General features: G+C 49.4%; 1 protein-coding gene across 1 annotated transcript; it reads right to left on the reverse strand.

Moving 5' to 3' along the window:
• Positions 1-7935: 7935 nt before the first annotated feature.
• RPH3AL (rabphilin 3A like (without C2 domains)) lies at positions 7936-95787 on the reverse strand. Its single transcript, XM_086359814.1, is given in 9 exon segments — positions 7936-9074; positions 11055-11079; positions 11081-11202; positions 12697-12810; positions 33350-33524; positions 61266-61352; positions 89328-89457; positions 92020-92163; positions 95676-95787. Coding segments are annotated over 9 exon segments (909 nt in total). The 5' UTR covers positions 95753-95787; the 3' UTR covers positions 7936-9039.
• Positions 95788-138363: the final 42576 nt, after the last annotated feature.

The following is a 138363-nucleotide window of genomic DNA, read 5'->3' on the forward strand; positions in this document are numbered from 1 at the left end:
TGCGCTGCCAGGGGCAGTGCAAGATGGTGCAGCTGCTGTGGAAAACAGTGATGAGTCCTTAAAAATGACATGTAGAATGACTACACAATCCAGCAACCCCGCTTCCGGGAATACTCCCAAAAGAATGAAAAGCCGGGTCTCGAACAGATCCTTGTGTATCTACAGCATGTATGGCATGTATCTATATGTTCATGGCAGCTTTCCTCACAATAGTCAAAAAGTGGAAATAACCTAACTGTCCATCAACAGGTGAATCAGGTGAATGGATAAGCCACGAGACCTATGTGCCTAGTGGAATATTATTCAACCATGAAATGAGACTAAATTCTGACACAGGCTACCAGATGGATGGATCCAGAAAACATGAAGGGAAATAAACCAGACACAGAAGAACAAACACTGTAAGATTGATGCCATTTATGTGAGGTACCTAGAGTTCAAGTTCATAGAGACAGAAAGTAGAAAGAGGGTGCCAGGGGGTGGGGACGGGAGGAATGGGGAGTTAGCCTGTAACTGGCACAGAATTCTCCTCTGGAATGATGAAAAAGTTTTGGAGATGATGGTGGTGATGACTGTACAACCATGTGAATGTACTTAATTATCACTGAACTGCACACTTAAAAATGATTAACATTCACGTGATGTGTATTTTACCACAATAACAAAGAATAAAAAGACAAAAGGAAAGAGGGGTGGGTGGTGTGGGAAGACAAGACAGTTGTGGGGGGTTGACAGCTGAGATGAGCTGGGGGCTGTGGAACTGCAGCTCCTGGTCCTGGAGTTCAGGGGTCATGTTCAAGGTGTGGCTCCCATAGCCCCGGGGAGGAGTTGTAGGTCAGTCCAGATAGGCTGGATCTGACTCCAAAAGTGCTGAGAGGCTACTTGGTTGATGGAAGCTCCTGGAAACCCTCTTAGCTAAATGCATGGCCTGAAAAGACAGCTGCCTCATGGAACCTATTCAGGGTGTCCCGATAAGGGAAGACTGAAGAGAGCATGGGGCATTCTCAACCTCGTTGGGCTGGGGCCACGAGACTGTGTCCAACATGGAGGCAAAAATCTCTGAGCACTGACTGAGCTTTGTTCTCATTTGTTTATTAGCAGGAAAATACCCTAGTGGGACAAGGGGCTGACTTTACCCTATTCATCTAGAAGTTTCTACCTGTGCCTTCCTTTCTCTGCCTGCATCGGGCTCCCTTCCCATCAGAATCCCGACGTGTTCTCACCAACACCCACCCTCACCTCCTACCCCCCCAGCATGGTCTTTGGCATCTGCCTGCCCTGCATTCAAATACAGGCATCTCAATGACCCTGGGCCTCAGTTTCCTCTTCTGCAAAATAGGTGGGTGAGGATCCTTAAAGCTTGCAGCAGGTGCCTGACTCAACAGATGGTGGCCATGACGGTTATTACACAGCAAAATGCTTCGTCTCTCCCGGGCCCTGGCTCAGTGGAATTGAGGGCTCTGTTTGTTGTCAGCAAACAAAGTGGTGTGAGGAGGCGGGGTCAGTGAAGGAAGAAAGGGAGGGCACTGCCTGGGGTATCTCTGGCCGGGCAACTTTCCTCTTTGCTGCCTGCTGCTCCCCAGCACTCAGCACTCAGAACATGCCAGAGACATTTCGCTGGAGAGGCAGAAAAAGAGATTGCAGGCTTCTGGCAACACCAGAAAGTGGGCATTTTCTCGTTTGGGAAAGATGCCAGCCCTCACCCTCTGTGGGTGGAAGTGACTCTCACCTGCTGAGCCAGTGGATGCTCTTTGCTCCAGGGCTAAGGAACAGCTAGGGGCAGGGCCTCTGCCTGGGGCTGGGACATGGCAGCAGGACTCAGTTCCAGGCTTGTCTCCTCCTCCAAAGGGGCTCTGAGTTTTGTCTGCCAACCGGTCATCGTCATCCACTCCCGCTCCCTTGCCTGGGTCGGCCTAGGGGTATCAGTCCAAGGAGACACAGGTAAACGGGTTCTGCTAGATTCATGCGTCTCAAAGTTGGTCTCCCAGCGGGGAGTGTCAGCATCATCTGGACTTAAAAATGCACATTCTCAGCCCCTCCCTGGACCTCTGAGTGAAGCTGTGGGGTGCGGTCCAGGGACCTATGTTCTAACAAGCCCACTGGGTGATTCTGATGCTGCAGGAGGGTGGGGGCTATGTCCCTTTTGTCTACCACTGAACCTCAGCCTCGAACACTGCACTTCACAGCCCAGTAGCTGCCAGTCAATATTAGGTGGATGAACTCTTGTTCCCCAAGGGGAAGAACATGACCATCTGCTGGGCCTCAGGGTCGATGCAAGCACCGAACTTACCTTCTTACATCATCTAAACGACTCCTGAGGCAAGCGCCACATCTGAATCCTATAGGAGTCATGACTAACAGCAGTGGTAGGAGTTTTACATGTGCTTTCAGGGTTTTAAGTTCCACAACAGCCCCATGAAGGAAGTATTATCCCCATTTTACAGATCAGCAAGTAGAGACAGAGCAGTACCCATAATTTCAGGAACTAAGTAGTAGGGCTGGGATTTGAAACCAGTGTTCAAAGTTCATGAACTTTCCACCTACACGTGGCCTCTTTAGGAACTACTTGGGCTATCTGATATTTGGGACAAATCAAGTCACTTCTGCACTCTGTAATTTTTACAGATGGCATAGAACCCCCTCCATCCCTAGCCACAAGAGTCTCATGTCCAAAGGTTAACTTGTGAGTTGGCTGCCTGAAGACTCAGAAAGCAATCCTTTCATTTTTATAAAGAAAGGATTTCTAGGTTCCCAAACAGCCCACAAAGAACCCTTGACTCCTGGCAGCTCCCAGACCCTGGTAGGGGGTTCGGCATCCATGTCTGCCCTAAAGCTGAGCGCTTCTGGGTTAATATGTGATGAAACTTCTTCAGGACCCTATCAGCCCTCTAGGAAACACATTTGGGATTCAGCCTGGAGGCTGCAGGGGTTGGGTCCCTTTCCTGGACTAGGTCTGGTCTGGGCATGGGGTTCTAGTGGGAGCTGAGTGTGGTGGCTTGTGCTACATCAGGTCTGAGGGGTCTAAGGGGGTGTTGGTCCCAGCATGGAGATTCCTGAGAGCTGAGGGGCAGAGGCAACAGGTCCTTACAGACTGGATATTTGTACATAGGGACCTTTGGGGGCTGTATTTTCTCTGCCAAGCAGGTCCTCATCGCCTCCTTATTTACTTACCTGCTATGGCCTTAGGGCTCTCACAATGGGTTTATCCTATTTGATATGTATTTTTCCATTAAAAATTCCATTGTTAGAAATGTAACATCTAAGGGGACCAACATCCCCTTAGACCCCTCAGACCTGATGTAGCACAAGCCACCACACTCAGCTCCTACTAGAACCCCGTGCCCAGACCAGACCCAGTCCAGGAGAGGGACCCAAGCCCTGCAGCCTCCATAACACACAATTTAAAAATTATCCTGGGGGACTTCCCTGGTGGTCCAGTGGCTAAGATTCTGTATTCCCAATGGGGAGGGGGGCCGGATTTGATCCTTAGTCAGGGAACCAGATCCCACATGCCACAACTAAGACCTAGCACAGCCAAATAAATATAAATAAAAAAACATTGTCCTGCAAACTTTATAAGGTAGGGCAACAATCCCCTACTCCACTTCCAAGTCCCTCTCTTGGTAACTCTTGGAGCTCTTAGCCATCTCTGCTGGTGTTTACCTTTGTACTGAAATCTGCTGCTGATGCTATTTCTTGATCTTTCAGTTTTGTATATTATATATCATGATACAATCTATCATGATATTATTTTCAGTCTAACACAGGGATGCCTCCTGTCTGTGCATCCTTGTGTGCCTTATCTGCCCTCATGCTCTGGCTGGCACTAGCCCCTGACTGCAGCTATTGCCAGTATCCTGGGGACTCTCTTTGCCCCTCTCCTGTGTCAGCTCCAGTTTCCTGAGGCTCCATATCCTCTTTCCTGGTTTTCTCCCTTGTTTGGTCGGAGCACATCCTGTGGTAGCTGCCTGAGAAAGAATGTATGGGAGGTAAAAAAAAAAAAAAAAAAGAATCCTCACAAGTCTGAAAATATTTTCATTCTACCGTCATTGAGATTTGGGTGGATATAAATCCAGATTAGAAATCATTTCCTGCTAGAATTCAGAAGATACTTCTTCACTGTGTTCTGGCTTCAAAATTTGATTTGAGAATTTCAAAGCCATTGTAATCCCTGGCTCTTGGTATGTGACCTGTTATTAATCTTTTTTTTTTTTTTCCCCTCTTTGGAAGGTTTCAGAATTTTTTTTTTAGGATTTTTTTACCTGGTGTCCTGAAATTTCATAAGGCTTGCTCTAGGGGGGCTTACCCAGCAGTCCAGTGGTTAAGACTTTGTGTTCCAATGCAGGGGGCACAGGTTCAATCCCTGGTCAGGGAACTAAGATCCCACACACACCATATGGTGCAGCCAAAAAAAGAAAAAAGGCTTGCTAGAGTTCCCTAAAGTATTTTTTTTGTCTCTGCACTCCTCGCCATACGCAGGATCTTAGTTCCTCAATCAGAGATTGAACCTGCACCTCCTGTACGGGTAGCATGGTGTCCTAACCACTGGACTTCTAGGGAATTCCCATGTTTCCTACATTTTTTATTCGGAAAGACTTCAGACATATATAAATAACACAAATATAACATATAATGAAATATTATAAATATTACAAACCCACCAATCTATCACTGAGATGAAGGAAACATTACCAGTAAAGTTGAAACCACTCCTTATGCCTCTTCCTCTCAAGATGTATCTTGCAATCTGTTGTTTATCCTTCCTATGCGTTTATTCTTCCACTGCATAAAATATATGTTAATACATAACATTTTTGCATGTTTTAAAATCTCCACATAGATGGTGTCATAGCGTGTTTATTTTTTTCTGCCATCTGTTTCTTTGCTCAGCATTGTTTGTGAGACTCATCTCTACTGAGCGGGGCATGTTTGACTATCTCACAATTTATGGATCTTTTCTTCTGTGGATGGTATTGAGGTTGTTTCCAGTTTTTAGCTAGTAAAAAGGTACTGCTCTAAACATCCCATGGATATCTTTTGGAATTCACAGAGAAGAGTTTTTCTATAGGGCAATGATTCTCAGTTCTGTCAGCACATAGAGTCATCAGGGGACCTTTACAAAATCCTGATATCAAGGCTGGGCCCGAAATTGATTAGACCAGAATCTCTGGGGGTGTGTCCAGCACGAGTGTGTGTCAAGCTCATCAGGGGACGCCAATGCACTGCCAGTGGTGACCACCACTGCCCTGGACCACCGTGCGGTCTTCCAGCCAGCAGCGTCGGCATCATAACAGAACTTGATAGACAAGCATGCTCAGGTCCTGACCCAGACCTGGTGGGTGAGAATCTGTTTTAGCAAGACTTTGGGTAACTGCCCCGCAGCTGCAGGCCAGGAGCATCTTCATCTACAGGTATTGCCACGCGGCGGCTCACGAGGGTGGTGGCTGGCCACACGGCTGTGGTTTTAAGTCGCTGTGCCCTGCACTTGGCAGGTTCTTTCTCTATGGAAGTTCTTTTCCTTCAGTTCTGGGAAATATTCTTGTATCATTCCTTCCACAATTTTCTCTTTTCTGTTTCTTGGCTTGCAATTCTTATCAGTTGGAATCAGACCTGCATGGATCTGATCTTTTGGTTGTCCAACTGTCTTGGATTTTTGTCCCTATTTTAACATCTCTTTGTTTCAGTGTTTTACTGTCTAGAAGGTTCTCTCCCATATTTCCATTCCTTATAATGCATTTAAAAATTTATGCTATATATATATATTTTTTAATATTCGAGAGCTTTAACACTTCCTTTTAAAAAATGACACTTTCTTCCTGTCTCATGGACAAATACTTTCAGAGGAATGTCCTCTGACCCCTTTCTTCTGTGTATTGGAGTCTCTGTATCTTTGGCTGTTGGTTGTAGTCAATTGCTGGTGCCCCTGGCTGTTGTCACTGCGAGTGCAACACAGGAAAGCTAACAGGTAGCTCCACGCATGTGGGCAGGGCTTGGGACTGCGGGCCCCACAGTAGCACCTGGGTAGGGACTGGGGAATTGTCAATTTCAGGATCTGTCAATCTTTTCTCTTTACTGGGCTTCCCAAAGAGAAATTCAATAATGTCCTGTGTTGGGGGTGGCTGGATGGGGAACAGGCCCAGCTGTTGGCCAAGGAAGGGGGCTGATGGTCTCCTCCATTAACTGTTGCCTCACCCCAGCCTTTGGCTGGGCTTGGGGTTCCCAAGCCAGAATTCTTCTAGCTCAGCCTTGGCCAGCTGTAAACCATCTTCTACCAGGGTCAGAGAAGGGCGGTCACATGCCATCTGGGCTTGGGTCTAACCACGTCTTCCAATCGATACTATTTTCACATCCATCCTGAACTTCCACTTTAGGGATACCTGGTCCCTCCGTGTTCGAAGCATTTGGAGGATTCTGCAGAGCTAACTGGCTTGTTACCTGTTGGCTTTCTCCCTTGTAGACATTTCAGGGGGTGGGAGAAGCTGGCACTAAGCAAGTTTTACTCTTCCATCTTCCAAAGTTTTAGACCTCTCTTACATACTGCAGCCGCCTTTGTTGTTGTTCAGTCGCTTAGTCGTGTCCAACTCTTTGTGACCCCACACTGTAGCACGCCAGGCTTCCCTGTCTTTCACCACATCCTGGGGCTCACTCAAACTCATGTCCATTGAGTCAGTGATGCCATCCAACCATCTCATCCTCTGCCACTCCCTTCTCCTCCTGCCCTCAATCTTTCCCAGCATCAGGGTCTTTTCCAACAAGTTGGCTCTTTGCATCAGGTGGCCAAAGGATTGGCGCTTCAGCATCAGCATCAGCCCTTCCAACGAATATTCAGGGTTGATTTCCTTTAGGACTGACTGGTTTGATCTCTTTGCTGTCCAAGGGACTTTCAAGAGTCTTCTCCAGCACTGCAGTTTGAAAGCATCAATTCTTCAGCGCTCAGTCTTAATGATACAACTCTCGTATCTGTACATGACTACTGGAAAAACCATAGCTTTGACTAAATGGCCTTTTGTCGGCAAAGTGACGTCTCTGCTTTTTAATATGCTGTCTAGGTTTGTGAGAGCTTTCCTTCCAAGGAGTAGGTGTCTTTTAATTTCATGGCTGCAGCCACTGTCTATAGTGATTTTGGAGCCCAAGAAAATAAAATCTGTCACTGCCTCCACTTTTTCCCCTTCTATTTGCCATGAAGAGATAGGACCAGATGCCATGATCTTAGTTTATCGAATGTTGAGTTGTAAGCCAGCCTTTTCACTGTCCTCTTTCATCTTCATCAGGAGGGTCTTTAATTCCTCTTCACTTTCTGCCATTAGAGTGGTATAATCTGCATATCTGAGGTTGTTGATATTTCTCCCAGCAGTCTTGACTCCAGCTTGTGATTCATCCAGCCCGTATTTCACATGATGTACTGCGTATAAGTTAAGTAAACAGGATGACAATATACAGCCTGGACATACTCCTTTCCTGATCTTGAACCAGTCTGTTGTTCCATGTCTGATTCTAACTGTTGCTTTTTGACCTGCATACAGGTTTCTCAGGAGACAGGTAAAGCCATTTTTGTAGTTCATGCCATTTTCATTCCTTTAGGTCATTTTGGTGGGGTTCAAGAGGCAGAGAACATACAAATGTGTTCAGTCCACTGTGTTTAACTACAAGTCCTTGTCCATTTTACAAACATTTCTACACATGTACATATAAGTTAATATAACTCATTTTGATTATTTATACATATACTTAACTTTTTATCTTTACATCGATGGCTTTGTTTTTCAACATTAGGTTTGTGAGTCCTTCGAACCCACGCAGATCTAGCTTATTCCTTTCACTGCAGCTTAGCAAGTGTTCCAGCAACCACTGTACCACATTTTTTTTCCCATCCGTTTCTCTACTTATGCATTTCAGACACACAAATGATTGTGGCCTTTTGATCAACACACTGGCTCAATGCAAATCTAATCTTTATTGTTTTTATTCTGAAGCATAACTTGTCACAGGGAAACAGGACTTTTTTTTTTTTTTAAAACTGTCTGCCAGCAACAAGGGCAAAAGAGCTCATAGTAGGGGGTCTGAGAGCCTGGAGAGGAAGGCCCTTCAAGGCCCAGGCACGGGGCAGGCAGGCAGGATGGGAGCGTGTGGGTACCACACACGCGCGTGGGCACGTTCTCTCTCCTACAGGAAGGGTTTTCCAGAAGCATCGCCTGCACCCTGAATTAAGTGTTTTTCTGCCAAACCGAGCCTACTGAAGAGGAGTGAATTAATGGCTTAGGGAGCTTTGCACCCCAGCAGGGAACTCAGCTGAAGGCTGCTCTTCAGTGAACGAATTCACAGTGTTCCCCAGGACCCTTTCCAGCTCCACCAGCCCCGCGGGAGGGCTTCTGAGAGACCTAACAGAGAGCCAAGTTCAAGAGCAGATCCTGGGCCAGGAGGGAGGTGACTGTATCCATGTCTGAGGGCTGCAGCACGAGGGGAAGTGGGGGTGGACCTCTCCTCCCACCTCCACTGGCCTCCTCTCTGGGGGCCACGCTCCTCGGGGAAGGGCCACGCTCCTCGGGGAAGGGTCACCCTCAGGCCTGGATGTCTTCCTCCACGAATACAAATATGGAGAAAGCCCCACCTCTGAGACAGCAGTGCACATTGGAAGGCCCCACGGGTGGGTCTGAAGGCCCTTCCAGTACATCCGAGACGACAGCAAACTTAAAACGAACATGGGAGTAGGCTGGGGAGTGGGAAGGGCAATAAATAAAGGTCAAGGTGGAGTGGAGTGGCTGGGGCAGGGGTTGGGGGCTCCCAGGAAAGAAGGGGTGCAGAAAGGCACTGGGCCCGGGGGAGCAGACTCAGCCCCCCAAACACTGGTTTGTTGAGTCAGAGATCACGTCCGACAGGGCTGGCGGCCAAGGGCTCCAGGGCTGGTCAGGAAGGACCCGGGAGGGGTCTGGCTCCAGCTCGCTCTCTCCCTCTCTCTCAAGCTCTTCCACTGGAAAGTCTGCCCCGTGCACCAAGCACACCTCTGTCCAGGGCAGGTGGAGGGGACCGTTGGAGGCCACGTCAGCAGCGGGGGCTGGCCCAGGTGTCCCTTTTACCTTTGAGAGAGAGAGAAGAAAGGCCACAATAGAGTGAGCAGAAGCAGAGTCCCCAGGGGCAGTGTCAACTTTGGGAATGAAACGCAGGGAGGTGGACTCCTTGCTGGAGCGGCCTGCACCTGAAGCAGCCACCCCCTCTGAACTAAGTGGGGGAGTGCTGGGGAAGGCGGGGGCTGAGCCCTGGGCCAGCCCTGCTCTACTGCGCCGAGTCATTGCCGGCAAGTCGCCCACTCCCTGTGCTCCAGTGTGGCCGTCAATACCGGGCTAATCAACACAGGTGATCCTGGGATGCCAGCAGGAGCAAATGGACATGAGAGGGACCTTCCTGGTTGTCCAGTGATTGAGACTTTGCCTTCCAAAGCAGGAGGTGCAGGTTCGATCCTTGGTTGGGGACCTAAGATCTCACGTGCCTTATGGCCCCCCAGCAAAAAATCAAAACATAAACAACAGAAACAATATTGTAACAAGTTCAATATAAAAATGGTCCACATTAAAAAAAAAAAAAACTTAAAAATAAAAATTAAAAAAAATGGATGTCAGAACAGAAAACCTTCCAGGCCAGTCCTGTCCAAGTAAAACTTAAGCCCTGGAACCCTGTCTATGTGCTGGACCACACGGCACATAGATCGTCGAGTGGCCACTGGACATGTCCTGAAGACCTATGCAGGTAGGTACCCCACGTGGAGCCTAGAGCTTACCCTCCCTGCAACCCGGGAGGGACACAACATGGTCCCCACTTTAGTGATAATGCAACTGGGTACCGAGAGATCAAATATTAGATTGAACCCTATGCAACTGCCAATCTTTAACTATTTTTGACCTACAAAAATACAGTTGCATGTGGTTTGACCTGACGGTTTGCCCAGGTTCCCATGGGTGTGGATGGCAGAGCTGAGGCTAGAGCTCAGGCACGCTGGATTCCAAACTGCCCTCTGTGGGGGACTGCAGGAGGCGAGGGGAATGTCTGCGGCGCCTCCCTCCCTGAGACCTACCTCCCCATGTCACAGTCTGACTCTCTTTCTCATGCTCATAATGAGGGGGAATGCGGGAAGGGGAGGGGGTGGCGAAGGAAGAGTGGATGAGGGCTCCCACGGGGTTTCCTGGTGGGTGACTCCACCCCACCAGGCTCCCTCAGCCGCCCCCGTGTGCAGCAGGGGCATCAGCTGCTCTGTTGACCACACAGCGTGCGCCTGTGGATCCTCTGGCTGCGGAGGCACTCAGTCCAGCTGGGGCTTCATTCTGGAAGGAGGCCAGGGGCCAATTCTGCATCTGCACGCTTTTCTCCCACTTGAGAGTGAGGACCCCCTTATCTCCCGACTGCATGATGGTCCCAGGCCAGCTGGGGCAGGTGAGAGCTTGGATTCTTGCCCTTGGCTCCCACACCCATCAAATGGGGATAATAAGCCCCCTGACTTCTTGGCCAAGAGAATGAAAATTGCCTTTGGATGTGCAGGGTGGGCCGGGCTCCACAGGTCCCGATTTCACCCCTCTTAGGATCTGGGACTGCTCTGGCCTGGGCTCTGTTTTGGGCAAGCTGATTCAGCTTCTTCAGCTATGTGGTAAGTTTCTGGAGGTCTCAGAAACTGTCCCCCACCACACCCGGCCCAGGCTGGGCATACCCTCTGGTGGACAGTAGGCGTTCTCAGAGTGGAGTTCCTGTGACTCTTACAGGGACGGTGAAATACTTGGAAAGATTACATTTTATAAAACTGAGGATGCTAATAACTGCTGAGAACAGACAGAGATGGTCAGCCTTGAGATCTGGGTTCATTGTGGGCAGGGATGGGTCTGGCTCGCCTGGGTTCCCCCAGCACCTGGCACAGCGCTCAGTGAACGGGGGGAATTGAAAACATCCCCTAGCGCTCTCCAGTGTTGGAGCACAGGTGAGGACGAGGCAGGCTACGTGGAGGGGAGCAGCCCACAGGGGTGGGGGACAGATGGGGAGGAGGTGGGCGGGTTGGAAGGTGGCTTGGTACTCACCGGGGCCCTCTGGGTCCGGCCAGGGTGCGGGGGCCCCCCTGTGGGTCGGCAGAGCCTGTCCCGGTCTCACTGGCCAGGCTGCTCTGGCTCCCCGAGAGGCAGCTGGCTGGGCGGGTGGGCCCCATCTTCAGTGACTCCACACTTCCGCCTGCAAGAAGACCCCGTGACTGGCTCCGGGTTGGGCCCTTTGGGCCTTGAACCGAGACAGGGAGGAACTCAGCCTGGACAAGGGAGCTGATCTAAAGTCTCCTCATTTGGAATTGTGACTTGTATCTATGGGACTGTCTTCCAGAGCCTCTCCCCCTGAGAATAGCCACCGCCTTCTCCCCTATTCACATGGTTGCCATGGTCTAGTGGGACCCCCACCCTTTGGCCGCTGCTGACTGGCCCACAATCTTACAAAGACAACCGAATGGGCCCTTGGGTCATTTAGCTAAGGAACAAGTAGTTACCCACATGAAAATGGACAGTGCCCTTGGAGAAGGAGCATGTAGTAGGGGAATTGTGTGTATATCTGTTAATGCAGCAAGAGGGACATTCACTGCTGCCATTAGTAACTAAGGAATCCTCATTCAGACACAGTTGTTAGTCCCCGCCTGCTGAGAGAGCAGAGATGGGGTCTGCAAGATTCCACTCTGTCTTTCTGTCTCCTGGACCCACTTGGTCACAGCTGAGAGTTGGTATGAAGAGAAAGGGTGAAGGCTATGGTGGTGTGGACAGGGACAGAGGTATACAGCCCGCCCTGGAAACCGAGGCTGGCAGGTGAGTTTGCTCCACATTTTCCTAAGAGAGAATCTTCAGCTTAAAGGGGACTAGGAGGTCATCTGGTCCAGGGACAGTTTAAACCCCATGCATCAGCCTTGCCTACTGACACTGATCACTCGGAAAACTCCATGGAGAAGGATTCTAAGGCCCATGTCAGGCTCTTTGGGAGAGAGTATCATGATCAACTAGTAATGTCTGCTATGGGCACAGGAGCAGAAGTAAAAGTATGTGTGCCAGGCATTTGGCATCCCTTATCGAGTGCAGATGGCCACCCCTGCAGGAATGCCTTCCATATCAATTCTGGCAGGAGATCACCCAGCTTTCCATTTCTTTTCAGCTTGGGGAAGTTATTGAAAAGCTTTCTTCTTATGTACTAAAAATCAGCCTCTGGAAACATCTTGCAAATATCCCAGTTCTAACCTCTGGAGTAACTGTGAATGAAGCTGGTCCTATTCCTGGGAAGGCCCTTCATGTGTGTAAAGGAAAATGTGCCCCTGGGCCTTCTCTGCATGTACACCTGAGCCTCCCTTCCATCTGTTCATGGTGGTTTTTTATTTTTGGCTGCTCTGTGCAGCTTGCGGGATCTCAGTTCCCCGACCAGGGATTGAACCCACCACAGTGAAAGCCCAGAATCCTAACCACTAGGCCACCAGGAACTCCCTTTTCCATCTGTTCTTGAGTGGTGCCAACCCTGTAGCTCCCAGTCGTCCCAGCCAAAGGCCCACTTTGCCTCCTGGATCTAGAACTGTTCCACCAACCCCCACCGAGGAGCTGCTGGGAAGCAGAAGCCACAGGAGGAGGAGAGCCACTGCCCTCGGGGCCTGGGAAGCAGCAGTGCGGCTCCCTGCACTTCCTGTCAGTTGAGTCAGTCGCTTACCTGACTCGCCCCAGGGCTTGTTGCCTTTCGGGTCCCTGACCCCAGCGGGCCGGAGTCTGTCATCCAGGCTGGAGGAGCTGAGATCAGAGTCGCTGTCGCTGTCGCTGGAAACCACTGGAAAAGAGACACCAGCACAGGAGGTCACCCCCCACTGGCCACTGCCAGCAGGAGTGTCCGACAGAGGGGACCAGGGCAGGCCTCCTCCTCCTGCCAAGACAAGATGGCATGGGACCTCTGCCGGTCCTGGTGTTTGGAGCATGGGGCTGGCAGGGGACTCCTTTCTGCCAGGCAGAGAGGTGAGTGCCGGGGCAGCCCATCTCCACATGTCACCCCCTCCCTGGGGCTGGATCAGAAGCTTCTTGCTGGGAGGAGCCGATTATCTGCTTTGGTGCAGGCCCAACTACTCTGAAGCATGCACTTGGCAATGCTTAAAACCATCCAGTGATGCCCTGCAGGAATAATTCCAGTCCTCGCTGACCTGACAGAGGGCTCCAGGCCCCTGACATTCACTAACTAGTAGAAGCTTCAGAACAACTCTGCAAGATAGGAAACAGCATTGTCCCCATTTCCCAGGCAAGGAAACTGAGGCCCTTGACCACAATGGGATGCTTACTCTGGTGGGCTGGCTCCACAGACTGTGTTTATAACCACTCTGATTCCACTGGGAGAACTGAACTCGGAGCCAGCAGGTCTGGGCTCTCATCCCAGCTCATCCAGCAACTCCCAGTGGGGTCTTGTGAACGCAGAAGGGAGCCAGGCTGGTGGGGCTGGAATCCCGGGAGAGGGTAGGGGAGGGGGAGCTCCCATGGTGAACACCCACTGTGGTAGAAACACTCTTTTCTGGACTAAATGGGACCATATTTGGCTGGTTAGTCAACAGTGGGAGTCATAATATAGGATCTATTCATACATTAAACACTCTATTTTCATTTTAAGCATAGAAATGTACATCCACTTGCCAATCTTTTGATGTAGGGCTTGGGTGCTTCTTCGAGATCAGCCCACATGGTCTTTCATGTCTAAACTGCATCTATATTGCATTGCCTGTGATTCCCAGATTCCATTTCTTTAAACTGAAGCTGAGCTTAAGTGGCTCCAATGGTAAAGAATCTGCCTGTAATGCAGGAGACCCCAGTTCAATCCCTGGGTCAGGACGATCCCCTGGAGAACGGAATGCAATCCACTCCAGTATTCTTGCCTGGAGAATCCCATGGACATGTAGCCTGGCGGGCTACAGTCCATGGGGTTGCAAAGAGTCAGACACGACTGAGCGACTGACACTTTAAAGACACAGCAAAGCAAGAGCCCAAACTCCCACCCTCCTCTATTTCTTTAGCCTCATCCCCCACAACTGCACAACCAGCTCTTCTGCCTGAGGCTTCTCCGGCCCCAGGCCACCTGGAGCTCCTGCCAAACTGTCAGCACCTCCTGCAGGGACTGGCTTTCCTCTCCCCAGAATTCCCTGCCTACCCTTCTCCTCCTGGCTTAGTTTGGGTACCACCTCCTCCAGGAAGCCCTCTATGGTCTCCATCTGGTTGGCTGAACACGCTGTGTATTCTGTTACACCTGCAGCAACCAAACTTTCTGCTCTAAGCGTTGTGTGTGTGTTTTCCCCCAGCAGACTTGGAGGTTCCTGAAGGCAGGGGCCAAATCACATCATGACTGAGCCTAGCGTGCTTTTCCCACAGACCTGATCCTGGGGGTGGGGCAAGAGGGGTGCTAACGGTTTGTTTCCAGCTTTGCCTTCCTCTGTCTGCTTAAGGATTTTGATCTTTCTGCTGTGTTTCTCTCCTCGCCCTCAAGGCAGAGATCTGCTTTGGCTTTTTGGGCTTTCCAGATCTAGAATCAAAAGGAGATGGAGACTGGAGGGGTTGGGATCCACACGCCCGCCCCATTCGTTATATTTGAGAAATGTAAGTAAAGGTCTGACTTATTTTGCAATTGCTTTTTAGGTCCCAGACTGGGTTTCTTTGATCAAGAATCCACTGAGACCTGATTTTATGGGCATTCGTTTTATAAGCAATTACGTATTTTTTGACTCACGCACTGACTGACTAACCATCAACCCTGTGGGTCCCCAGACAAAGGGGGTGTGAGGGCCAGGAGTGAGCAAGCATCTCTCCTTTGGGGCAGGTGCAAAGGGATCTGGAATATTCTGCCCCCGCCCCCAGCAGGAGGGTGTCCAGCAGCCTGTTAGGCAGTAGGAAGTCCCTGAGGAGAACACAGTGACTGATCTCCACGTTGGTTTTCTCATCTCTCTGGTAGAGATGCTTACTCCAGGACTCTTGCCTGAAAAATCCCACAGATGGAGGAGCCTGGTAAGCTACAGTCTGTGGGGTCGCAAAGAGTCGGACACGACTGAGTGACTTCACCTTCACCTTCATTCCTTCTTCCTGACTTGGAATGTTCTGTCTGCCCCATGCTGGATATGCTGGATCTTTGTAATTCTAGGGTGGAGTGGGAAATATGAGGCTGGGGCAGCAGGGGATAGCGAGACATGACATGGGGCTTCATGATATGGAAATAATACCTGGATCCTTTGGTGCTAATGAGCAGATGCCACAGGGCATGACGTACCAAGAGCTTGAAAGAGACGATGGGAAAGGACATCCCAAGACTCCGGGTTATGGTGGCCAGCCCATTCACCCCATTCCTTCACTCTGCTCCCTGTCCTGCCATCTGTGGTACCTGGTCTCAGTGTTGGGTTGAGAGTGGGCTTAAGTTGCAAGAATACTGCTGAGCTATGTTGCAAGAGCGTGTTTTGCTGGGCGGGGTATGTCTCGTCCAAAGCCCCAACCCTGGAGGTGGGGCTCAGGTAGCATGTTGCCTGGTTTCCATACGGTGCCTATGCCGTGCAAGGTTTAGAAAAAATAAACCTCCTCAAGTGACAGTCAGTGGGCTTGTTCTTTGTCTCCTTTTATAGAACCCCAAGGGCCATAGCCGTGGAAGCGGGGGAACAGCCCTGGATGACAACGAAGCTCACAAAGGTGTCGCAGAGCAGAGAAGCAGCCAGCCGAGGCCGCGTTCCTTTTGAATGCATCTCCCTTGGCTCAAGCATTGCTGTTCATTGTGTCTGGGATTTCAAGCAGGGGGCCAAGCCTCAGCTTAGAGGTCTCTGTGATGCAAACCCAATCCTGTTTCTAATCCACTCTAATAAACCTCACTCGAAAGGAAGAGCCCGAGGAAGTCGGCAGTGTCGACACCTGGCCTTGGCACTTACTGTCATTGGGAAAGAAAGATGCTGAAGAGACAATGTGGAGAACATCCCTGGACGCTGCCCAACGCAAATGCTGTCTACCCCAATTCTCCTCCAGCAGCAAAGGAAGAAGTTTTTCTTCCTCCTCCCCCTCCAAATGTCGCTGTAAAACCCAAACCTTGGTTAATTTGCCATTCGATTGCTGTTGCCACCTTTCTCTCTACACGGCAGCTGCAATCGTAAATCTTCCAGGTCTATTAACAAAGCTTTTAGGCTCATAAATCTTTTGGCCCTTGCTCTTCCATCCTCAAAACACTCTGTGTGTCTGAAGGCTGATTTTTTACCTCTAATTCCCCAAAGGCTGAGTCTAGGATGGCCTGGTTGGTGACAAGTGCTTGTATTCTGCCCACGCTTGATTTTTCAGGTTGAAAATGGGAAAACACCAGGGAGAAGACTGTCTTGATAGCTTCCCCAAGAAGGAGGTGTCACCAAGTGGATTCACCGGAACTCTGCCAGGAGGCAGGGAGGAGGCCCCCTGCTGCAGTGGCCTGGGCCCCTGGACCACTTGCTTGGGGACCTGGCATCCCTGAGATTTTCCCATCATGCAGGGCTGCCCCACTCTGCCTGGCTCTCATCAGCAGCAGCGGACAGCACCAGCGCCAGCCATGCTCACTTCTCTGGGTTTTTTTTTTTTTTTCTCTCTTGGATGGATTTGCAATTTGATTGTCACCATGGAAACTCGAGTTTTGGTACATGCAAGTGGGGGGAAGTCTTCCCTTTTGGAAAGTCTTTTCCAACTGCTGCAAAGAACATGTGTGGCAGCTGCTGGCTTGTGGAGAAACCTTGCCTGCAATGGTCCAGGGGACAGGCAGGATGCTGGCTACGTGACCTCATAGCCCTGCATTAGGATTTAGGGAATCTGTTTCCTGGCTCTGATCTGCCAACCTCTCTCTTTGTGACCCTGGGGGCACCTCTCAGGGCTTCACCACACACAAAACAGGCCGACCTAGACAGCCTAGACACTCTGGGTCTTGAATCCTAGGATTCAACTTCAGATCAGCTTTGTTCCATCAGTGGAGAGATCCCAGTGCCCCTCTCTGGCTGAGAGGCAGGGAGATGTGATTTCTGGGCCACACGACATCCGCCTGCCTGGCACAAGGACAACCAGCAGCCTGTGAGCTTGGGAGGCCCTTGTGAGTTGCTGCTGCTCTGCTTGGAGGCTCCCAAAGCCCCCAGAAATTATGGGAATTAGAGAGGAAGAGATATTTTCAGCAAACATTCTGCCAAGGCAAAGCAGATGGTGGAAAATTTTGCACGCTAAAAACAAAAAAAAACCCAACTTTTATTGTAAAGGAAAGATAAGGCCCCGGGGAATGCAGAGGCATCCCCAATTAGCCTTACCCAGCCCACCAGGCTGGCGCGGCTGCAGAGAAGAGTCAAAAAGATGTCCCCACGGGGACAGGTGATGGCTGTGCCACCCGCAAGTGGGGCCAGGCTCATAGCCCGAAATCCCACCAAGATGCCTCCCACGTCTGGGGCTCCGTTTGGCGGCAGCAGGAGGGAGGTGTGGGGGTGGTGAAGAGGCACTGGCTCTGAGTCAGACAGACTGTGTCCTGGCTCTGCCACTTGCCAGCTGTGTGACTTTGGGCCAGTTCCTTCACCTCTGTGCTTGGCAGGCTCACCTATGAAAGGGGGCAACGATGGATCCTTTCCTGGGTTATTGTGAGCATTAGCAGAAATAACACAGGCCATGTCTGGCATATGGCAGATGCTTGATAAAAAAATAAATAAATATTTATTTGGGGGGCATCCTGAACTCATGGCCCACACCATCTGGCATGGGGATGGCTTCTGGACTCAGCATGTTCGATGCCCAGGCCAGCCTCACGGGGGTGGACTCTCCTTTTCTAGGGGAACTCAGATTTCCAAGTTGTGCTTCATGAGACATTGAAGGCATTGGTACCGTCAGAGTCTGTCTGGAGGCTGAGCTGGATTGGAACTCAGGACTATCTGTGGCTGGAATCTCTACTCTTTCTTTCTCGCTCAGGATGCAGGGCATCCCTTGGTCTGGGCTTATCCCAAGGGCTCTGGGCCCCTGAAGGCAGGCCAGTTCATCCTCAGTCCCTTCAACATGCTTTTTCCCATCAGGCAGGAGCTGCCATGTGGGTGAGAAAAACACCCAGTTCACTCCCAACATCTAGGGTTGAATACTGGCTCTGCTTTGGACACTTCTAGACAAATACCTTAATCTCTCTGAACCTCAACCTTCTCATCTGTCCAATGGAGACGATAACAAACACAGTAAAATAAGATCAAGGAGGACGCAATGCGCTGCGAGTTTAAAAAGCTATTCGAGGGACTTCCCTGGTGGTCCAGTGGCTAAGACGCCTCGCTCCCAGTGCAGGGGGTCTGGGTTCAACCCCTGGTCAGGGAACTAGATCTCATATGCCACAACCAAGAGTTGGCAAGCCGCAACTAAGACCTGGGGCTGCCGTTCAGTCGCTCAGTCGTGCCCGACTCTCTGTGACCCCATGGACAGCAGCACGCCAGGCTTCCCTGCCCTTCACTCTCTCCCGGCATTTGCTCCAAGATCCCATATGCTGCAACTAATGATTCCAGTCCTGCAATTAAGACCCAGCACAGCCAAATAAATAAATATTGAAAAAACTATATGAGCCTATAAATATTTTTCAAAATGAGATTCCAATTCGTCCTCTAGGAACCAACCCAAATCGTGCCTGTGTTGGAAAGTTTCTCTCGCCCAAGGACGGAAGACAGCCCCCAACCCTGCTCTCCCTACGCCTGCTGGTCCCTCTCACACACTCCCTGGCATTACACTGTGTTTCCTACAGATGCCTGCCTTGACTTGCCCAGTTCTACCAGAAACCCCTTCAGGGCAGGGCTACATCTTAATCGACGTCTGCCTTCTTCCCTCAGCCCCCAGTGCTGGGCCCTGGGCCAAGCGGGCACTCAGTAAATACTTGTTGACTGCTTTCTGAAAAATCCTCCCCAGGAGAGGACATGGCATCTCATGGAGACGGCAGGATAGATGGTGATCAGCGAGGTGGCGGCCAGCCAGCTAGGGCTGGGCGTTCAACCAAGCAGGTGCCTCCCCTTCCCGAAGGACACTTGGGTGGGACAAGCCAGGCGACAGGAGATGTGGCCTCAGCCGGAGCCAGGGATGGACTAATGGAGGGGGGCTGTCGGAGACTGGTTGCTATGGACACGGGATGAGTGGGCTCTGGGGAGGGGAGTGCACTGTTCACGAAAAACCTTTTCTTCTTCCAAACCCGAGACCCAAGGATAGGTTCTCCCTTTGCTTCGGAAACTTCCCCCAGGGCCCTAGAGAGTAGGGATCTGAAAGGAAGAAAGAAAAATAGCCTCAAGCCCAGGGAGCTTGATCTCCTAAGGATGGGCTGAGTGGAGTCAGAGAGCCTCGGAATCTTCCTCCCTCCCTCCCTCCTGGCCTGGAGTCTGGAGATCCAGATGACCCTCCCTTGCCAGCTGCCTGATCACCCTGGGCCTCATTTCCTCCCCTTTGAGGTGGGGTTAGTCGCAGGACCACCACAGAGGGAGGGTGAGGCTGTGGGACCTCCTTCCTTGGCTCCCCTTCTAGGCTGCCCCCGGCACCTTGGCAGGGACAGCCCAGACCAGGCCAGGAATTGAGAGTGGGGAGTGGAGGATTTCTCCTGCTTGTTTATTCATTGCCATTGATTTTAATTAACTCCCTCCTTGGGGCTTGCAGAGAGACAGGAGGCACCGGATAATGAAGAAGTATCCTCCGATCGATAGAGATGTGGTCGCCAGCATTGACATCCTGTGGTCCTGTCCTGGCTGGAGGCGCTCCAGAGAGAAGAGGGAAATGGACAGATGGAAGATAAGAACAGATTCTGCCAGAGAGAACACAATACCACTACTCTGTAGTGGGAGTGGAGAGTGGTCAGGCAAAGAAGTCAGGTAGAGCTTCCTGGAAGAGGTGGAATTGAAAAATGAGCGTGATTTTGGAAGGTAGAGATGCTAGGACTGGGGTGAGCCAGGCATCCCTGACAAAGGACAGGAAAGGCAAAGGCCAGGTGGTGGGCTTCTTTGGGGGCCAGGACAGGCTCAAAAGGAAGGTTCTAGACTCAGGCACTTAGGGGACGAGGGGCTGGTCTGGTTTGGGTGTGCTCTGCAGTATTTCCCTCTGGCAGGTTATTGCTTCTGATTCATGGCAGAGATGCAGCAAAGTGGGTGCGTACCTCCTGCCGGCTCCTCTGCTGGGATATAAAATGTGCCTCATCCACTCCATGACGTCAGTGCTCTCTCTCTGTCCTTCTTTATGTCTCTGTGCGTCTCTGACTTCATCTCTTTATGCCTCTCTTGCTGATGGTTTAAAAAAAATCTCTCTCTGCCTTTGCCTCTCTTGTCTTTCCCTCTCTTGTGGGTCTTTGTGTCCCCACGGTTCTAAGTCTCCCTGCGTTGGTCTCTTGGTCCCTCTTCCCATTTTGTTGGTTTCTCTCACTCTCCCTCTCTGCCCACCTGTCTCTGGGTCTCTGTCGGGCACATCCCCTCAGAGTCTGGCCTCAGGGTGCGTCCCTCAGCTTCCCTCATCCTAGAATCTCAGCCCCTGCGAGCCCCATGGCATCTGATCTCATCCTGGGTGTGGGAAGGGCTGTCAGCTTTGCCCAGACTCCATGTGGACCCCAGGGGCAACTGAGGCAGGGGTAGTCCAGCCCCTCTTTCCTGTATGGAGATCACTGGGCAGACAGACACTCTCTGCTTCTGCTGCCGAGGCTGGACTAGTGAGTAGAAATCCACCAGCCCCCCGTGATGGACAGGAGGTCCAGGGAGAGGGTGGCGGAGCCAAGTGCACCCAGCCCTGTTATCTCCGAGGGCTTTATTGGAGTCAGATGAGACAGGCGGGCCCAGATTTATTCTCTTCACCCAGGTCCCCAAAGGCCAAGAAAACTAGAGTAGAATTAAGTTGTAGGTTCACACGGCAAGACAGGTGAGCAGCTGGAGAGGGGAGCACTGTACTGCACTTGGCAGGAGTTCTGTGGTCATCCAGGGCTTCCCAGGTGGCTCAGCGGTAAAGAATCTGCCTGCCAAGCAGGACACGTGGGTTCGATCTCTGGGTTGGGAAAATCCCTGGAGAAAGACATGGCAATGCACTCCAGTATTCTTGCCTGGAGAATCCTATGGACAGAGGAGCCTGGCGGGCTACAGTCCATGGATTCGCAAAAGAGTCAGGCACGACTTAGTGACTATTATACAATAGCAGCAGCAGCTGCTGAGGACATCTGCTTAGCTAGAGCCAGGCTGCCTGGGGTGGGGCTGGGCCCTGCTCTCCCAATTCAGCTCAGATGGGGATTGTGGGGTGGGGAGGCGGCAAGGAATCCCAAGGCCTCACCTTGCAGCTGGAGTCATCTGATCAGCTGAGGCTGTCATCGGGTTCGGACAAATTAGAAACGACACCCATGCCCCTGTCCTCTGTGGTGTGGCTAATGAGCGCCTCCTGCTCTTGGGAAATCAAGCCCCCAGCCAGTGAGGACACCCAGGACAGGCCAGAGGGCTGCAGAGGCCGGGGCGGGGCGCAGCAGTGGGAACAATGGTGGCTCCTGGCTGCTCAGGGCTCCTGTTCTGGGGGTGGCCCCTGCACCGAGCTAGTGTTTGGCTTCACCGAGGACTCTGAAGGTCAAAACAAATTAGTAACACATAGGCTTATCTTTCAAAACACAGCCACGAAAGATGAGGTTAGGGCCTCTGTTTCCCTGAGACTTAGGAAAAGGGCAGAGTTTCCTGAACACCGTGGGGATTTCTTATTCTGCCCATGCCAAGGTTACAAGGCAAATTATCTGACCCCTCCAAGCCTTGGTTTCCTCTTCTATGAAATGGGACAACAGTAGTACCTCCAGTACAGGTATTTGGGGGGTGGAGTGTTGATCACACGAATACACAAAACCCAGCATGGGCTGCAGTCCACGGCAGCTGAGGCCTGAGACCTGCTTCTTTCGCCCATAGGCCCGTGATGCCCAGGCCCCCATCTGAGCCTGGAGGAACCGCGGCCGCCCAGAGCGCCGACTGTCCGTGTCTGCCCCAGCAAGTTCCTCAGCGGGCTCAGGAGACTGAGCACCACTCCCTGCTTCTCCTGTCCCCGATGGCATGGATGGTATTCCTGTCCCCAAACGCCTAGTGGGAGCCACACACAGGACTGTCCAGCCAGGCCTTTTAAATTTATTTTCTGGACCCAAACCACAGACCTACACCACGAAGACCTGGGTCAGTGGGGCCGGGCTGGACACACAGCGCCCTTCTCAGATTATGCAAAGGCAGCCTCTCTCTCCTCTCCTCTCTGAACAGCTCTCTCTAGCTTGTATCTGGTGGTTTTTATTATCTTCATACATGAAAAAATCCCAGGCACTTCCAACTCCCCAGGATGCTAGAACCCATGCAGGGTGTAAAATGAAGGAGACAGGGAAGGTGATGATGAAGCAGGAGAGACGATGCTGGGCACAGGACTGCGAGGGAAGTTCACAGGCCCTTAGCGACTGTTTACCAGGAGCGCGGGGAGGGAGGGGGTGCTGGGCGAGTGTGCTGGGATTTCACGGGCCGCACATAGCAGGACTGTGTGTGTGGGCACACACGTGTGTGTGTGTGTGTGTGAGTCTGTGTGGCTATTGCTGAGATGGGGCTGGTCCTTCTGGTAGAGACAGCTTAAATATATAGTCTGAGAGCTGGTATACCACCTGCCGGAAATCTCTGCACAGAGTCTCATCCCCCTGGATTTAGGACAGTGACATAGGAAAGCTTGAAGAGCACAGACGCTCTGTCCCGGCCCCCCTCGCCCCATCCTACTCGTAGGGAAACCAAGGCCCAGGGAGGAAGAAGGACTTCCAAAAAAGTAAAGTTTTCTGACCCAGGGGCCCCATTAAGACAGAGGAGCTCAGGACTTCCCTGGTGGTCAGTGGTTAAGACTCTGTGCTCTCAACGCAGGGGGCCCGGTTTGGATCCTTGGTTGGGGAACTAGATTCCATGTGCTGGAATGAAGGTTTCTCATGTTTCAAGGAAGATCGGAGATCCCATGTGCCACAACTAAGATGAGATGCAGCCAAATTAAACAACAACACGATCCCTGAGTCTGGAGATCCCCTGGAGAAGGGAATGGCAACCCACTCCAGTATTCTTGCCTGGAAAATCCCATGGACAGAGAAGCCTGGTGGGCTACAGTCCAAGGGGTTGAAAAGGAGTCAGATACGACTCCCTCACCCCTCCCCTCACAAAAACCACAGGGGCTCTGCAAGGCCTGACCTCTGAAGTTCTTATTGACGAGGCCCTGGGGGTGACGGTGGTGGGTCACCTCCACAGAAAGCACAGAACCACTGTGGGCAGGATTTGCGGAGTCCGATCAGGAGGAGGGACCCACAGACATGGTCTGGTCAGGCTCCTGCCTTCCTCTGGTCAGGTGAAGGGGCGGTGAGTGAGGCGGGCTGGATGTGAGAACTCTCCACTTCTACGGAGATGTGTGCCTGCTTTTTTTGGCAACAGGTCTAACTTCTAGTCTCTCGCTTTCACAGGAATGTAGAAACAAGAACGATTTCACTTTCTTTGGATTAGCCCACCAAGGGCGATGATCAAAGAGCATGAGAGATGGACTTCCCTGGTGGCACAGTGGATAAGAAGCTGCCTGCCAATGCAGGGGACACAGGTTCGATTCCTGGTCCGGGAAGATCCCACATGCTGCGGAGCAACTAAGTCTGTGTACCACAACTACTGAGCCTGTGCTCTAGAGCCCGAGAGCCGTAACCACTAAGCCCGTGTGCCACGACTCCTGAAGCCCGCCCGCCCACCTGCCCTAGAACCAGCAAGCCACAACTCCTGAGCCCGCTTGCCTAGGGCCTGTGCTCTGCAGCAAGAGGAGCCACCACAATGAGAAGCCCACATCCTGCTTTCTCTAATTAGAAAACCCATATGCAGCAACGGAGACCCAGCGCAGCAATTAAAAAACAAAATAACAGTACCAACTATCTTAAAAAAAAAAAGCATGAGAGACAGTAGGGAGGGGTGGCGACTGGGGCAAACCAGAGACTGCAGGGTCTGTGTGAAGGGGGAAACTGCCACTTAGCCTGTCCAACTTATCCAGGGAGGGGCAGAATGGCCAGACCTTCTGATTTTCAAAAAAGAAGCCAGAACTCTATATTCTTTTCATGAGAATTCTCTACCTTTTAAAAAATGTTGTCAATGAATTTAAAGCAGTGAGTCAGGGGGAGTCACTGTTCCACCAGTTTGCGACCTACAATACCAGCAAATGTCCAAGCCGCCCAGGACAGACGGCACCTCGCCTCCAAGCACAGAAGCCCTCCTGCTCTGCTCTGCCTGCTTCTCTGAGCCTCGGCCAGCCTGCCTCCCCCACCCCCCTGCACACAACACGCGTTCCCAGCTGCTCTGAAGGCTGCAGGGAGTCCATGCACCATGTCCAGGCTGATGTGACAGAAACAGCAAGTCCTGAATCTGCTGGGGAAACACTGGGGATGATTAGGGGGTGGGGAGAGGGCAGCAAAGCGCCCCCAAGGAGCTTCCAAAATACGAATTTCTCAGGAACAGAGAAAGAAGGAAGGCAGCATAGCAACAACTGGCTCTGGGCAGTGAGCAATCCTGTCTGAAAATAAAACAGTTTACAATCCACAACCGTGGCTCATTAAGAATGAATGGGTCTACCGGTATAAATAGCACGCTGCGTTAAGAAGTCAGGAAACAGCATATGCGTTTGATGGAAAAACGGCTGCCGCGAAACTGTTTATTAGCTCAGCCGGCTACAGCTCTGTGTTAATGAGACAGAGGTCTCAAGTTCAAAGCTGAGTGGCTGCCTCGATCTTGGGCCATAGAATGTGTCTCCATTCCCCCAGTCCGGGTCACAACATGGGGGTCTAGCTCTGGATACATAGTAACAAGCCTACAGTAAGCTTCTCCTAGTGTCTGAGCTGTAGTATCCCTAGTGAAATATCCAGCCTCTGTTTGAATGCTCCCAGTAACAAGGAGCTCACTGTCCTGTAAGATACAAAACACCCAACTCTGTGGTTCAATGGCCATTGAGCAACAGAGACTCATTTCCCCTTGCTCTGTTCCAGCTCTGCTTGTGGGGAAAACAGCCTCAAATTGGGCCTCACTGGCCACACCATCTGTAACATCTGACAGGATACAGGCTAGATGCATAAACAGCAGCCTGAGCAGAAGGGAGCTGGGCCAGTCACATCCTCCCCCAGTGTGGACACGGGGCCCTGAGAGTGGGAGCAGAGGCTGAGACTGCAGGGTGTGCAGACTTGCAGTCGTGTCCAACTGCTGGGCAGCAGAGGCTGGGGAATGGAGCTGATCTCAGTGTTCCCTGAGAAGCAGAGGCAGCTGCTACTCTTGAGTTCTAGCACCACAGGCCTGGAAAGACCTTCCTGTCCACCCCTGCTTCTGGAAGACCTTCCTGTCCACCCCTGCTTCTGGAAGACCTTCCTCAGCAGCTGCCAGCAATGCCTGAGTTGAGCTTTCCTTTGTTGTCTCTGTTCTCAACAGCCCAAAACCCTCGAACCAAGTCCAGGAGTGGAAAGCCAGTGCATGTGGCAGGAGTGTGGGCTGGGACTTAGGAGCCTGGAGCCCATGTGACCTTGGGCAGATGTCCCCCTCCTCATCCATCACTCAGAGTCAATTTCATGTCCATAACTGCCCCATAGGCTGTTCTGAGCATCAGAGGAGATAATGGCCGTGAGTCAAGGAGCCCTGGCTGAGGCCAACACATCACCCATGACTCGGCTTCTCCAGGGGAACAGGAGATGGCGGTGAGAGGGCGGAAAGATTGGCTAAGGGGTCATTCCGGAAGGGTGGCCCCAGGCAAAACATTTGTGGTTGAGCTGAATCAGACCACTCAACCCAAACAACCCCAAAGCTTGCTTTCCCTGGACCGCAAACACAGAACACAGTTTAGAATTCTAAAAAAATTTGTTTAAAATCTAGCAAACCAATGAAGTGATAAGGAAACTCTGATTTTTCTTAAAACTACCCAACTGGAACAAATCTGAAGCTCAATGTACTTTCCCAGAACAGACCTTGAAGGGAACGCGTGTGTCATTCTGTTCAATTCCATCCAGGAAGGCTGTGGTCTGCTCAGGGGAATGATGAGCGGGTGGGAGGGCTCTTGCAGAGGGTCCTGGGAGGCATTGTGACCCAGGCCTCAGCAGAGAGGGGAAAGAGAGTTTGCCTCATGGCCACTGGGAGCTCAGGCACCTGTCGGTTCACCTGGGGCTTTTCGGGGTTTAGGGAGGCGGGCAGAGTGGAAAGGCCACCCTGATCTGGCCAGGCCACAGGGGAGTGATGAAAGCTTTAGGTGATGGGGCCCTGGCCCCAGGAGAGGTGAACACAGCAGAATCTCACTGATCCAGGGGTTGGTGCCCTAGGGCCTCGGCTCTCCAACCCCCATCTTGGAAGAGCACACACATCCAAAAAAACCCTCAGAGCAAGCACTGTATGGACTGGAGACTTGGCTTCCCTGGTGTCTCAGAGGGTAAAGATTCTGCCTCCAAAGCGAAAGACTTGGTTCCTGGGTTGGGAAGATCCCCTGGAGGAGGGCATAGCAACCCACTCCGGTATTCTTGCCTGGAGAATCCCATGGACAGAGGAGCCTGGCGGGCTACAGTCCATAGGGTCTCAAAGAGTCAGACATGACTGAGTGACGAACACTTACTTACGTGGGGCTTCAGCTCCATCCCCACCCCATCTCAGGTGTCCAGTAACTGCTGGGAAATGTGGGCAGAGCAACCGCAGAGCAGACCCAGGGCAGTGCTGTCTCCCAGTCACACACTGGGGGATGAAGACAAGCCCCATCACATTAAGTATTCTCAGCACTGGAGGTAGAGACGTGCAAAATTCTATCTGAGAAAAACTGCCACACTTAATGACTTCGGTCAGATCAATTCAGCTCTCCATCAATAGGGAATCAGGCTCCTCTAGCACAAGTACCAGCCTGCTTCTATTATGATGCAAGGTTGCAGAAGCAAAAAGCTTAATTTTCTAGCCTCTTCTTTTTTTTCTTTTCTTTATAGTGATGGCTGGAACTGTAGCAACCATCTTGTGACCACGAGGGAAAGAGCAAGACTTACAAAGACATCTGTCCTGACATAACTGAGCTGCTGAACCAAAGCCTCAGCTGCTTCCTCTGAGCTTTCCCGTATACAAGAAAAAAAAGAAAGTAATCCCTTATTTCCCAAATATGCCAGATTAATATCCCCATTCCCAGCAACTATCTTTCCATACATTGCCCAAAAGTGAGAATCCAGTTGAAAGGAAAGAAGCCTTCAAAAGATGTGGCCCAACTCTAAAGGGATTAAGACCCAAGAGCCCACAGTACCATTTACATATTGTATTTCACAGAGGAACAAAGGGATCTGGGATGCACAAAAACTGACAATATTTTATTGCTGCCATAAACTTGGAACAATGACCTGCCAAGGGAAAGTAGCATGGTGCCCACACCCCAGCTGGATAGATCAGGTGGGAGGGTGGAGCCCTGCCCCCAGAGACAGCCAGGTCAGACCCAGGGCCAGTCACAGGGGAACTCAGGTCACACTGTTTCCCATCCCATCCTGGAGAAAGGGTGAATGTCCTGCTATCAGTAAGCTTGTATGGGGCTCGCCAAGGGGTTCTGCAGGCAAGTCCTTGACCAAAATCAACACCCAGTGTCGGGGGGAGGGAGGGCGTAGCAACCCAGGGAGTCAGCCCACCTGTCCTGAGGCACCAGCGCTCTACCAGCTCTGAGTTTAACGCAGAGGAAAGAAACACTTCATATCTTTCTCTGACACATCCTTTGTGTTATTTTTAACATTTAGACCTTTAATCTGTCTGCAGTGTGTTTCTGGGTACACACAGAATGGGATGGGAATCTAATTATGCTCGCCCTGCTTGTTAAATAAACCAGTTATTTTCCCACTGAAATGAAAAGCTACCTATCTTCAGCTTCCATACATCCTTAGCTCTGTTATTTTTCTATTCTGATCCACTTATCTATATAAAATAGATACTCTATTTATTCTGGTAACAATACCACACCGTTTCTCTTGATTATAGTAATCTACCTTTTGGTTATAGTAACGCTTTAAAAAATTGAAGTATAGCTGACTTACAATGTTTCTGGTATATAGCAAAGTGATTATATATACTTTTTCAGATTCTTTTCCATTATAGGGTGTTACAAGTGTGCTATACAGTAGGTCCTTGTTTATCTATTTATCTTGAAGGACTGGGCCCAGGTAGCAGACGAACACCAGCGCCAACCCAGTCCCACCTCTTGCTTCTCTCGCAAGCCTTGTGATTGTCCAAGGAGCTTATTTTATTTTCAGTAGCTCCCAGTGTTTGAGGGTGTGCCAAGACCTGTTAGTGCTCCAGTGGAGAGGATCAGTGAGCACCTAGATTCAGGCTGATTGGAAGGCAGACCCGCAGGCAGCAGCTTTTAGTATGCAAATAAGTCCCGAGGGATTGCCAGCAAAAGGTCCCGCCGGCCACCAGAGCCACGGGGTGGAGGCGGTGGGGGAGGTGCCTGCTGGCTTTAGTAAGGCAGACAGAGCACAGGAAGTGTCAAGTGGACCTTGGAGACAGCAGTTGGCCGGAAAAGGAGCTAAGAGCTAGCAGTGTGTATCTTTTAAACCCAAATCCCCAAATTATCCCTCCCCACCTTTTCCCCTTTGGTAAGCACACGTTTGTTTTTTATGTCTGAGAGTCCATTTCTGTTTCGTAAATAAGTTTACTTGTACCGTTTTTTAGATTCTACATATAAGTGATGTTGTAAGATATTTGTTTGGCTTCATTTAGAACGATAATCTCTAAGTCTATCCATATTGCTGCAAAGTCTTTAAGGTTTGGTAATATTCCACTCTATGGCCTTCGATAAGATTCCGTAATTTTCTCTATGTTTGAGCTATAGTCTTTAAAAATTTGTTTCTTGACATTTTACAATTTTTGTTGCAATTATGAGTGGATTTTTCCATTTCTACTTCTAATAAGTATGGTTTAAATTTGTTGATTTTTTTACAGCAAATAGTTCACACCAACACGTGCGCAATAATTCGGTGTAAACTATTGATTTACTTTCTGTCCTGTCACTTTCCACTCGTCTTATTAATGCCAGTGGGTTGTTTTTGTAGATTATCTTGGTTTTCTTGTATACAGTCACATCATCTACAAATAAGATAATTTTTTCTCTTTTTTGGCCGCACCCTGTAGCTTGCAGGATCTTAGTTCCCCAACCAGGATGGAACCCACGCCCCCTGCAGTGGAACTGAGGAGTCCTAACCAGGGAATTCCCGAGAATTTTTTCTTTTCCAATAGTAACAAGTAATTTTATTTTCTTACCTTATTACTTTAGTTAAATACTACAAAATACTGTTGAATGATGGTGATGATGGAGGTATTTTTGACTCGTTCTTTGACAGAACATGGCTTCAGTGCTTTATCAGTTAATTTGATACTTGGTGCTACATTTCTGCTTTTTGGGTAATTTTTGTCATATTTAAGTATATCTTTGTATTCTCACATTATTTAAACTTTTTATTTAGCAATTTTTTTAACCTTAGAGAGAAAGATGTTTAAAAAATAAGCTAGAAAACCTATGAGCCACACACACACACAAAGACATACTTGACTTCACAAAAATGAAAAGAAATTGGTTTTAAATGGTAAAATACAATATATGTGGAATCCAGAAAAATGGTACTGATGAACCTATTTGTAGGACAGCGATAGGGATGCCGACGGAGAGAGCAAAGCTGTGGACTCAGCAGAGGAAGGAGAGGGTGGGGGGAATCGAGAGTAGCATAGAAACTCTACACTACCAGATAGGAAGACAGCCGGCGGGGATTCACTGCAGGAAGGGAGCTCCACCCAGGACTCTGCGACAGCCTAGAGGGGTGCGATGGGCTGGGAGGTGGGAGGGACACTGAAGAAGGAGGGGACAGGGCTGCTTCAGGTCAATGTAAGGCAGGAACATTCTAAAGCAACTATCCTCCAACTAAAAATAAATAAAAAAAAAAAAGAATGAAAAAAAATGGCAAAATACTATAAGTAAAGACTAAAGTCAAACAAAATGTAAAGTCAAGGAGAAAAATATTTGCAACTCATTTAATATCCCTAAGGACTATCTATTAATACAAATCAGTAAGAGGAAATAAACAATAAAAAATGAGCGATGAGTTTAAATAGCCCATTAAAAAAAAGGAAGCTTAAATATCAATAAATTATAAAGATATGAAGAAATAGTCAAATGTAGAAATTTTAAAAATGCAATATCATTTTTCATCTAGTATATTGGTCAAAATGATAAACACCAGTAATATTTATGGCAGGCAAGGATGTAGATATAAATGAGCACAAAAGGCTATCATTTTCAGAATATAGTCTGGTAATGTCTATTGAAAATTAAAACACACAATTTGTTTTGGGATACCTGCCCCATGGAAATAGAACCATCATATATACATAAGGACGTTTCAGTATTGCTCACAGAGGCAAAAAGCCAGAAATCATCTGAATGCCCATCAATAGGTGAATAATTAAATCACAATATATAATATGATAGGATTTTATTCAGCCATTAAAAAGGATACAGTAAAATCTATATCTATTGACCTGGAGGGATGCCCATGATATTCTTTTAAGTGAGAAAAAAACCAGCTTGCAGAGTTATGGGTAAGAGCCTATTTTTGTTGTTAAAAACAAAACAAAAAATAACCCTATAGCAAGTATATGCTGGTAGGGACAGGGAGAAAGGGGTTTGGAGATGATGGCAGGCAGAACAGATTTTAATTTTTCATCGACTTTTGAATTGTTTACACTTGTTAAAAATATATCAGGTCTGCTCATGTATTTAAAAATTAACAAAGAAAATTTGAAGGAGGAAGAAAAGGAAGCTGCCTCAGAAACATCAATACATTTCACTTGATTGCTCTGTGGATTGCAAAGTTCATGGCTTCTGTCTATCGATTCCCCTTTCTCCTCCAAGTGAAGTGCACTGGGGTCGGGGAGACATAAGTGCACCAGTCCCAAAGCAGAGAGACAGACAGACAGAGGGGAGAGAGTGTTAGGGAGGGAGGGTCAGAGAGAGGGAGCTGGTGTCACCTCCACATCAGGGAGCAGGGACTGGGGCGGGAGGGGATGCTGTCTTTGGGGACCCCAGACACAAGAGCCCCGGAAGAGGGCTGCCTCAGGTGGCCAAGGTGGTTTTCACTGCCTCCAAGTGTCTCCAAAGAATTGATGTTTTCAAACTGTGGTGCTGGAGAAGACTCTTGAGAGTCCCTTAGATAGCAAGGAGATCAAACTAGTCAATCCTAAAGGAAAGCAATCCCAAATATTCATTGGAAGGACTGTTACTGAAGCTGAAGCTCCAGTACTTTGGCCATCTGATGGGAAGAGCCAAAGACCCTGATGCTGGGAAAGTTTGAGGGCAAAAGGAGAAGGGATCGACAGAGGATGAGACAGCTGGATGGACTCAATGGACATGAACCTGAGCATACTCTGGGAGATGGTGAAGGGCAGGGAAGCCTGGGTGCTACGAAGGCCAGGCTTAGCAGACAGGCTCCAATCTGGACCACAGCCTGCAGCTCGGCCCTAGCCCGCTGCCTGGCACCCAGCATCACTGACGATGGGGCTGCAGGTGGCCGCTTTCCTATACGCTTACGGTCTGGGAGCCTGGGGGGTTTCTTACCTGGTCTGCGGAGGGAGACCAAGTTCATACTGGAGTAGAGGGGTGACCTCCACGTTGCCTGGCCTGGCTTTGCTGCAAACTCAGTTAATAAGGGATGCCAGATCCAAGTGTGTGGGCTGCTGGCCTCCTCGCCCACATAATTAAAAGGCCATCTGTGTGTCTGTGTGGCTGAGGAGAAGACAAGAGAAGGTCTTGCCCTTCTCCAGGGATGTGTGTGTTTGTGTGTGTGTGCACATGTGCACGTATGTGCCACACCAGGGCTGGAGCAGACAGGGCAGAGAGTCCCCTTTGGGGCAAGGTCTCAGGGCCTCTCCTCCTCAATCTAGGGGAAGCAACATTCCAGGCCTGCACTCTCCACAGCCATGTCTCTTTTCTTGGTCATACAGACACACCCGCCTGGGCTGGGGCAGGAGAAAGCCCCAGCGCTGAGGGTGGAAAAGGAACTCCTCTCTGCCTGCCCACTGTCCCCTGCCTGCCCAGGCCCCACCTGCACTCGCCGTGGTCCCCATCAGGACTCATCTGTGGCAGCAGTGGGCAGTGATGGCAGGGAAGGCCAACTCATGGGAATTAAAAATGCAAACAGAGTCCAGGAGAATTAGCCAGGAGGGCAGGCTGCAAAAAACCAAGTGATACTGATAAAAAAATGTCTGGAGAACAGAGGCTGAGCTGTTAATGCTGATTATGTCTGGAAAGGCTGACCTCCAGGGGATTTTTACCTTGTAAATTATACTATTTGACAACTCTCAAAATTGTATAATAAACATGCCTTACTTTTGTAACAAGACAATCCAAACGACATGAAGACAAATGCCACGTCATAATTCAAAGACAGAGATGTTCGAGAGCCACTCAAAAGCAGCTGCCACATCCACTAACTTGGGTCCATCGCCCCCCAAGGTCAGGATAATCCCTCATCCCTCTGGTTACCGTGTCTCCTGTAGGACCTCAGACCCTGAGTCTTGGGCTAGAACTCAGGCACCTCCAGGCACAAGGAGCCAGAGCCCAAAGGGCAGGACCTCACCTTTCCTTCCCAACTTTGCCACACCCAACTGAGACAATCCCTCCCCTTCTCTGGGCCTCGGCTACTCATCTATAAAATAGGGCTACAAAATAGCTGCCCTGTCCACTTCTGGAACCTGTTGTGAGACCAGGAGCTTTGAAAATAAAATTGCAAACACTAAAACATCATGCAAGGAGTAGAGAGCCATCCACCATGCCTGGCACTGTCGTCATGACCCACGATGGTGGCCATTCCCCTTCTGATGGTGGCCTCTTAGGGCACACCCTCATCAGGCCACCACAAACACCAAGGGCCCTGGCACGCTAGCTCTTTGCGTTTCAGGACCAGGGAAGCCAGGCACCCCTTTCTCTGAGACATAAGACAAGTGATGAGAAGAGATGGTACACATCTGCCTTAGAAAGATGCATTTTCATCCTTTGCAAGAAACCTCAACTGACATCACATTTCTTCACACATCCACAGCGCTGTTCACAGCAGCCCTGCCCCCAAATTCGTGCTTGGTTGTGACACGGCCCGCTGGGGCCCCTCCCAACTGGAAGCAAGCACCCTGCTAAGGTCCAGCTGCCCACGTGGTGCAGATAGAGCTGAGGGCACAGAGAGGGATGCAGACCAGTGTGAGCTGCATGGGGGTGTGGTGGGCACTGCCTGGCACCCGAGGCAGCGCTCGGCTGGTTGATGAGCCGAATGTTGGCTGCTGTCCCAGGAGAGGGGGTGATGGGGACCTTACCTCTCCCTCGGGCCCAGGTATAGACGCGGCTGGTCTCAGTGCTTCTGGGCTCTTGCTCTGCTGGCTCCACGGGCAATGGTCGGAAGGAGGGGTGATCGGCCTGGCCGGGGATCTTCAGGGGCAGGATGAACTTGGGGATCCCTTTGTAGAACCAGGCCCCCGACCTCTTCCAGACCTGGTAGGGGGAGACATCGGCTCAGAGCACAGGATACAGAGCACCCTTTCCTGTGCCATGCGCCCCCTACCCCCGAGCCAGCCCTCCCTCCCAGATGGTGCGCTTGAAGCCATTGCCTCCCTCCTGCCAGCCCCTTCCCCTCGAGATTTCTGGGCAGGGACACAAGAGGCGGGAGGAAGAGCCGGGCTGGCCACAGCCTGGTATTGGCTGTGGTTTTGGAGAGCTTCCTGGGAGGCGGTCATCCCTGTGCAGGGCACAGACTGGCCGGAGCTCAGAGCGAGCCACAGATTAGAATTCAGAGCAGAGACTGCAGTGAGGTCCCAGAACCCTTAACATCTGCTTCAAGTGCTCCGTAATCTCTTTCCTGATGAAGGAAATGCCTTCAGGGTATTTGTAAGAAGAGTAGGAGTGTGTGAAAGAAGGCCGTGACCTTTTCCGAGAAGAGGAACCTTGGTGCGGGGGTCAGAGCAGCCGTGCTGGGTTTGAATCCTGGATCTGTTGCCCCGTAGCCTGGAGATCTGGATGCATTGACCGCCCCCCCCCCACCCCGACTCCCAGTTTCATCTTCGGTAGGTGGGAGGCAGGAGCAGTGCTGGCTCCCAGGGCGGCCAAGAGGGTCAGGCTCACGTGTGAATGTAAATCCCCACAACCCGGGGCCGGGCACAGAGCAGCCACTCGATAGACATGGTGCCCACAACCCTCACGGTCACCCTCCTCCTCTCATCTGACGAACGTGCAACCAGGGGATCAAGAGGGACAACTTCTCATCAGAAGACCAGGACTTCCCTGGTGGTCCAGTGGTTAAGAATCCGCGTGCCAGTGCAGGGGACATGGGTTCGATCCCTGGTCCAGTAAGATCCCACATGCCGTGGGACAACTAAGCCCACTCGCCGTAACTACTGAGCCTGCACACCTGGAGCCTGTGCTCCACAAGAGAAGCCACCGCAAGGAGAAGCCCGAGCCCTGGAACTGGGGAGGAGCCCCCGCGCGCCATAACTAGAGAAAGCCCGTTCACAGCGTTGTTAACCTGGCGCAGTCAAAAATAAATAATAGTAATTAAAAAAAAAAAAATCAGAAGACCAGAGTCTGCCCTCATTCTCTGGACGACAGCGTTTCCCACTCCCTGACCCTCTGCACCACCCTGCTTCTGTGGGGTGTTAGCAGGGGCTGGGCCAAAAAAAAAAAAACACAACAAAATAAAGACGAGTCCCTGATCATGAACCACATACTGTACAGTGGGAAGTACTCAAGTAAACCAAGCTGTTACTGCAGGACTTCTCAGAGCCTTTAACACAATGATCTCCAACAGGACAAAAGGAGACACAGTGCTTCTCACGTGGAAGCTACCCAGCGAGTTTTCCTTCAGAAACTCAGTCCTAGTGATGGGTCTCCAAAACCTTGACTGTCACACTTCCCGGTACAGCACTTGCCGTTCACTCGTGGATTGACGTGTGCCTATTTTTCCAAGTAGATGGCAGTCACCTCCTTATGCTCCAGAGTGACAGACACAGGACCTCGGAGTCCAAACCCTGTCCCAGTCACGAGTCACTCAGCCCTCCCTTCCAGCTTTCCTGTGCAGGAGGGCCTGTTTTGGGGTGTGGCTCTTGAATAACATAATAATGTTATGTTCTGTTCCCTGGTGGCTCAGATGGCAAAGAATACGCCTGAAATGCAGGAGACTGGGGTTCAATCCCTGGGTCAGGAAGATCCCCAGGAGAAGGAAATGGCAACCCACTCCAGTATGTTTGTCTAGAAAATCCCATGGACGGAGGAGCCTGGTGGGCTGCAGTCCAGGGGGTCACAGAGAGTGAGATGTAACTGAGCGACTAACACTGCACTTGAATAATACAGAACCCATCTAGTGGGATGAATGCTTCATGGAGCCACCTTAGAAAACTCCTTCTGATCCTCTCTCAGCCCTCCTACAATACGTATTTATTTCTTTGAACCAGTAATGTATGCACAAGATCTAAAATTCACAAAGTGTGAAATCAAAGTGTCTCCTCCCCCATTCCCAGAGGTGTCCAGTGATAACGGTTCCTTTAGGACACTCTATTATTATCCCCATTTTCCAGATGAGAAAACTGAGGTTTGGACAAGTTAAGCAACTTGCCCAACACCACTTCACCATTCTGTTGGCCTCTACTTCACACCAGAGGTCCTAGAGTCTCAACAGTCTAAAGATGTGCAGTAGGGGCTCTCTAAACTGTGGTTGTGAGTGATAAATCCTCAGTAGGTCACTCATCAGCATCGTGGACCCCAGAGGTCTGGACGCTTAGAGGGCAGGGAAGTGCCATAGAGGGAGAGGAGATAAAGACAAGCAGTCACTGTCAAGGCCACCCTCTTCCTGCAGAGCTGCTGCGTGGCTCCTGAGACCAGGTGGCCAAGCCCAAAAGGCCATGGGGAAGCTGGCGAGGGGCTTACCTGGCCTCCCTCTGCTAAGCAGAAGCCTGGGAGGGCATCCAACAGAGCTGGCATTGCCTGCCCTCCCCTGGCACCCAACCTATTGCCTCCACATGTGTGAGCCTCAGGGAGGCCGAGTGGGGCAAACCCTCTGTGACTGGTGGGGTCTGGGCAGGTGTAGGACCTGCATTGCACTGCCTCCCTAAACAGCCATGGTTGCTGCTTTGTCTTTTTTTATTTATATTATTCCTGAGAAATACATACAGAGCATGCAAAATTAGCATCTTCCTTCATAGCTCAATTGGTAAAGAATCCTCCTGCAATGCAGGAGACCCCTGTTTGATTCCTGGGACAGGAAGATCTGCTGCAGAAAGGATAGGCTACCCACCCCAGTATTCTTGGGCTTCCCTTGTGGCTCAGCTGGTAAAGAATCCACCTGCAATGCGGGAGACCTGGCTTCGATCCCTGGATTGGGAAGGTCCCCTGGAGAAGGGAAAGGCTACCCACTCCAGGATTCTGGCCTGGAGAATTCCATGGACTGCATAGTTCATGGGGTTGCATAGTCAGACATGACTATGTGACTTTCACTCACTCAATCACTGGTAGCTCAGCTGGTAAAGAGTCTGCCTTCAATGAGGGAGACCTGGGTCCTATCCCTGGGTTGGGAAGATCCCCTGGAAAAGGGCATGGCAATCCACTCCAATTCTTGCCCAGAGAATCCCCATGGACAGAGGAACCTGGCAGGCTACAGTCCATGGGGTTGCAGAGAGTCGGACATGACTTATCAACTAAACACAGCACAGCATGTGCAAAACTAGGACGATAACAAGAGAGCATAATGAAGACAGCCACACAGACAGAGCCCTGCTTAACACTGGGCTGTGAATCCTCTTACACCATTCCCTGGGTATATACCCAATTCAGTCTCCTCCCCACTCCTTCCTTCCTTTTTTGGGAGAATAAATCATGTAGATGCTATTCTATGATACTTAACTATTTATCATAGCAGTTGTTCTGTGTTAATACTGTAATGGTCTCTACATCAAACTATGGTTTGGATTTATTAAACTTAATGAAATCATCCTCCACCCCACCACTGATGAATGTTTAAATTGTTTCCTATTTTTCCCGCTTCTGAACAGCACTGCAACCAGTGCCCTGACACACCCATCAAGAGACAGGCTTCAGCTACTGCCTGAGGAAGTATTCCCAGGAGATGAACTGCTGGGTCAAAGGATGTGTGTTCATTAAGATGACACGTATTGTCAGCCTGCTCTCCAGGAAGAAAAGTCAGTTCCCCAGTGGGGCAGGACCCCATGCTATGGTGTAAATTTACCCTCTAAACCATTTCTAAGTATACAGTTCAGTAAGTTAAGGACATTCACACTGTTGGGTAGCTCATCTCCAAAACTCTTTCTATCTTGTAAAACTAAAACTTTACCCATGAAACAAGTCCCCATTCCCTTCTCCCTCTGGGCAAGGTGACCACTGTTCTACTTTCTAGGAATTAAGTGGAATCATACGGTATTTGTCTTTTTGAAGTACATACAGTATTTGGCTTATTTCACTGAGCATAACGCCCTCAGGGTTCATCAGTATGGGACTTCCTTCATTTCTGAGGCTGAATAATATTGTTTTATGTATATATCACATTTTCTTTATCCACTCATCCATCACCGGACACTGGGCTGCTTCCACCTTTTGGCAAGTCCTTTATTTTTTTATTTAACATTTTGTCTATACCACAAGGCATGTGGGAATCTTAGTTTGATCCCCGATCAGGGATCAAACCTGTGCCTCCTGCACTGGAAGCACAGAGTCTTAACCATTGGACAGCCAGGTAAGTCCCTTGGCTGGTCCTTTATTTTTATCTGTCTCTCCCACTAAAGTCTACCACTCAGTGGGGCGGCCCAGGGCACCTCTGCTCACTGTTGATCTTCAAGCTCCTAGAACACATCTGATACACAGTAGGTGCTCCACAAACACTGGCTGAACGACTGAACTGGCAGGTATGGGTTGCTCGCTGGAGCTTGTCCCAATCCATAAGGTCTGGCGCCTTCCTGGGGAAGTGGCCTGAGGGTTTCATCCAAGTTCTTGTAATTAATCAAGTGGATTTGCCACTTCGTATTTAAGAGGAATAAACAGGGAGTGCCTAGCAGGATGTGCCGGTGCACCTTCCTGACTCGTGACCTCCAGGGCACAAGGCAGCCACGTGCTCCCATTCTTTCCTCGAGTACCAGGGCGACCCACAGCCCCAGCTGCCCCTGCCTGCCCTGGCACATCACAGCCAGCAGGCCCCACACCATCAGCCTCACTTCCTGTTACAACAGTCTACCCTATCACCCACTTAAAAAACACTCATCAGTCAAACTCTTTTGGAAAACAGGATAAAGAGCATAGGATCCAAAAATATTAGATTGAATTGCATGAAACTGTTGATATTCAACCTATTTTTTTTTTGTACTCAACTATTTTTGACCTATAAAAACCCTTGCCAATTTCATACAATTCACCCCAATATTTATGTTCAGCAGGGGCCATGGCCCTACCAGTCTGCCAGGCCTGCAGTGCCTCCCTGGGGTCTAGTGGGCAGGTGAGTTCAGTTCACTGGGCTTCAGTCTGTCTGTTTCTGCTGCAGTCCCAGTGGAAGGCTGGATACTACCGAGATGGGCAGAGATCAGACAGACTGGCTGAGGATCCTGGACCAGCTAGAGGAGCAGCACTTTCTGATTCCCCCAGGCGGGAGGCGGGGTGGGGGTAGGTAGAGGGGGGGTGGTCAGATGAGAGCACACCGGTGCATCACCTGGTATGCGGGGCACATGATGTACAGGTGCATTCAAGACACTGTCCGGGTTTTGGAAAATGCCTTCTGCATGGGAGAGCTGGACTGGTAAGGGGTGGGGGATCCCAGTTCTGATCAGCCATCTCCCCTCCCCCCACACCAGCCCATGCCTGTCCTCACACTTTCTCTTTCCTCACTGCCCCGCCCCGCCCGCCCCCTGCAAAACACACCGAAGTAGCTTTTCATCAGGTGATTTCTGCTCTGTGCATCCAAGCCCATCACCCACAGTCAAGCATCAACATTTGACCCCCTCCCCAAGAACAGTGCTGGGAAGAGCGCTCCATGGAAATTAACCCCCGACCACCAGGTCTCGGGCCACAGATGGGGCAAGCCTTTGCTTTCTAGAGAAGCCATGAGATTCTGCAGAATCCTGCTCTGTTCCTCACGTGTCATTCACTGTGATAAAGGCAGCAAAACACCCAGCCTTGGAAATGCCATTTAATGAGGAAAGACCCACACAGCCCCCATGGCACTTGCAGGAAGTCGGGGTAGGGGGTGGGTGGCCTCCGCCTTAAATCCGCCCCACGCACTGCTTAGCGTTCTGAGCTCTTCTTCGAGGCGTTCATTCCGATTTCAGCTCACGGCCAAGCTGACTGCAGATACTGGTGGATATTAGCCAAGCTGTTCCCAGGGAATTTTAATCACCAGGATAACAATCGCTCATCATCGGCATTTCCTAAAGGGCTCTGGCTGGAGAAGGTGGTAATTGACAGACCCTGTTGGACAGGAGGGCAGGCCTGGGAGAAGATGAGAGGGCAAGGCGGCCTACAACCTCTGACCCTGTCCACTGCTCTGCCTTCCCGGTGTTACTGCCTCTCTCCACCTCCCAAGCAACTCAAGAGTGCGCCTATGTGAACTCAGGTGAGGTGTCCACACTCTGCCCGTCACCCCATGGATCGGAGCAGGGGGACCGTCTGTGGCCTTTGACATGCCGTTCCTTCCACCTGGAGCGTCCTTCATCCTCAGCTCCAAGAGGCAGGGACAATTTGCCATGGGAGCCTTCTGGGACATTCTGTGCAGAATCAGGGCGCCTCTGCTGCCATAGCCCTTCATCCAGCTCAGGAGCTCGGGCTGTTCTAGAGCGGGCTGTGCTGGAACCATCACACCCCCGCCCCATTCCCTGGACCCAGCAGGGAGCCTGTGCTGACTGAGGGACTGAATGAACAAACCAAGAAAGCAAAGCAAAGGAACTGTCCCCAGGGGACAGAGCGTGGGACTCTGCCTTCAGGGAAGACCATGTTCTGTTTGCTTAACAAGCTCCAGTCTTGAAAAGCCACATGAAATGGCCCATTATTGGATGGCTCTCAAAGGGTCAACCCACCCTGGCAGGGAGACAGTACAGCCCTGCCTACCCTATTACCTGAACAAAAACATGCACGCACACACGCGTGTGTGCACACACATACACATTCTCCCTACCCCATTGCCTAAACACACACACACACACACATATCGTCCCTATCCCATTACCTGAACGAAAACACACACACACAGACACACACACACACAGCGCTGACCTCTCGGGAGCTCTAAAAGGCAACCTAGACTCTACAGCAAGGCCAGTAAGACCCCAGACCTCAGCATCCCCTTCATCCCCAGCCCAGTTTCCAGCCTCCTCTCTCCCCCACAGAGAGACAGCCGACACAGCCAGGCCTACTCCCGGACCACACTAAGCTGTCTCATGCTTCCAGACCTTTTTACAAGTAGATCCTTCCTCCTTCCCTGGGCTGGGATAATGAAATCCAGCCTTTAGGAAACTCCTTTTATCCAGAAGCTTCCACAGCACCGTGGAGGCCTCTCACCGCAGTGCTCACACACTGTCGGGAATGCTATCACACGCAAGATGCCTAACAGACACACATCAGCTGAGACTCCTGAACGGGTGTCCAAATTTCAAGGCTTTAATAACTCAGGTTACTTATGAGACGCACGGAATCTTAGAGGGTGCTATGGGCTGAACTGTGCCCTATCCCCAAATTCACAAGTTGAAGCCATAACCTCCAAAGTGATGATATTTAAAGATGAGGACCTTTGGGAGGTAACTGGGTTCAGATGAGGTCATAAAGGTGGGGCTCTCGTGATGGAATTTTTTAACTTTTTATTTTATATTGAAAGTGAAAGTTGCTCAGTCGTGTCTGATTCTTTGCGACCCCACGGACTATGCAGTCCATGGCATTCTCCAGGCCAGAATACTGGAGTGGGTAGCCTTTCCCTTCTCCAGGGGATCTTCCCAACCCAGGGATTGAACCCAGGTCTCCCGCATTGCAGGTGGATTCTTTACCAGCTAAGCCACAGGGGAAGCCCATTTTATATTGGAGTACAGTCAATTAACAATGTTGTGATAATTTCAGATGGACAGCAAAGGGACTCAGTCATACATAAACATGTATCCATTCTCCTCCCAAACTCTCCCCTCCCATCTAGGTTGCCACATAACATCATGATTAATGTCCTAGAGAAGCCAGCGCAATGAGAAGCCAAAGCACTACAACTAAGGAGCAGCCCCCACTTGCTGCAACTAGAGAAAGCCTGTGGACAGCAGTGAAGACCCAGCATGGCTGAAAATAAATTAATTAATTAAAAAAACTAAAAAAGCTTTATAATTGAATATATGGCAGGAAAAAATGAAAAGTAAAATAGTCATGCATGCTAAGTCATTTCAGTTGTGTCTGACTCTTTGTGATCCTATGGAATGTAGCCTGCCAGCCTCCTCTGCCCACATACTCATAAAATCATTTAGTTATAAATTTCAAATAAGATCACCAAAGCTTCCAGAAAGAAAAAAAAATAAAAGGTCTCCTACAAGGAAACCAGAATTAGAGTGGCATCAGACTTATCATCGGATGCCATTGATCAGATCATTGATGCCACTGGATGCTTAAAGATTATGCATCTAGAATTCTACCAGTCGAATATCAACCAAACAAAAGAACAGGAGAGACGTTGTTAGAGTTTTGAGGACTCCAGTTTTCCTGTGCACACTCCCTTTTTAAGAAGTTACTTCAGGATGAAAGTGAAAGTCACTCAGTCGTGTCTGACTCTTTTCGACTCCATGGACTGTATAGTCCACAGAATTCTCCAGGGCAGAATACTGGAGTGGGTAGCCTTTCCCTTCTCCAGGGGATCTTCCCAACCCAGGGATTGAACCCAGGTCTCCAGTATAGCAGGTGGATTCTTTACCAGCTGAGCCACAAGGGAAGCCCAAGAATACTGGAGTGGGTAGCCCATCCCTTCTCCAGCGGATCTTCCCGACCCAGGAATCGAACTGGGGTACTTCAGGATGGGCTCCAGCAAAACACAAGGGGAAAAACAAGAAAGAGGAAGATAAAATCCTGGAACAGTATCTTCAACTTAGGAAGTGAGTCAAAGGGAAATGCCTTGAAGACAGCTCTCAGTAAGTAGCACAGGCTGGAGCTGGAAAAGGGTCTGGCGGGGTTTCTGACAGGAAAAGGGAAGGTAAAGTCAAGAAGCTGCATAAAAAGACACAGAGTTTCATTATTCTTTTATCAGTGAGAAAAAAGGTTAATAAAAAAACTTCAGGAAAAACTAAAAATCATACCAGAAAGTCATGGTCCAAATATTTAGTAACTCAAAATGTGACATGGTGTTAAGACATGAAGAGTTAAAAAGAAATCATTTGATCATGGTACTAGGAACATTTTCCTTTGGATGGTCCAGGTATCATAAATTATCAAAATGTGGGGGCTTCCCTGATGGTGCAGGCTCCGTGATCCCAATACAGAAGGCACTGGTTCGATCCCCTAGTTGGGGAAGATCCCACAAGCTGTGCGGCTTGGCCACAAGAAAAATAAATAAATAAATAAAAGGAGAATGTTAAAAAATAAAAATAAAAGAACAACAACAGTATTTTGTGTAAAAAGTCATGGCAGGAGCCAGTACGTGAACTAACGCAAGTGGTCTGTATGTGATGGGCTGGGTGAGGGAGGTGACTATCTGGCCCTGCCTTTCTCCAGCATAAGCCCGTCAGCACAACTGAATTTTTAAAAAAGCACAGGCAGGTATTACTTTGATTTAAATTGACGTGTAACAGATTGGTAATTGGATGTCAATGTTATTAAATCCCTGGGCTGCTTGGCAGGTGGACACATGGGGAGTCAGAACACTCTATGGCTGGTATATTGAATCTGGATGTGCTTAAGGGAGAAAAGCTGATAGAAAAGGAAAGCAGTAATTAAAATTTTTGTAGCGGAGCAAGATGGGAAGGCTTTGTCAAGTTATGGTTAGTTTGAAAATACCAGTATGAGTTCTCAACACTGACCTTTATACCCCTGCAGAAAGACAAGCTCCCTCTCCAATGTCACTGCCCCCACCTCACCTCCAGGAGTCAGAATTCTGACAATGAGAAAACCCTGGGCAGCGTTTTAAAGGGAACCAGGGCTTCCCTGAAAACGGCAACCCACTCCAGTATTCTTTCTTGCTTGGAGAATCCCAGGGACGGCGGAGCCTGGTGAGCTGCCGTCTATGGGGTCGCACAGAGTCGGACACGACTGAAGTGACTTAGCAGCAGCAGCAGCAGGGCTTCCCTGATAGCCTCAGTTGGTAAAGAATCTGGCTGCAATGAAGATGTTGTTTCGATTCCTGAATCATGAAGATCTGCTGGAGAAGGGATAGGCTACCCACTCCAGTATTCTTAGGCTTCCTTTGTGGCTCAATTAGTATAGAATCTGCCTGCAATGTGGTAGACCTGGGTTTGATCCCTGGGTTGGGAAGATCCCCTAGAGAAGGGAAAGGCTCCCCACTCCAGTATTCTGGCCTAGAGAATCCCATGGGCTGTATAGTCCATGGGGTTGCAAAGAGTTGGACTGAGTGACTTTCACTTCTCTTCAGGGCTTCCCAGCATAAAGGCAGGGAGAACTGGATCCCTTGGAAAACAGGAAGGGCCTGGGGCACCATGCTATTAGTTGGAAGACAGGCTGCTCTCAAGACTGCTGGGCAGCGCCCTCTGACCAGGTTTCAGTGATGATAAGCTGATTTTGGAAAGCCATGGTTACTGCTGAGGGCGACAAGCTGATATCGAGCAAGGCACACGAGATGTGCTAAGGTAATGTGCGCGTGTGTTTTCAGTATTATTTTACGCCAGAAACGCTGTCTGCCCAGTCAAACCAGGTTAAGACCACCCGACTTTACAGCTAGCTTTGTCGTTTAGTTGTTAAGTTGTATCCAACTCTTTCCAACCCTGCGGACTGTAGCCTGCCAGGCTCCTCTGTCCATGGGATTCTCCAGGCAAGAATGCTGGAGTGGGTTGCCATTTCCTTCTCCAGGGGATCTTCCTGACCCAGGGATCAAACCCATGTCTCCTGTGACTCCTGCATTGGCAGGTGGATACTTTACCACTGAGCCACTTGGGAAGCCCAAATAACTACCTTTATTGCTACCCTATTCAAGCGGGATGGTGACTCGGCATTTATATGTCATGTGTGGACTGTAGCATGGATGTGACTGTGTAGGTTTATTTCGGCTGAGGAGTGAGGGGCAGGATCAGGTTGCAAGCCCATGTTACACGTGTATAACCAGAGGCAGCCCACGGAAACGGCATCACTGCCATTCAATGTGCCGAGGATGACATCGCCTCCTGCCTCTATGATCAGAAGAGGGCTATGCTTCTCATCCCCCAAAAGTGTGTGAATCCTATTGGCAAAAATTGAAAACAGAGATGCGTCCAATCTGCCTAAAAAATGGCTCAAAAGTCTAGTTCATTTGACCAACAGACGAATTAAAATAAGCTCCAGGGACTTTCCTGGTGGTCCGGTGGCTAGGACTCTGCACTCCCAATGCAGGGGCCCTGGGTTGGATGCCTGGTCAGGGAACTAGATCCCACATGCCACGACTAAGACCGGGTGCAGCCAAATACAGTGCCAACGAACAACTGAGGTGTAGGGGAGAGTTAAGGGAGGCCTCTCCCAGGAGTATTTGCATATTTGCAATTTAAAGATTAACGCCTTAAAACATATCAGGGGTGTGTGTGTATGTGTGTGTATGTGCATATATGTGGGTGCTGGTGAGCCAGTGAGAAAGTCCCCACCAGCCCCCCACCCACCCTAGGCCCCCAGTCAGAGTGAACAAGCTCCTCCTGCCAGGAAAGTACAACCTCACCCTCCTGAGTGTTGTTAGTTGCCTTTCAGGCTCTGCCTACAGGGGCCAGGCCTGAGCCTCACCCAGAGAAATTAAGCTCCAGCAAAGCCAGAGAGCACACACCTGCCCCTTCTTCTACCTCCCCACCCACGTGAGCAGCTCCTTGCTCAGCCCTGGAGTGGGAGCCCTCCCCAGGGCCTGAGCAAATTTCCCCTTCATTTCAAGTGGGTTTTTGAGCAACCAGGTCAGCCTGGGTGGCAGGTAATTGTGAGCCTAGCGGAAAAGAAAAAAAAATGCAGCAAGAAGACATATTCTGAGGGTGCTATCTGTTTTCTTGACAGATAATTTAAACACCTTGGTTAGATTATTTCAGAACCAGAGGAAATGCCGTGGCTGCCATTAACCCCTGGTGAGGGGCTTGTGGAGGCGAGGTTTCCGCACAGTTACTGGTGAGGAACGTTTGCCAGCTCCAGAGGGAGGTGGCATCCAATAAGGGCTCGTGATGGTTGTGGAGCAAGTGCCCCGGAGTCAGAGAGGATGTCTGGGACAGGCAGGCCAACCTTCAGCTCTGGCCTCACCCTCTCCCCCGGCCCCCGGGGCACTTCCCCTCCCCCTCCTTTGCATCTCCCAGATCTGCAACATGGAAAGGGCCCTAGAAGTCACTGAGAACAGAGCCCCCTGTCTTCCTTCTCTTTCTGGTTCCAGAGAGACTGTGTTCTCCTTGGTCTAGGATGGTCTTGCAAGTTTAACAAATCCACAGGGAAGAATGACGCTTTCACCACTGCTCTTGTTGTTTCTGTTCAGCTGCTAAGTCGTGTCCGACTCTGTGTCCCCTTTGACTGCAGTACGCCAGGCTCCCCTGTCCTTCACCATCTCCCAGAGTTTGCTCAAATTCATGTCCATTGAGCCAGTGATGCCATCCAATCATCTCATCCTTTGTCGCCCCCTTCTCCTCCTGCTCTCAGTCTTTCCCAGCATCAGGATCTCTTCCAGTGAGTCTGGTTTTCATATCAGGTGTTGGAGCTTCAGCATCAGTCCTTCTAATGAATATTTGGGGTTGGTTTCCTTTAGGACTGACTAGTTTGATCTCCCCACAATTCAAGGGACTCTCAAGAGTCTTCTCCAGTGCCACAGTTTGAAAACATCAATTCTTTGGTGCTCAGGGTTCTTTATGGTTCAACTCTCACATTCATACATGACTACTGGAAAAACCATAGCTTTGACTAGATGGATCTCTGTCGGCAAAGTGATATCTCTGCTTTTTAATATGCTGTCTAGGTTTGTCATAGCTTTTCTTCCAAGGAACGAGCATCTTTGAATTTCATGGCTGCAATCACTGTCCACAGTGATTCTGGAGCCCAGGGAAATACAATCTGTCACTGCTTCCACTTTTTCCCTTCTATTTGCCATGAAGTGATGGCACCAGATGCCATGATCTTAACATTTATTTGACTGCACCCATCTTAGCTGTGTCATGCAGAATCTTTCATTGTGGTACACTGGCTTAGGTGCCCTGTGAAATCTTCCAGGACCAGGGATTGAACCCGAGGCCCCTGCATTGCAAGGCGGATTCTTAACCACTGGACCACCAGGGCAGTCCCTTCCACAACGGTTCTTAATTATTTGCTTTGCCAACATTGTCCACCCACCTCCTTTTACTCTTCATTTGCATGCAGCATGAAATCCCTTTGAATACCAAATATTTAACTATCTTCCCTGTTCCAGCACAGATCTGAGAGAGGGCAAGCGAGCCACGGTGGTGTTTGGCTCCAAAGCCAGCCTCTGTTCCCAGATGGAGTGGGCTGTGCATGGGAAATGAATAGGGCTGGAATCAGAAAATTGGACAGGCCAATTATACTCAACCAGGTCTTTTCAGAGGAGCTCCATGATTTTGATTCAATTCCCAGAACAACAAACATGCCGGTATGTAAACACAGTCTCAGAAACAGATTCTGAAGCCAACATGAAACAGTTTCTGGGCTGACCGCTACACAGTAGGGCTCATGGGTCTTCATGGGTGTGTGGTCTGAAATCACAGACACCTTCCTCGGTTATGGATTTGATTACTGCTTCATTTCCAGTCGGTCTTGTTCCTTCTTGGGGAAAACCTATCATTCTGAGGTTCCATCACCTTCTCTGTCTTCCAGATTCCTCATTGTCTCTGTTATTGTTTTTAGCTCTTTGTTTTTTTGTTTTATTCCCCCCTCTGCATCCTGGGAGATTTTAAAGGCTTTTCTCCATATCACTGATTCAAGCTGTTTTGGGTCTGATTTTTGGTGATCTCTCATTAACTTTTGGGTGTGTGCCTGTGAAATCTACCATACACATCAAAGTGTATGAAAACACAGTATGTTTCAAAGAACCACATTCAAGTAAACACCTGTGAACTCATTAGGAAATTAAATATGACCGGACCTGAGAAAGCCCTGTAGGCCGTCCCTGCGTTCCTTCCAAAAGTAACCACCATCTGGAATCTCGTGTGAAGCAATCTTTTGCTTTTCTATTTTTAAAAAACTGCTTATGTAAAATTTCTTTTTATTTATCTGTTTTTGGCTGCACTGGGTCTTCACTGCGAGGAGCAGGCTCTCTCTAGCTGCTGCAAGTAGGGCCCACTCTTGCGGGTAGTGCGCAGGCTTCTCACTGTGGCGGGTTCTCTTGCTGCACAGCACAGGCTCCAGGTGCACGGGCTTCAGTAGTTGCAGCAAGCGGGCTCAGTAGTTGTGGTGTATGGGCTTAGATGCCCTTTTGCATGTGGAATCTTCCAGGACCAGGGATTGAACCTGTGTTCCCGGCATTGGCAGGTGGATTCTTAACCACTGAACAGCCAGGGAAGTCCTTACTGTGCATTTATAAGTAACACATTTACTGTTACCTGTTTTTGAACAACATATTTTTGAGTCATTTGTGTATTTATTCTTTAGCGACTTGTTTTTTTCCTTTGCTCATTGGGTTTTTTCTTTCTAATATTTATTTATTTATTTTTTCTTTGGCTGTGCGTAGCTCAGCTGGTAAAGAATCTGCCCACAATGCTGGAGACCTGGGTTCGATCCCTGGGTTGGGAAGATCCCCTGGAGAAGGGAACAGCTACCCACTCCAGTATTCTGGCCTAGAGAATTCCATGGACTGTATAGTCCATGGGGTTGCAAAGAGTTGGACACGACTGAGTGACTTTCAGTTCACTTCAGGTCTTCATTGCAGCATGTGGGATCTTTAATTGTGGGATGCGGGATTTTTTTTTTTTAATTGTGGCATCCAAACGCTTCATTTTGGCATGTGGGAACTAGTTCTCTGACCAGGGATCGAACCTGGGCCCCCTGCATAGGGAGCATGGAGTCTTAACCACTGGACCACCAGGGAAGTCCCAGCCTGTTGGGTTTTTAATTCATCCTTTGGAATATACCTATTCCACCATGAAAGGACATTGAGCTGGTTTCCAGTTTTTGGCTATTACAACAGATGCTGCTATATGCATTCTTGGACACATTTCCCTGGGAGTGGGTGTGAGGGTTTCTCCAGGCTGTACAGGTAGGGGTGGGGTGTGAGGCTGAGCATCACACGTAGACGACATGGAAGAGGTGCCAGGTGCAATGCTGAGATGAACCAGCCGGGTCACCTACCAAACAGACCTCTCTGATTTAGTTTGCAAACAGGGAACATTAGAAGTGGGTCCATGACCATGACATGACACTCTGGTTGATGGTGAGGGGGATGGAGAGCAGTGGGCAAAGTTCAAGGGTCAAGAGAACAACCAAGTACTGGGACTCGTAACCAGGTTCAGGGATGTAAGTAGTTAGATAAGAGTCAGGGCCAGGCTGGGCTTCAGCTGTGGGCGTGTTAGCTCAGGCTGGGGTGTAACAACTTACAAAGTCAGGGCAAGGAGGAGGAGGACAGGGACCCAGGGGTCCCCCAGACAGAGGGGATCACTGTGTTGGCCACTGAGGGGGAAACCTCCATTCACCTGCCCTGTCTCCCTCCAGCCCAAGGGCCATCCTGGAATAGAAAGGCTGACTCCTGAGGGCAGTAAAAATCAGGAGGAGGAAGCCCGTCCAGTGGCAGAAGCCTGTCAGCCCAGGCTCTGCACGCTCTGCTCTGCTCTGCCGCCTTGGACCTTCACGCAAGGTGCCAGGGCTTCCGTTTAGCTGGAAGAGTGAAGACACAGGGCCCCACGTCTGGCCCAGACAAGGACCCCAACAAAGGCCGGTTCTCTTCAGCTTCTGTTTCTCACAGAGTAATTTTCTGGCCCTGCAGGAGGACACGTGTCTTGAGTTACTTCCTCAGGAGAGGGAATGGGTATGTATTTCAGGGTTGGGCACTGCCTAGGAGCTTAATAAATAGCTCCTAAAGAATGGAGCCTCACTTCCCGGTCCGCATCTATCAGACAGCTGGCTGGGGAAATCACGCCAGCCAACATTGTTTGGCATCTGAAAAAAGGGCCAGAAAATCTGATTATTGAAATTTCTATCCAGATCCATGCAAGAAAATGACCACATTCAGATTTCTCCCTAGCTTTTCACCTCCCTCCCTAGGGCCACGCAGAGGAGGGTGTCATAGCAGGGTAAGCCAGGTCATGCAGACTCAACAGAGGAGGAGAGGACAAGCAGGTTCTGGTGTCAGGATGGTGCCACATCAACTGAGGACAGGGACAATGAAGCCGTGGTCACACAGGCCACAGGGTTCGCACCCTTGCGGACCGCAGAGCACGTGCGTTGCTAAGTGGGAGGGGCATCCAGTGGTGGGACAGACAAATGCTAGGACCTGCTGGTGCTGTTCCTGTTGGGCTGAAGGCTTCCTGTTGGACCATGTCATCTCCCCAGGCCAAAGAGCCTCCGCGGACCAACCCCTCCCACACTTGCCTCAGGGGACCCCAGGACCCTCCACGTGGAAGGTGGGGAGCTGGCTCCGTGTTGCTCTGGGAACAAACGGGCACCCAAACAAATGGCAACCCACTCCAGTGTTCTTGCCTGGAGAATCCCAGGGATGAGGGAGCCTGGTGGGCCGCCGTCTATGGGGTCGCACAGAGTCGGACACGACTGAAGCGACTTAGCAGCAGCAGCAGCTCCTCCTCAAAGAAGCCCACCCTAACTAGTCTCCCTACCACTGTTTTTTCCACAGTAAAATATACAATAACATAAGATTTACCTTTCTGACTATTTTTCGGTGTACACTCCGGGGGTACCACATGTATCTGTACTGTGGTGTGTCCCATCTCCAGACCTTTGTTATCTTCCCACACTGAAACTGTGTCTACCAAGCAATAATTCCTCATTTCTCCCCACCCATCTGGCAACCACCCTTCTACTTTCTATCTCTATGAATGAGACTATTCTACAAACCTCAAATAAATGGAAATACTACAATATGTGTTCTTTTGTGTCCAGCTTATTTCAATTAGCGTAATATCTTCAAGGTTCTTCCATGCTGTAGCATGTATTAGGACTCCATCCCTTTCTAAGGCTCAATTATATGAATAATAATTGGCATAGGCCACATTTTGTTTATCTATCCACCCCACGGTAGGTGCTTGGGTTGCTTCCACCTTTAGGCTACTGGGATGCACAGCATCTGTTTGAGTCTCTGCTTTCAGTTCTTTAGGATGTACATCTAGAAGCAGAATTGCTAGATCATTAATTTTTTGAGGAGCCACCATACTGTTTTCCACCATGGCTGCGCTATTTTAATTTCCCACAATCAATGCACAAGGTTTCAAATTTCTCCACATCCTTGCCAACACTTATTATTTCCTGCTTTTAAACATTAGCTATCCTGGGACTTCTCTGGCAGTCCAGTGGCTAAGACTCTGTACTCTCAATGCAGTGGACCTGAGTTCAATCCCTGGTCAGGAAACTAGATCCTGCATGTTACAACTAAGATCTGACACAGCCAAATAAATAAGTAAATAAAATTTTAAAACAAACAAACACACATTAGCCATCTTAATGGGTGTGTCATGGCGGCTGGTTTGCTTTCAACAGAGCTACCTCTTCCCTTTCCTACACACCCCACTCCTGATTTCTGTGCCCTGTTTTCTAACATATACATATCTATGTAAGTTGCTTAGCTATTACTTTGGTTATGTTTGTCTTCTGTTCCTTCTCTCCTCCCCTGGTCCCTGCTAAAATGTAAACCCAAGGCAGAGATGTTTGGCTGATTTGTTCATCACTATTTTCCAAGGGCCTAAAACAGTGCCTGCTGCTGCTGCTAAGTCGCTTCAGTCATGTCCGACTCTGTGCGACCCCATAGACGGCAGCCCACCAGGCTCCACCCTCCCTGGGATTCTCCAGGCAAGAATACTGGAGTGGGTTGCCATTTCCTTCTCCAATGCATGAAATGAAAAGAAGTCGCTCAGTCGTGTCCGACTCTTAGTGACCCCATGGACTGCAGCCTACCAGGCTCCTCCGTCCATGGGATTTTCCAGGCAAGAGTACTGCAGTGGGGTGCCATTGCCTTCTCCAAAACAGTGCCTAGCACATAGTAAATAGTCAATGACTACTGTATGAATGAATGAGTGAATGAACGGATAGACAGTAGAGTTGTTAGAAGGAGTTTTAGAGGCAGCCACGAAATTAAAAGACACTTGCTCCTCGGAAGAAAAGCTATGACAAACCTAGACAGCATATTAAAAAGCAGAGACGTTACTTTGCCAACAAAGATCTGTATAGTCAAAGCTATAGTTTTTCTAGTAGTCATGAATGGATATGAGAGTTGAACCATAAAGCAGGCTGAGCACTGAAGAATTGATGCTTTTGAACTGTGGTGCTGGAGAAGACTCTTGGGAGTCCTTTGGACAGCAAGGATATCAAACCAGTCAATCCTGAAGGAAATCAGTCCTGAATATTCATTGGAAGGACTGATGCTGAAGCTGAAGCTCCAATACTTTGGCCACCTCATGCGGAGAACTGACTCACTAGATGCTGGGAAAGACTGAGGGCAGGAGGAGAAGGGGGCAACAGAGGATGAGATGGTTGGATGGTATCACTGACTCAATGGACATGAGTTTGAGCAAACTCAGGGAAATAGGGAAGGACAGGGAAGTCTGGAATGCTACAGTTTATGGGGTTGCAAAACGCGGATATGACTGAGCAACTGAACGACAACATCGGCTTCAACTCCTGGTTCTGTTAATTACTACCTAGTGTCTTTGGGGAAATGACCTACTTTCTCTAAGCCTCAGTCTCCCCATCTGTCACATGAGGACAACAGTGAATACATCAGGAATACATCTGTCCAATGACCAGATGAACTGAGATACTGACCGGCCTGTAGTAGGTATGGAGTTCATGTTGCTACTCAGAACCAGATTAGACTCCCAGGTAGGACATTGGGCTCAGCAGACTAGAGCGCAATAGTGAGAAAGTGCGTTCCCTCTTGGATCAGACAGCTTCTCAGAGCACTGAGTTCTTTCTCCTGTGCGTGGACACAGGCTCAGGTAGGCACCCTGAGAAGGAGCAGGGAGAAGGTGGGAGACCACTCTGCCTCCCCAGAGGAGGAAGAGGAAATTGGGGGTCCTCCTCCTGCTGCTTCTGCTTGCGTGGGAGGCCAGGGACCTGCAGTGATAGCAGTTCTGCTTGGCAGAGCCGAGGCATGTGGGAGGTGACCAATACACTGAGGAAGTGTGGCCATCCGGGTCCCCTGGGGCCACGGTGCCAGCAGCCCAGGGGGAGCCAGACGCAGGTGGTGGGGCACTCAGGCATCCGCCCCCGCTCGCCCCAGCACCAGCCACCCACCCCTGAGCGCACTCACGGGCCTCGGGAGGGGCCCTCTGGCAAAGCTGTTTGCAACTAAAATCCAAACTGCAAGTAACAGCAGGGCCAGAAGAGAAGCAGCGTGGGGAAGCAGATGGCAGCCTGTAGTGAGCACGGGCTGCCCGCCTGGGAGACAGGTGCCACGAGGCTGCTGGGCTCGGCTGGCATGGCTGCTTCCCACAGGCGCTGGCGGGGGGCCTGGAAGCCCCTGATCCTCCCAGCCTCCTGAAGGCTTGTGCCAAGATGGACCCCCGCCCCCCGCCCCCACAAGGGCCTTAACTGTCTACTGGTCACCCTCCAGGCTGGGTGGGTTAAGACGATTGAAAAACCACCATGTGAAGCCATGTTCCTCCTTCTAGTCAATCAACAAGCAGGAGAGAGGGGCCAGAGGATGAGAATACAGACTTAGCATCAGGGGGCCCTGTGGGACCCCAGCCAGGGTCATCTGTGGTAAGACTTCATTCAGGGAAATCAGAAAACCCTGCTGGGGAAGGGTCCTAAGGTGCTCCAAACACGGAGTCCGCTTTCCTCTTTTGCAAATGTCTTTCAATCAACAAACCTTCTGAGCACCTTTTATATGCAAAGCACTGCGGGGAAACACAGTGAGTGTTGGTGCAGCCCGGCCTCTGATGAGTTATAATCAGGATGCGGAATGACACAGGGAAAGCACAGCGGAACGGATGGACGCTGAGTGGAGAGGAATGCTCTAATTGTACTAATCAGCTTCCCATTACTTATAAATTGCTCTTCTCCCCTTTCTAGCTCATCCCCCTCTGAGCATGCCTGCATCCTCATAGAAGCCTTCTGACTCCAAAGGCAGACATTTTAGAGGCTGGAGGAATGGTTTCTAGATTCCTGGGGAATCTGGATTCCAATTAACTTCCCCCTGATTACCATTTTGAGTGAGTCATTTTTTTTTTTTAATGAATTGGATTAGAGGCTAAACAATCAATGACATAAATTTCTGGCTTGCAACGTCATGTTAGAAGCTCCCATGCAGTCCTTCTCCAGCTTGCACTAACACACCCAAGAAAGCAAGTGAATCAAGGGCACGCAGACATCAGCACAGAAGCGATCTGATGCTCAACCTACAGTCAGGCTCCCCTCTGAAGACAGGCAAGTGGGATGGATGAAATGGGAGACACCGGTCCACCCACCTTTGTCTGCTTGGCAGGGGTCAGGGTGCAGGATCAGGGCTGCCCCTAGCTGGCCTTCCTGGTGTAGTATGTCTGTGAGTTTCCGGTGCCCTCCCTTCTCCAATTCTGTCTTTATGGATGGGACACAGATTCCCAGAAAGTAACTAGGTGGGAGTGGGAAGGAGCTGGCAATGGTGAGTTGCATCTGGGAAGGTATATTTTCTTAAAGTAAAGCTCAGTTGTGGGAGGGTGGGGAGAGCTAAACCAACTGGCTAGTTTTCCAAGTCCTCCCTAGTTCTGAGGGCCAGAGGGCCAGGACCCAGCAGAGAGAAAGCGCCTCAGAGGAGGAGCAGAATCGAGACAAAGGAGAGGGGCTGTGGCGGTGCTGCCTCAGGTAAACCCTGGGCCTGCAGAGCTCACAGCATCAGAAAGGGGGTGAAGGCACAGGTGCAACCACCAAGACCAAACACAGGAAACCATCAGACTCAGACCAAAAACAAAGAATCAACGACATGAAAAGCTTTATGATTTTTCAGAATGAAGAGAAAAATAAAAAGAACTTGAAAATGATGAATATAGAAGACAGAGAGTGGAAATGTACTCATCAAATTAACAGTGCTCCCAGGGGGGGCCTTCCGAGATCCCACAAGCTGCAACTAAAGACCCGGCATGCACAATGAACATCCAGCAGGGCCAAATAAGCAAAAACAATAAATTTTTAAAAAGTGCGCCCCAAAAGAAAGCAGAAGAGTTTCAGAACAAAGCAGTAAGCAAAAACATAATTGAAAAGCTTTCCTGAATCTTAGACCCAAATACGTTTGTCCTAGACAAAAATCAATGAAAATGACCTAGGCCTAGTCAGATAAAATTATTAATTTCCAAATATAGACATAAATAATATACCAGGTTATTAAAAAGGGAACAAAAGCATAAGCCTGGCTTTAGACTTCTCCCTCCCGTCTCCGTTCTTGACTTTAAAACTACTTTACGCTGAGCATCAGATCTTGTCTGCCTGCCGCGTCCTGTCTGAGCTTTGACTTCAGGGCATGTATCTGCCTGCACCTGGAAACTGGCTTCCCTGCGTCCTGTCACGTACACTGCATCCTGGAAACTGTCTTCTGGGTCACCAGGTCCCTCTTGGGGTTCCGCAGGGCTGCCTGATGTGCTAGTTACCCGGTCCACTGGGGATGTCCCTGATGGTCCAGCAGCTAAGACTGGACTGCTCCCAATTCAGGAGCCCAGGTTTGATCCCTGGTCAGGGAACTTCCCTGGTGGCTCAGACAGTAAAGAATCTGCCTGCAATGCAGGAGACCCAGGTTCAATCTCTGGGTGGGGAAGATCCCCTGGAGAAGGGAAAGGCTACCCACTTTAGGATTCTTGCCTGGAGAATCCCATGGGCAGAGGAGCCTAGTGGGCTGCAGTACATGGGGTTGCAAAGAGTTGGACACGACTGAGTGACTAACAGTTTCACTCACAAGGAACTGAACCCCGCATTTCACAACTAAAGATCCCTGATGCTACAGTGAAGACCGAAGACTCCAAGTGCCCCGGCTAAGACCTGGCATGGCCAAATACGAAAACAAACGGAACAGTCTGTTCAGGGCTGTCTCAGTCCCTTTTCTGTGTCTTTAAATCTTGAACATATATCGGAGTTTATTCATTTACCAACAAGGAAACCAGGAAAGTGACCAAGGAACATGCCCGTTCACAGAGGGAATGGAAATGAAGTGGGACAGGCAGCTGCCTGGCTGAATGCTTATATAAGCAGCTGATTTAATTAGGTAAAGACTGTAGTTTCATGTGGTCACAAAAACGTCATCTTCATGGCAGTTAGTAGAGTGGAAATCAGGGGCCAGGGACTCCTAGCTATTGGGAGTGCCAACCAGGGATCAAAAAAAAAAAAAAAACCAATTAATAAGAAGCAAATGATAAGGAAACATCTGTGGCTGTTAATGGGAATGACAAGGTTTACTGGTCTAAAAAATTACCAAAGTATCATTTGATTGAGTTTTCAAGTTCATTAATAACATTTTTCATTTTTAGAAATGAAAATGGTTCATTTGGTTTTTTTTTCCCCAAATTTCCTTGCTCATTTTTCAAATGTCTTATTGGTGCAATTTGACTTCTATTGCTTCTCTTATCTCTTTTACTCAACTTAAAAACTTATTTGGACTTCCCTGGTGGTCCAGTGGTTAGGACTCTGCATTTCAACTGTAGGGGGCACAGGTTCGACCCCTGATCAGGGGACTAAGATCCCATAAGCTGCATGGTGCCGTCAAAAAAATGAACAGTAAATTAAAAATTCAAACATTTCTTTCACAGTCTCAGTATTATTTCTGGTTCCTTGAGTACCAATTCTCCTAGTTGCTACATTTGCCTCCTCTCCCTCATGGTGGCTCTTTGCTCGTGCGATCGGTTAGACAACAGACAGCAAATCACAGAATTTTGAGTGGGAAAGATGACCATTAATTGCATTATCAGTCAAGTCATTGTCTTTTTTCGTATGAAAGCAACAGCTATCATTAGACTAGCAAAAGACTCAGAAATACACTGTCCACATGTCATTACTTAAGATGGCATATACCAGCAAACTATAAATCAAATGCAATATCTCAAGGGTCTATAAGAAAAGAGTGAGGACTTCCCTGGTGGTCCAGTGGTTAAGAATCTGCCTGCCAATGCAGGGGACGTGAGTTTGATCCCTGGTCCGGGAAGATCCCACACGCTTTGGAACAACTAAGGCTGTGCACCACAACTCCTGAGGCCCGTGTGCCTAGAGCCTGTGCTCCACAAGAGAGACCAGTACGACGAGAAGCCCACAGGGCACAAGTGAAGAGCTGTCCCCACTCGCCCCGCTGGAGAAACCCCACGCACAGCGACAAAGACCCAGCACAGCCGGAATGCATAAATAAAATTTAAAAGAGGGACTGTAAGTACTGATGTTTATTTTTCCCTTCTAAGCATCCATTCTGAGGACAGAATCTCAAATGTGGGCAAAGAGCTAAGTACACAGATATATAAAGCAATTAGCAATGAGAAGGAAAAAGGAAATAACTCAGATGGCCTAAATTAGCAGAATATCCATATGACAGAATGTTTACAAAGAATTATTGATTACACTGAGAAGTGCTTACGTTAAAATGTTAATTTTAAAACAGAGGTTCAACAATACAAAGAAAAAAAAAGACACAGAAAAAAGAAAGCAATTATGCCAAAACATTAACAGTGATTGCCTCTGGATGGTAAGATTATGAATTTTGGGGGTGCCTATATTTCTTTATGCTTTCTACACATTGTGAGTGTCAACGATTCATATTAATCTTAAAAATCAGAAAAGAGTAAAATGTATATATTTTTAAAAGTGAAAACTTCTTAGGGTGACAAGTCAAGAACTGCAATATCTGGGTTAATATTAAATAAGAAAGATAAAATATCATGATACTAACTCTAACATTACAGTCTATAATTTATTCTCAACACAGCAGCCAGAGTATTCTTTAAAACTTGGGGGAGTATTCAGGGCATGCCTTTCCTCTCCTTTAGATCTCCAAAGACTCCCCACTTCACTCAGAGTAAAAGCCAGAGTCTTTCCAAAGGTCTACAAGGACCAATATGATCTGGCACCCCGGCCACAACTCTGACCTCCTCTCCCGACTCTGACTCTGCGCCAGTCACAGTTCTCCTAACTGCTCTTCAAACCTACCAAGGACACATGTGCCTCAGGGCCTTTGCACTTGCAGTACTCTCTGCTCGGAATGCTTTCTGTCCACACAGCCACAGAGTGCGTTTCAGACCTCAGCTCAAAAGTCCATTTTATCAGTAAGCCCTTCCTCAACTCCTGCATGTAACAGCAGCTACTCCCATCGCCCTCTTCCCGAGTACATTTTCATCATCTGTGACATGGCAGAATTTACGGTATTGCGTGTGTGGTCTCCATCTCCATGAGAAGAGCTCTTTTGTCTGGCACATAGAAGATGCTCAGTAAATATGCATTGAGTACCCAAATGAATAAATGCACGGGATTGCAAACTCCTCCAGAGCAGAGGGGCCGAAGCTGACACCACCGCATCGCTGAGGGGCACGCAACAGGTAGCGGAGCCAACTGGACGCCCCCGGGACATGTAACCAGCATTCAACTCACTCCAGAAAAAACACTTACAATTGCAGACAAAGAAGACAGAAGGGAAGAGTCAAATGGAAAAGAACATAAGAGTGTTGGGGCCGAGTGGTAAGAGAGCTTCTAGCAAAAAAATGCAAGTTCTTCTATTAGGACGAGTTTTTTTTTTTTTTTTTCTTCTGTAGGACAGAACTCCACATTTTTATCACAGATTCAGAACCGGCTCTGTGTGGCACCGAAAATGACATTTCAAATGCTCTTTCTATTTAGCTATCTCTTTGTTGTGATTAGATATTTTTCTGTGAAAAAAAAGCATTAGGAAACCAATTACTCTGTCACTCTCCCACCTCCAAAGGAGGCAGGAAAATGCAGCATCTGGGTATGGTACTCACAGGCACCCAGACTCAGACACAAAGACTTTCAGGGCCCATCCACACCTCCTAAACATCTAGTCTGCCTGGTCACGTGGAGGGGGGATACAGCATCCTTGATCTTGCTCCATTTTATCGGCCTCTAGAAATTCAAGGGCAAACTGATAGCATACTGCACAGCCTCATATTCTTTGCTGTAGGAAAGATAAGAAAATTCATCCTAAGCTATTTTGGACTTTTCTGGGCGTTGGAGCGCTCTGGAGATTAGGACAGGCTGGTGGTGGACACTGTCCATGGTAGCTCAGGACTATTAATGAGTTGAGGGGCACTTGTGACGGGGCTGGATGGGGGCAGCTGCTCCCCCACCAAGCCCCCCACTAAATTATTACATTCGCTGAATTCGTCTTTTCTTTCACTCCTCCTCCCTTTCCTTGACAATTCTTTCATCTCTGTCCTCCCACACCTCGGTTGTGTTTTTTCATCCTGCTCAGGTGTCTCCCACAAGATACTGTTTTAGGAAATTTTCCCATCTTGTGAATGCCTGCATCTTAAAAAAAAATTTTATTTGAGTAGAGTTGCTTTATAGTGTTGTGTTAGTTTCTACTGTACAGCAAAATGAATCAGCCATAATATATACACATATATCCCTTCTTTAGGGGGGATGCCTGCATCTTCAAAGGGACCCCTTGAAGCCCAGAAAACCTCAAATTCAAAGGGGGATTTTCCAGCTGGGTGAGCGAGGAGGGCCTCTAATATTGACCGAGTACCTGTTCTGGGCTGGACATTCCAGATACTTGGTGTACTGTTAACGATGTTCCCGAATTCTCACAGTGTCTCCAATGAAATAGGTATTATCGTCTCCATTTCAACAGGAGAGATCAAGGACTTCCGGGCAATAGAGTGTAGAGTGGTAGTTCACATCTAGAGGCCCTGCCTGCTATCTTCCCTATTTCGAAGATGCAGCCAGTGATATATGAAGATTCCAACAAAGAAGCTCAACTGTGCTCAAAAACAAGGTCTACATCTTGATGGATCAGAAACTCCCAATGTTTATGATTTTGAGGGGCTAAAGGCACAGCTTGCTGGCTCAGGGTCTGGAGGCAGGTGGAAGCAGCTGGAAGGCTGGTCTTTCAAGGGTATGGGGACTGAAAGTGTCCCGTGGGAGGTGGGGGACCAGAGCTAGAGTTCCTGAGAATGGAGGCTGGTCATCCTCCACTTGGGAAAGGAGGCTGAGAGAAGCAGAGGTGCCGCTCCACCCCTCTCCTCAGAGTAAAGCTGATCTACGGATGTGAACACTGATACAGGCTGGAAGAAGTACACACATAGCCAGGGCCTGGCCAGACTGCTTATGGCTTTGATGTTGGACTTCAGGGATAATCCCATTATTACTGCGGACACACAGCTCATCACTAACCCAAGAGAGCTGGCCCTGCGCTGAGGGACCTCGGACCTACGTGGAGGCAACTCGAAATCACTTGGCAAGGAGAGCTGGGTGGAGGTGACGAGCAGGGGGAGAAAGAGAGAGAAACTGACTCCCACTCAAGATGAGTGGACAAACCTTAATTCTAAAACACCCTATCATGAGAGAGACAGCCAGCGAAGAGTTAGTGAGCTGCAAGGCAGTTCTGAAGAATTTACCAACAAGTATCTCAGAAAAGATAAAGAGAGGACTTCCCTAGTGGTTCGGTGGTTAAGAGTCTGCGCTTCCACTTCAGGGGGCATGAGTTCAATCCCTGGTCAGGGAACTAAGATCTGGCATGCTGCAAGGTGTGACCAAAAATTAAAAACAGAAAGATAAAGAAATAACTGAGAAAGCACAGTTGGGAGCTATGGAGGATGCATGGAGGGGCTCAGAAAAGTATCTTGCAGGGTTTCCAGGAGACTCAGATGGCAGGGCAGCAAGATTCAAGGATGTCATGGCTGAGGACTTTCTGTAACTAAAGACATTTTACAGATCTTAGGATGAAAGGCGCATATTAATCATCAAGCAGATAAGTAAAAAAAGTAAATCCACATGTGGATAGCCTGGAGCATTCTCCCTCCCCCTGACTCCTCCTGTTCCTGAAATTTCCGACCCATGACCTTCCCCAGGAGCAGCCCAACAATGTCCTCTACTCTTCTGGCCCCGCTTCCGATCCTGGTACAGGGAGGAAAGTCCTGGGTGTGGGGGTTAGGAGACGTAGGTTCGAGCCTCCCCATTTGTTTTCACCTCAGAGTCCTCACTGAGCCTCGACTTCTTCCCTTAAAATGGGATCAGAACTAGAATGATGGAAACTTAGAACCAGAAGGGACTCTGGCGACAGCGTCATCACAAGACCACGGTGTTAGACCCACTAACTAGCTTGGTGACCACAAGATGCTTAACCTCCTGCATCCGCATTTCCCCATCAATAAAAGGGGATGATAATAGCGTTCATCTGTGGGGTTGCATGGGGGATTCCCGGGTAGCGCTGGGAACCTGCCTGCAAATGCAAGAGACTTGGGTTCGATCCCTGGGTTGGGAAGATCCCTTGGAGGAGGGCGTGGCAATCCACTCCAGTATTCTTGCCTGGAGAATCCCATGGACGAGGATCCTGGCAGGCTGCAGCCCACAGCATCGCAAAGAGTCAGACACGACTGAAGCATGAGCACACACATGGGGTTGCACAGGGATGAAATGAATTCCTGCATGTAAAGGACTTCGCGTGGTGCCAGGCCCAGAGGAAACCTTCAACCCGGAGCAGCCATTTCTGTTATGATAAATACAGCCCCCCACAAATGTCACCTGCGCCTACACTCAGTGCGAGGGGCTCCCTGAGGAAACCAAGGACCCCAGGCAGAGCAGAACTCGGGCCCACTGTGGCCGCTATGCTGGGGAGCACCAAGCCAGCAGACTGCCCCTCCCTACCCTTGCCCCTGGCTGCCCTGGGTAGGCCACCCTCCTTGACCTCCTGCGAAGCCCCTCTAAGCAACCAGCCATGAACCTCCCCCAGTGCCAGTGTGCCCCGCCCCGACCTGACCGGTCCCTCCCCGCACCCCACTGCCCTGGGTACCCTACCTCTCTCTGCTCACTGCAGATCTTACACAACCACAGGGGCCGTTTCTGGCTGGGAGAGGCCTCGATCCCGCATTTGGTGCAGACTTTCTACGAGAGAGAGGACACAGGAATGTAAATACTCAGTCCCTTCCTCCCCGGCTGAGGGGCTGGGAAAACTATCACCCAGGAGCCCTCGTCATCTTCCGAGGGCACGGTTTTTGCTTCAGAGCCCCAAGGGGAGATGACCCGAAGGACACAGATCATCTGAACCCAGCAGCTGGCTGTGGGGCACCAAGGATGCATACCCTTCCTTGGATGGCCGCGATAGAAATTCACCCCCAACAAGTACATCCTGTTGGGATCACATCAAAGAAATAAGCTTGCTGAGCGTCACAGCTGCATGACGTTCAACAGCAAGGAACTGGAAACAACCCAAACGCCCAGTACCAGAGGCGGAGCAAACACAACCAGGATATGGCCTTCACAGGCAGGCTGCATCGCCCCTGGAAGTGCAGGCAGGAATGATGCTATTCAACAAAGAGAACATATACATGGATATAACCACGCAGAAAACTCACTCGTGTGCCTGACAAGGTGAGGCGATGATGTAGTGAGAAATACCAGTGCCCGCTTAGGCACTTCCTTGATGCCAAGGCCCTTCACTTACCCATCCCAGCCACCCCAGCATACATAAGTGGGCCCATCTTGCAGGGAGTAGTTTGAGAAAGTCCTCACGTTCACACACCAAGGAACAGACTCAGGTCTGCCTCTCGAGCTGTTATATAATAGCCTCCGGACACATAAGTAGCCAGAACCTAGTTTCTGCGGCGTTTTTCCTTCTACAGAATTGCTTAAGCTCATCACTTCTAAATGCGTATTTTGCTTCCTCCAAATGCACAGCCACAAGCAGCAGTGGGAAAAGCCAGATGAAACGCACCAGGAGAAGAAGGGGACTTGGCGGGGGCTGAGACCTCGTCCCGGCTAACCCGGCAGAGTCTGATTAGGGGACAGTGTGTCCTCCTTACAAAACAGTCACACCAGCTAATCAATCAGTCTTTCTGCCGCCTGGAAGCTGCCTGGTCCCTGCAGGGTGGGGAGCTCTCTCCCTCCTCCTCCCCCTAAGGGAAGGCTGGATCCCTGGCTTGGCCTTTTCTGCAGGCTGCCAACTGAGCAAGGAGCACACCTCTCTGCCGAGAGGGAAATGTCACCAGCTTGGCTTTCCCGAGCATGTTGTCACCACCTGATGGGGAGGCTGAGCCTCAGGAAGTGGGGAGCCAGTTCGTGGCAGAAGGGGAGCTATGATACATCATGGGGGGGTGGTGTCTGCGCTGGCCTCCATTTGATGCTCAGGTACAAGAGACATCACTTTTCTTTGATTTCTCCAAATACACTGTAACCGGCTCCAAGCTCAGCTCCCTCCAGGTTGGCAGGACAGTCCACCCCAGTCTGATTAGGCCTGGCTCTCACGAAGATCTCAGGCTTGGGGTCTTGGCAGTGCAGTGTGTCTGGGAAGGGTCCCCTGGGTGCTGTGGGGCCCAGCCACTCCTGTGCCAGACCTGGGCTGGGATCTGTGCCAGGCTGGGGCTTGGCCTCTCTGGGGGCCCGCAGACTGTCCGCCTGGAGCTCCAAGTCATCAGCCCTGACCTGGTTTGGAGATCTCCCTCCCCGCCTAGAGCTGCCTCTTGTTGCCCTTCCCAAAGTTCGCCCCAGCCCATCTACCTCGAGGACAGGGCCCCCCATAAGCCCATAAGTTGGGCCTCAGGAAACACACATGGGCCCCTCCTCCCTGGGGTAAAGAGAGGAACGAGGTGCTGAAGCCACTTGGCTGTTTTTCTTGCTCATCCCCATGACCCTGTGTAGATGAGGGAATGTGAGCCGGCCACCACATCAACTCAGTGCAAAGGGAACACTGCAGTCATGTCAAGGACAGCCAGGCCTGGGGGAGGCGCTAGCTTCCCTGCCGAGTGGGCTTTCACTGAGCGGAATTGCCCTGGGCAAGTGAGTGCTGGCTTCTAGGGGTTAACCGTCTCATGCTTCCTGCAGCCTGAAACTGTGTCTGAGCATTAGACAAACCAAGTCTACCTTCTGGGCCTAACTCACATGCTCCATGTGTTCCTTTTGCAAAGGTGCATCCCGGCCCAGAACATGCTCAGGGAAAGGGGGGTGGCTCAGGGTGTGGCCACAGGATACAGGCTCTGGGGCAGGAGAGCACAGAGTCTGCCATTTAGAGGCAACCTTAGACTTGCAACTAACCTTCTCTGGGCTTTGTTTCCTTGTCCTGAAAACGGTGGTAACAAGCAGGTGCATGCCACCTCTGGGAGGATCAAGGGAGCTGATTCACAAAAGTGCTCATCAGCACAGTACACGGTAAGAAGCCAGGCAGTAACCAGAGTACTGCATGGCCATCTCAGTAAAGGATACCACACCCATCAATCATATAGGCCCAAACCCAGAATCATCCTTGATCCTCACTCTCCCTCATACCCACCTAAATAATCCATCTCCAAGAACTCTAAATCTCACTCAAACTGTCCGCCCCCTCCACATCCACACCTACCTCCTTGTGGCCTCAGCTCGCACCCCTCTCCCTCTGCTCCACCGCCTGGCCCTCTACTCTCCAGCCCCAGCCATGCTGACCTGACTTCAGGCCCTGGTCCTCTATCTGCTTTTCCTGCACCGGACCTTGGCACCTGCTGCTTGCTCCATCTGGGATGTAGTTGGTCACACTCTCTGCTTATCAGCCTACTTATCCTTCAGACCTCGGCAAAAGCACAGCTCCTTCAAGGAAGCCTTGTCTGACTTCTTACCCAGTTGGAGCTTTCCTACCAGGCTCTTGTCTCTTCTCCTCCACTGAGATCTCATCCTCATCCTCCTGGCTATGTAACTACAGTCTCTTCCCCTACCAGGCTGTGAGCTCCTGGAGGACAGAGGCCATGCCTGTTTCTCTTCATCCTCCTGGTTCCAGTAGCAGTATCATGACTTGTTGTAGAATAAACGAAGGAGCAAAAAAGAGCTACTAAAAAACATATCTAATGAATGTATTTATTTGGCTGTGCTGGGTTTTAGTTTTGGCATGTGGGACTTTGTTCTCTGACTAGGAGTTGAACCTGGGCCCCTGCATAGGGAGTACAGAGTCTTAGCCACTGGACCACCAGGGAAGTCCTCCAAGAAGAGCTACTTTTAATATTACACCTGAGAAGGCAAGAGGGGGTCCCTCCTGGAATTGTGCTGACCAGCCTGGGGGAAAAGACACACAGAGACAGGAAATACTCACTTGGCAGCTGGGGGCAAGGAATGCCTGGTCCATGCTGAGTGATGCTGACTGGTGGGGCAATGGGAGACCAGACCAGGAAGAGCCTCGTTCAGGGTGCAGTGTTGGGGTGGGGGTGGGGGTTGGGAAAGCTGCCAGTTGGTCTCACTCTTAAGTGTACAGCATGAAGCCAGGCTGGCCTGCCCACAGAGGAAATGACACCACTGGTCCTTTACTAAGAGTAGGGGGCAGGAATGTGTGCCCTGCCCTCCACGTGACCACTCCTGATTGCTCCCCCCTCCTCCGGGGATATCCTGCAGGCCACCTGTGAGTGCAGACTGGGTCCAAGGTCTATGGGGTGCCCTCCTCAGCATCCCCATAATCCAGGCTACTTGGTTACCCCAAGACTCTCTGGAACCCCACCCTCCATCCAACATCATTACCTTCACCATCCCACACTGCTGGCCAGAGTCAAAGGTGCGACAAGGTCTGGGAGACCACAGAGCTCGGGCACCTCACTTCCAGGCCGGCCTTCATGTCCTCACTGGGAGCCCCTGACTCATTCCACACAGAGCCCCCATTCTCCACGGCGGGTCCCCAAGTGAGAAGTGAAAGTGAAAGTCACTCAGTTGTGTCCCACTCTTTGTGACCCCATGGGCTATACAGCCCACAGAATTCTCCAGGCCAGAATACTGGAGTGAGTAGTCTTTCCCTTGTCCAGGGGATCTTCCCAACCCAGGGATTGAACCCAGGTCTCCTGCATTGCAGGCAGATTCTTTACCAGCTGAGCCACAAGGGAAGCCCAAGAATACTGGAGTGGGTAGCCTATCCCTTCTCCAGGGGATCTTCCCGACCCAGGAATTGAATCGGGGATCTCCTGCATTGCAGGTGGATTCTTCACCAACTGAGCTATCAGGGAAGCCCAAGGCAGGGTCCCCAAGCTGCCACCAACTAGAAGGGAACAGGTGCCTCATTTTGCACGGCAGGAATACAGATGCAGACGTAGAGAACAGACCTGCGGACCCGGTGGGGGAAGGAGAGGCTGGGATGAATTGAAAGAGCAGTATCCCAACATATATATTGTTGTTTAGTCCCTAAGTTGTGTCCAGCTCTTTTGTGACTGCCACGCCCCTCTGTCCATATATAATATAGGTAGCCAATGGGAAGCCGCTGTATAACACAGGAAGCTCTACCCAGTACTCTGTGACAACCTAGAGGGGTTGGATGCGGTGAGAGAGGGGTTCAAGAGGGAAGAGACATATGTAAAAATAAATTAATTAATTAAAAAAAAAAGAAGGGAGCGGACACGGTGCCCGCGTGTAGGAGGGAACGAAAAGGCTCGCACCCTTCCAAGGGCACTTGGTACCCAGCAGCCTGAAGGCTTCACCACGACATCAACATCCATCACAGAGAGAGTGGTGTTCCCGACGCTCGGCCAACCAGAGAAAGATGAAATTGTGCTCAAATGTTCCATACGAGGAGGCTGGAAAAATGCACACTGTGCAGAAATGAATAATGAAGGTGGTTAATTTGAAACTATTTGGTGCTTCAATTCAATAAGCATTGACTCAACAACTCGGTGGAAGGCCATGTTCTAGGAATGAGGAGGATGAACAAGGCACGGCCCTTTGTCCCCACTGAGGGTCCCATCGAGCAGAGGACTTGATGAATGGGCCAAACTCATCTGGAAAAGGACTTGCCCAAGAGTTTCAGCCAACGGAAGTTTGTCACCGAGACGGTCTCTCCCTAGGAAGCAGGCAGCAATGATGTTCCCAGAGTGGTTGCTCCCCCGTCCCCACCCTGCCCCCCCAGGAAAGCCCGGAAAAGAAATGGCTATATCCAGACAACCATCACAGCACAGGCAGGAACAACGCCAAGAAGTCAGCCCACGCATGTGCACTTCACGTCACCCACCGTGTCCCCAGCGCTAGAATTTGAATTTTCAGCAGCAAGAAAAATCCGACTGCATTTTGGAGAAAGGTACTCTGCAATAAAAATGATGATATAAATGAAAGAAGTGAAAACGGTCACGACAGAACCATGTATTTACTGACACAGAACAAGGTTCACAATAAAGTTTTGAAACCAAGTTATAAACAGAAAGTCTAGTGCGTTTCTCTCCCATATAAATGTATATGTGTTCGTAGCTATCTAGAAGTCAATACACGCACATAAAAATACCTGGAAGGAATAGGCCAAAATGTACATTGAATTGTGCTACATCAAAATCTATTTTAAATGGGTAAGCAGAATTCCTATTTAAAGGAAGCTTATGCTAAATGTTTCCCGAAATCACTTGTCCCAACTTAAGTTTTTGGCCAGACCAAGATTTTTGTGGGTCAGGATGGATTAAAGAAGCTGAAATCACGTGCACAACTGCCTCCAATGCCCAGACCCTGTAGCTGGTGCCAATGGGTCAGCGACCCCTCTGATCACAGCCTCAGCCCTGCTCAACTCCGAGACATCATCAGGCTTCATCTCCAGCCTGGAGGGCTGGAGTGCAGGGGCTACACGTGGCCTCCTTGCCACAGAGAGACTTGGTATCTGAAACCCGGGGCATGTTGCCAAATGACTTTAACTAGATACTGATGTATTGGGTTGGCCAAAAAGTTTGTTTGGGTTTTTCTGTAAGATGTTATAGACAAATCTGAGTGAACCTTTTGGCCAACTCAATACATCTTATAAATACTTATATACTTTATTGAGCCTGGTTGCTACACCAAGCATTGAGGTAGGTGTTTTATGTAGAATCTCATTTCATTTTCACAACCACCCTAGGAAGTGGGTATTGTCCCTGTTTTATAAACTTGGGATCTGAGGCTTGAGGCTAAGTAACTTGACCATAGGGAACTGGGATGTGAACCCCATGCTGTTTGAGCCCCAGGTCTCAGCCCAGACAAGACTTATCCAAGCCTTCCTTCCTCCCTGGCAGCTCAAATGGAGGCAAGGCTGGTTCCCTGGGCCCTGGCCCCTTCTCCAGAACTCCAGATTCGGTCAAGCCTCAAGTGGGAGAGGGTGTAGCGCCAGGCCCCTCCTCTTGTCATTGGGACACAGCCTGGGGGCCAGTCGGGCAGAGGGCAGGCTGACCCAAACCCTGACCACTACAAATACAGAGTCACTAGGGCCCTAAGTTCTAAGAATGCCAGCCACCTGCTGCTTGGCCTGAGACAGGAGCCAGGAGGCGACCAGAGAAGAGTTTCAGAAGGAAGACAAGTCTCTGCTTTCCACCCCAGTCCTGTGCCAGGGATAAGCAGCCGTCCTGCATCCCGGCTGCAGATGGCAGGTGCACTAACCCACACAGGGCCGGCCTCCTCCCTGTGCTGCCTCCTCTGAGTGGGCCCTCCCGTGCTCACCACCAGATGAGCCACTGATGCCACTTGGGGACCACCTACTAATCCCAACCCTGGGCAGCCCCCAGCCGCCAGCCACCCCTCCCAGCTGAAAGGCAGCACTGCAGATTTCAGGATTCGCTTCCAAAATACCTCCTTCCGCCCGCCTGCCACTTGCTACAGTCAGCACCGCATCCTGAGTAGAGAGGAGGTTTTAAAAGGAGATGGAAGGAGCTCAAGATGAACACTCATGAGCGCAGACTGAGAAATCACACCTAGGATGTGCTTTGGGATCACCTCTATGCTCGTGCCCCACTGTGTGTCTGATGGGGGCTTGGGTACCTCAGGCAGGATGAAGCCGCCAGGAAATGGGGGGACCACTGCCTCTCCACCCCCACCTACCCCCATTAATTCTTCCTGGTCCTGGTTGTCCTCAGCATCGCCTCTCAAAACAGAGACCCCCATGCTTGATTTTTGCCTCTTTTCCAGGCAAACGTGGGAAGCAAGGACTTGAGCTGTCTCGACGGGCCCCAGCATGCACCCCGGGCACACAGGGTGGGTGACAGGAGGGCAAACAGAGGCAGCCCTGGCTGCAAACAAGAGTTTGGGCAAAGGAGTGGAGACAGTTTTTCACTCTGAAACTGAGAGGGAGGTTTTAAAAACCATAAGATCTAATAACATATGATCAAAGGGAGACTGCGTGAGACATGGGTCTCGAGGAATTCACTCCTTCCTTCAGCAGGCATCTCTCAGGACACGTGGGCACACAGCCCCTTCCGGGGAAGAGACACACAAAGGCTGGCCTGCATGGACAGAGCAGCTCTGAGTCCTGCCGGGACTGAAGCCGGCTGATGCGGGCACACAGAGTGGAAATGAATCACGCACACACGTGGAAAGGACGAAGGGCTGGAGGGGATGGCCGGGGATGGTTTCCAGAGCCGGCCTGGCTCAGGCAGGGAGGGGTCAATGTAGACCCCCCAGGCTAGGGTGCATCCCTCACTGCATGCTTCCAAGACTGTCCTGCTCACTTTTTTCAAACATAAAATGCTTTGAAATTTCAAACAGCATTTAAAAAGGTAGAAGGTTTCCACATAAAGAGAGCCTGGGTTTTGAAAGGCTGAACGAAGGTGCTCCAAAGACCCTGGCCAGGTGGCCCGGTGGGGACTCCACACTTGTCCCTCTCGACCTCTAAGGGGACCTCGGGTCTCACGGGGTCTTCTGTGGGGACAGGTAACAGCACTGACTCTCCCAGGGGTGTGTGAGGATGGAAATCACTGTGCCTCAGACATAGAAAACAAACTTCAGGTTACCAAAGAGGAAGGGGGCGGGGAGGGATTCGTTAGGAGTCTGGGATTAACAGATACACACTACTGTATATAAAATAGATAGGGACTTCCCGGTGGTCCAGTGGCTAAGACTCCTTGCTCCCAAGGCAGGGGGCCTGGGTTCAATCTGTGGTCGGGGAACTAAGATCTCATATGCTGCAACGAAGACCTGGAACAGCCAAATAAATAGATAAAATAAAAATAAATAGATAACAAGGACCTACTGTATAGCACAGGGAACTATATCAGTATCTTATAATAACTTATGATAGGAAAGAATCTGAAAAAGAATAAGGATATATATGCATGTGTAACAGAATTCCTTTGCTGTACACCTGAAACATTGCAAATTGACAATACTTCCATAAAAAAAAGGAGAAAAGGAATCAGTGAACGGTTCTATCAGGAGTTCTCAGACACAACCCTCATAAAATCTGCCAGGCTTGGGAGATTTTGTGCACCCCAGGGCCCTGTCCCTAGGCCAACCTGCTGAAGGAGGAAGCTCTAGGGTGAATGAAGCCCACTGCACCCGGAGGGCTCCCTGACCCACACCGAGCTTTCCTTAAGCTTAAGCACTAGGCTCCTGGCCCCTGGTTAGCTCCTTCCAGCCCTAAAGAAACCCCTTGCTCCTGGAACTGACCCAGGCCCCCACTGAGCTCTTCGAGTGCTCCAGCCTCTCAGCCACAGGACCACATAGCTACATCTGAATCCCTGGATCCATGGTCTCCCAGGACCACTGCATCACACTGGCGGCCTGCAGCTCTCCGACCCCATACTGGCCAGGAGGGACTCAGCGCAGAGGAGGGCCCAGGTGGTGGAGGAAGCAGGCTCATGTCCCGTTGCTCCCCACCGAGTGGTTACTTAGAGTTACGACTCATAATAATGATAATAGTTGCCATTTATTGAGCACTTACTCTACGCCTGGCACCCAGCTCAGTGCTCAACACCCATTATCATTATCACATTTAATCTGGTTTATGTTCACAACAGCCCTGTGAGGGAGGTTTTATGATCTGGATGTCTTAAATGATGAATCAGAGGCCCAGAACTCTTGGGTGGCTTGGCTAAGTTCATGTCACCAAGAGGTGGCAGGGTTGGGAGGGGGACCCAGGTCCACAGTCATAAAAGCAGGAGCTTATATAACGTGGACTGTGTTCTGGACACAGCAGGAGTGCTTCGTACGGACAAGTCTCTCAATAGTGACGGCCCAGGCAAGCTGTCTGGGGTCACACAAGAGGAGTTAGTAGAAGGCTGGGCTGGGATCTTACTCCCGTTCACTGACAGAGAGGAAGTGGATGGAGTTCTCCTATGGACAGTGGTGGTCTGTAGACATGTGGCTGAGATAGACCCTGGCCATCGGAACACAAACTCACTGCATTAAAGACCCCAGACACAGCCAGCTCCAGCCTCCCCCCAGCCCGGCCCTGGTTGCATAACCAACTGCTGTTTTCCTGAAGCTTTGGGCTGGGGCCTCCTACAGACAATTCCTCACCCAGAGGTGTGTCTGCCACCTGGTAGCCACCTGGCCCAGGCTCTGTTATGGGAGCCACAGCCAAGGGAGAGGCCTGATTATTTTGGTTTTCCACCCTCATATCCAGTGTCCTGAAAATGCCCTGTTCCTCTCGCAGCACCCCAGCTAAGGCTATAGGTAAGCCTGGCTCCTGTGGGGCTGCCACAAAGATGCACCTTGGAGGGAGGGCCAGGCAGGGAGCCCCTGGCCAGGTGTGCCAAGTAGATCCTAGCTCCCAAATTCCGTAGCCCTAGGACCTGTGACCAGCCAGTGGGAGGGGTCTCCAAAGACTGAAGTCTCAGCCCTGCTTCTGGAATGCTTGTTATATCCATGAGAAGGCAGGCAGGGGCCTCCAGTGAACCTTCACCTTCCCTCCCGCTAGAATTCGGTGGGCAGCCACTTTAGCTGCAGGCTGAGTCAATGATGTCAAGAGCATTCAGCAAATACTCCCTAAAGTCCTGCTCCTGGACTAGGTGGAGAACATGGTGAGGCTCACAGGCTGGAGGCACAGAGACACAAGGATGGATGCACACATATGCGAGAGCCTTCCTCCCTGGCCCCCGCCTAGCTCTCCAGCCTCACCAAGCCCACCACACCAGCCCCTAAAGCCTCACTGCCTGTTCCTGACACTCTAGGTACTTCCTTGCCGCTATGCTTTCACCCAGGCTCTGCCTCATGGCTAGTGAACTCCTATGCATCCTTTAGGAACAACGCAAATGTCTCCTCCTCCATGACTCCTTCCTTGATTTTTCCCCAGGGGAAGTACAAGTTACTTTTTCCTGTACACTCCTAACATGGGTTGGAATTTCTAGAGGAGGATTAACTGCATCATACTGAAATTGTCTCTCCTGTGACTGTGCCCCCTTTAGAAATAGGACATTGTTGTTCATGCTTAAATCCCCCAGTTTAGCAGGCTTGTAGCTGGCTAGGAGGGGAAGGAGGGTCTGACTGACAAGCACCACGTGTTGTGGGACTGAGATTCTGTAGACATCTGGGGGCTGCTATTGGCTTTTAAGGAGGTGAGGGATATGATCAGATCTGAGTTTCAGAAAAAGGGCCTTGGCTGAAAATACAGATTCAGTGACTCAAGGTCAATTTGTCCTCCATATTCTCAGCAGATGCTCTTTTTCCAGAACATTCCCAGATGCCCATGGAACTTCCGATCCTAGCTGGGTTTGGAAGGTGAGGAAAAGGAAGGATGCTGCTTATCCAAGGCTGCCAGTCGGCCAACAGGATGGATGGTGGTGATGTCAGCAGGGTGGGACGAGCGGCTGCCACAATATTTAGCTTTGGACTCATTGATACTTGCAGTGCGAGGGGACTCCTTGGAAGAGCTGTCTGGTCCCAGTTGACACCCAAGACCAGAGCTTGGGAGGAAGGCAGGGGACAGAGACAATGGTGGGACAGCACGTGGCGTTGGCTGAAGCTGGGGCACTCGAGGGAAGTGAGAGGCCGTGCAGACCAGTGATCTTTCAGTGTTAATCCGAGTGTGTCTACTCTTGGTTTCACCATCCCTAGGACAGGTGTTTCAGGAGAGCTGAGGCTTGGCCTGACCCCTGAGGTCACTCTGAAACCTGGATTGCTGCTTGGCACACTATAGTTTGTTTAGGCTAAAGGAGACGTTAATGTTTGAGTTCTGAGGGGGAGAGCATAAAAGGAGGAAGGGTCTTCATGGGGGCCAGGACCCAGGGAGCAGGAGGGGTCCCAGAGCAGAACCACAGGGCCAGGCCGGATGCAGACAGCCAGCCAGACAACACACTTGAGTTGCTGGGCCAAAGAGAACAGGGTGGGGAGTGGGGAAGTCTTAGGGAGGCTGGAGAAGGCCAATCCAGGGACCAGCAGAAGCCAAGTGAGCATAGATGCCCCAAGCTAAAGTCAGAAGGTTCCCTGGCTTTGCACCAGCCCTGCATGGACATTCAGCCCCTCGGCAACTCCACCTGTCCCAGGGGTCAGCACCTTTTCTCTGGCTCTCCGGAATCATCATAACTCTCAAAAGGTTAGGCTTCAGACTTCCCTAGCAGTCCAGTGGTTAGGACAACACCACCAGGGGTTGTGGGTTCAATTCCTGGTCAGAGACCTAGGATCCCGCATGCCAAAAAACCGAAATGTAAAACAGAAGCAGTATTGTAACAAATTCAATGAAGACTTTAAAAATGGTTCACATAAAAAAAAAAATCTTTATCAAAAGATGGCTTTATGTGAAAATACCCTCTCCCTTCTCTGTGTACCTCCACAGCCTGGGACACATTAAATATCTTCGAAGCCAGTCTTTGGAACTGTCACTGGAACTGCCTGTCATTAGAAGCCTGTCACTGGAACTGATATATATATATATAAATTTTATATATTTTAAATATATATATATATAAATTTTAAATATCTTCGAAGCCAGTCTTTGGAACTGTCATTGGAGCTGCCTGTCATTAGAACTGATATATATATATATATATATATATATATAAATTTTATATATATATATATATAAATTTGAAAAATAGAGCAGCCTCAACAAACACCCTAGGGCTTCTTAACATTCCAGGAGCAACAGCACTAATGATCAATTAAGGACCCTGGTGATGCACAGGAGCAGAGCTCCAGGGAGCGCGGCGACAGGTCTGGGCCAGGTAGAATTACTCTGATCCTCAGGCCTTGGAACTCCCAGCCTGGGTGGGTTGCTTATGCTGCTGAAGTTGGCAGCTTGTGCTCAGGGAATGAATGGACTGAGGGCCCTGGATACCACATGGAGGTGGTTAGACTTTATTCTAAAGGTACTAGGGAGCCACCGAAGACTTTAGTGGGAGGGGGAAAAAAAAAACCACACTTGAGCAAGACCAAGAAGGAGCTAGAAAACAGATGAGACTCCACAGTCGGGGGTCAGGAAACGGGGTGGGGAGGCCCCGTAATGGCACCCTGGTGCTCAGGCCTCACACCCTGCAGGGGCGCCCAGGCTACACTCCCGTCTGCACCTGGAAACTCAGCCAGGCAGATGAGGTTCTTGGGCAGAACTACACCTCTGAAAGACTTGGCAGGTCACGACCCCTCTCAGCCTCAGTTCCTCCACCTGTAACCCGGGGGAGGAGTCATTCCTCCTATGGAAGGCAGGATGACAAGGGTGAGGAAAGGGTTTGGAAGAACGAGAGCTTAAAAGCCCCTCTGACAAAGGCCTGGCTCTTTCCAGGTTTGGACGCCCAGCCTAAAGGGCATCCTGGGTGAGGAGCCAGCTCCCCCGTGCCCCGCCATCAGCAGGAGCCATGCCCTGGTGTCCCCATGGGGAAACAGGACAGGCTAAATCCACCTCCAGTTAAGGTCAGTGAACAGCAAACAGCTGTGCAGGAAACGACGCAGCAGGAAGAAACAGGGGCAATTTAAGAGCGATGAAGAATCGCTGGCCCCGTGAAGGGTGGCAGCTTGTGGGGCACAGCCGGCGAGGTGAGGGCCACGTGGGCGGCGCCGGCCACAGCTCGGACTGGAAATGTCATTATCTGTTATTTATTGCAACAGAGGACGGGAGGCTGCACCAGATTACTGTTCCTGGTAACAGCCACTAAACAGATTTCCCAGTACGGCTTCCTGCTGCCGGTGCGCTCTTGACGGACGATATACTGACCAGACCCGGGAGAAGAACCACTGAGGGAGGTGGCAAGGGTGTCGGGGGTGCTGGACAGAGTTCTCAGGGGGGAAGCCTGGCTGGTGTCCCCAACCCTAACCCAGGCCTACAGAGACGCTGCCCACTCAGTGAGGGGCTGGCCTCATCCTAACCAGTTTATGACTCAACAACCTCAAACATCTCACATGTGTCTAGCTGCTGCTCGGCCATCTCAGGGCGTCCGGGGGGAGCTTGGGATACCACACTCGACCATGAATGGTGAGCCTCGGTGTTGGGGTTACCATCCCTGCCCCAGTACTGGGAGTACTTAGCCAATGGCCTTCACACCCCATGGGCAAGCACCAGACAGCACCTTCTCTCTCTCTTTTCTTAGTTCTCTGACCAAGGCTCGAACCCATACCCGCAGCATTGGGAGGGCAGAGTCTTAACCACTGGACACCAGGGAAGTCCCTAGCTCTCTTTACTTCCTAAACGACATGTGGGCAAAATTCTAAAGCAAGAGGTAGGAGGAACTGTGAGGCTCTGGCTGTGCCAACAGGAACAAGTTATCCCTCTGAGCCGCAGTTTCTTCATCTGGAAAATGGGTATAATCACTGCCTTTTTTTTGCCTATGGATGGGCTTATGGCATCATCAGAGGAAGAGGGAGCTCTCAGGAGCACATGCCCACCCCCACCCCAGCTTCCTTCTACTGAGAGGACACAGGCTCCATCACAGCCTGAGCCAAAGTGAATTGGGAAGCAAACCCGCCAAAGCTTTAAAATAACAACAAATTGAGCTGTGTTCTGGAGAGAGATGAGCTTCCAAATCACAGCTGCAGTTGCTGCTGCTGCTCCTTGATCTGGTGTGGGGGAGGGGTGGAAATCCCAGGGGAGCAGGTTTGGGGGTAGTGGCCCTGTAAGGACTGGGATGACCTGAGCTTCCTGGCAGGACACCGGTGGATAGCCCCGGAGACCCTTGCTTCTAATCCCTCCAACTGCTTCCTTTCACAGGGAGCATAAGAGAGGCGCAGAACAGGAAGGGGTTTTGACCCAAGGTCACAGGGGGAGCCCAGAGCTGAGCTCTCCTGCGCTCCTAACTTCCGGGCCACGCACTAGGGCAAGGGTGCAACAGGCAGATATGAGTTTAGGTAACACCGCGTCCCCCACCCCACCAGCTATGTTTGTCCTCTGATGTACACAGGGACCCATGCCCCCAGTGGACTTCACACATGGTTGGGATACGTGTCTGGGGGGAGTACTGAGCAAAGGGAGACAGCTGAAGCCAAAATGCAGAGGCCACAGCCCTGGGAGAGATCCAGATGAGGAGAGAAGCCAGGTCTAACAGGATGAGGCGATGTCTGCAGCAAGAGAACGTGGGCCCAGGCCCAGGCCCCCCACCCCAGTCCTCCCCCTGAAGTGTGTAAAGAGCCTGAAAAAGCAGCAGCTACAGGAAAGGGTAAAAACTCCCTAATATCACCCAGCCAAGAATGGAATTAGATTTCCATATATAGACCTGGAGAAGATGTCTTTGATATGTTATTAAATAAAAAAAGATGAAAAAAGAGAGTTATAGAGTAAGGAGTATATTATGGTCCCATTAACAAACATGTAGATGCACACACCTGTGTACATGTGCCTGCATGTGGAGAGAGATATGGAAGGACAAATATGCAAGCTGCTAAGGTCAGAGGCAGGGCAGGGGGTTAATGTTTTATACGCTCTGTATTATTCGATTTTTATAATTACTGCACACTCGGTGCCAGCCACTGTTTCTTAGAGCTTACCATGTATTTCACTCAATTCAATCCATACCACCTTATGACATAGGTGAGAAAACTAACGCAGAGAGGTGAGGTGGCTTGCCCAAGCCAGGAGGAGAACCCAGGCACCCCGAATCCAGGGCTCTTAATCTTTATGCAATAGTATAAATTACTTTTCAAAATTCCAGAAAAAGGAAGTCAATAAGAAAATAAAGGATGCCATCTCACTAAGTCCGTCAATACTTTGGAACCCAAGCAACTGACCCTGGATCCTCCCACCTGGCAAACTCAACAGGTAATGAACGGAGGTGGGGAAGAGGTGGGGAAGCAAGCCACACCCCTTTTCACTTCTGTGTGGTCCAGTGCCCAGGGTGCGGGCTAATGGACCAGGTCAGGGTGGCCGCGTTTCTGTAAAGGGCCAGAAAGTGCAGGATCGTGACCTGGTAGGGCCTGGCCCAGAGTGAACTCAGTCACTGGCAGCTTTTGTTATTTCTAACCCTCGACTGTCTTTTTTTCCCCCCTTATTTATTTATTTGGCTGTGTTGGGTCTTAGTTGCAGGATCTTTCACCGTGGCATACAACCAGATTCTCTAGCTGAGGCGCGTAGGCTGGGTAGTTGTGGTGTGCATGCTTAGTTGCTCTGCGGCACGTGGGATCTTAGTTCCCCAACCAGGGATCGAACCTGCATCCCCTGCATGGCAAGGCAGATTTTTAACCACTGGACCGCCAGGGAAGTCCTTCTTAACTGTCCTTTGAGTCCCCATCTTAGTCGTTCCTGCCTGAAGTCAGGGCTTTATTATTGCTAATTGGATAATTCCACATCTGACAGGCTCTTTCCAACCCACGACACATTCCCACCTCCAAATCCACCTCTGGACATAAGCTCCCCAGAGACCTACCCGGCGGCTGTCACCTCCTGCTCAGCAGCGTTTGATGCTCTGCGGCCAAAAGCCTGGCACGTGGGGCCCCTTGGTGATCCTCACTTCATTCTCTCCCTCCCTCAGGCTGCGTCTCGCCATCACCCCCTCCTTCTTCCTCCCTTCCCCACAACCACCAGCTCTGCCAAATGCCGACCAGTCCCTGTACTTCCTCCTGAAATGTCCCCCACCCCCCGCCCCCAGGACCTGGGTAGCCACCCTCCAGGCTCAGCTCAAAGTGAGCTCCACTTTGCAAGGCCCTGTACCTCTCAGGTGCCAGCACCGCCCACAGCCCTCCACTCTGAGATCCCCCCACAATATCTGTGTCTATGGCATTATCTGCCATCAGTGGTGAGCTCCTGAGGGCCTGGCTAGAAGGTGCGCTAAGTGAGCAGGGTTCCCGGCTGGTCTCTCTCCAGGACGCTCTGGGCCTTGTCACCAAGTGCCCAGCTTGGCTTTCAGCAATTCCCCCACTACTCAACTAAAGAAAGCTGAGTGCCGAAGAATTGATGCTTTTGAACTGTGGTGTTGGAGAAGACTCTTGAGAGTCCCTTGGACTGTAAGGAGGTCCAACCAGTCCATCCTAAAGGAAATCCATCCTGAATATTCATTGGAAGGACTGATGCTGAAACTGAAATTCCACTACTTTGGCCACCTGATGCAAAGAACTGACTCATTGGAAAAGACCCTGATGCTGGGAAAGATTGAAGGCAGGAGGAGAAGGGGACAACAGAGGATGAGATGGTTGGATGGCATCACCAACTCAATGGACATGAGTTTGAGTAAGCTCTGGGAGTTGGTGATGGATAGGGAGGCCTGGCATGCTGCAGTCCATGGGGTCGCACAGAGTCGGACATGACTGAGCGACTGAACTGAACTGAATTGAACCACTGCCTTTGTCCTGAAGACCCTGAGCTGAAGGTCTGAATCAAACCTGGCTGACCTTTGATATTCAGGCTGATATTTGAATGGGCTCTGAGCTGCACAAAGTGGCAAAAAAGAAGCTACGTTTGGGGCGGAAAGGCCAGGGCATGGGCTCCAGAGCAGGGAGAAAGAAGTGTGCCTTGATGGAGACGTTCTGTTCATCAGACTCCTGGGTGAGCAGATGTTCCGTGACGCCGTGTGCTGTCTGGTCCAAGCCTCCGATCCCCGCAACGGCAGCCAAGTCAATTCATGCCAAGCAGCCAGAGCGGGCCCTCGGGGCAGATGAATTAAGTGACTTTTTCCGGGAATTTAGGAACCATCAGTGGCTGAATGAAAAATCCATCTTTGTAATGAGGCACAAACACACGTCTCCTAACATCTGAGTCAGGCTGGGGAGGGGAAAGGACGTGGTGGGGCCAATTTGGAGGCAGCTCAGATGAGAGGGTTCCAGGAGGCTTCTGCCTTTGGGGCTGCACCTGAGGGACAGAGGCGCTGAGGGCAGGAGACAGACCAGGGGACAGGGAGCTTGGATGACTTCCACTGCACCCTCACACAGGAGGGAGGCCCTGGGGTAAAATGCCCCCCTCCCAACCCTCGTGCACTGTCGGTGCAATTGTAAAATGATGCACCTGCCAGCTGAAAAGAGTCTGACAGGTCCTCAGAAAATTAAACAGAATTATTCCACGATTCAGCAATCCCACGTATGGATACATACCCATAAGAATTGAAAGTAGAGTCTCAAAGAGATATTTGCATACCCATATTCACAGGAGGGCAGGAGGAGAAGGGAAGAGATAATTGGATGGCATCACTGACTCAATGGACATGAGTTGGAGCAAACAGTGGCAGATAGTGAAGGACAGGGAAGCCTGGCGCATGGCAGTCTGTGGGGTCACAAAGAGCTGGACATGACCAAGCGACTGAACAACAACAGCCACAAATTCACAGGAGCACCAACCATTCACAAGAGCTAAAAGGTGGAAGCAACCTAAGTGTTCATTGATGGATGAATGGATCAGCCAAATGTGTTTCAAATACAATATTATTATTTAACCTCAAAAAGGATATTATAATATTATTATTTAACCTTAAAAAACTAAGATCATGGCATCCCATCACTTCACGGCAAATAGGTGGAGAAACAGTGGAAACAATAGCTGACTTTATTTTTGGGGGCTTAAAAATCACTGCAGATGGTGACTGCAGCCATGAAATTAAAAGACGCTTACTCCTTGGAAGGAAAGTTATGACCAACCTAGACAGCATATTCAAAAGCAGAGACATTACTTTGTCAACAAAGGTCCGTCTAATCAAGGCTATGGTTTTTCCAGTAGTCATGTATGGATGTGAGAGTTGGACTACAAAGAAAGCTGAGCACTGAAGAATTGATGCTTTTGAACTGTGGTGTTGGAGAAGACTCTTGAGAGTCCCTTGGACTGCAAGGAGATCCAACCAGTCCATCCTAAAGGAAATCCATCCTGAATATTCATTGGAAGGACTGATGTTGAAGCTGAAACTCCAATACGTTGGCCATCTGATACGAAGAGCTGACTCATTTGAAAAGACCCTGATGCTGGGAAAGATTGAGGGCAAGAGGAGAAGGGGACGACAGAGGATGAGATGGTTGGATGACATCACCGACTCAATGGACATGAGTTTGGGTGAACTCGGGGAGTTGGTGATGGACAGGGAGGCCTGGTGTGCTGCGGTTCATGGGGTCACAAAGAGTCAGACACGACTGAGCAATTGAACTGGACTGAAAAAGGAAGTTCTCACATGTGCTATCAAGTGGATAGACCTTGGCAACATTGTGCTGAGTGACAGGAGCCAGTCACAAAAAGACGAACACTGTAGGATTCGTTCATATAGGTATCTGGAATTGTCAACCACACAGAACAGAAAGAATTGGGGTGCCAGGGGCTGGGGTGGGTGGGAATGGGGAGTAATCACTTAATGGGTATAGAGTTTCAGTTTTGCAGGATGAGAAAGTTCTGGATCTGATGGTGGTGATGGTCACACAACAATGTGAACGTACTTGATGTTCCTGGACTGTACATTTAAAAATGATTAAAATGGTAAATTTTAACATTTGTTTTTCTTAACACAAATTAAAAAATAAGTCATTTTTAAGGACTCCCCTGGTGGTCCAGTGGCTAAGACTCTGCGCTCCCAGGGCAGGGGGCCCGGATTTGATCCTGCTCAGACAACTAGGTCCCAGGTGCCACAATTAAAGATCCCACGTGCTGCTACTAAGACCTGGCACAGTCAAATATTTTTTAAAAAACCAAATACATTTCCCAAGGGTATAGCTGCCATCAATAGTGATTCCTCTGGTGGATCTGGGCAAAACCAATGGAAAATTTTCTGTAAGGTATTCAGCATTCGAGATGTCACTAAGAACATCCATGATTCATGGGAAGAGGTCAGAGTTTCAACATTAACAGGAGTTTGGAATAAGTTGATTCCAGTCCTCATGGGTGACTCTGAGGGGTTCAAGACTTCAGTGCAGATGTGGCAGAGAGAGCAAGAGAAAGTGGAGCCTAAAGATGGGCCTGAACTGCTGCAGTCTCAGGATAAAACTTGAACAGATAAGGAGTTGTTTCTTACAGCTGAGCAAAGAAAGTGGTTTCTTGAGATGGAATCTCCTCGGGTGAAGATGCTGTAAAGACTACTGAAATAACAAAGGATTTAGGATATAACATAAACTTAGCTGATGAAGCAGTGTCAGGGTTTGAAAGGACTGACTCCAATTTTAGAAGAAGTTCTATGATGAGTAAAATACTATCAAACAGCATTTCACGCTGCAGAGCAAGTGTTCATGAAAGAAAGAATCAATCACTGTGGCAAAATTCACTGTTGTTTTATTTCAGGGAATTGTCGCAGCTGCCCCAAAGTCCAGCAACCACCACCCTGATCACAGTCAGCATGGGAAGGGCGAGGGGAGCACTGAGGCAAGAAGCCCCCAGCAAAAAGATTAGCACTGCATGAAAGGCTCAGGTGATGGTCAGCCTTTTTCAGAAATCAAGTGTTTTAAAATTAAAGTGAAAGGGTTAGTGGCTCAGTCATGTGTGACTCTTTGCGACCCCATGGACTGTAGCTCGCCAGGCTCCTCCTGCCCATGGGATTCTCCAGGCAAGAATACTGGAGTAGGTAGCCATTCCCTTCTCCAGGGGATCTTCTGCATTGCGGGTGGATTCTTCACCATCTAAGCCACCTGGGAAGCCCTGAAATTAAGGTATGTACTTTTTTTTAAGACATAATGCTATTGCATACATTTAGACTACATAATAGACTAACGACAGACATATAATAGATTACAGTAGGCACTTCCCTGGCGGTCCAGTAGCTAAGACTGTGCTCTCAGTGCAGGAGGCTCAGGTTCAAGCCCTGGTCAGGGAATTAGATCCCACATGCCCCAACTAAAGATTCTACATGCTGCAACAAAGATCGAAGATCCCACATGTCCTGACTAAGACCCAGTGCAGCCAAGTAAATAAATATTAAAAATAATAGACCCCAGTAAAGTGTAAATATGACTTTTATATGAACTACGACACCAACAAAGTTGTTGCTTTATTGCAATATTTGCTTTACTGCAGTGGTCTGGAACCAAACCCACAGTATCTCTGAAGTATGCCTGTACAGACTTTTTTGTATATATATTAAACTTGATACAACCACATGCTAAATTCACCAATATCCACCTTTTGTATTTAGAGTCTTTCAGATTTCCTGGTTATATGATCATGCTTTCATGACAACGACAGTCCTAGCTATTCTCCAGTCTGTACGTCACACATTTCTTTTTCTTGCGTGATTGCCCTGCTTTGGCCTCCAGCACAATGTTGAAAGAAGTGGTGATGAATATACACAGAACTTGTCTTATTCCTGACTTTATGAGAAAAGTTTTCAATATTTAACTATCGAGTATGATGTTTCTTCTCCTCCTGTGTTCTGCTTCTCCAAGGAAGGGAAAACGTGACATGTGAAGGCTTCCATCTGAAAGAATGGAGAGGCAGTGTGGCAGAACCACTCAGCCCAGGGGACCCAGCTCCCCACTACCTGGCCAGGGGCCCAAGCAGGCCACACCACTGAACCGAGCCCCTGTTCTCCATCTGTGACTGGAACAGCCTCACCTCCCCTGCCTCCCGACAGCTTTGCCTTAAGGACCAGAAAGGATGGCTTCTGTGAAAGAGCTTTATAAACTCCAAAGGACATCACGCGGTGAGACAGTGGTCTCCGTGGCTACTCTTTGCCAGAGTGAGGACGGTCTGAGGGAGGGTGCAGGAGACTCTTAAGCTGAGGTTGGAGGGCTGTGGTGCAGGGGAGGGCGAGGGGAGCAAGACGAGCAGAGAGGAGGCGGTCACTGAAGGTCCTTCACCACTGCTCTAAGCCAGGCCTGGGGCGGCGACCTCAGAGCAGGGGTTTTCCAACTCAAGGAGGAGCAGAACCCCCAGGAGTGCTGCTTGTTAAACACACTGCCTGCACGGGCAGCGTTCCTATTCAGTAGGTGCTATGGACTAAGTGCTTGTGTCCCCTCAAAATTCGTGTATTGGGGGCTTCCCTAGTGGTCCAGTGGTTAAGAATCTGCCTGCCAGTGCAGGGGACATGGGTTTGATCCCTGGTCCAGAAAGATCCCACATGCCAAGGGGCAGCTAAGCCCATGCAGCACAACTACTGAGCCTGTACACCGAAATTACTGAAGCCTGTGAACCCTAAAGCCCATGCTCCAAACAAGAGAAGCCACTGCGACGAGAAGCCTGTGCACTGCAGCTGGAGAGTAGCCCCACTTCGTGGCAACTGGAGAAAGCCCAAAGGCAGCACCAAAGACCTAGCAGAGCCAAAATAAATAAACTAATTTTAAAAATTCATGTATTAAAGTTCTAACCCTCAGCGTGGTGGTATCTGGAGGTGGGCCTTTGGGAGGTGATGAGAGTTCAAAGAGAGTTCAATGAGAGTTCATGAGGGTGCGGCCCTCGTAATAGGATTAGTGGCCCCAGGGTTACTGCCTGTGGGGGGGTCCACCCTGACCTCAGCAGGATATCCCTCCTCAGAGCCTTAAGTAGGGTGGGGGCAGGGATCAAGTTCTGGCCTGGCCCCTTTCCTCCAGCGCCCCCATCCTGGGCAGGGATTGTCTGCTCCCCACCCCAAACTGGGTGTCCCCTAAAGACTTTGAACAAAGCATGGGACTGCCTCATTCTTTTCCCCCAGAACTCAGCACATGTTACTGAGACCATCATTTCATGTGCAGGCTCCTCAGCTCCCACACCGTGGAACACATTTTAGCTGAGGCCAGAGAAAAATCTGATTGCTTTCCTTGCATGGTGACAATGCCATCCTGGGCTCGGGCGGGCTATTCAGCAGCCCTGCCCAGCCTCCCCATCACTGGTGAAGCCAGACTCTCAATTAAACTGAAAGCCGGCGGGCTCAGATCCTAAGCAATTAGGAGTGCCAGTCCTCTAATTAACCAGCTGCCCCTCTCCCTTCGCACCACAGCCTTCTGATAATGAGAGCAAGCAGCCTGGGCACGCAAGCCCAATTAGGGGGGACGCTGCTCTGAGGACCAGCACTGTGGGTTCTATCCACATGCTCGTTAGCTTGAGGCCAGGGCTCTTGCTGGGGAAGGCTCTGTGTGGCCAGGAGCACCTGAGACATGGATCTGGACACTTTCCATGACAGAGAGCTCCCTAGCATTCCTTCTCTGCAGCCTGCCCACCTGGGAGCCAGTGCTACAGGCCATTGCAAAAGGTGTGGAGGGGAAAGAGAAATAAATAGGGAGGCACCCCAGAAATTGGTGAACTCTAACCAGAGGGCTCCTGACACCCCTAATTAGGGCAGTGCCTTATTAGAGCTCTCTCAGCAGCCCCAGGGCTGCCTCAGTAACCCTAAGCCCAACTGTAATTAATTACCCATAATTATTTAATACTTCCAGTCCAGAGGGCAAGCATCTGTGTGTCTTTACACTGTATTGCCCAATGCCTACACCAGTATATATCCATATGACAATAAATATTTGTTGCAAGAGTGAAGAGATGACATTGTCCTCCCCTCCCAGACACTAGAGAACCCCTGTACAAGGACCCTGTGGCTAAGTCCTTGATTAGCCACAGGGTCTAATCAAGGGCCTCCCTCTTGATTCTCCAGGGACTCAGCTCCTCAGGGTCCACCACCTGGCAACACGGCCCAGGGTGTCCTCCCTGCCCTAAAGGCCTGCATCCTCATGGTTAGGCACTTGCCTGGCCCATTTCCAGCTAGGTTCCTCTGCTATGCTATTCTCCCCTCCCCTCCCCTCCCCTCCCCTCGCTCTGCTTTCAGCCTCTCAGAGGCCTGCCCAAACTTCAGAAGCCAGCTCCTCTAGGCAGCCCTTCTCATTGTTCTCAGGCCTGGAAACCCTGGTCCTAGCCATTGTCAGCATGATTCTAGAGAGTACTGTCTGCTTACCTTGACCATGAGGACCCGAGGAAAGTAGCCATTCCTGACCCTTCTCCTTTTGGAGTCCCCTGAAACTCCAGTACTTTGGCCACCTCATGTGAAGAGTTGACTCATTGGAAAAGACTCTGATGCTGGGAGGGATTGGGGGCAGGAGGAGAAGGGGACGACAGAGGATGAGATGGCTGGATGGCATCACTGACTCGATGGACGTGAGTCTCAGTGAACTCTGGGAGTTGGTGATGGACAGGGAGGCCTGGCATGCTGCGATTCATGGGGTTGCAAAGAGTCGGACACGACTGAGCGACTGATCTGATCTGATCTGATCTGAACCCAGAATTAGCCCAGAATAGGCTGAATAAGTGACTGAGTGTTAGGTTCATCTGAGGAACTTGCACAAAAATCAGGGAGTTTGTTTTCCCTGTTTAAGACCTCCAATGCTGGAGAGCTACAAAGGCTTTCAGGAAGAGGTTTTTATATAAATTACAAAAAACATGGGACTAACTGTGGGAATTCCAATTTTCAGTTCAAGAAAACATGAATTCAAAAAGGAAAACATAGGTTGCTATGGGTTGAATTGTGTCCCATCGAAATTCTCATGCTGAAGCCCTAATGCCCAATGTGACTGTGTTTGGAGACAGGGTCTTTAGTTGGTGATTAAGGTTATGTAAGGTCATAAGGGTGGGGCCCTGATCCAATAGGACTGGTGTCCTTATATGAAATAGGAGAGAGACCGCAGCTCTCTCTCCACCACGTGTGGGCACAGTGAGAAGGCGGCCGTCTGCAAGCCAGGAGGAGAGTCCTTCCAAGAAACCAAACTGGTCAGCACATCGATCTTGGACTTCCCAGCTTCTAGACTCTGAGGAATCAGTTTCTGTCATTGAAGCCGCCCAGTCTGTGGTCTTCTGTTAGGGCAGCCTGGGCTGACTGATCCATGGGAAATCACTAAACCTCTCCCAAGGTATAGGAGGTCAGTTCCATTTTTAGTAACAGCTGGGCAGTCTGAACAGCTAGCCTCAAGGTGAGTTAATCGTAACAGTGGTACAGAACTTCCCTGGTGGTCCCAGTGCAGGGGGTCTGGGTTCGATCCCTGATGGGGGAACTAGATCGCACATGCTGCAACTAAGAGTTCAAGAACCGCAAATAAAGATACTGCATGCCACAGCTAAAAACGTTTCCACATGCCGCAACTGAGACCCAGCACAGTCAAATAAATAAACATTTAAAAATAATAATAGTGATGATCACAACAACAGGGACCCTTTACTGAGTGTTTCCAGTGGACCTGACATTAAGGACTTCCCATGCATTAGCTCATCTACATCTCATGCTCACCCATGCTCAGTGGTGATGTAGTTCTATCACCCCATTTATAGATGAAGAAACAAAGGTTAAGTGACTTTACAAGGCCATTGCACTGTGGCCGAGCTGGGACCATAACTCAGGTCCATCTGCTGGGGAGCAGCACTTCCTGCCAGCCCCGGAAGACCTGTGACCTCTCACTCTGCAGGGCAAGTGACGTCTCACCCTGACTCACTTGCAGTCTAGGACCCTCTTTCCTTCCTAAGACCCTTAATCACCCCCTCTAATCCCTTCCTATTTGCTTACAATACAAACTGAAGAGGCTGATTCTCTTAGCATGTGGCCCCTCTCCCTATGTTACCTTGTCCCCAACCTCAGCATCTCCCAATGACAGCCAGTGACACCTAACTCATCTCCTGTTTTCACTCCACATCCCCCTGCAACACATTCACCAGACAGCAGCTGGTGAGTTTCTTAAACACACCGAACAGGGACTTTCCTGGTGGTCCCGTGGTTAAGAGTCCCCATTCCCAGTGGAGCGGGTTCAGGTTCGATCCCTGGTCGGGGAACTAGATCACACATGCCACACCTAGAGATCCTGCCTGCGGCAGCTAAGACCTAGTGTAGCCAAATAAACAAAATAAATATTTTTTCTTAAAAAAAAAACAACAAAAACAGATGTTACATCCTTGCTTAAAACGCTCCACTGGCATCCCATGAAAGTTATAATCAAATCTCAACTCTTGACTTACAAAGCTCTGTGTGACCAGCTGTGCCCAGCTCTCATTAGTTCACTGAACATGCCCAGCTGGTTTCTGCCTCAGGACTTTCATGCTTGCCAATCCCCCTGCCTGCAACACCCTTCCACCTGGGTCTTCGTGGGGCCGGCTCCAGCTCGTGGTAAGGTCTGAGCTCACAGGGAGGCTTTCCCGGGGCACCCAGGCATGCTCTGCAGCATCACCTGTTTTAATTGACTACAGAGTCCTCAATCTACCTGACATCACATTTGTCTGTTTATTGTCTGTCTTCTCCCACCCCTGGCAAACAAGCTCCATGACAGCAAGGACTTTATCTTGCTCACGGCACTTCTAGCTCCTAAAACAGGGCCTGCACACAGCAGGCCCTCTACTACTTGCATAAAGGGAAAGTGAATGACTGAATGAATGACACTCTTCTCATGGATGGTTAAAGATCATCCCCCAAATGCCCATCATTCAACGGTGGCCCCAGCTGCCACTCTTTCCTCCTACTGTCATCTGAGAACAAGTCCCCCTAGAAACTCAGCAGACTCTTCCTCTCACCACCCAAGCCAGGACCAAGTCCTCAGCCTGCGGCAAAATAAGAACAATTTCAACTGGAAGCATCCTCTGGACCAGCCCGGCGCTCCGGGTACCCTGGGATTGGGATGGTGACAGTACCCATTGAAAGAGCATTCCCCAACCCCCTCATCCGCTGAGGTCCTCCCCTGGGATCCCTGCTGTTGCCAAGGAAATGGCTCTGCAGGGAGCAGCTGGAATTAACCCATCAGCAACCAGGTTCAGTGGCTGGCCTCTGGGGCAGAGGGCCCAGACTTTTCCAGGGGATGGAGACAAGGCTCTGACCCCCTCTTCCTGGTCCCACAAACCCAGACATTTACAGCAATTGTGAGGTTGAGGGGCAGAAGAAGGAAACAAGTGGAAGTCACATATAAGAACCTGCCCAGGTGCTGGGAGCAAGACGCTCCTGAGTCCCTGTGTCCGCCACCTCGTTGGTATTTGTCTGGTCCAGCTCTGTGGAGGCTTCTGGAGGAGCGGCATAGCCGTGCCCACCCCTCCCGACACTCAGGCCCCTGCCGCTCCCCCACTGTTCTCGGACCGCTCACCAGTTAATCCACACTCCTCAGCCCAGCTCACCACACGTGACGGAACAGGGGAAAGTGGTTTAGCTGAAATTCTGGCTTTCCCACCCGTTCATTTGGTACATTAACTTCTTTGCACCTTGGTTCTCTCGTCCAGCTTTTGAACATCTCTGAAAATGCCCTTGTCAAGATTGCCAATGGCCTCTGTGTTGCCAAGTCCGTGTTTACTTCTTTGATGTTCCCATATTTTACAGTCCTTTCAATTATTAATGCCCTGCTGCACCCCCAATCTTCTTTCCCCCGTTACTTCTTCCCAGAACTTATTTCTTCCTGAAATCTTCGTATCTATTTGATCATGACTGGTTTTTGGTTCCCTCACCCACGTACTCTCAAGAGAGAAGGTTCTTTGTCTGTCTTGTTTACCAAAATAACTCCAGGCTTAAAATAATGTCTAGCACATGGAAGTTACTTGAGGATGGGTTCTAGTAAAACCAGAGTGAAAAACAAACACAAAAAAAAGACGTGGTATCTTGGGATCAGTGCTTCTAACCTAGGAGGGCAGTAAAGCGAGGTCCCATGATGACAACTGTGCAATAACGACTAAAGGCTAGAGTAGGAATAAGAGTCTAGAAGAGATTCTGGCAGGGAAGAAAAAAAAAGTAGGCTTCATGCAATAGAGAATAAAATTCAGATGCTAAGAAACCTTGAGGACTAGAAGGCACATTATTCTTTGGTCAATAAGAAAAGAAAGGCAATTAGAAATGCCAGGAAAAACAAAAAGTTATGTTAAGGTGCTTCCCTGGTGGCTCAGTGGTAAAGAATCTGCCTGCCAATGCAGGAGACACTTGTTCTATCCCTTGTTGGGAAGATCCCACGTGTTACGGAACAACCAAAGCCATACACCACTACCTCTGAGCCTGTGCTCTGGAGCCCGGGAGCCGCAACTGCTGAGCCCACGAGCCACAACTATGGAAGCTCCAGGGCCCTAGAGCCCGTGCTCGGCAACAAGAGAAGCCACCACAAGGAGAAGCCACCGCTGGAGAGCAGCCCCTGCTCGGCGCAACTAAAGGAAGCCCGCGAAAGGAAGCCCGCATAGCAACGAAGACCTGGCACAGCTAAAAATAAATACATACAATTTTTATAAAGTTATTTCAAGAAGTCTTGGACTCAATATGAAACCATTTTATAAATGGCATAATTTAGAATGATCAGTGGAGTACAAGAAAAGGAGAAAATCCATTTGGCCTTGCTACTCATTTGAGTTGCCAGGGATCAAGAGAAAAAATTGCATTTATTTAAAACAACCAATAACATTTACTGAGTACTGACGTGCCAAACAAGGTTTTAAGAGCTTTGCATATACTATCTAATCCTCACAACTCTCTAAGGTATACATTATCGTTGTCCCTATTTTATCAGTGAGGCTCAACATAGTAAATAAGCTTTCTGGAGTCACAGAGCTACCAGAAGAGCTGAATTCATACATAGTCCTGTGAGACCCAGAGGTCCACTCCCCAGAGCTGGCACTAGAAGCCTAGCCATGTGACCTTCCAGCCCCAATCCTTCTTGTCATGAAGCATAGGATATCATGTGTGCACACATGTATCGTTTAGTCACTAAGTCATATCTGACTCTCTGTGACCCCAAGGACTGTAGCCCGCCAGGCTCCCCTGTCCACAGGACTTCCCAGGCAAGAATACTGGAGTGAGTGGCCATTTCCTTCTCTAGGGGAACTTCCTAACCCAGGGATCGCACCCGCGTCTCCGCATGGGCAGGCGGGTTCTTTACTGCTGGGCCACCAGGGAGGCCCCACACATGTATGCACAAACACATGTACACTCTCCTGGGAGTCAGGATGCAGAGCCACGAAGTGCCAGGGCTGGTCCTGGCTGGGAAGCCCGAGCAGGGCCTTACCTTCCTGCAGTCTTTGCAGAACACGGAGGAGCTGCCGAGAAAGCCCAGCACCTCCCCGCAGAGCAGACACTGGGAGAGGCCGTTCCCCATCACGTTGCGCCTCATGGTCTCCAGCCGCTCCACCAGCCGCCTGCAGCACAGGACACAGGGTGAGATGGTGTGGGCCTCGTCTCCAACCTGACTGCCGCCTTTCCGGCAGCCCCGGGGCCCCCGCACCATACCACGTCCCAGGGGCCATTCCCTCACCTTCGGCGTCTTCCCTGCCCACTCCTTCCCCTGGCTAATTCCTAATCATTCATTCACTCACCCACCGTGAACTGGGTGCCTGTAGCATGCCAGACACTAGGAATATTGTAGCAAAGAAGACAGAGAGGGACACAGTCTCTGTTCTCATGGAATTTACGTTTAATAATGAGAGAAAGTCTATAAACAAGCAAAGTGATGGACCTCCCTGGCAGTCCACTGGCTAAGACTTCTCACTCCCCATTCAGGGGGCCTGGGTTCGAACCCTGGTCAGGAAACTAGAGCCTACGTGCTGCAACTAAAGATCCCGAGTGCCGCAGCTAAGACCTGGCTCAGCCAAATAAATAAGAAAATATAAACAACAAGCACAGTGACTTCAGAGAGGGGGAGGGGTTATGGAATAAAATAAGCGGGGCTGGGAGGGGGCAGGACATGTTGGATGGTGGTTAGTGAAGGCCTCTCTGAGGACATCTGAACTGAGAGGGGAAGGATGACAAGGACCAAATGTGTGAAGAGCTGGTGGAGGGGCAACAAGTACAAGAGCAAGGCCCCGGAGCACTGGAGCAGCAAGGAGCCTGGGGGCTGGGGGCCACTATGCTGCCTGGGACAAAGGAGGCAGGAGGGGGCCGGGAGGGGCCAGATTACACAGCCCCTCGGCCCACTGTGACCCCTGTTTTGTGACAACCTGTCACACAACACTGTCACGCCCACAATACACGGCCACTTCTTTTCCATTGGCCGCTGTGTCTCCAGTCTCCAGTGGATTCTCAGCAAAATTTATTATTATTTTTTTGGTTGCTCCTTGCAGGATCTTTGTTCCCCAACCAGGGATCGAACCCGGGCCCCCTGCAGTGGAAGCTCAGAGTCTTAACCAGGGGCCACCAGGGAATTCCCTCAGTGAAAATTCCTAAATACATGGAGGATAGTGTGTGGGTACACTGTCTCCTGTGACCCTCACAATCCCCCCGCAAGGAGGACGCCATCCCCCTCCCCCCCATTTTAAAGATGAGAAGACTGAGGCTCCGAGGTATGACGTCACTTGCCAGGAATGGCACAGCTCCTCAGAGGTAGAGCTGAGGCCACACCCAGGCCCCCCATCTCATGGCAACTCCACTGTCTCCCCTGGGTGATCAGGCCCTGCCTGGGGGCCAAGGGAGGGCAGCCTGGGCACTGAGGCTGCTTCTGCCCTCAGAAGTCAGCAGACACTCCTGACTTCCACACTGGTCACCGTCCCTCCTCCAGGGACCTCCAGGGTCCTGGGAATAAACTCAGCTTCAACCCTGGCCTGACTGCTTGTTCTCAGGGGCACCCCCATCAGTGCAACCACACAGGACACCCTTCCTCTTTCTGAGACGATTTCCTGCCTCCTGGGTCATTCTTGCCTCAGCCAAACCCAGTGCTTACAACACAGCCAGACAATGTGAGCAGCAGGGGGAAGACAGCCCAGATGGATGGGGGTCAGGGGGTGGGGTGTAAACACATCTCACAGCTTCGGGGAGCCCACAGGGAACACCCCCCACCGACCCCCTGCACACCTTCCTGGGGGAGCCCGAAGGATGTGGCGCTGGCCTGTCAGTCATCAGCACCCGCACCTCTGAGGCATTCCGAGCCTTGCAGGACCCTCGGGCTAGGTCTGAGAGGCGGTGGGGCCCCAGCCAGGGGTAGAGGGGGAAAAGAGCACTAGACATCTGCTACAAACCCTCCCTGGAATGAAACAGTAGTAATACGTCTGTATTAAGCGAGGCGCACACGATAAGCTAGACAGCAGCGGTCTTTGTGCTGGCGCTTTCACTTTCTAGAACTCTGCATTTCTACAATGTCTGATTTTTCAAAATGATCGTATATTTCATAGAAGATAAACAGAAAAAGAACAAGGAGACCAGAATCAAATCAATTCCCATCAGTGTCCTGCATTTATGTCTTCCTGCCTGCGCGGCCTGTGTTTTTCAGACTGTCTAGGAAATATGAATTGCTTTTGCAATTAAACAAATAAAAAGACACAACAAAAACTGAAGACTGTGTAGGAGTTGGCTCCAGACGCCGGAGGCCAAGAGAGCTTAGATAAGCTGGAGAGCGGCTCCTAATGGTCTCTGATGGGAGAACCCACAGTTCAGCCTCTGCTAAATCCTTGCCCTGGCTGAACCACAGTGACCCTCCTGTGCACAGAGCTGAACAGACCCTAGTGTGTCTTGCTGTACTCACTCATCTTCCCCATAGCCTGGGGCCCAGGCTGCTATCCCCATCTTACAGAGGGATATACTGGGGCTCAGACAGGCTGGGTTATGAATCTACTCCAGTCCCAGGGTGTTCAGGCTGAGTTGACTCTCTCCCAGTGACAAGCCGGCACGAGGACCCAGGGTGCCAGATTCCCAGCCCACTGATCTGGCACTGACTGCCCTGCCTCCCTCTCCAGGCCCCACTTCTGCCCGCTCTCGGGAGCAGCCCTTACCCGACCCTCTGCTGCTCCAGGATGTCGAGGCGCTCGGCCCTCTGGATGACCTGCAGGATGGCCTCCACCTCGGCCGGGCTGAGGCTCTGGCTCTTCCTCTGCTTCTCTGTCTGGTAGGTGTGCACAGACCAGCCGGTGTGCAGCCTGGAGAGAGCACAGCACACGAGTCCAGCCCCAGTGCAAGCCGGCACCCCCACCACACCCACCAAGGCCCCCTGAGCACAGTCTGTGTGTCGGGCGCATGCCAGTCTCCAAACGCTGTCTCAGCCACCCACCAGCTCCTGGGCCCCACGCAGACGGCAGCACGCCCTTAGCATCTGGTGGGGGCAGGGCATGGAATGTACAAAAGGCCACAGCACCAGAGGTTTCGAGGGAAGACAATCAAAAGAAGACTGAGCACCTGGATCTGAGTCTTGGAAGAAAGCAAGACGGACAGGAAAGATCATCGATTGGGTTACAAACACTGATGGCTTCCCTGGTGGCTCAGTGGTAAAGAATCTGCCTGTGAATGCAGGAGACATGGGTTCCACCCTGGCTCTGGGAAGATCCCACATGCCGTGGAGCAACTAAGCCCGTGCGCCACAACTACTGAGCCTGTGCTCTAGAGCCCGGGAGCCACAATTCCTGAAGCCCGCGTGCTTGAGAGCCTGTCCTCTGCAACAAGAAAAGCCACTGCAACGAAAAAGCCTGGACAAAACAACTAGAGAGTGGCCCCTCCTCGCCAAAACTAGAGAAAAGCCCACACAGCAACCAAGACCACACAGCCAAAAATAAAAATAGATAAATAAAATTACATGTAGATAAAAAAAAAAGATGCTGAGGATAAAAGGAGATTCATGGAGCATTTTGAAAACTAGAGAGATTCAGGGCAAGAGGGTCACAGCAGCACAGGGGGAGCGACGGTGAGGCCCAGCCCAGGGCTCTGCAGACCGTCTCCCCACTGGACCCCTGGCATCCTGCAAGGCAGGCCTCCCCATCTCTCAGAGGAGGGAAGCGGCAGGATGCAGTTAGATGCCTTTGCAAAGGCAAGTCCAAGGTCAGAAGGCTTCCTGGCCTGGGGAGCTCACATCTGGTAGCTGCCGAGGGCCATGCCAGGCTGCCCCAGGGGACCAACCCCTCCCCATAAACAAAGGAGGCTGACTCAGGGCTGCCAGACGTACACGGAGCTGCAAACCCAGAGGAAGGACCTTTGGCGGCGCCCAGTGCCTAGCAGCGCGTCCCCCGACTGTGGGGCCTCGCACAGGGCACAGCACCAACAGCTGCTCCTGCCTCCCTTGTGTTCCAGGCTGTGCACTGTCTCCAGGCCTTTGCTCAAGCTGTTACCCTCCTCCTGGGGTGCCTGCCCTCTCCCTAAGCCTCATTTCCACTGGTTCACTCCCTTTCTTTTATAGGACATCTTTTAGACATGGACTTTATAGGAGGCTTTTCCTTGATCCCTCCAAAATGGGTTAAGGAGAGCCCATGCTCGGAGTTCCCTAAGGCCTGGGCATAGCTCCACCATGAGGCTTAAACATTATTATGAGGCAAGGTAGGTTCTTCTGTTTTCCCCTTCGAATGGGAGTCCTGAGGGCTGCACCCTGCCCCATCTGGCCCCTGCCCACCTCCCCATCTTCCTTGCATGCCATTCAGCCCCTCACTCTGCATTCAAGCCACCCTGACCTCCTGCCAGGTCTCTGCAGGCCATGTCTCTTCTACCCCAGGACCTTTGCACTGGCTGCTCCTGCTGCCTAGATGCGCTTCCCCATATTTTCAGCTAGTATTTAGCCCTCCTCCAGGATTCAACATAAGCATCACACTCTCAGGGAGACCTCCCCCAAACCCTAGATTATTAGCACCCCACTTTGCCTGACTGCCTGTTTCTACCGGCAAAGCAGCTGCACACGAGTAACCGTGTGTATCACGCTCCCTGCTCCCATCAGTGCCTGAAGACAAGGGACTGTATTGGTCTTGTTCACTGCAGTCCAATAGTCCTGGCACATAGCAGGGGTTTAGAAAATGTGTGCTGGCAGCTGGAAGATGGGAGAACAGATTCTAAGCTGGAGCCAAAGAAGATAACTTCCCCCAGCCTCCCAGAGGCACAGTACCTGGCTGCGGGGGTTTGTAACACTATCCTTTAAGGAGCCCAGCATCACAAGGAGCCTGGCACTACAAGGCAGCACACCCTGGAGAGAGATAAAAGCATCTGCTCTTCTAAAAGGTGCCATGACAGCTTCTGGCTGCTGCTAAGCGCAAGACAAGGTCAGGGAGAACTGAAGGGGAGGCTGGCAGGATCACCAGGGGTCATGCCAGCCCCTCCTACAAGAGCGCAGCTCTTCCCCAGCTCCTCACATCTAGCCGTGGAGGACACGTCATCTCACCAGGTGTCAGAGGAGAGAGGGAGAGAGGATGGTTTCATCCCTGGTCTCTCCACCGCAGGGGCCACGTGGGGGCTAAAAGAGCTGAGCCACCCTGGTGAGAGGGACGAATTAACTGTGGTGCAAAGAGTCCTGCAAATCACACAGGACTCCACTCGTCTTGGGCATTCTGGATTAATTTTTCTATCCTTTGATGTTTCAGCTCTGTCCCCTGCAGGCTTACAATATCTAATTGCAAATGTCTTGAACTTGGTCCCAGCTGGGGAAATGCAGGCTCCTGTATTCGGCATGGATTTAACAGATGGAGCGGCACTCTTGGGTTTATCCGATCCCTGGGACCCCCGACTCCCCTGGAGGGACAGGAGGAGACTGGAAGGCTGAAGAGGCATCTGGGGGCCCCTGGTCTCCAGCCATGGGGCAGTGGGGACAGTGGGTGGAGACGGGCTGATTTAAGTGCAGCCAAGTGGGTCACCAGGTTGAGAGGTAACAGGAAAACGGGGCAAACCACAGGCAGAGAAACCCTGACCTGGGCACGGCTGAGAGCTGGGACGCTTCGAGGCTGGCTGTGTGCTTCAGTCCAGGGGGCAGCTCTTCATAAGTTTGACAAGCCTTTCTTTGGTCTGTCCTGTCTGCTGGGGCCAGGCGCTCAACTATGAAGTGGGCATCCAGAGATCAGAGGCTCCCTGCTGCCTTGGACTCAGGGTCTGAAGCTCAGTGACAGGGGATTTCTATTCTTCACAGAGAAGGCAAAGGAAATGGTCTGGCTCCCTGAAGTCTACTGTGGTCCAAAGAACACAGGCATGAGAGTCAGATGGACCCAGGGGAGCCCCGCCACTCACAAGCTGGGTGATGCCAGTGAGGACCTCAGTCTCATGCCCTCATCTGAGAAATGGGAATCCATTCCATTTGACGGAATGAGTGAATGGCTGTTAGGTGCCCAGCTCAAGGCCAGGAGTGTGGTGTGCATTAGACAGGCATTTTTTGTTTGTTGTTTAGCTGCTCAGTCATGTCTGACTCTTCGCAATCCCTGGACTGTAGCCTGCCAGGCTCCTCTGTCCATAGGATTTCCCAGGCAAGAGTACTGGAGTGGGTTGCCATTTCCTTCTGCAGGGGATCTTCCTGACCCAGGGATTGAACCTGTGTCTCCTGCACTGCAGGCAGATTCTTTACTGTTGCGCTAAGACAGGCATTTGCCTTCAAATTGCTCCTTGTGAAGCCCTAGCATTGAATTTTGTCAAAGAAAGGAGGGGAGTTGGGAAGAGGAGGGAAGGGAGGGCTCGGCCAAGCCTGAGAAGTACTTACTTGGCTCGCAGGGCAAGCTGCCGGTCATTGGGGCAAACCCACTGATCACAGCCACTGCCGAAGATGGTGTCGGCCATGGTTTGGAGCGGCCAGCCAGGGTGGGGAGTCACATCTGAGATAAGAAAGAGGGAAAAAGAAAGAGCACGTCATTGGCTGGGGTGCGTGTGGTAGGCGGGGTCCCTCAGACACCAAACACCGGTACTGCCAACCTATCCCCCTCCGCCGCCGCCCCTATGCCATCTCCAGTGATGTTTGGACCCTCACCAGCAGAATCACCCCTCCAGCTAAGTGCTATTCCCTCAAGCTTCCTCTTTCAGAGACTCCTGATTCTGGGAGGGGTAGCTAGGTGGCTCATGCAGCTAAGTGATAAGGTTGGACTTGACCGACAGGACATTAAAGGGACAGAATCAGAAAGGAAAGAAGAGGCACACGTCCGAAGTTTTCAACCTGGCAGGCAAGCCCCGAGGGCATTTGCGCCCTCCAGGTACCAACCCCACTTTACTGCCCTGGGACCACAGTGAGCAGGGCCCCCTCAGAAATCCTGAAGGAAGGGGGCCCTGCTCCAGAACTTGCTGGTGGTTTCACTTGAGCAGCTGAGCCGAGCTGGCTTTCTCCTTACCACCAACGATATGTGTTGTGGGGGGACATCCCTGGTGGTTCAGTGGCTGAAACTCTGTGCTCCCAATGCAGGGGGCCCGGGTTCAATCCCTGGTCCTGCATGCCTCCACTAAAGATTTCACACGCCAAAAGGAAGACTGAAGATCCCACGTGCCCCACCTAAGACCCGGCTCAGCCAAATAAATAAATAATTTTTTTAAAAAGGGTATGCGTTGGGGAGATAGTAAAGAGGGAAAGAGAGAGAGAAAGCTGAGTTTGAGGGAATCCTAATTCCAGAGCAAAGATGAGGGGCAGTACTGAGTTATCCACACTCCCCTGGTCTCGTTCCCTCCAGACCAGTGGTTCTCAAACACAGGACTCCTTTACACTCTTGAAAATTAGTCCGGCAGTTCTTTAAGTGTTACATACAGTTATTACCATATGACCCAGAAAGGGCTTTGAGGTATAAACCCAAGAGGGCTGAAAACGTATGTCCATACACAAACTTTTACACAAATATTCACAGCAGCCCGATTCATAATTGCCAAAAAGTAGAAACAATTCAAATGTCCATCAGTTGACGAATGGATAAAATGTGGCATATCTGTATAACAGAATGTTGTTTGGCCATAAAAGGGACTGCAGAACAACACGGATGAGCCTTGAAAACATGCTCAGTGAAAGAAGCCAGTTACAAAAGACCACATATCGTATGGTTCTACTTATATGAAATGTCCAGAACAGGCCAATCCATAGAGACAGAAGGTAGATTAGTGGTTGCCAGGGGCTGGGGTGGTGGGGAGGGAGGAATGGGAGTGACTGCTAATGGGCTCAGGGTCCTTTTCCGGATGATGGAAATGTTCTGGAATAAGACAGCAGTGATGGTTGTATGGGCTCCCCGGGTGGCTCTAGGGGTTAAGAACTTGCCTGCCAACGCAGGAGACATTAACAGGTTCCATCCCTAGGTTGGGAAGATCCCCTGGAGGAGGGTATGGGAACCCATTCCAGTATACTTGCCTGGAGAATCCCATGGACAGAGGAGCCTGGTGAGCTACAGTCCATGGGGTCACAAAGAGTCAGACGTGACTGAAGTGACTTAGCATGCATACAGGATGCTTGCACAGATTTGTGAATTCACTAAAACCACTATCTTGTACGCTTTAAATGTCTGAAATTTATGGTATGTGAACTACATCTCACTAAACTGATAAAAAAAATTCTTGGGAACTCCCAATGATATGGGCTATATCTATTGCTATTTACCAGATTAGAAATGAACACTGAGAAAATTTAAATTGTTAAGTCATCAAAAAATAATAAACCCATGAGATGCTCACATATTTAAAAGCTGTATTTTCAAAACAAAAGCAATTAGTGAGAATAACGGGATTGTTTTGCATTTTAACAAATCTATGTAATGTTTGGCTTAACAACGGACAGTTTCATGTCTGACATTTCAATCAACGTTTTGTGGTATGTAGTTTTGTTAAAGTACATGAAGGACATCCAGACTCTCATGGATACGTCCTATAGTTGGAACAGGGTGGAGTGTTTTAATAGCCTTCCTAGATAATTGTGGACGTTCTTCTTTCATTCTGCACCCAAACTCAACAGATGACAGTTATCTTTAAAGATTAGTTTCAGTGTGGTATTTGAAATCAGGTCAATGAACTTTTCATCTGTATATTTGAGAGAATTTGACCAAGTATATTGTGATGATGATGAAGAAGAAAATATTTTTGACCTTGTGGACCCCCTGAAAGGCACTGGGAACCCCCCAGAAATCACTGGACTGTGGTTTGAGAGCTGTTGTTCCAGACCAATGTCACCCATTTCTGTGATGACCAGCAGGGGGCGGCATGCAGACTGCTGCTAACTGACCCCCACGGAGACCAAGCCCACAACCTTGACCACAGAGGTCTCTCTATCCCAGGTGATCCAGGCACCCACTCCCCATTGCCAGCCACCTTGAGAGAGAGACCCCGAAGAGCTATTCGGAGAGCTCCCTGGGGAGACCCCAGGCTGGATCCAGTGCTGGGAGGGCTGTCGGTACCACCTCCCATTTAAAGTCTTGACCTTCTCCAAATGAGGCTCACATCCAGTCCAGAAAAACACAGGCGGGGTCAAAAACGACATGCTCATTAAACAACTTTAAACCAGCCCCACTTCTAGCTATGGCTTGTTTTGTTGTTGTTGTTTTAAAGTTCTGTTATCTTGTGAATAGCGCAGTCACACTGCTGCATGGGTGTGAAACGCCTTACTCTATTCCAAGTAAACATTAGAAAACATACTGTAACTCCGTAGCCCTGTTTCCTTATTATTATTTTTTAAAAGTATTCTGGGAGCGTCAAGAAATGAAGTGATGAGGTCTCCCTGATGGGGACAGACTGATCCTGTGGCTAACTGGCAGTCCATCTCCTCACAGATTCTGCCTACAATGCAGGCTACCCGGGTTTGATCCCTGGGTCAGGAAGATCCTCTGGAGAAGGGAATGGGTACCCACTCCAATATTTGTGCCTGGAGAATCCCATGGACAGGGGAGCCTGGTGGGCTGCAGTTCAGACCGGACTGAACGACTACATTACTACAATCACCTCACAGGCATTGCCAGGCACCCCCACGAAAGCAGGGACGCAACAGTGGTGATCCCAGAGGGAGGAACAAGTCAGAAAACCTTGGGTGGGACTTATTCCATCTTCTGCAGATGCTTCTGAATCAAAAGGGAGTGGAGCTGAGGAGCGGGGAGGAGGTGGGAAGAAAGAAGGGATCCTGTGTTCTCATGCTCGAAATGCCACCTTCTTTATGGCGGGACAGGTGAGGACTTCCAGAAGACAGCAGCTCCTCACAGCCCCAAACACATCACCTCCATAAGCCTCTAGGGAATAAACCTCTTTTGTCTCCTTTGGGTCATTTCCTAGGGTGCTAGAGTTTGAGGATCACTGGCAAGAGAACCCCCAAACTAACATCTCTCTGTCCAAAGAAAAGCTATGACCAACCTAGACAGCATATTAAAAAGCAGAGACATTACTTTGCCGACAAAGGTCCGTCTAGTCAAAGCTGTGGTTTTTCCAGTAGTCATGTACGGATGAGAGAGCTGGACCATAAAGAAGGCTAAGTGCCGAAGAATTGATGCTTTTGAACTGTGGTGTTGGAGAAGACTCTTGAGAGTCCCTTGGACTGCAAGGAGTTCAAACCAGTCAATCCTAAAGGAAATCAGTCCTGAATATTCATTGGAAGGACTGATGCTCAAGCGAAAACTCCAATACTTTGCCACCTGATGAGAAGAGCTGACTCTTTAGAAAAGACCCTGATGCTGGGAAAGATTGAAGGCAGGAGGGTAAGGGGACAACAGAGGGCGAGACAGTTGGATGGCATCACGGACTCAATGGACTTGAGTTTGAGCAAGCTCCAAGACGGTGAAGGACAGGGAAGCCTGGCGCGCTGCAGTCAATGAGGGTGCAAAGAGTTGGACACGACTGAGCGACTGAACAACAACTGACCCATCTGACATCTAATTCCTTTCCTTTTCTTTGCTTTGTTTTTTTTTTAACTTGAGCCAAAATAACTCTGCAACCACCCACAGGCTACTGTTTTATTCTTTCTCAATCTAATCATTATTTTTTCTGTTTGGCAAAAGAGAAAAGAACCAGGCCGAGAGACTGAGGATAGGTCACACCCATGTGGGTCTGCTAACCCTTAATTAATATACCTTCTCTGCCTCAAGTCACCTTGTGCAGTAAGTATAAAGGGAAGGGTTTGGTGGCAGTGAGGATGACCCAACTCGGAGAGAAAAGACCTGAGGAAGTCTGAGTTTTATGCAAACTTACTGCAAGACCAGGAACAATCAGTTATTTCTCACCAGGTCTCAGTTTCCCCACCTTTTCCCCAGGGGGAGCGGAGACCGACAGGCTGGAGGGACCACTCTGGGTGGTCCAGTGCATTCTCACCTGCCAAGGGGCAGGGAGGGGACTGGAGAAGGGTCCTGAGGTGGGAGATTGGTCACTGCTTCAATCTGGTGGGGGGATCTGGGCCCCCACCCCAGCCTGGTTCTTAGGGCAGGAAGGAGGAGGCGTTCTGGGTCCCCCATCCTTCCTGCTCCTGGAGCTTTGAGGAAGATGAGCCCACTGAGCCAAACACTACAGAGAGGTCCAGGGAGATGCGGGATGTCCCTCCCAGAGCCTGGGGCCGTGGGCACTGGCGGTGGTAAGTTCGTGGCTGAGCATGTCCACAGCAGTGGCTTCGAGTGAGAGCTGAGGCCCTGTCCGGGGACTGCGGGGCCCGCCCTGGGCTGTGCTGGCACCTCGGAAGGCATAGCTGTCCCTGGCCCACGTGGAACAATCTCAGCACAGGTAGTGGGAGAGGAGGGCAGAGCGTGGAAACAGCTTAGGAAACTGCCAACAGAGTCAGCTTAGGTTCTCCGAATCTAAGCATCCTGAGCCTGCTGCCAGCTCCCTGCCCACCAGCCAGCCCATGTCCCCCGGCTTCCTGCACCCCCTTGACCCGGCGGCTCTTCTGCCAAGCTGTGTGCTCGCCATCATCCATACACTCCTGGGCTCGCTGCCCCTCCAGCAGGGGCCCCGAGGAGGAGGAGGAGGAGGAGGGTGGGAGTGCATGCCTTACAATGAAGACCCAGCATAGCCAAAAATAAATTAATTTTTAAAAGCTGCGAGCTCCCGTGGTCTCTCCTGGGCACCGTAGAACACGTACCCTAAACACACTCATCACCCACCCCTAGATGAAGACTTACCATCTTCACGTAAGATCGTCCCATGTCTTCCTAGACAGCTGTGCATGGATTTTTAAATAAAACTGGGTTCTCACTACCTATGCTGTTTGCTTTCTTATCACACTGTGCTTTCTCACATTATTAAAAGTCCTCAGAAACATGATTCTTAATGGTAACTTAGTATTCTGGATTTATTTTTCCTGTTTTCCTGTTGGGGGAGGCACATGGATTGTTCCCAGAAGTCCTATTGTGTTCAGCCCTAAATGGATATCCTGGGAGATAAATCTTTGTGTCCATTTCTGATTATTTTCTTAGGATAAATTCCCCAAGGGGAACAGATGTGTACATTTTTTTTGAAACGTATCACCAAAGCGCATCACCAGAGTCATTCACACAAAAAAATTCTGCTGCAAGCAGTCGTGCCCCGATGGTCTTATGTGGATTTTGTATTTTCAAGCTCAGAACTCAGAGATGGAAGAATCTGCAAATCTCCAATAAACTGCTTTTAATCATGTGTACAGGGACTTCCCTGGGGCTCCAGTGGTTGAGATTTCAACTTCCGATTTGGGGGCGTATGGGTTCAATCCCTGGTTGAGGAGACGGGATCCTGCAGGTCTCATGGCCAAAGGACCAAAAATCATGAGGCAAAAGCAATATTGTAGCAAGTTCAATACAGACTTTAAAAATGGTCCACATCAAAAAAAAAAAAAAAGAAAAAGAATAATGTGTATAGTACAATCACTAAAAACAAAAACCTCTTCTCTGCAAACATTCAGGGTCACTTAAAAGGCCGCTTCTCCCTCTTAATGGACTTTGTGGGCTTAGAATCTGGTGAAGCAGCACCAGCCTGCGAGCCCTGTGATCCGGGCACAATTTGCTAGCTGGATTCTTTCTACAAAGAGCCAGGGTCTCCGCCTCCACACAGGCACACAGCGAGGATGAAATGAAAACGCACGCCTCTAAGTCCAGAGAACAGCCCACATCATTACTAACCCAGGAAAACGCTGCTCTTTGACCCAGCCTTCCAAATCTTACAACCTCTTTAACACAGCGCTGAAAACCTTTCCAGCCTGCAGCTGTCTCTGAGATGCACCGGATTCTGAAAAAGACACCGGAGGGCAAAACCACCTGCCCCTCGGGAAGCATCACACATGCCCACCAGGGCTCCACCCCACCCAGGGGCCACAGAAACAAAGAAACTTCAGAACAGCTCCTCATCGCCCATGGCTTCTCCTGGCGGGGTGCTCTCTCCCACCTTCAGACCCTGGCGTTTCTGCTTCCTTGGTTTATTTCAGAGAAACTTTCGCTAATACAACTGAGCCCTGTCTGACACCCCAGGCTGGGATGGATAAGCTTTCAAGGAGCTGTAGGGTCCGATCTCATGGGAGGAACAGACATGATATGGGGAAAAGAACGGGAAAGAGATAGGAGGGGTGAGACAGCTGGAAAGCAGCCGCAGGGTCTAGGCGGGGGCACCATGTGTAAAGGCAAACACGAGTCACCAGCAACGGCAGGATGCCGGGTCCAGACAGCCACTGAGAGAGAACAGAAGTGCAGATGCAGGGGACTTCTGGGGGCAGCTGAACCACGAGAAAGGAGACGTGAGGCCCAGCCAAGAGCAGCAGACAACCCGTAGACTCGGAAGCAATAAAGAAATGTTGTAGGAATTTCCCTGATGGTCCAGTGGCTAAGACACTGTGCTCCCGAGGCAGGTGGCCCGAGTTCGATCTCTGGTCAGGGAAGCCTAGCTCCTGCATGCCACAGTTAAGGATCTCGAATGTCACAACGAAGATCGAAGCTCCTGAGTGCTGCAACTAAGACCTTGTGCAGCCAAATAAACAAACATTTTTTTTTAAAGTAGAAAACTATTCCCTTAGGGGATGGATGTTATGTAGCATTACCATGGCAATAGATAACTGACACAAATGGCATTTGGTAAACAAAATCCCAGCCTGGACCTCAATATCGTGAGGAGCCCAACCTCCCAGAGCTGTTTGGAGCTGGACTTGCAAACTGTGAGCAGCGGAAAGGTCAAAGGGCCAGATGAGAGAGGCAAGACAGGGGGCATTAAGAAGCAAATAAAACCCATTCTGCCCCCTCCCATGTCCCAGAGGGTGGGCCGGGGGAGGGCCCGGAGCCTTCTCAGGTAGCCTGTGCAGGGCTGGAAGAGGGGGAGGGGGTCACCACAGGGCCAAATCTGAGCTGGTGCCTGGACAGCTGCCAGGGGAAGGATCGGGAGCCCGCGTTCAGCCTCCTGCCGTGATCCTTCAGTCATGCCTGCCCTGGGTGCGGGAGGGGAGGGTGGCTGCCTATTCACGGCTGCTGCTGAGTCTGCCATGTAGACAACTAGCTGGGCCTGGATCGGGGGGTCGGGGGAGGAGATGAGGGCTTGAGGAGGGGAAAGAAAAAGCAGGGATGAATATAAAAGAATACTTGCCACCCAGCCGCTGCTTCCCGAGGCCTCAAAGACACTGCCTAAGAGCCTGCAGTTCTACACCCAGGTATTAATATTCCAGGGAACCCTTAGCAACAGGCCCTGACATCTGCTCTGTTACTATGATACGGGAAACATGATAATAGAAGCAAGATAAGGTGAGCCGAGACATCAACATTTCCTCCACCTGTCACACCGCACTTGGAGGATGAAGGACACAGACAGGGAGCCTCAAAGGCCTGTCTGAAACCCGAGGGAAGCTCTCTGTGGGCTGATTATGCACGAGGCAAGGCTGGAGAGGACGCAGGAGATGAGAGAGGAGCCCTGGGGAAGCTACTGCCTGACAAAGGTCCCCAGGACTCACCCTGTCATCCGGCACCCTGCCAGCTCTGCTTCCTTGGGTGACTTCGCTCCCACCCCACCCCATCATTGATTCTCCCCTTGTCTTTGCCCGGACTCTGGCAGGAGCTTCCCAGTTGGCCTTTGGACCTCCAGGGGCTCACTACGCCCCCTTCACTTGCAGTCAGAGAGGTCATCCTTGAAGCATAGGTCAGACCATGCAAGTCCCTTGCTCTTAAAACCTTCAGTGGCTCCCCTTTGCCCAAGATAAAAACCCAAGCTTCGCCAAGGCCACCCACAAACTGGCCCAAATGACCCTTCCAGTATCACCTGCCACCTCATCTCTCCCACGAGGCCCACACTCTTGTCACTGGGAACTGGGATGTGTCCTGGCTGCTCAGCTTTGTTTCTGGAACTTGTCCCATGACCCACCTTCCTATGCACACTGGCAGCCTGCAGAAGCCCCACACCAGTCCTCTGGGAATTCGGAATCGACCCCATTTGCCTCCCCTCAGCATTTCAGTCCACTCTGTGTCCTGGGTGGGTGGGGAGGGGGTCTTTACTTCTGGTGGGGTCTTTAGATTCCTGCAGCCTTTCCTGTCTGTGCTCTGGGCCCTGCAAGGAGTAGTCCAGCCTAGATGCCCCAGGGTACATCCCCACATCCCCCATGAGCCACAAGACTGAGCATGCTGTTGGCCTCAGACAGATAAGCAGCACTGCTTCTGTCTTCACTGCCCTCATTCATTCATTCAACAAACAAGCTCTGAGTGCGACTCTGCGCCAGGCACGTGACACATCTCAGCTGACTGCAGGGTGAGCAGGGGGCAGCTCCCCGTACCCGCCCCCCCAGAAGGCCCCACTTATTGCTGCAGGGGTCTTCTCCCCAGGGAAGTAAATCCTCACCCAAAACGTCCACTCCAGTGGACCCAAATCCCTGCCCGTCTCTTTGTCTCCCCGATTTCTCATTCCCAGGCTAAGACGATACTTGGAGCCTCCAACCAAAATGAGATGCAAAACGCCCTGCTCCTTGCTCCTCTCACTTCAGGCGCCAGCCCTCCAGTTTTAACAGCCACAAGCTCTGCCTACCTGTCCCCAGAGGCATAGCTCACTTCTGTCGTTTCTAAGATGCCTGAAATAGCAGGTGGAGGTCCTAGCTGAAGACGATCACAGAGCTGATGGCAGGCGACTCCAGGGCAACCAGACTCTTGGGGCAGGACTCATCCTCGAATACACAGGAAGGAGGGAAGCCTCAAAGGGCCCAAAGCAGTGCTCTGGTCCTCAGGGCACCAGGCGGAATTACTTCTGAGGGCTGCTATAACCAAGTACCACGAGTTGGGAGCCTTACAGTCCTAGAGCCTGGAAGTCCAAAACCAAGATGTCAGCAGGGCCAAGCTCCCTCTGAAGGACCCAGAGGAGAATCTGTCTACGAAGCATCTGCTATAGTTTCTGCTGTTTGCTGGCGATGCTGGGTGCTCCTTGGTTTGTCGCTGCATCACTCCAACCGCTGTCTTCATCTTCACGTGGTATTCTTCCCTCTGTGTCTCCATGTGGCCATCTCCCTGTGTTTCTTTTCATGTTGAATTAAGACCAGGAATTTCCTGATGGTCCTGTGGTTGGGACTCTCACTGCCAAGTGCCCAGGTTCAATCCCTGGTCAGGGAACTGAAACCTCATAAGCCGTGTGGCAAGGCCAAAAACTAAAAAGACCATAGGAGATTCCAATATGACCTCATCTTAATTAATTACATCAGCAATGCCCCATTTTCAAATTAATTCACATTCTGAGGTTCTGAGCATTAGGACTTCTTCATGCCCCCTTTTAAAAAATTGTTTATTCATTTGGCTGCATCAGGTTTTGGTTGTGGCACACGGGCCTCTCTCTGGTTGAGACAAATGGGGTCCAGGGTTCACAGGCTCAGTATTTGCAGCGCAAGGGCTTAGCTGCCCTGCAGCACGTGGAATCCTAGTTCCCTGACCTGGGATCAGACCTGAACCCCCTGCATTGGAGCTCGAATTCTCAATCACTGGACCCCCAGGGAAGTTCCTCAATATGTCCCCCTAGGGACACAATTCAACCCATAATACTCAGCGAAGAGAAAGGCCAGAGTCCTACTTTGAGAGTGGGGACAGCAGAGACAGGGGACCCTGTGAATGTACAGATGTTCAAAATGGTCTTTACCCCCCACCCTCGAGGTCCTGGGGTGCTCAGGACTGGGAGAGGGATCTATTAATACATCTAAGACAGGGAGTTATCATATGTGTGCCTGCGGGCGTGCTAAGTCCCCTCGGTCATGACCGACTCTTTGTGAACCGATGGACTATAGCCCGCCAGGCTCCTCTGTCCATGGGATTCTCCAGGCAATAATACTGGAATGGGTTGCTATGTCCTCCTCCAGGGGATCTTCCCGAACCAGGGATCGACCCATGTCTCTTATGTCTCCTGCATTGGCAAATGGGTTCTTTACCACTAGCGCCACCTGGGAAGCCCCGGGAGTTGTCATGGTTGCTGTGAAAAGTGGATTTGGGAAAACGATCTCCTTTGGTCACTGCTTGTCTTGGGAGTTCTTAACAGGGGACCAGTGAACTTGGACAGGAACAAACTGTATTTTCATTAACCTGTAACTGAAATGACCTATTCATTTTGAATACAGGCAACACACCACAGTCATATGAAAAGTTCCAGTGTCTCGGTCATCAATAGAATCACAGATATTTTCATATCACAATACAGAGCTGCAGATACCTCGATGTTATTTATGCTCATCACTACTTTAAAATTATGATAGTTATTACATTCAGATGAACATTATACTACAGACAATAGACTAATATGTTAAAAACTAAATTTTTATAATCCTGAAATTGACATGAATATTTTTTTAACATCTAATAACCAGAACTAGAAAATAACTAACTTGAGATAAGAAAACCGGCTTCTTATGGGTTGACATTTTCTCAATAAAAGAAAGCGACTTCAAATAAAAAACTATTGTTACCAGTTCTTCCGATAATCTTGTCTCCTAATAGATTTAGCAATTAATAAAAGCAATTAAAAATATCATATGTTGTGGCGATTTTAAAAATTACAATGGTTACTAGACCTGTGGCAAGGCTGTTTACTTGCAGAAAAGAATGGCAACCCACTCCAGCATTCTTGCCTGGGAAATGCCATGGACAGAGGAGCCTGGCAGCCTACAGTCCATGGGGTCGCAAAGAGTCAGAGGTGACGTAGTAACTAAACAACAACAAGGCTGTTTACTTAATGATTCAAAAAAAGAAGCACATAAGTTACTATATCAGAAGCTTGTTTTGTTAAAAAAAATACATTGTGATAATAATGTCAATACAATTGGCTTCTTCTGTAACACTGTTCGTGCATTGAGAGCCGTTATTTTGAGAAACATTCCATAGGATTCACCAGATGGTCAAAAAAGACATCAATGGCACAAAAAGCAAAGAACAGGAGATGAAACTGAAACTTAGCTCAAAGGTTACCAGGATAAAATCAAGCCCTCAGGGTAAGCAGCTGTCTGTGGCTCGGGGGACTCTGCTCAGAAAATGCCCAATGTCTGTCCCAGGTGTCGCCAGGCACCTGGCTTAGGGTGCATGGCTGCTGCTGCTGCTAAGTCGCTTCAGTTGTGTCCGACTCTGTGCGACCCCAAAGACAGCAGCCAACCAGGCTCCCCCGTCCCCAGGATTCTCCAGGCAAGAACACTGGAGTGGGCTGCCATTTCCTTCTCCAGTGCATGGAAGTGAAAAGTGAAAGTCAAGTCACTCAGTTGTGTCCGACTCTTCACGACCCCATGGACTACAGCCTACCAGGCTCCTCCGCCCATGGGGTTTTCCAGGCAAGAGTACATGGGGAGGAGTGTAAATGCTATTAGTTTCGTAATGCAGAAAAACAAGCCTGCTTCCATCTATTCAATTTGTGTGGAAAATCTCAGGCAAACAGAATTTCTGCAAAGGAAATCTGATTTCAGCTCTCACCCAAAGGTGCTTGTTGGAAGAGCCCAAGAGAAACCTCTCCATGAGGTAGAGACGCCTCTGGAAGGAAAATAGGCCCACCCCTTCTCACCCCAGCCTCAGGTGTGCCGACAGGGTGGTCCTCTGTGCACTCGGGTCCCAGGAGCAGCAGCCTCTGACAGCCCTGCCAGGACCCCGGCTCTCAGGTGACTCTCCTCAGGGCTCCTCCAGGTCCTTCAGTCTTCTTCCACCCACTTTCCCAGAGCTGGGGAAGGAACCCTGGCCCTGGCTGTTTGCTTAAAGCCAGCAGCCAAGGCAACCCCTGCTGACCCAGCTGCTATCTGTGGCCAGCTGTCCCCTCTCGTTCATGGAAACACAAATAGTTGGTTCCCTGTTCCAGCTCCAAGGTTAAGTACTCACTGCCCAGGTGCCAGCTATTAATTTCTCTGCACACTCCTCAGTTCCCCTGGTGGAGGCTAAGACCGCAAAGAAGTGGGGGTGTCCATCACGAAAGACCCTGGCGAGGACTGCTGAAGACTCAAGCAAGGCGGGGGGTAGGCATCTGAGAGTGAGAAAGGGGACCACCCCCAGCAGGTGGCTAGGTACAGAGAAGATGAGCAGCGAAAAGACCAAGCAGAAGCACCGACATTTTGCCAGTAGTTTTGGAGGTTTTAAGGAGGAGCCCACAAATCAAAATGTCCCTGCTCGTGCTCAGTCTGGCCCTGAGCTACCAAACTGGGAGGGAAAGCATAGGACTGCACAGGGCGCTGCCCACTTGCCAGGTGCTGGCCACAGGCTGGCCAAGTGAAACTCATCACAGTCCCAAAGGGATGGCATGTCATCATCCACTTTCAGAGAAGAGGTTTGACTGATGATTGAAAGGTGCAGCCACTCGCTCAAGGCTATGCAGCTGGCCCCTGGCACTTTCTGTCACCCTCTCTGCCCCCAAGGAGTCCTGGCTGCAGCGTGTGGCACCTAATGAAGGTAATAAAGCAAGGCACGCTCTCCAAGCCTCTTCTGTGCTCCCAGCCCTTAGGAGTGTGCCAGGAGTTCATGGAAACTAAGACCTGTAGGAATTGGCCAAATAGGAGAAGGCTCGGGGTTACCTGGAGCAGAGCTGCAGGTACTGCAGAGGAGGCAGGCTGGTGTGAATTTCCTGGAGCAGGCAGCCAGCAGCTGGGACTAGAGGTGTGAGGCCCAGGAAATGGGCAGCAGGGTCTCCAGGGCTGCTATGCCCCTCCTATGCCCACAGGACAGAGTGACATGAAGCCACAGGTCTCAGCCACAGGTCTCCTGACCCAGAAGCTCGCCCAAACCTCAGTCACCCTAGGATCCTAAGTGATTCCCCTGCCTCCTGGCTCACCCACCTGACTCAGCCTACCCTTCCACCAAAGGGGCCCTGCCAAAGCCCGGCTCTGCTCAGACACTTGCAAATCAAGCCTATTGTCTCCACTTGGGAGTGCCAGGCCATCTACAGGCTCTATGCCACCTTGCCAAGTCTGTCTCCAGACAAACAGAAACACTTGGCATCATACCCTGTTAGATGCTTAAGCCCAGGCCTCCTCCAAACAGCCCCCGGCTGCTCCCCAATCCACATCCATTGCCCTGGACTGAAGCACTGATTCCCTCCTTGGCATCTCCACATTTTTTACCTCTTCCCAGCACTTCCCAGTCTCTGGTGGCTTGTGAAAGCTTCTGACCTCTCCTACTCTACAAAACACTCCCCAAGAGCAGCACAAAGCTTGTGCCCAGATGACACTCAAAGCACATGTGCCAGAATAGAACTGAGAGTCCACAAGTAAACCCAACCCATCCGTGATCAACTGATCATTTGACAAGAGTGTCAAGACCACTCAATGGGGGAAGAAGAGTCTTTTCAGTAAACTGTGATGGCAATGGAACAGTCACATGCAAAAGAATGAAGTTGGACCCTTACATCATACCATTTAAAAATGTTACTCTAAATGGATCAAAGACCTAAATGTAAGAGCTAAAAGTTGTAAAGCACTGAGAAGATAATAGACAGGCAAAACTTCGTGACCTCAGATTTGGCAGTGGTTTCTCAGATATTAGAATGTAAAGCCAAAAAAAAAAAAGAATGTAAAGCCAGGGACTTCTGTGGTGGTCCGGGGGCTAAGACTCCACACTCCCAATACAGGGGGCCTGGGTTTGATCCCTGACCAGGGAACTAGATCCCACGTGCCACACTAGATGTCCCACATCCCACAACAAAGACTGAAGACCCTGTGTGCTACAGCTAAGACCCAGGACAAATAAATAAATATAAAAGAATGCAAACCCAAACCACAATGATATATCACTTCATACCAAAAGCATAACCAACAAAAGAAAAAAAAATAAAGGGGACGTTACTGACATTAAAAAACTCTGTGCACCAAAGAACTAACCCTAATCCCAAATGCAATATTTTCATGGTATATTTATAGAAAAAATATTAAAAGAATGAATGCTTACCATATAAACCTTTTATTAAATTTCATAAACAGCAGAATTACTATTGCTTTCCATGTATAACCTCCCTGATTTTTATGGCTCAGGTCTACCTTGAGTGTTTGAGAGAAAAAGAAAAAATGTCTATTAATAAACACTGCCTTTCAAGATTCTGAATAAAACGGGTGGCTTCAATGCCTGTACCTTTCGACCCAGGCCCACACACAGCCAGCACAACCCACCTCATTCTCCAGGGTGCAAATCTTTAAAGCTGAACATGTGACAATGTAACTTTGGAAGGCAAGGATGCTAGAAAAGCTGCCATCCTGGTCTTGGAACTATCTTCTCCCTCAAAAATGGGTTCACTTGTACAACAAAAGATAGGTACGTTTATTGTTAAATTATCTTAACGCAAGCAAACAAGAAATAGCTTCAAATGTCCATTTAGAGTGAAATATATATATAAATGATTCACAAAATGTTAAAAAAGAACGTGAAAAGGTAACTCACAGAATGGAAAAAGATATTTGCATATCACATATCTGATAAGGGTCTGCTGCTAAGTCACTTCAGTCGTGTCCGACTCTGTGCGACCCCATAGACAGCAGCCCACCAGGCTCCCCCATCCCTGGGATTCCCCAGGCAAGAACACTGGAGTGGGTTGCCATTTCCTTCTCCAGTGCATGAGAGTGAAAAGTGAAAGTGAAGTCGCTCAGTCGTGTCTGACTCTTAGCGACCCCATGGACTGCAGCCTACCAGGCCCCTCTGTCCATGGATTTTCCAGGCAAGAGTATTGGAGTGGGGTGCCATTGCCTTCTCCGGATAAGGGTCTAGTATCCAGAAAAGATAAAGAACGCCTACGAATCAACAACAAAAAGACAACTCAACTAATAAAAGGGTAAAAGACTTGAATGGGGCCTCCCTGGTGGCTCAACCGTAAAGAATCTGCCTGCCAATGCAGGAGATATGGATTTGATCCCTGATCCAGGGAGACCCCCTGGAGAAGGAAATGGCAACCCACTCCAGTACTCCTGCCTGGGAAATACCATGGATGAAGGAGCCTGGCTGGCTCTGTCCACGGGGTTACAAAGCGTCGAACACGACTTAGTGACTGAACAGCAACAACAAAGGATGTGAACAGACATTTCTCCAAAGGAGAAGCGCACACGCCTAAAAGCACATGGAAAGACCCTCCACGTTACCAGCCATCAGAGATATGCAAACCCAAACCACAATGAGATGCCTCTTCACGCCCATTAGGATGGCTATCATTTTAAGAACAGAAATTAATGCGTGTTAGCAAGGATGCAGAGAAATGGGAACCCTAATTCGTTGCTGGTACAGATGTAAAATGGTGCCACCACAGTGGAAAACAGTTAGTAGTTCCTCAAAAAAAATAAATACAGAATTACAATCCTAATCCAAAAGAACTGAAAATACATTTCGAAGCAAAAACAATGGATCTTCTTCTTCAGAGAAGATCTATTCACAGCAGCTAAAAGGTAGAAACCACCCAAATGTCCATCAACTGGTAAACAAGATGTGGTGTAACCAACAGTGGACTATTCGGTTCAGTTCAGTTGCTCAGTCATGTCTCACTCTGCGACTCCATGAATCGCAGCACACCAGGCCTCCCTGTCCATCACCAACTCCTGGAGTTCACCCAAACTCATGTGCATCAAGTTGGTGATGCCATCCAGCCATCTCATCCTCTGTCGTCCCCTTCTCCTCCTGCCCCCAATCCCTCCCAGCATCAGGGTCTTTTCCAATGAGTCAACTCTTCGCATGAGGTGGCCAAAGTACTGGAGTTTCAGCCTCAGCATCAGTCCTTCCAATGAACACCCAGGACTGGTCTCCATCTCCTTGCAGTCCAAGGGACTTGCAAGAGTCTTCTCCAGCATCACAGTTCAAAAGCATCAGTTCTTTGGTGCTCAGCTTTCTTCACAGACCAACTCTCACATCCATACATGACCACTGGAAAAACCATGGCCTTGACTAGATGGACCTTTGTTGGCAAAGTAATATCTCTGCTTTTTAATATGCTATCTGCTGCTGCTGCTGCTAAGTCGCTTCACTCGTGTCCAACTCTGTGCGACCCCATAGAAGGCCTCCTACCAGGCTCCTCTGTCCCTGGGATTCTCCAGGCAAGAACACTGGAGTGGGTTGCCATTTCCTTCTCCAATGCATGAAAGTGAAAAGTGAAAGTGAAGTCGCTCAGTCATGTCCGACTCTTAGCAACCTCATGGACTGTAGCCAACCAGGCTCCTCTGTCCATGGGATTTTCCAGGCAAGAGTACTGGAGTGGGGTGCCATTGCCTTCTAGGTTGGTCATAACTTTCTGGCCATAAAAAAGAACAAAGTGCTGATGCATGCAACAACAGCGATGAGCCTTGAAAACATCATGTTAAAAGAAGCCAGGCCACAAAAGACAGCATAGCATATGACTCCTTTTATATGAAACGTCTAGAATAGACACATCTATAGAGACTCTAAATAGATTTAGTAGTTGTCTAGGGCTGGCGTTTCCTCGGTGGTCCAGTGGTTAAGACTCTGCACTTCCACTGCAGGGGGCATGGGTTCGATCCCTAGTTGGGGAACTAAGATCTCACATGCTGTGTGGCACAGCCAAAATAATAATAGCAGCTGCCTAGAGCTTACGGGGGAGGAAGACAGGTGATAGCTAAAGGATATGGGGTCTCTCTTTGGGGAGATGAAAATGTTCTAACACTGGCTGTGGTGACGGCTGCTTATATCTGTGAATATACCAAACCCCACAGAACTGTATGCTTTTTATGGGTGACCTCTATGGTATATGAGTTACATCTCAATAAAGCTGTTACAAAACAAAGCATGGAGCACAGTGAAGCACAGACCGGGGGGTCTGGACAGGGCAACCAGGTACACAGTCTCCAGGGGACAAAGAACTGGCCACTTACATTTTCCCATCACCCTCTGATGGCCTGGGGACAGATTAACTACAAATTAACCTCAATATGAAAACAACAGATGGTGCATTTGTGAAAACACTGTGGGAGAGGGGCAGGGGAGAGAGAGAGAGAGAAAGCAAATATGGTCAAATGCTAAGAATGACTGAATCTAAGTGGAGGGGTTTCTTTGTCCTGTTTGTCCAGATTTTCTGTAAGGGTTGAAAATGTTCACAGTAAAACTTCCATAATGAACTCTCAACGGCTAAAGCTGGAACTGTTGGTTTTTTTTTAAGATTTTTTTTTTTTATGTGGACCGTTTTTAAAGTCTTTATTAAATTTGTTACAATATTGTTTCTGTTTTATGATTTGTTTTTTGGCCAGAGGCATGTGGGATCTTAGCTCCCAGCCAGGGGCTGAACCCACACGCTCTGAATTTGAAGGCCGAGTCTTAACCACTGGACTTCCAGGGAAGTCTCAAAAGCTGGAACACATTTTCCAACAACAAAAATGACAATAGTACTGGATTATAACCCATAATATAAAATAAATATGACATAAAAATTGAATAAACAAATTAATAGAGGAGATGGACAATTCTCTCTTACAGAAGGGCTACTACTGCTGCTGCTGCTGCTAAGTCGCTTCAGTCGTGTCCGACTCTGTGCGACCCCATAGACGGCGGCCCACCAGGCTCCTCCGTCCCTGGGATTCTCCAGGCAAGAACACTGGAGTGGGTTGCCATTTCCTTCTCCAATGCATGAAAGTGAAAAGTGAAAGTGAAAAGTCAGTCATGTCTGACTCTTAGCGACCCCATGGACTGAAGCCCACCAGGCTCCTCCGTCCATGGGATTTTCCAGGCAAGAGTACTGGAGTGGGGTGCCATTGCCTTCTGGTACCAGTTAATAAATACAGGCATATCACATTTAATTGTGCTTTGCAGATAATTGTGTTTTCAGCAAATTGAAGGTTTGTGGCAAACTTGCACTGAGCGTCTACTGGAGCCATTTTTCTAACAGCATTTGCTCACTTTTTGAGACTCTGTGTTACATTTTGGTGATTCTTGCACTGTTTCAAAATGTTCATTACTTTTATCATTGTTACCTGATCTACAATCAGTGATCTTTGATATTTTTGCCAAAAGATTACAACTTACTGAAAGCTCAGATGATAGTTTGCATCTTTCAGCAATAGAGTATTTTTTATTTGAGGCATGTATGGTGGTATGGGCTTCCCTAGTGGCTCAGACCGGAGAAGGCAATGGCACCCCACTCCAGTACTCTTGCCTGGAAAATCCCATGGATGGAAGAGCCTGGAAGGCTGTAGTCCATGGGGTCGCTAAGAGTCGGACACGACTGAGCAACTTCCCTTTCACTTTTCACTTTCATGCATTGGAGAAGGAAATGGCAACCCACTCCAGTGTTCTTGCCTGGAGAATCCCAGGGACGGGGGAGCCTGGTGGGCTGCCGTCTATGGGGTCACACAGAGTCGGACACGACTGAAGCGACTTAGCAGCAGCAGCAGCAGATAGCATATTAGAAAGATCCCCTGGGGAAGAGAACGGCAACACACTCCAGTATTCTTGCCTGGAAAATTCCACGGACACAGGAGCCTGGTGGGCTACAGTCCATGGGGTCGCAAAGAGTCGGACAAAACTGAGTGACTTTAATTTACTCAGCTTGTTACATTGTTTTTTAGACACAATGCTATTGCACACTTAATAACTATAGTATTATGTGAACATAACTTTTACAAGTACTGGGAAACCAAAAAATGTGTGACTCCCTTTGACATTTGCTTTATCCCAGTGGTCTGGAACTGAACCTGAAATATATGTACGGTCTGCCTGGTACAGAAGGAATGAAGGAAACAGAAGAATCAGCATTAAAGTACCCCAGTAATAACTGTTGCAGGCCAGATTCATGGACAGATACTAAATTTAGAAAGTTAAAAGAATAGTAACTTTACAGGGGAGACACCTTGCAGATACTACCTTACCCAAGTCATCAAGACTAATATCACCAGTGATAAGACATATGGACATCAAGGCCCTCCTGATACCATATACTGAGAAAGATACATCATCATTTTGGTAGTATTCCTGCCCCAAACACATAACTGCAATGTAAACATGAGAAAATATCAGTTCAGTCCAGTCGCTCGTGGAGAGATGCTCTACATAACAACTGAGCGGAACTCTTCTGAAATGTGAAGGTCATAAATGATAAGGAAAAACTGACAGGACTTCCCAGGTGGTCCAGTGGCTAAGACTCCATGCCCCCAGTGCAGGGGGCCTGGGTTTGATCCCTGGTCAGGGAACTAGAGCCCACATGTTACAACTAAGACCCAGTACAGCAAATATAAAAAATACATATATTTAAAAAAACAAACTGAAGAGCAGTTACATTGTTATATAAGATATTAACAAGGCAAGCAGGGTGAGGGGTAGGCAGGAACTCTGTGAACCATTCTTTGGACATTTATGGAAATCTAAATAATTTCAAAATAAAAAGCTTTAATTTGTTTCACAATTATAAAACAACAAGTTCAGGACTTCCCTGGTTGTCCAGTGATTAAAAAATATGTGCTTCCAATGTAGGGGACATGGGTTCAATTCCTGGTCAGGGAACTAAGATCCTACATCCTGTGTGGCCAAATAAATATATAAAATAAAAACAAGCTTGATTAAAGGTATCTGTTATTCAGAAGCATATATACCAAGGGATATGTGACATGCTGTGGCCCCACATCCCCTCCCAGCCCAAAGCCCACCTAGGGAAGGTGAGAAGGGACTCAAGGGGTGACTGTGGGGGCCCCCACTTCCCCGCATGAGATGTGGGCTGGAGGGAGCAGGAGTTAGTGGAGGAAGGGGTTAGATGTCTGCCAAGGTCTTTCTTATTTCTGAGACAAAGGATGACTCCACAAAAGGAAAAGAAGACATAATCTAGCATTTCACACATGTGGCCTTCTTTGCGTCAGGCGGTTTGTATGACTTCTATTGCTTGAAACTATTGCACTTGGGGACTTCCTGGCGGCCCAGTGGTTAGCACTCAGTGCTTTTACTGCCAAGGGCCTGGGTTCAATCCCTGGTCGGGGAACTAAGAGCCTGCATGCTGCAGGTCACAGCCCAAAAAATAAAAATAAAAGAACCTGTATTATTTCTATACCTTAAGACGACATGGACTAAATACTAGATGACATTTTTAACTAAATAACTTTCCAATCTACTTAGTGCCTTGTTTTCATTGCTTTCACTTTATTTATTTTTAAACATTTTAACTTTTAAAAAATTAATTTTTATTGGAGTATAGTTGTAGTTTTGCTTTAACAGTGAGTTGAGTTATCCATGACACTCGACCTCCCCCATTAACCTGGGGGGCATTTTGTCTTATTACCACTATGTACGTTATCAGTGTGTTCTCCTCAGGGAGAATTTACAGTGTGTTCACAGACCCACCAGCCAGAGATGCTGCTGACCTGGGGTCTGCACAAGGGAACCAAGTGCAGTAAAATATTAATAGTAGAATCTAAAGCAGTGGGCATACAGGTGGACACCACAAACTTCTTTCAACTTTGCTCTATATTTTTATTTTTTCATGATAAACTATTATTAAATAAAAGTAAAATTACAAAAGAATATTTTGGGCATGCAAACCGTAAACCAGATTCACAGCCTCAGTGGGAGAATGCGCCTAGGAGGCCCCTCTGCAGAAAAATACACCCACGCCTGTTCCTTCTCCCCACGGGTGTCTGCAGGCGACAGGGCTCTGTCTGGAGGAAGGAGAGGCAGTGTCGTGGCCAAGGCCAGGGGCCTGCAGAGAGTCTCCACATAAATACATTCAGTCTTTGGTTTCAAACCAAGTCAGAAAATGGGCAGCAGCCACAGGTTTTATTAGCTCCAAATGAATCTGGCAATGGATACCCGGGCTGACCAAGCAGGCCCCAACCTGGTCACATACCCCAGGTGGCCCAGCCAGTGGCTGATGAATTCTCTTCTTCTGCCAAAACATAAAGGGCAGACTCCTTCCGAGTCTGTTCTTTGGGGCAGGTATCTGGGATCTGCCTTCTGGCTCTGTGTGAATTATTAGCTCAGTGACCTTGGCAGCTTCCTTCATCTCTCTAGGCCTTAGTTGACTCATTGGTAAAATGAGTAGCTGCCTCCTGGCCTGTGGGGAAGAGTAAATTAGATCAGTGGTTCTGAATCAGGGTGATTTTGTTCCCCCAGGAGGTACCCGGGGGCCAGATGGATAGTGGGGAGAGGTCAGTATGCTGCTAAACACCTTACAATGCACAGCAGAACACCCTACCCCACAACATAAAATTAGCCAGCCAAAAATGTCAAAGCGCCAATTTGAAAAACTCTGATTTAAATGGTACAGGTAACACACATAGATAGGACCCAAATACTGTGCAGTCTCAGTGAAGGGCTGCTGCCATCACCACCGTTATCACCATCATCACCACCAGCACCACCAGCATCATCACTGTTATCATCACCACCGTCACTATCACCATCACCACGGTTACCATCATCACCAGCATCACTATCTTCATCACCACCACCACCACCAGTGTGATTCGCCTGGAATTCCCAATACGCAGAAGAGCACAGGTAGGAGGCATCAATGAATGCTGCTGTACTGAACTGAATAAACAGGACTTTCCTTAGAGTTAAGGACATTCCAAAATGTCCCTTCAATCCCTTAAGCTCCCCTGAGGGAGCTGAAGCAGGTAGGAGCTATGAGATGGGTAAGGGGAGTGAGAGGGGGGCGCCTTGGAGAAAGGGTCTGAGCAGATGATGGCAATATCAGCCGACACCCTTATTTAACCCTGAATGTGAGAGTTCTGTTCTGAGCATTTGACACGTATTAATTCGTTTTACTCTCTCAATGGCCCAGGAGGTTGGTTTATAATAGAATAATATATTATAATAATATGCTACTATTACTCCCCTCTATGAGCATACCTGCTGAACTGCTGCATCCCCAGTGGGAGGGGGCAGCAGCTTTGCAGAACTCGCCCTCTGCTGTGGTCGGTCCTGGTGCTTCCCTGACTGCTCTACAAAGAGCCTTGAAGGCATGGCCCTGTTTCCCAGTAGCCTGCGTGTATGTGGATGGTTTCTGGGCCTTTCATTCAGCACTGCGGGAAATGCCCAGAGGAGATCCTTTCTGGGCAGGGCAGATGCCTGGTGAGCAAAGTGTATATCAACAGGGAAGAGAAGTCAGCAAGAGGGGAAAGGCACGTGGCTTTCCCGAGAAGGGTGGGGACCATGTTGGTGAGGCCACCTAACCGATCCCAGGGCCCATCTCGAAAGGAGCCAGGAGTGGGCCGGTCTAGAGTCACTGCTGGGAGGGCCCCACCAACCTGGTCACTTTCCTGCCTCTCTGCCTTTTCCTCACTGCCACCAGCAGGATCTCCCTCAGGGGAAAAAAAAAAAAAACAGGCCTACAATCCATCTTCAGAGAAGTCAGAATGGGGAGTAGCTGGGGTGCCGACATATATAGCCAAGCTGGAGAAACAGGAGCCCAGGGGACACGGTGGGTGGAAGGAGGGACCAAGAAGAGGTGAGCGGGATGAGTCCGGGGCTCCCACAGGGGAAGGGAGAGGAGGATGGGAAGGGCTGGGTGAGAAGCAGGTACTTTCAGGGACATGGCTGGCTCCCCACGGGCAGGTACATCCCAACTGTGCACTGTAAGTGCACATGGAATTCTAGTGGGTTCTGAGGTCTCAAAAATGAGGGCACGAGGGAAAGCCAAAATGTCACACAGGAGAAGCAAAAGGTATTTCTGCTCATTATCTATGAGAAGACCCATCACTAATTGAGCGTTTACTATTTCTCCAGCTGGGTGCCAAGGACTTTATAGAATCATCTTCTCTATTTTTCACAGCAGGTTTTAACATCTTCATTTTACAGGTGAGCAAACTGAGGCTCAGGGAGGTACACGATGTACCTAAAGTCACACAGCGTGTAAGTGACAAAGCCCAGGATTTGACCTCCAAGCTCAATTTCTTGATCTCAAGGATATCCCAAGTCCTCAGCACTTAACAGAAGTATGTGTGTTTTGGGGCCTTAAAACAGTGAAGAATTTGTTGTCAATTTGGGAGACCTGGGTTAAATCCCTGGGTTAGGAAGTTCTCCTGGAGAAGGAAATGGCAACCCATTTCTGTGTTCTTACCTGAGAAATCCCAGGGACAGAAGAGCCCGGCAGGCAACAACCCGTGGGGTTGCAAAGAATCAGATATGACTGAATGACTAACACTTTCATTTTCCCATGCCAGTCACCCTCCCCCACACACACAATCTTTCATTATCCTTTCAAGTAAGTAGAGACAATAATATTCTAAATAGGGAAAACAATATTAAAAAGAAACAAGAAGGCAAACAACCCAGTTAAAAACAGGCAAGAAACCTAAACAGATACCTCACTGAAGAAGATATGCAAGATGGCAAATAAGCATAAAGATGCTCTATGTGATATGTCATTGAGCAACTGCAAATCAAGGTAACAACGAGATACCACTGCACACCTATTAAATGGCCAAAATTCAGAACACTAACAACACCAGATGCTGACGAGGATGCTGGGCAATAGGAACTCTCATTTACTGCAAAATGGTCCAGCCACTTTGAAAAGCAGTATCTTACAAAACTAAATGTACTCTTATTATATGATCCAACAGTTACACTCCTTGGTGTTTACCCAAAGAATTGGAAACCTACATCTACACACATACAAATATGGCATACTAAAGTTTATCCCAGATTTATTCATTATTGTCAAAACATGAAAGCAACCAAGATGTCCTTCAATAGGTGAATGGATAAATAAACTGTGCTATATCCAGACAATGGAATAAAACTCAGCAATAAAAATGAAACGAGATGCCAGTCCAGGTTCGATGAACGATACTGGATGCTTGGAGCTAGAGCACTGGGATGACCCAGAGGGATGGTATGGGGAGGGAGGAGGGAGGAGGGTTCAGGATGGGGAACACATGTATACCTGTGGTGGATTCATTTTGATATTTGGCAAAACTAATACAATTATGTAAAGTTTAAAAATAAAATAAAATTTAAAAAAATAAAAAAATTAAAAAAAAGAAATACATGGAAAAAAAAGTGAAAAAAAATTAATAAATAGAAAAATAAAAAAGCTACCAAGCAATAAAAAGACATGGAGGAAGCTTAAATGCATACTGCTAAATGAGAGAAGCCAATCTGAAAGGCATGATATTCTGAAAAAGATAAAACTACAGTGGCAGTAAAGAGATCAGAAGTTCAGGGGGAGCAAGGGAAGGATGAATATGCGGGACACAGGGGATTTTTAGGACTGTGAAACTATAATTCTGTAATGATATGGTCACAGTGGATACATGTCATTATACGTTTGTCATAACTCACAGAATGTACACCAAGCGTGACCCCCTAAAGAAAACTATGGGCTTTAGTTTACAGTAATGTATCACTATCACGCGTGTATTGGTGGTTCAGTGGTAGAATTCTCCCCTGCCACTCGGGAGGCCCGGGTTCAACTCCTGGCCGATGCACTGCACTCTGTGTTTGGGCTTCCCTGCTGGCTTAAACGGTAAAGACTCTGCCTGCAATGTGGGAGAGCCGGGTTAGATCCCTGGGTGGAGAAGACACCCTGGAGAAGGGAATGGCAACCCACTCCAGTATTCTTGCCTGGAGAATTCCATGGACACAAGAGTCTGGCGGGCTACAGTTCACGGGGTCACAACTAACATTATCAGCATCAGCTCATCATTTGTAACGAATGTACTGCATTGATGTAAGGTGTTAATAATGGGACTTCCCTGGTGGTACAGTGGTTAAAGATCCGCTTGCCAATGCAGGGGACACGGCTTTGATCCCTGGTTCCGGAAGATTCCACGTCCCATGGGGCTTAGGTGCCATCCAACTACTGAGCCTGAGCGCCCTAGAGCCCGTGCTCCATGAAAGAAGCCATCCCAACAAGAAGCCTGCGTACGGGAACTAGAGAGCAGCCCAGTGCAATCACAAGTACGCGTGGGAGTCCCTGATCACAGCAATTCTACCACTGAACCACCAAGCAAGCGTGATAGTGATACATTACTGTAAACTAAAGCCCACAGTTTTCATTAGGGGATCACGCTTGGTGTACACTCTGTGAGTTATGACAAATGTATGACACAGTAAAAAATGTTAATAAGGGGAAATTGGGGCAAGGGAGAATGTGGGAACTCCGTACACTTCAGTCAATTTTTTTCTGTAAACTTAAAAAAAATTTAAGTCAAATGCTACCAGTGAGATCGGGGGAAATTTTTTCTTAATTTTCTTCTACAGCCAAAAAATATATTGCCCTCATCTTCACCAATGAGAAAGAATCTTGTGATACTCTATAATTATAATTAGATGTGTATAATGTGTCATACTTTTCAAATTGTTTTCGTGTTGATTAACAATTTGATCTCCTCCTATCTGCAAACGAGAAGAGTGCGTACCGCTCGTGCCTTTATTCCACAAACATCTTCTCCATCCACATCTCATGGCTCACATGGCTGGGAGACACAGCCTGGCACTTAAGAGGGAAAGGTCTTCATCGGATGCATCACAATTTGAATGCATGCATTTCTTTCTTTACTTGTTAATCTCTATAAGGTCTGTAGGGAGAGAGGCCACCTCTGTTTCGTTGGCTGTGAATACCCAGTGCAAACTGTATATGAGTGGGATGAATCCTGAATGAATCAGACAATGGCGCTAATAAATGCTGGGACTGTACCAAGAACAGTGGGAGCAAAGAGCAGGCTCAGTTAGGCATTCTCTCTGCGGCAATCCCAGAGGGCTTCCAAGTGGAGGAAGGTCTGGCAGAGAGCTGAAAGGGAGAAGTAGGGCTGTGGCAGGCATTCCAGGAAGAGAGTCATCCTGGTAGAACTGCCAGAAAGGCAGAGGGCTCTCTTAATGCTAAAGCTGGAAAGGAACTCAGAGAATAGCTGGTTAAGGTCATAGGCGATTAGGACACAGCTCCTGGGTAATAATTTACGGCAGGTTGAGATCAGAGACCTGGGGCTTCCCGGGAAGCTGTGAAAACAGCCACGTGCGTGCTTAGATGCTCAGTCGTATCCGACTCTTTGTGACCTCGTGGACTGTAGCCCACCAAGTTCCTCTGTCCATGGGATTTTCCTGGCAAGAATACTGGAGTGAGTTGCCATTCCCTTCTCCGGGGCATCTTCCCAACCCAGGGATCAAACCTGAGTTTCCTGAGTTGTAGGCGGACCCTTTACAGCCTGAGCCACCAAGGAAGACCAACTTTGTTCTCAGGCTTTCACCTAAGTGAGGCTAATAACAGTGGAAAGCGAACTCAGATTCCCCTCCTCCCTACATGCACCTCCCCCGGCATCTAGGGAAGGGGAGTGTGGCCAGAAACAGCCAGGCCAAAGGCAGGGTCTCCAAGTTCAAGATTTCCCATTCTACACCATATGAATTAATTCTTTTAAAATTAAAACAACCCTTCTGGACTTCCCTGGTATTCCTGTGGTTAAGAATCCACCTGTCGAGGCAGGGGACACGGGTTCGACCCCTGGTCCAGGAAGATCCCACGAGCCAAGGTGCAACTAAGCCCGAGAGCTACAACTAGCCGCACTCTAGAGCCCAGGCTCCGCAACCAGAGAAGCCGCTGCAATGAGAGGCCCGAGCACAACAAAGACTCAGCACAGCCAAAATTAATTAAACAAACAATGCTTCTCCCCTACCCTAAGTAATACCCTCCCCAAAAATGTCTCCCAATAAAACTGATGTTTAGAATTGCAACTCTAGCTTTATGTCACAACAGCATTAAGAGCGGTGAATACTTACATGCACCTTGGCTGTATCATAACTCACGCATTCCCTGAAGCCACGCTGGGGGTACCCAGCACCCCCATTTTACAGATGCACCCCAGCACACCACAAGGAGCGGCCCCACGCCAGACAGGGAAGCACAGACGGTGAGCTCTTTCTCCCAGGTGATATAGCTGGTGACAGTCTTACTCCCACTGACAGTCCCAGCATTTGAGTTTGGAATCAGGCTCTGCACTGAACCTACTGTATAATTTGGGAGTAGCCACATTTCCCTACCCCTTGTTTCATCCTCTGTATAATGCAGGTCATGACACTTTCTTTCCCTAGCAGGTCCTGTCCAGGGTGAACAGAGTTCTAGACACAGTGCCTGGCCCAGAGTTGGCCCTCAAAGGGAAAGAAAACAAAACCTCGTTTTTAAATCAAGCCTGCTTCTTAACTCCTGGGGATATTCTCTGAACTAGAAGAAACAAATGGAACAATTAAACGACAACAACGAAAATCTGTAACCCTGATGACCATAGGCTCAGCTGATAAATGAAACCTTAGCCAGGGTCTGTTAGCCAGGCTGTCCTGACCAAACTGCAGGGCAGGGAACCGAATGCTTCCTCTTTCTGCAGGAACCGGTGCTCTGACTCAGAGCCAAGCTTCCTGCAGCAGACCCACCCGCTTCCCCCAGAACATTCCACACTCAGCCAGAAGATCCCAGGAATGGGCCACTGGGCCCAGCTTGGGGAGACAGGCACCTCCCTTTCGGGCCTCCACACACAACTTCTGATCCACGCCCCTGCCCAGCTCCCACCGCCTCCCCTCAGTTCAGTTCAGTCGCTCAGTTGTGTCCGACTCTTTGCGACCCCATGGACCGCAGCATGCCAGGCCTCCCTGTCCATCACCAACTCCCAGAGCTTACTCAAACTCATGTCCAATTGAGTCAGTGATGCCATCCATCTCATCCTCTGTCATCCCCTTCTCCTCCCGCCTTCAATCATTCCCAGCATCAGGGTCTTTTTAAATGAGTCAGTTCTTTGCATCAGGTGGCCAAAGTACTGGAGTTTCAGCTTCAGCATTAGTCCTTCCAATGAATAGTCAGGACTGATTTCCTTTAGGATGGACTGGTTGGATCTCCTTGAAGATCCATGGGATTCTTCAGGTAAGAATACTGGAGTGGGTTGCCATTCCCTTCTCCATGTGTGGCAACTAAAATGGAAACCAAGATTTGCACATGGGGGTGGGAAGGAGGCTCAGGAGGGAGGGGATATAGGTATACCTTGAGTGGATCCACGTTGTACAGCAGAAACTAACAACACTATAAAGCAATTATCCTCCAATTAAAAAATTAAAATTTAAAAAAAGATTTGCACACACACATTTGCACACCTGCTAGTAAGATACACCCTCTCCCACCTCCACCTTGCTAGATCCTACTCCTCCCCGACACCAGCTGACTCTTCCAGGAGCCCTTTCCTTTCTGAGCCTCTCTCTGAATTCCCCCAGCACACTGTTCCCAAAACTTAAGCATCCCCATGCCACCTGCCATCCATACTACTCTTTACTTAATATTTCCCTTTAAGTCACCTCACTCTTTTACTTTATTTATTTTTTTTAAATTTTATTTTATTTTTAAACTTCACATAATTGTATTAGTTTTGCCAAATATCAAAATGAATCCACCACAGGTATGCCTGTGTTCCCCATCCTGAACCCTCCTCCCTCCTCCCTCCCCATACCATCCCTCTGGGTCGTCCCAGTGCACTAGCCCCAAGCATCCAGTATCGTGCATCGAACCTGGACTGGCATCTCGTTTCATACATGATATTTTACATGTTTCAATGCCATTCTCCCAAATCTTCCCACCCTCTCCCTCTCCCACAGAGTCCATAAGACTGTTCTATACATCAGTGTCTCTTTTGCTGTCTCGTACACCGGGTTATTGTTACCATCTTTCTAAATTCCATATATATGCGTTAGTATACTGTATTGGTGTTTTTCCTTCTGGCTTACTTCACTCTGTATAATAGGCTCCAGTTTCATCCACCTCATTAGAACTTATTCAAATGTACTCTTTTTAATGGCTGAGTAATACTCCATTGTGTATATGTACCACAGCTTTCTTATCCATTCATCTGCTGATGGACATCTAGGTTGCTGTTTATAATAGCCAGGACATGGAAGCAATCTTTTACTTTATTTTTAAAGCAAACTCCACCACAAAGAGAAAACCATATCGTTTGCTATAAATAGAAGGGAACTTTAAAACAAAAAGCCATGGTCTAACGCACACGAAAATAAATACCTAATCATTCAAATGTTTGAAGTGCTCATCCGTATAAAACACATACATTACTGTATGCGTGCGTGCTCAGTCACGACCCGACTCCTGTGGACCCCATGGGCCGTGGACCCCATGGGCCGTAGCCCGCAGGCTCCTCTGTCCATAGGATTTCCCCAGGCAAGAATACTGGAGTGGATTGCCATTTCCTTCTCCAGGAGATCTACGGGCCCAGGGATCAAACCCACATCTCTTACACCTCCTGCATAGCTCTTGGTTTTCCTGGGCCTGTCTCACAGTCGTCCGGAGACTAGACACAGTCTAGCCCCTCTTCCAGTGCCTTCACATCCAATAAAAAATATTTAACAGAAAGTTCCAGTTTGTTCAGTTGTAGTAATGGGGTCCTTTTCTCCCCCTGGCTCTGGGCCCATCTGCTGCCCAACTTTCTTCGAAAGCACACATCCCCTCCTCCATCCACCCCTAACCTCTGCCGGCCTACAGGATGGTACGGAAAGTGTAGCAACTGTCAAGGGGATGCAGGGGTGCTCCTCCCTTCCCCAATCCCTGCCCCCTCTCCCTGGGAAGCCACAGGCCTTGGAGTAACCCAGGAAAAAGCAAGTCAACCATTAACACTGCTCTCCCAGCACAGACACACCCTTCCCGGAGTTAGCAAAGTTCTAGGAAAAGCCTTGGCTCCAGAAAAAATGAAATCTTCCCATCCCCTCATTGCCAAAGACCCCAAAACACCTACCAGGAACCGAGGGGTCTTGGCTTGGGCCTGGCCCTGCTGGCGTCTAGAAGGAGGCGGGTCCCCTCTCTCCCTCACCACGGGTTGTCAGGGGCGACCCTGATGAAGATCTGAATCACTGGGACTTAAGTCAATAAGTGGCAGCCGGGGAAGGCCCAGCTGGAGCCAAACCAAGGCCTGGATTCTCTGGGTGGACCGACGCCCAGCTGAAGCCAATCCATGGGTGACCAAGTTCCTCCTAATGACATTTTCTAAAGCTGAACAGAGGAGGCTGGGGAGGGGAGGGGCAGGGGGGTTACAGTGCATGGGGTGGCAAAGGAGTTGGGCACAACTTAGCAACTAAACAACGACAAAGCCGAACAGATGAAGGACATTTCCTATTAGAGGCAGGCCTCTCTTGGGAACGTTTGCATTCCTTTTATTTTTTAAAGTCTTGCCACTTTTACAAGTTTTAAGGACTTTGTTGTTGTTTTTCAAAAGGGCACATTTTACGGAAAAGTATTCAAACTATTCATTTCAGGCAGTGGTCATACATGGGTGTCAGCATCTCATGACTTCCTGAAACTTCAACTGCTGGGGGTGGGACATCCATCCGGGCGTAGCTCCCTACGAAGAAGGTAAGCTGAGGGCCAGATAACGTGACCAATGACTCCAATGCCCCGGCCTCCCACGGGCAGCTCGAGGAGGGCAAGGGTCATGCAGGGAGGAGCTGACACCTGCCTGTAAGGCTAAGGAAGGTGACAAAGATCCCCTTGTTGACTTTTCAGAGTGCAAACAAGCTAATGACAGGAAGAAAGGTGGTGAGAAGGAAAACACCACATCGAGCACCTAATCCCCGATGGGGAACAAGAGCAGGTGCTGCTAGGCAGGCGGGATGGACGTCATCGTGAGGAGTCCTAGGGGGTGCCCTGTGTCTCTCGGGGGCTATGTGCCTATCCGTGGAACGAGGAGGGGGTGGATAAAGGGGGCGTATTCCAACCTAGGCCAGAGCGACTCTGCTCTTGTCAAGTCCCTATAATGGATTTTCAGGGAAGATAGCCTTTGAAGAAAAGATTCTGTAGCTAAAAATGTTGAGAAGTGCTAATGTGTGAGCCCGGTCGTATCACGCAGGAGAGTGCCACGCGAGTCTGAGTCTGTGGAAAGCAGCTGCTAAATACCCAGGTGTGCCAGAGACCAGCTGGTCCTTCATCCCGAGTGGAAGCTCTGACTTGAGGAGGAGCAACAGGAGTGGACCTCCTCCACCAGGGCCAGCCTGGCTGCTCTGCCCTCCTCCTGGCAGGACCACAGGCTGGAGACTGCAGGTGATGCCAGTCAGGCTGAGTCACGTGTCCAGATAAGAGACTCAAACCTCCATAGCGATGGGGGCCAAGTGCAGACCCCAGAGCCAGGTGTGTGCACACAGGGTCCAGAGGTCAAAGAGAGCTGAAATGTGGTGTCAGGGACTGGAGGCGGCCTCTGGGACAGACACGTGGAGAGAGGTTGGTTTCCACGTGCTCCCAGAAGCTTTCTGCACAGAAAGGCCGGCTGAGTTTGCAAGTCCAGGATGGAACAGACCTCAGGAAGGGAACAGCCTGAGCGTACACCTCCACTTAGGAGGGAAAAGCACAGATGGCACCCTAAAAGCTGCCTTCAGGTGGCTGCTGCCCACATGCCAAGGCCGGGGCCTCTGCTGGCCTTCCACGGGACGTATTACACATTCTGTCCTCCCAGCAGTCCTCTCTGCGAAGGACTCCTCCTCAGTGCTGAGGAAATCGTGCCCAGTCCTGGGAGGGAGAAATGGTCCCTCCCTCCTCTTCCTCAGGGTGAAAGTGGGCTTGACGATTAGAACATTCCTACCCCCAGGGCACAGTCACAGGGTCAGGGCTGGCAGGTGACCTAGGCCCAGCCATACAGAGTCTTCCCTGAGCTCTCACCGGAGTTACTGAGAAATACTCTATCCCTGTGATAGCAAGCTGTGAGAATGATGTTGGCCTGGGACAGCCAGTGCTACCTTGCTGCCACTTGGAAACATCCTGAGAATAAAGCCCAGCACAGCTGAGAGATGGAGGTAGATAATCCTGATGGTGTTAGCAACTGCTGGATCCAGCCATGCCTGAATCAGTCCTTTGATCCCCAACTTGCCAGGTCCACCGAGTCCCCTTTTCAGTGAAACTAGTTTGAGTTGGGTCTTTGCCATTTGCAACTGGGACTCCTGAGTAAGTCACCTACCCAGGAGCAGGAAGGAGTGAGAATGCACTGCATGTACTAACCAAACTCATCATCACCTTGATGGGTTCCTCTAACTGACACCTAGACGCAGTTTATGGCAAACACACCTCCAATGGACAAGACACGGTGTCCACTCCTGCAGAGGTGCTTGTCACAACTTCCTGTGGCTCTCCATTCAGAATTGCCCAATGACTCCTGACACCACCATTGCCCCCAGCGCTGGAATAGCACATGGTTTCGTCCTGTATGCCAGCTCCACATTGCCGGTAATGGCTGCTTGAAGGGCTGCAAGGCTCTCTCTGGCCTCACTGGGAAAGGGTGGAGATTGAATGGTGATGTCTGGCACGAGAGGAGGAACAGAGAGTATCAGTACATGTGCCACGTATTTCCCTTGCCCCTCAGGACCTCGTAGATCACCACCCAGGCAAGAAATTTCCTTCAAATCTAATTGTCTGGAAAAGCCCTCAGCGTCTGGTCTCTGCTCCTTATGGACCCCATGAACCGTGTAAATAATACAATTTTTTTCCCCTGCTTTGATCACTCATTAGCTCAGAGTTAAATCTGTGGTTCAACCATAGTAAACCATGCACAGCTCAATGGCCTGAATATATAGCCTAACTCTCGCCCCGGTTGTGACCTTCCAGTAAATTCAGGTTTCTCCTGACCTTATTTTTATGGGTTCCTATTAATTACATGGGCTTCCCAGGTGACACAGTGGTAAAGAATCAACCTCCCAAAGCAGGAAATGCAAGAGACCTGGGTTTGATCCCTGGGTTGGGAAGATCCCCTGGAAAAGGAAATGGCAACCACTCCAGTATTCTTGCCTGGAGAATCCCATGGACAGAGGAGCCTGGTGGGTTTAGAATCCAGGGGCTCACAGTCCAGGGGCTCACAAAAGAGTAACACACAACTTAGCAACTAAACAACAACAGAAACACATATACAAACAAATATAAAAAATATCTACACACAACTCTGGCATTAAGTATCTACTTTAGCTTTTTATTATAAATATACATTTCTCTAGTTTCTTATATATGCAAGGTATATAGAGAAATAGATATTCTTGTTAGTATCTCAATTCCTTTATAGAAAAAGATGGAGGCATAAATGGAAAGATGGATGGATGACAGGAAAACCAGGAAGAATAAGCCACTGTCTGTGCCTGAGAGAATTCAGAAGATCCTTCCACTCTGTTGTGAACAGAGTCCAGGATCTAAGATTGGAAGACAGGCTTTCAATCCCAGCTCTGACCGGCTGTGTGGCTGTGAGGGGGAAAAACACCTCACACACCCAGTTCATCCCATGCCCAGCCAGCCTGAAGGTTTATCAGCTATTAAATGCATATAAAACAATCTGCCCTACTTCCCTCACTAGATTATAACAGAAATTAAATGTGGTGGTTCATGACTGCTAATCAGAGGTAAGGCACCAGCCGTGTGCATGCCGCCAGCATCATTATCAGCATCGGAAAGAACACGCCAGGCAGTAAGCGCACGGCCGTGGTCAGAAGAGGGCCAGCCGTACAGCTCCTAGAAGTGCTGCAAGGAATTCAAAGAGAAATGAGCCTTTGGAACCCACATCTGCAGGCAGGATCCTTCCCTGCCTCCCACTCTGATGTCTGAGAGAGCTCCCGAGTAAAGGACTTCAATTCTCTGCTCCTCACAGCAAGAGAAAGCCCCATCCAGGACCAACCCCCTTCTTAGCCCTGGAAATGGGCCCAGGCATGAAGGGCCTGGGGCTCCCGGTGCCCCCCTCCCTCTCCCGACCACAGCATCCCTGGCACAAAGGGCCGACGGCACAGCACACGTCACCTGCGGGCCTCCTGAAAGCAGTGAGCTGAGGCTGGAAGCCGTGGGGTTGGGGGCGTGATTGGCAGCTGACCCTCACACCTGCCTCCCGCCGGACCTCACCGCTGCCTGTCCCTTCCTGTCCCCAATCAGAGGCCCATTTATTCCACAATCACCAGGGTTTCCAGGCACCTGAATCAGCACCACTGAGTTTCAAGCAGCAGGTGAAAATGAGACAATGATAATAACTGGGTTCCTTTTCAACAAGCTTTTCAGCAGGGCGTGAGCTAGACCTTGCTTTTCTGGGGAAGCGGACAGAATTCACAAAGGTAGGAAGACTAATTCTAAATTCTGGAATGTTCCCTGCCTGGTGAAGAATTGAAAGTGAAGGCCCAGGGGGAGGGGAGGTGGACAGTCAGAGGGCTGTTGACAAATAAACTCAAGTGACAAAATAAGGTCTCGTGCAGTTTAGGAGCAGATCCATCCTCGGCAGGGTGTTCTCCAAAGTCGGGGTGGAGGGACCCTTGCCATAGGCCACTTGCATTCCATCAGCTGCCCCTTCTTCCCCCTGGCTTCATTGTGGACTCCAGAATCCCCGAGTTTACACAGGGACTAGTGACTCTTCCAGGGGTACACTCAGTCCAAGCTGGTATATTAGAGGTCCCTTCCTTGAGAATCAAGGAAAGTGGCTGAGAGACTGCAGTCCCAACTCAACTGCTCTCTGGAACAGTGAGATGCAAATGAACGGAGCTGATGGAGGGGTCATGCTCCCCAGGTGGAAATGCCCGGGAAAGAGAAAGGTGGTCTGCAGTGAGAGCCAGGAGAGGAGAGCTGAAATAGCGGCTGAGCAAAGACAAGGTGGAGAGAGGGCTCCTGGGCCTTCCTCTGACCCGTGTGCTCGGTCCAGCCCTGCCCGGGGCCTGGGCTTCTGTGAGACACTCCAGTGTCCTGGCAACAAATGCCCATTTCCACTGTTTGCAGTGAGGCCAGCCCTAGTGAGCCACAAGTTCTATTTAGCCTGATTAATACAATGTCCATTTCCCTCCCCCCAGCTCGTTAAGCGTGGAGCGGAGATCTCAGCCACTCTCTGGGCTGATTAAGAATATATGAAAGTGTGGTTGCTTAGTTGTGTCCGACTCTTTGCCACCCCATAGGCTATTGCGTGCCAGGCTCTTCTGTCATGGAATTCTCCAGGCAAGGATGTGGGAGTAGGTTGCCATGCCCTCCTCCAGGGACTCTTCCAGACCAGGAATCAAACCCCAGGTCTCCTGCACTGCAGGCAGATTCTTTACCATATGAGCCACCAGGGAAGCCCTTAAGACTACCTGCTGTTGCTGCTGAGTTGCTTCAGTCGTGTCAGGCTCTGTGGGACCCCATAGACGGCAGCCCACCAGGCTCCTCCATCCCTGGGATTCTCCAGGCAAGAGTACTGGAGTGGGGTGCCATTGCCTTCTCCATAAGACTACCTGGCAGGGGGGATGCAAATCAGTGGCCCATGAGAGAAGGGGTTGCAGTACCAGAGGGACTCAGGTCTGGCTCCATCTAGTGGGGTGACCTTGAACTATAACCTCCCTGATGGGCAGGTTTTTCTCACTTGGGCTGCCGCAGATGCCTCCTAAATCCACTCCTGGCCCTCTCCAATCTGTCTGCATCACATAGTCACAAAGAGCTCTTCGAAATGCCAGCCATTTGGAACCATTAGGGAAACCACCAGCTGAGTCTTCTAGAGGTGCCCTCAGCCCAAACTGGCATATTGAGGTCCCTTCTTTGAGAAGCTAGGAAATTGGCTAAGAGAGTGAAGTCTCAATTCAACTGCTCTCTGGAATAATAAGATGCAAATTTAGGAGTTCACGGAGGGGCCATTTTCCCCAGGTGGAAATGCCCAGGGAAGAGAAAGCACCTATGAAACCATCCATGGAAACCCCCCAGTGACTTTCTACTATTCTGATGATAAAACTGAAGACTGCCCACGCCAGCCCAGCCCACGCAGGGCCTCTGTAACACATTACACTCTTTCCCCTTGGGGTTGCAGACACCCTGATACTCCTCCCTGGAGAATGCTTCCCCTGATTCTGCCTCTCCCCAACCCCCTTTTACTCAATTACCTCTTTTTATTCTTTTTATTAACATCATTATTGCAATTTAACTTATGTACTATAAACTTCACCTTATTAAAATGTACAATTCAGCGGTTTTAGTATATTCACAGTTATACAGCCATTACCACCATCTCATTCTAGAACATTTTCATCAGCCCTGAAAGAAACCCTGTACCCATTAGCGGTCATTCCCCATCCCTCCCTCTCCTCAGCCCCGGGAAACCATGAATCTACTTTCTGTCTCTATAGGTTTGCATATTCTGGACATTTCATAGAAATGGAATCACATAATATGCGGTATTTTCTCTATTTCCTTATTTTGTGCTCTAATCTTTATTACTTTTTTCCTTCTGCTTGCTTTAGATTTAGTTTGCTCTTTTTTCCCCCTAGTTTCTTAAAGTGGAAGAAGGCTACTGGTTTTAAGTCTTCATCTTTAAATATATGTTTATTTATTTATTTGGCTGTGCTGGGTCTTGGTTGCGGCATGTGGGAGCTAGGTCCCTGACCAGGGATGGAACCCAGGCCCCCTGCTTTGGGAGCGCAGAGCCTTAGCCACTGGATCACCAGGGAAGTCCCCGCATAGGCATTTTAGATTCCATACAGGGACCTCTCACTCCCCACTTTCCCCCTTCACTAAATTATCCCCCATCACCCTGTCAGGGGTGACCAAGCTTACCACATGACACCCAAACCTGCATCCCAGCCCACAAGGTCCTTTTACAGGAAGCAAGAAGAGTTTCCCTTGGTCGGGGAGCATCTCTTCCACCTGTTGGAAAATGGCTGTCATGAACTAATAACACTAAATCAAGACACTATACGGCCATGTGTGAGAAAGTCGCCACAAACGGAAACCCTACTCCGTGTGGTGCCCTCATAAGGCTCTCAACCCGCGAAAATGACTTTGGCAGAGCCACCACGATGTCCACAGTCACCTGCAGCTCTGGCCAAGCAAGATGCTCAAAGCAGCTAGTAACCTGCTCCGCAGAACTCTGCCAATGCAGAGATCACGTGGTCAAGAACTGCATCCACTTTCTGCCATGCTCAAGTAGAAAATGGAAGGTCCTAACAAGCCCAGGAAGTAGGATAAAGGTCTTCGAGTCCAGGTTGGGGTCATCAGCCCCTAAGCAGTGACTTCTGCAAACGAGGAAAACCACCAGCAGGGTTAGAACCGGCAGGGAGAGGTCACCGCAGGAACAGACTCAAGAGAAGCAAAGGAATGAAACCTGGGAAACACGGACAGCAGCTCAGTGGCTGCTCTAAGATGTGGCCTGGGCTGATCTCCCACCATTTGGAGTTAGAATTTTGCATTCATCTCTGACCTTTTCTTGGAGAATCTAACTCATGGCACCGTCCCCTGATCAAACACCTGCCCACACCCTGACATTAATGAGGACAAGCGCCGACGACGCTTAGACCAGTTGAAATTGGGTCGTTCCCTGTCACTAATCCGCGTGATTTGATGACATTAAAAAAAGAAACCAGAAGACAATTCTTTTTTACTTGTAAATGAGGCTCCACTTAAAGCAGAATAATTTCCAAGTCGAGCTTTCTTAGGCGAAGGGTCCCTGCAGGGTGGTGCAAAAGAACTCGGGGTCTAACCCTTGTTTTCTGATTAGAGTACCAAACACTCCCTCATCTAACCCCCCTCAACCCGCCCTCTACATCGAAGAGAAATAAACTGGTTTCCGAAAATGAAGTTCGGAAAATAATAGACACTCCTACACGTCACCTACATTAAGCCAGCATTCTCTATTAACTTTCCACTGGGGACCAAGAGAAAATTGTTTCAAAACTGGGAACTAAATTTAAGGTTGGGGCGGGGGAAAAACAACCTTCACCAAGCCCAAAGCTTTGAAGTAGATTTGCTTGAAGTAGATTTGCCTAATACTTTTAAAAGTTAGAGGTAAAGTGACTACTTGTTTGAGAGGTCACCTTGTCACATCAGCCCAGGAATTATGGGCTCAAATGGGGTCATGGAAAAATTCAAGGACTGGGCTTCCCGGGTGGCTCAATATAAAGAATCCACCTGCCAGTACAAGAGACACAGGTTTGATCCCTGGCCTGGGAAGATTCCACGTGCCTTGGAGCAGTTAAGCCCGGGCACCACAGAGCCTCAGAGCCACAATTACTGAGTCCATGTGCAGCAACCACTGAAGCCCACGCACCCTAGAGCCCTGCTCTGCAACGAGAAGCCACCACCACGAGAAGCCCACGCACTGAAACGAGACTGCATCTAGAGAAAAGCCCTCACAGCTACGAAGACCAGCACAGCCAATAAATAAATAAATACAATTCTTTTTAAAATTTAAGGATTGGTTAAAGACAGCTTCTACTCTGAGTTTTAGCAATAGGACAGACACGTTCCACCAAATTTTTGGTGCTATCTGTGGGGCACACGGCACAAAACAGGATTCTTGGATTGCAAGCAACAGAAACCAGGTGTGGCTGACTTAAGGAGAAAGGGATTTACTGACGGGATACCTCATAGCTGGGAAATAATGGGAAGGCTAAAGATCCTGACATGGAAGAAGACAAGAACCCTGGCAGCTATACGGTCTGAGCCTCAAGGTCTAATCAGCTGCTACCGCGAGAATAAGGCTCCAATATCCTTTCCCTTCCTGCTTCACTCTGCTTAGATTTCAGATCCCAGAAAGAATGATCCAGCAGAGTAGCCCAGCTTGGGTCAACATCCCACCCCTTGACCTGGGTGATGGCTACCTAGCTGTGCTTGCTTTGTAAAAAATTAGACAAGCAATATATTTAGAGTTTATGCTGTTTTCTGAATGGATCTTAAGATTTTTTTTTTTTTTAATGTGGACCATTTTTAAAGTCTTTAGTGAACTTGTTACAATATTGTTTCCGTTTCATGCTTTGGTTTTTCCTCCGAGAGGCATGTTGGATTTCAGCTCCCCAACCAGGGATTGAACTAGCATTCTGAGAGGCATGTTGGATTTCAGCTCCCCAACCAGGGATTGAACTAGCATCCTCTGCATTGGAAGGTGAAGTCTTAGCTACTGGACCACCACGGAAGTCCCCTGTATGGATCTTACACATCAATAAAGCACAAAGTTACACCTAACCAGCAATTCCACCCCTAATACAAGTAAAACCTGGAAGAGAAATAATACATAAAATGGAAAACATAAATCAGCAAGAATACTTATGGCCACTCCATTTATAATAGCCTAAAACTAAAAACAGTCCGAGGCTCTATGAACAGGTAAATGGATAAGCAAATAGCACATATTCAGACAGTGGAATACTGCTCAGCAATAAAAAGGAAGCAACTAAAATTAAAAAAAAAAAAAGGAAGCAACTACTGATACACACAAGAGCCAACTCATTGGAAAAGACCCAGATGCTGGGAAAGATTGAAGGCAAAAAGAGAAGGGGGAAACAGAGGATGAGATGGTTAGATAGCATCACTGACTCAATGAACACGAATATGGGCAAAATCTGGGAGACAGTGGAGGGTAGAGGAGCCTGGCGGGCTGCAGTCCCATGGGATCAGAGTCAGGCGTGACTTAGCAGCTGAACAACAACTTGTACACACACAACAGGGAAGAACCCTAAAACATGATGTCAAGTCAGAGTGAAAGAAGCCTTGACAAAAGAGTACATGTGATTCCATCTATATGAAGTTCTAGCATGGGCAAAACTGATCTGGAAAAAAAATCAGAATGGTTGCTTCTAAGGAAGCCGGGAAAGGATTGCCTGGGAAGAGGCACGAGGGAACTTTCTAGGGTGATGGTCATGTTCTCTGTCTTGAAAGGGGTCTGGCTTGCATGGGGATATGCTTTTATCTGAGCTCTGCTGATGACACACATAAGATCTGTATATTTCACTGTTATGCACACTTTACCACAAAAGAAAAGAAACATAAACAAATACTGAGATCCAGTTAATGATAAGCTTGCTGAAGTATTTGACAGTTTCATCCATCAAAAGATGCTATTAAGATGGTGAATAAGTCAGCCACACACCAAGTATTGCACCACATAATAAACAAAGGATTAGTATCAGAACTGGCAATAACCTAATAGGAAAAAAATGGGTAAAGAAAAGTATGGGTGTGTAAATGAGTCAACCCATAGCCCGTAAACACATTCCATCTGAGCAGTAATCATCAAAACAACAGTTTAAACCACAGTGAGATACTGGCTCACTCTTAACAGAGTGGCAGGAGCTAAAGGTGTGGATGATACTAAAGATGATGAGAACATAGAGCAACAAGCCCTCTTGTCCAGGGCTGGAGAGAGAACCAAGAAAGAAGATAACATACAGCCTGCGACCCTGTGATTCTGCTCTATACATCCTAGAGAAACACACCGAAAAGAACCGTGGTAACAGCAAGGAAAAGTGGAGACAACGCAAATGTCCATCAATAAGTGGAGGGGGATAAAAACTGGATCACTTTGCAGCAGCAGTTAAAAAAAAGAGAAAGGAATGAACTGTAACTGCACATACCAGCATGAATCTCAAGAACACACACATGGATCAATGAAAAAATGGAATACAGCATGATTCCATTTATAAAAGGCGAAAAGCATACAAACTTTAAAAACACACTGTTAAAGACATAAACCTACATGGTAAAGCAATAGAGAATAGCAAGCTAATAATGATAAGAGAGAATTCAGGTTAGTGTATCCCCTGGGGATGAGGAGAGTGGAGGTCACATGTGAAGAAAGGCATAAAAGCAATTTCCAAAGGGCTGTTGATACTGTTTCTTCCATTAGCTGGGCACATGCCTGCTTTATTGTTGTTGCTGACTCCTTGCGACCCCATGGACTGCAGTCCACCAGGCTCCTCTGTCAATGGGATTTCCCAGGCTAGAATACTGGAGTGAGTTGCTATTTCCTTCTCCAGGAGATCTTCCTGACCCAGGGATCAAACCCACGGCTCATGAATTGGCAGGCAGACTCTTTACCACTGAGCCACCTGGAAAGCCGCCTGCTTTATTATTCTTTAAACTGTACATATATGTTTTATATGCATATAGATCTATTTCACAATGATTTTTCAATCAAATATTTTCTTATAGTCCAATAATTTCCAGTTAAAGACTGGGGGCGGGGGGGAAATAATCATATTCCCTAGCAACAAGAAACATAAAACTCCTAGGAACAAACTTGACAAGAAATGTTCACAACCCTCATAAAAAATCTATGAAACTTTAGTGAGTGCTATAAAAAAAAGAGAGAATGACAGGAAGACATCAATCAATATGGGACAGACTATATTTCTAGAGAGGAAAACTCACTATCATTATTATTTTATAAATTTAATATCATTCTAAATTAGATTCTAATGGTATGTGCAGAAGAGCAATAAAATGATTATAAATTTCATAGGAAAGAATGAATAAATGGGCAAATGTAACCAAGGAACTGTTGAGAAAGGATCTGTACTTCCAGGGGCTAACTATGAAAAGTCATAATTTAAAAAGTGTGACAGTGGGATCTCCCTGGTGGTTCAGTGGTTAACAACCTGAGTGTCCAATGCAAGGGGTGCAAGTTCAATTCCTGGTCAGGGAACTAAGAAAACAAACAAACTATGATAGGGGAAGAAAAAGAGGTCAGTTAATGAAAAATGAGGAGACCTAGAAGTTCATATTTTCATGCATTATCATGCATATCATGTGCATGATAATAAAGCTAACATTTAGAGTCAGTTGGGGGAAGGAGGAAGGAAATCTAGCATCCAAGACCAAAATCTATTAACCTAGTAACACAGGTTATTGGACCTGGGAGGCTAAGGGAAAAGAGGGGAGGGAGATGCTCATGTTTTGCCTTTTTGAATTTTGAATAACATGTACAATTGACCATGAGTACAGTGGAGGGTGGTGTCTGGGGCATCAACTCCCATGCTTTTGAAAATTCCCTTATAACTTTACAGTCAGCCCTCGATATCCATGGTTCTGCATCCACAGATTGAACCAACCATGGGTTATGTAGTATGATAGTACTTCTTTAGTGAAAAAAAAAAAAAAATCCATGCATAAGTAGACCCACAGAGTTCAAACACATGTTCAAGGGTCAACTGAATAGTCCAAAGAAATTAAAAAAAAATTTTTTTTAGCAGCGCCACACAGCATGTGGGATCTTAGTTCCCTGACTAGGCATCGAACCCATGCCCTCTGCATTAAAAGCATGGAGTCTTAACCACTGAACCATCAGGGAAGTCCCTTAAGTTTAAATTTCAAATACAAGTGGTAGGAAAAGCAATTGAACCAAAAAAAAAAAAAACTGGTGCACAATTTGGAAAGAAATAAAATCAGGCTTTTATACCTAAACCAAAATAAAGTTTGGTAGAATTAGAGTTGAA

This window comes from Bos grunniens, chromosome 19 (genome assembly GCF_055505025.1).
Source record: "Bos grunniens cultivar Pamir isolate PY7600 chromosome 19, Bosgru_T2T1.0, whole genome shotgun sequence".
Taxonomy (NCBI): domain Eukaryota; kingdom Metazoa; phylum Chordata; class Mammalia; order Artiodactyla; family Bovidae; genus Bos; species Bos grunniens.